Source organism: Akebia trifoliata, chromosome 9, assembly GCF_017979445.1.
Source record: "Akebia trifoliata isolate Shusen 1 chromosome 9, ASM1797944v1, whole genome shotgun sequence".
In the NCBI taxonomy this organism is placed as follows: domain Eukaryota; kingdom Viridiplantae; phylum Streptophyta; class Magnoliopsida; order Ranunculales; family Lardizabalaceae; genus Akebia; species Akebia trifoliata.
Window position 1 is genome coordinate 9,268,248 of NC_141383.1, and position 130,208 is coordinate 9,398,455.

The 130,208-nt window shown below is 35.1% G+C and overlaps 1 protein-coding gene across 1 annotated transcript; it reads right to left on the reverse strand.

Annotated features, from left to right (window-relative positions):
* Positions 1–19,155: 19,155 nt before the first annotated feature.
* LOC147394255 (alpha-dioxygenase 2-like) lies at positions 19,156–86,749 on the reverse strand. The gene is made up of 10 exons (XM_086454350.1): positions 86,592–86,749; positions 86,196–86,456; positions 27,681–27,830; positions 27,472–27,605; positions 25,418–25,631; positions 24,521–24,666; positions 23,664–23,894; positions 21,573–21,775; positions 20,149–20,392; positions 19,156–19,560 (listed from the first exon to the last, which is right to left on the reverse strand). The coding sequence occupies exons 1-10, from the start codon at positions 86,670–86,672 to the stop codon at positions 19,335–19,337; spliced, it is 1,890 nt and encodes a 629-aa protein (XP_086310476.1). The 5' UTR covers positions 86,673–86,749; the 3' UTR covers positions 19,156–19,334.
* Positions 86,750–130,208: the final 43,459 nt, after the last annotated feature.

Here is a 130,208-nt window from a genome sequence, read left to right on the forward strand (position 1 = left end):
CCCGCTAGTTTCAGTTGAAGAATATTCTGGGGAAACTCGTCAGCTTCTTGTTGTTGGTCTACAAGGTTTCATTTGCCTTGGTGAACTGGGCCAAAGTTACCTCTATCTCCTTCTTGGCCTCTTGAGTGGAGTGACTAGAGGAAGCAAGCTCGCCTTAGAGCAAAACTAGCTTTTCCTCATACTCCCTGATTAGGACAGTTACCTAGTTCTTAGTTTCACGCCACTTCAGGAAGGCCAAGGTTCCATAAGTGTTGGCATGCAAGAAAGTAAAATAGTTAAAAAGATGAATGAGATACAGTGTATAAAGTGTAGTAAGGGAAGATAAAAAAATTACCTAGTAAGGACATAAACAAACTTACCAAAATCCAGATCAGCATTAGCTTAGTTTGCAACATCCCAGTCCTTGGGGGAGAAAGAGTGGGAGAGCAAAGAGGTGACGATGACAGGGTCCCTCACCTCACTACTCCTATTGAAAACATGACCAAGGCTAGTGGAAAAGTGGGGTCAAAAATTGTTGTTCTCGTTCCCATCTTGGAAGTATGCCCCATGACTCTTCCAAGAGAATATTGCATCCTCTAAGGGAGTCTTGAGGTCACTAAGGCCCTCCTGTTCGGACTCCCCTAGGGGTGAAGGGCTTATTAGGTTCTTTCTCATAAGCCTGTGTTTTTTGTGTTGTTAGAGCTCAGGGACAGGGCTGAGTTCCCTGATGGTATCGGAGCTTTGCAAATCCTGAGTAGGAACCTCTTTAAGAAGCTCAACAGAAGTATAAACAAGAGTAGGAGCAGCCTAGTCAACACATACTAGCAATAACTATTTAGCTTCTTCAGATTGAGTAGAGTCACGTGGGGTTAAATTCTTTTTTTTCCTCTTTTTGCCTTGTTTAAAGGGAGGAGTAGTCCTGATAGCATGGGAGAGGTAGAGGGGATACTTCGAGAGGTCAATATTCATGACGTCAGAGGATCCGAAGAAAAATAGAGGAGAGGAATAGGCAAGTAGTGAGATAGAAGGAGAGGATAGGTACTCTGAGATCGGTTAGGACTGATCAACAAGAGCCCATCGTGCAAGTGACTGAGGAAGAGAAGAAGGGGAAGGGCAGGTCTGTTATCTTTCGATCACCTTAGTTTGGATACCCACTGCCACCACCCTTCTATCTTTGGTTGTTCTGCGCTGCTCTTTCCTAATCTTAATAGTAGAAATGGCAGAAGAATTTGCAAAACGAAAAAAGTCAAGATCAAATTAGACTGACTTGCATAAAGTCGAAAAATAAGATGTTGCTAGAGGCCTAAAAACATGACTTACTTTGGAAGGTCTAAAGAACCCTGAATCTGTTACGAGAGATACTGGGGCCTTACTCTCAGTTCTTGCAGATGATTAAGGGGTCCTTATACCACCCTTTGTCAGCACTAAGAAGAGACGGAACTAGTGCAACAACTACATTCTAGGAAAACAACGAGTAGTACCCAGGGCACTGGGGGATGGCCTTCAAGTTATATTTGGAGAGTAAGTCATTGGGGTATTGAAATCGCCTCGACCCTTCTTCACTAAATAGTGGATAGGGGCCCGATTTATAAATGGGGGACTTTTGAGAAATGGGAGTTGCCACCTAGTTTAGGTCTAGGAACCTTAAATAACTCCAAATGGATATGGATCGGTCCACGGATCAAAGATATGGGTAAAGGGTCAGATTACAGGTTTCGAAAGGTGTTAGGCACCGAACCCGCCCGATCAAGATGATCGGTCTCTACTACAATCCAAGATCATCCTATGGTCAACGTACAAAGACTACGGTCAAGGTCATAGTCCAATCATTATCATCAATTTATTTTGGGTTTGCCAAGCGAGTCCTATGGCTAAAATTGTCTCAATTATTACATGATCATTCTTTGAATTCCATAAAATATGGAAGGGTTTGAAAAAACCCTGATTAGCTCCATGATCTAAAAATCAATTAAGAAATTTCACCTGCAAGTATTTCCCAAACTGTCCAAAATAGAAACTGTCATATTAGAACTTAGGATCTCCAAATTTGAATCTGAAGTTTCCCAAATTAGAAATTTGTAAATTGAATCCTCCAAAAGGGGAAGCTTCCAAAAGAAATCAAATTTTCAAACTAGGAAATCCCAAATTGATAGACAGGAAATTTCCAAATATAGAAAAGGCAAAACCTTCTAAACTGGGAAGGGGTTAAAACATGAAATTTCTAAAATAGAAATTTATAAATGTATGTCTTCCCAAAAATATAAAATTATGCCGTTTCCATATTAGAAAGTTTCAAACACGAATTTCCCATAATAGAAGACATGAATCCGAAATTTGCGAAATAGAAAATAGAAAATATGACCATAGTGAATCTCAAAATTGGCAAAGATGAAAATCATACAAAATCATCAAATCATGAACACTTTAGACATATTAACAAATTCTTGAATTGGAGATTCACATATTTATCAAATTTCTAAGTCGGAACATCGTGAATATAAAGCAAATCAATGAATAAAAATCCACACATGTAAAATTTTAAAATAAAAAAAAAAAGAAATACGCAACGAATCGGTGAATCACCAATTCATACGCATATGCAAAATTTTTGTATCCAAAAATACTAACATGTGGCAAATCAATAAATCATCCATTCATGTATATATACGAAATTCCCGAATAATAGAAAAAAATCAAGAACATGTGATGATCATCATGAACACATTAAAGAAAATTGGTCAATCATTTACACAAAATAAACAAACGCGAAAAGAGGAGAAAGAAGAAAGAGAAAAAATGATAAAATAAAATATAAAAAAAGAAAAAAAAATGAACTAAACTCACCTCCACCACCAAATACTGGTTGATGTAGGTCCCTTCAGGCGTAACACAAGAAACTCATGAGTAATTGCTGCACTGGCTGTCGGTTATACGAGAAGAGAAAGGAAAAAAAATGGCTACTGTTACCATTGCTTGTCTGAGACTGAACGTGAGGGAGACGTGTCGTAACGGCTGCAATGAAGTGAGGACCGTGAGGGAGATGGATGAGAGGAGTTGCAATGATAGCTGTCGGGACATTACTGATGGGAGATGAAGGCAACGTTGATGCCACAATGGAGAGAGGGAGTTGGTGCAGCCAAAGAAGAAAACATGAAGAACAACCTTGCTGTTGTAAAGATTTGGAGAGGACGATATCCAGCCCATAGAGATGTTGTAGGGAGTCAGACGGCTATGTAGTGGATGTGAAACGTGGGAAAGAAGAAGGCAGAGAGAGTGTAGAGAAGAATAAGATAGAGGTTGCAGCAGCTATGGGGTTGCGTTATTGATTTTAATGGAGAAGAAGAAAGGGGGCAGCAATGTAAGTCTCTCTTCTCTCTTATTCTCTCTTTCTCTTTGTTTGCTTGGAAAATAGATATTGAAATAAAAACTGTAGATGAATAAGAGGAGAAGAAGAAGATAGAGAGGAGTAGAAAATGTCCAAGAGGAGAAGAGAGTTGGGCTGCTGGGGTGTGAAGAGGATGAATGCAATAAAGGCGTTGGAGATGGGGCTGAGGGCAGGGATAAGAATCCAAGTCCTTTGAAGCAGACCTTGTAGAAGAAGACGTGGAGGGCTGCTGCAGAATTTTCCTCTTCGTTTTTTCTTTTTGAAAGAGAGAAGACGTTCTCTTTTTATCAAAATCAGTTTCTATTTTTATTTTTCTCCTTTTAATTCTTTTATTTTTCTTTCTTTTTTTTGAATCAACACGTCCTTACTTTCTCCTTTTTTTTTATTATTCCCCTTTGGAGAATGATGGGCAATGTTCCCACCCTACTCGTACCACTATAGTCTCGAGTTGTCGAGTTACGGTTGGTCGGTTTAATTTTTATTTTATCGATTTGATTAATTTTTGTTTTGATGTTTTGTTTGTTAATTAATTTTTTAATTTTAAGTTTTATTAATTGATTAGTTTTTATTTTGAGTTTGGCTAAAAATTTAATTTGATTTTAATTTTTAATTTGAGTTTTAATTGTTAATTGGTCATTTGATTTTTGATTTCATTTCGTCGCTCGATTGAGTTGGATTTGAAATTTGTTAATTTAGTTGGGTTTCGATTTATTAGTTGGTTGGTTTTCAATTTTTAATTTGATTTTGATCAGTTAATTTTGACTTTGATTTTTAATTTAATTTCGATGAAATTGTAATTGGTTGAGTCATTTTTAATTTTTAATTTTCATTGAATTTTGATTTTTAACTTGAGTTTAATTTTTTAATCTTGGATTTACTTTTTATCAAATTTTCAGTTTGATTCCCATTTGATTTTAATTTGAATTGTTTAATTTTTAATTTGAGTTTTTTATTTTTTAATAGATTGGATTTTTAACTAGATTTTGATTTTTATTACATTTTCCTAGGGATCAAGATTTCTAAGTTGAATTTGGAAGTTGAGGGGCATTTCGATCATTTTTATGATTTTTTCTAAATTTCTCTGTTTTCGTCGGTTTGGGTCCCGTTAGACTCGAAATCATGTTCTGAGTGCAATGGAGGTACTTTCGAGGTCTTTTGAAGGTCCAAAATTTATGAGGGGTATTTTCATCATTTTGTCGATTTTTGCAAATTTTTACGAATTTTAGTGTGAAGTTTTTTTCAATTCCAACGTGATTATTTCTATGTTTCAAAGTCGTATTTTCCTAGCGTAGCGAGGTCTCTAGGTTATCGAACTATGTAGAGAACCTAAGCGTACGTGCTTGCTAAATTGGGTGTAACGTGTAGCGATCCTAAGCATGCGTAAATTTCTATGTCAAGTCGTAACGGGTAGGGGAGATGAAAAGAGTGGAAACGAAGGGAATCAGGGACAGTACTCACAAGCCTTCGAGTTTTTGCGCTCATCATTAGGAATTCACGGTAATCAGGTGATGATTGTCGAATTAGGCAGAAGCAAAAATGGGGTGTCTACGAATGCCCCTCTTTAGTAGAGGGTGGTAGCAAACTAGATGGCCAATCTATTATAATAGATAGTGCGACATCCGAATGTCAAAGCTAGTGACGGATCATTTTGCAGCCTAATTCGGCAATTTGTCGAAGCGTCCAGATCCTTGAGGGTAAGCTCTCTTCGGACTAAAAATGTCAGATCCTTGAATTTTGGAAAATTCTCCTTGACTGATGCAAGTGTGTGTGTGCGCAATTATATAATGATGATTTTGAAAAGGCGCATTTCCATTGAACGCATTCATGATGAGAGGATAACAAACTTATTTATTGATGGAAAACTGCGTAATAAAATCTGAGCAAAACCTGAGGAAATTATGAATTAAAAATTGACTAAAATATGAGCATACACTGAGCATAACTAAACATAAGGTCTGAGCGAAAGTTGAATGTCCTACTCTACCTACTCGGGGTGAAAGAGTAATTAACTATTTTTTTGGGGGGTCCAACTCTACCTACTCGAGGTGAAAGAGTAATGAACCATTTTTCTGGGAGTTCTACTCTACCTACTCGGGGTGAAAGAGTAATGAATCATTTTTCTGGGAGTTTTACTCTACCTACTCGGGGTGAAAGAGTAATGAACTGTTGTTTGGGAGTTCTACTCTACCTACTCAGGGTGAAAGAGTAATGAACTATTTTCTGGGAGTACTACTCTACCTACTCGGGGTGAAAGAGTAATGAACCTTTTTCTGGGAGTTCTACTCTACTTACTCGGGGTGGAAGAGTAATGAACATTTTTTTGGGAGTTCTACTCTACCTACTCGGGGTGGAAGAGTAATGAACGATTTTCTGAGAGTTCTACTCTACCTATTTAGGGTGAAAGAGTAATGAACTGTTGTCTGGGAGTTCTACTCTACCTACTCGGGGTGAAAGAGTAATAAACTGTTGTCTGGGAGTTCTACTCTACTTACTCGGGGTGAAAGAGTAATGAACTATTTTCTGGGAGTTCTACCCTACCTACTCAGAGTGAAAGAGTAATGAATTATTGTTTGGGAGTTCTACTCTACTTACTCGGGGTGGAAAAGTAATGAACGATTTTCTGAGAGTTCTACTCTACCTACTCTGGGTGAAAGAGTAATGAACTATTTTCTGAGAGTTCTACTCTACTTACTCAGGGTGAAAGAGTAATGAACTGTTGTCTGGGAGTTCTACTCTACCTACTCAGGGTGAAAAAGTAATGATCTATTTTATGGGAGTTATACTTTACCTACTCAGGGTGAAAGAGTAATGAACTGTTGTCTGGGAGTCCTACTCTACCTACTCAGAGTGGAAAAATAATGAACTGCTGTCTGAGAGTCTTACTCTACCTACTCGGGGTGGAAGAGTAATAAACTGCTTATCTGGGCAAAACAATTAGGAGATTAACAAGACTTTTTGAAAAAGTTGGATTTTATGAAGGTCCGGTCAACATTTTAATTTTCTTTTAATCTTGGGGGTTTTCAAAAATTGCTATCAAGAGGGTAATTTTCAATTCAAAGTCAACCTTATCCTTTGGAATCGAAATTGATCAGGCTTTAGAACAAAATGCCCCTAGTTTGATAAGGAATGTTGCATTGGGGATTATCGAACAGGTTTGAAAAAAATGCCCCTTGTGTAAAGGGGGGACTGTACTCTTTAGAAAAGGAAAGTGCCCCTGTTATTAAAGTTTGAAATCTTTGATTACCGCAAGCGCAATAAAGTTTTAACTTTTAATTTTGACTTTTTATTGAAGATTTTGAGTCAGGCTCGAAAAAATTGGAACAAAATATTTCTTTTTAAAATTCATCACAGAATCTGTTCTTTCTCCCCATCGGTTCACTTAGGGACGTGAAGCTCTTGAGATCAATCGTAGACAAGAAACTTGTATCCATTGAGTCTATATTTGGTTCAAACTGGATATTGATTGTACGATGATTAATTGTTCGCCCCAAAGTCGATGCAGTTGTCCCTTTGGACTTTTAAGATTTTATCTCGGACCGCTTTTTAGATTCTCAACTTAAGTGAGATTTTCACTTGATCGCTCTGATTTTTGCCTAGATCGCCCTTTCAAATTTTCAATCTAGCGAACGTGCTCTAGTTTTTGTCTAAATCGCCTTTCCAAGTTTTCGATCTCGCGAGCTTACCATTTTTCTTTTATTTTTTGTCTTTGCTCTAATCGTTGCCTAGACCGTCCTTTCAGATTTTCAACCTTGCGAGTTTGCCTTGATTTTTGCCTAAGTCGTCCTTTCGGATTTTCAACTTAGTAAGCTTTATTTTCCCTTTTCTTCCTCTTTGAACTTCTGGAGTTACTGTCTGATCACACTTTGTTTCCTTCCTTGACTTTTCGCACGGTACTTAGGAGGAATTTCATAGGTAAGCTTAGGACTGGGCATAAAAGAAAGGAATTTTCAGGCTCAAAACCTAAATGCCCCTTGTGTGGCATTTTTTTTCTTTGAATTTTCTTCCTCATTTTGACAATATCCTTTTTTGATTTTTTTTTCTTTTTTGAATTTTTTTCTTTGTGGGGGAATCTATTTTTTTATTTTGATGTGGTCGAGCCTGAAGTAACTTCTCGGGTTGCCTACGTACCCCAAAAATTTGGGATCAGACCAAAATATAATTCGAATGGTTCCCTCCCCTAAGTTAGGTAATTGGGCTGAGAAAGAAAAAGGTAATTTTTTTTTGAAAGGCTACGAGGGGCTAAGAAGGGATATATTTAACTAGGTAACAGGAAAATTGTTTCGGCCAATGATGGCCTCCTTAAATGCAGTACTGCTTGATCTGGTCAAGGTTGATTGATTCTAGCATTTTGGCATCGTGATGATCTTTGAAGTCTGACAGCTTTTCCAAATATCTTAGCTGGGTGACAGGATGACCTTCCTTGTTGAATTTGTAATTTTCTTTAAAGGCTCAATCTTCAACTTGCATGTCCCGCATTTTCACTTTCGTATCAAAATACAAGTGATTCATGGCGATAAATCAAATTCGCTTCTAACGATGGGTATTTTATTCACATTTTAAGAAACGAACTTTCCATTTCAAACTTCCTTTCATACCACATAACATAGAACCCTGAGTAGTCCGTATAGAAAATTGAGTCAAAGTTTGACATGTTGAAGGCGTGAACTATGATTTCTCTTATCAATCTCAATGTGTCTAACACATTTGTGATAGAAGTTTCAAGATTCTTATTAGCTGCCTCAACAATGCTCCACTTTGATTCCTTATTATTTTTGAGAAATTCCGCAATGATGTGACTCGTCCTCTGATTATGTGATTCCACTCTAGTTCATAGGACGGGTACCCATTTCTTGTTGATCAATACCCAAGCTTACCCAACATATCCTCATAGGCCCACATGAACAAGTCTTTTGAGTTTTCTGAATAAATTCATCATCTCCTCGTATTCCTCTGAGGATAAGTCAGTTTCGATCTGAATTTTTTGAGAATTATTTTTTTCGAGATCAATGACCTTTGCTTCCTCAATTAGAGGTTGAACCTGACATTTGTCTTCTTATTCAAATAATTTAATTGATTCGAGAAGGGATTCCTTATTACAGGATCCTCTCCTAAAGCAAGATTATTAGTTAAGTCATTAATGCGCTCGAGGTATTCAGAAATTTCTTTTATTCAATTAAAATCAGATGGGGCGATAGATACCATTGCAGACTCGATAAACTGTTGAGTCAATAGAAATAAAAGGCTAGACTCGATCTAACAAGAATAAGACATTGCGAAATAAATAACAAAAAGGACAAGACCCAAACTAAATCACATGACTCATAAAAAATTAAAGATAAGTACCCACAATGGGTTTGATTACAGACTAAGGACTCAGGACATCACTTTCAACTGGTGGGACTGAAACATGGTAATCTTCAATGAACAACTGGGCAATGTTGAGAGATTCTATGGTAATTTGCCAGTCTTGAACTTCTTCTTCAGATTCTTTGCCTTTTGTAACATTTTCTTATTCAGACTTGATTCTTCTCCCTTGGCCAAGGTCGTATCGAGTTTAGATATTTTGAAATTTCGTTCATTGCAATAGAAGGAAAAACATTCGTATTCTTGATCCAATAAGTAAGGATTAGATTCTTCCAAGTCCATTTGAGTGGTGAGCATAGAGCTATCATAATGAGGTGGAGACAAGCAATGTATTCCATCTGAAGTTAAGTTGGATGATTCATAGCCAGTGGTGAGAACTTCCTTGGGGACTATCATTCCCATAAGTAGAGGGCTGGGTGATTTAGGATTGACTGGGTGGATGAGGATGACTGGGTCAAATGGGAGATAGATATTGGACACCATGTTCAAGGTCTGGGGAGGTTAGTACGTGGGTAAAGAATTGGTGGTAACATTTGGCTGTGCAGGAGTAGGGACGATAACTTTTTTGGCATCGATGAGGTCTTGAACGGTATGACGAAGGGCAACACAATGATCAGTAAGGTGACTAGGATTTTGGTGAAACTCACAAAATGAGTTGGGATTGTGAGAAGCGGGGAGTGGACTTGGTAGAGGCCGAAGTTGAAGAGGTGTGATGAGCCCTTTGCTTAATAGTTTCTGAAAGAACACACTTAAAGACATCCTAAGATTAGTGAACTTCCTATGCAGTCGAGGTTGACTGGGATTAGCCTGGTTAATACGTGAGGTAGTGGAATGGATGGGTGTAACAGATGTATTGGCTACATAGGCATGATTAGTACCAGGCTTGAAATTGGGGAAGGGCTTTTTGAGCTTATTGTCTGAAGGGTTGGAAAGGACCTCAGAAGCGAAGGCATCCTCGATTTGGCTACTGGCTTGTAACAGGGACTCGAATGTGGGGAGGTATTGGGCGACTAAATGCTGAGCATACCCTTGTGAAAGATTTTTCAATATGATCGCCACTTATTCTTTTTCTGATGGTCTATCCCACATTTATGCAGCTTTGGCCCTCCAACGACTAATGAAGTCAGTAAATGTTTCCCCGTTTATTTACTTAGTTGACTCTAAATCCCTTTGAAAGGTTTCAATCTCAGTACTATACTTGTATTGGTGCCAAAACAACTTTGACATATTCTCCCATGTCCCGATTGTAGACGGATCTTGAGACATCAACCATCGTAGTGCTGATCCCGATAGAGTACGTTGTAATAATGATGCCATGTGTTCATCACTTAAGCCTAGAGTGCACATGTTAGTGATATATACTTTGAGGTGTGTTTTTGCACAACCTACCCCATTGAATTTTTTCATTTCTGGCATTACAAACTTTTCAGGCAAACGGATTCTTGGGATTTGATTTAGGGCCTCGATGCCTACTGTGATTTCATCAGTCCCTTTTATACTTTTTAAAGCTGGTTCCAACTGAGTCATTCTATTAGCCAGCACCGGATTTTCATTGAAGTGTTCTTCATTTCCATCAAGTTCTTAGACATCTTCCAGATTTCTAGCAGTGCTTCCTTCTGGTCCTTTGCCCCTTTGATCATCAGGAAGATTTCTTGTCAATTCAGAGATCTGTTCTAGCACTTCTACTTGTTTTTTATGTTGTTTATATCCATGGCAAAGACGGTCAAGATCTTACGAATTTCTGCAAGTTCATATTCAGAAGTCATTTCTGATGGTTCACTTGGTGCTGATGGTTCACTTGGTGCTGATGTTTGCTCTAACCGACCCGACTCTCGACTCTAACTAAGTGGTAGACGCTTAAGCTTAGGAGCAATGATATCCTGAAACCCCATCAATAGTAGATTATTCGATGAAGACCTGAGGGTAGGTTTTAACAATTAGAACTAAAGGTCCCTCTTGATAGCATTTATTAGATTAACCCCTTAGATTCAAAGTCTTTAACTGATGAAACATTCCGAGCAAGGGATTACATGAAGATAATTTGTTGATTGATTAAGAATCTTAGAAATTTTTTGAATCATAATTAAGGATTGCACGACCTTTAAAAAGTAAGATCCAGATTATACCAATCGATACATCCCTTAAATGACTTTACTAATCTCGATCTTATTGATTATAAAATATTCAGTCCATTGAATTAAATTGGCCAATAAAAATGATTGGGACTATGTACCCATTTGAGTTTGGGCTGATTCGACCCAATGGATCTGAATGTTCTATTCGAATTGTTTCATATACTATTTTTAAGCCAATTAGTCCAACCGGTCCACGTCTTGATCCATAAGATTCGTTTACCAATTGGGCTAACTGGTTTAATTTGACATTGATCGGTATGTCTCATCAATTACATTTATTGGGTTGGACCAGTATTGCGGGTTCAATTTGAGCGGTGTGGACCGGTCCACCCTCTTACCTTTTGGTTAAATTAAGTAAAGCAACCCGAGAGCACTATTGATCGATTCGAGTCGTGGCCTAGTGGGACCGTACTTAGGTTCAAGGTCCTAAGCTCACTATATGATTGAGGCTAGGTTAGGACAAAGCTTAGGTCACTTCAGCCCGAAACATCGATATACTATCCCAGTTTTACTTGGTCAAGCAGTACGTGGTGCTCTAGTTTGATATACCCGAAGGTACTGTACTGAAGTTGTAGCGTTCACGATCATCCCCTGTGTCCCAAAGGACCAGGTTAGCTTAGATCCGGCTATGGAGGTTTATAAGGACATGTCATGATGCAAACATATATATGCATGCTTGTAAGTGTGTGTAAAGGGACAAAGTGCGCCCGTGACGTTTTTGCGAATATCCAATCATGCAAGCCACATACATCCCATCATCAAACCAATCACAATGAATACAATAATTGATTACATCTAATCACAACCCAATGAAAAAAAAAGATAAAATCTAACCTAATTTGAAAATCTCATTAAGTCAACTGGGTTGACTCGAGCAAAAGGTCAACCTAAGGATAGTCTTGGATCGGGTCAAGTTTGACCATAAAATCCCTAGTGGAGTCGCCACTGAAATCACCTCGACCCTTCTTCACTAAATAGTGGATAGGAGCCCGATTTATAAATGGGGGACTTTTGATAAATGGGAGTCGCCACCTAGTTTAGGTCTAGGAACCATAAATAACTCCAAATGGATATGGATCGATCCATGAATCAAAGATATGGGTAAAGGGTCAGATTACAGGTTTCAGAAAGTGTTAGGCACCGAACCCGCCTGATCAAGATGATCGGTCTCTACTACAATCCAAGATCATCCTATTGTCAACGTACAAAGACTACGGTCAAGGTCATAGTCCAATCATCATCATCAATTTATTTTGGGTTTGCCAAGCGAGTCCTATGGCTAAAATTGTCCCAATTATTACATGATCATTCTTTGAATTCCATAAAATATGGAAGGATTTGAAAAAGCCCTGATTCGCTTCATGATCTAAAAATCAATTAAGAAATTCCACCTGCAAGTATTTCTCAAACTGTCCAAAATAGAAACTGTCAAATTAGAACTTAGAATCTCCAAATTGGAATCTGAAGTTTCCCAAATTAGAAATTTGTAAATTGAATCCTCCAAAAGGGGAAGCTTCCAAAAGAAATCAAATTTTCGAACTAGGAAATCCCAAATTAATAGACAGGAAATTTCCAAATATAGAAAAGGCAAAACCTTCTAAACTGGGAAGGGGTTAAAACATGAAATTTCTTAAATAGAAATTTATAAATGTATGTCTTCCCAAAAATGGAAAATTGTGCCGTTTCCATATTAGAAAGTTTCAAACACGAATTTCCCACAATAGAAAACATGAATCCGAAATTTGTGAAATAGAAAATAGAAAATATGACCATAGTGAATCTCAAAATTGGCAAAGATGAAAATCATACAAAATCATCAAATCATGAACACTTTAGACATATTAACAAATCCTTGAATTGGAGATTCACATATATATCAAATTTATAAGTCGGAACATCGTGAATATAAAGCAAATCGATGAATAAAATCCACACATGTAAAATTTAAAAAAAAAAAAAAAAAAGAAATACGCAACGAATCGGTGAATCACCAATTCATACTCATATGCAAAATTTTTGTATCCAAAAATACTAACACGTGGCAAATCAATAAATCATTAATTCATGTATATATACGAAATTCTCGAATAATAGAAAAAAATCAAGAACATGTGATGATAATCATGAACACATTAACGAAAGTCGGTCAATCATTTACACAAAATAAACAAACGCGAAAAGAGGAGAAAGAAGAAAGAGAAAAAAAATGATAAAATAAAATATAAAAAAGAAAAAAAATGAACTAAACTCACCTCCACCACAAAATTGTGGCTGCTGTAGGTCCCTTCAGGCGTAACTCAAGAAACTCGTGAGTAGTTGCCGCGCTGGCTGCCGGTTATACGAGAAGAGAAAGGAAAAAAATGGCTACTGTTACCATTGCTTGTCTGAGACTGAACGTGAGGGAGACGTGTCGCAACAGCTGAAATGAAGTGAGGACCGTGAGGAGATGGAGGAGAGGAGTTGCAATGATAGCTGTCGGGACATTACTGATGGGAGATGAGGGCAACGTTGCTGCCACAATGGAGAGAGGGAGTTGGTGCAGCCAAAAAAGATAACATGAAGAACAGCCTTGCTGTTGTAAAGATTTGGAGAGGACGATGTCCAGCCCGTAGAGACGTTGTAGGGAGTCAGACGGCTGTGTAGTGGATGTGAAACGTTGGAGAGAAGAAGGCAGAGAGAGTGCAGAGAAGAATAAGAGAGAGGTTGCAGCAGCTATGGGGTTGCGTTACTGATTTTAATGGAGAAAAAGAAATGGGCAGCAATGTAAGTCTCTCTTCTTTCTTTTTCTCTCTTCCTTTTTGTTTGCTTGGAAAATAGAGATTGAAATAAAAACTGTAGATGAATAAGAGGAGAAGAAGAAGATAAAAAGGGGTAGAAATCGTCCAAGAGGAGAAGAGAGTTGGGCTGCTGGGGCGTGAAGATGATGAAGGCAGTAAAGGCGTTGGAGATGGGCTGAGGGTAGGGATCAGAGTCCAAGTCCTTTGAAGCAGACCTTGTAGAAGAAAACGTGGAGGGCTGCTGCAGAATTTTCATCTTCGTTTTTTCTTTTTGAAAGAAACAAGACGTTCTCTCTTTATCAAAATCAGTTTCTATTTTTGTTTTTCTCTTTTTAATTCTTTTATTTTTCTTTCTTTTTTTTTTGAATTAACACGTCCTTACTTTCTCTCTTTTTTATTATTTTCCTTTGGAGAATGATGAGCAATGTTCCTACGCTACTCGTACCACTATAGTCTCGAGTTGTCGAGTTACGATTGGTGGGTTTAATTTTTATTTTATCGATTTGATTAATTTTTGTTTTGATTTTTTGTTTGTTGATTAATTTTTTAATTTAAGTTTTATTAATTGATTAGTTTTTATTTTGAGTTTGGCTAAAAATTTAATTTGATTTTAATTTTTAATTTGAGTTTTAATTGTTAATTGGTCATTTGATTTTTTATTTCATTTTGTCACTCGATTGAGTTGGATTTGGAATTTGTTAATTTAGTTGGGTTTCGATTTATTAGTTGGTTGGTTTTTAATTTTTAATTTGATTTTGATCAGTTAATTTTGACTTTGAATTTTAATTTAATTTCGATGATATTTTAATCGGTTGAGTCATTTTTAATTTTTAATTTTCATTGAATTTTGATTTTTAACTTGAGTTTAATTTTTTAATCTTGGATTTACTTTTTATTAAATTTTCAATTTGATTCCCATTTGATTTTAATTTGAATTGTTTAATTTTTAATTTGAGTTTTTTATTTTTTAATAGATTGGATTTTTAACTAGATTTTGAATTTTATTACATTTTCCTAGGGATCAGGATTTCTAAATTGAATTTGGAGGTTGAGGGGCATTTCGGTCATTTTTATGATTTTTTTTAGATTTCTCTGTTTTCGTCGGTTTGGGTCCCGTTAGACTTGAAATCATGTTATGAGTGCAATGGAGGTACTTTCGAGGTCTTTTGGAGATCCAAAATTTATGAGGGGTATTTTCGTCATTTTGTCGATTTTTGCAAATTTTTACGAATTTTAGTGTGAGGTTTCTTTCAATTCCAACGTGATTATTTCTATGTTTCAAAGTCGTATTTTCCTAGCGTAGCAAGGTCTCTAGGTTATCGAACTGTGTAGCGAACCTAAGCGTACGTGCTTGTTAAATTGGGTGTAACGTGTAGCGATCCTAAGCGTGCATAAATTTCTATGTCGAGTCGTAACGTGTAGGGGAGATGAAAAGAGTGGAAACGGAGGGAATCAGGGACATACTCACAAGCCTTCGAGTTTTTGCACTCCTCATTAGGAATTCACGGTAATCGGATGACGAATTGTCGAATTAGGCAGATGCAAAAATGGGGTGTCTACAGGTATATCCTCATTTTTTTTACCATCTCCACCAAGTGATAAAAATTGCCTGACATTTGGCCTAGGGCTCGGTTTATTTTACTCAACATATCTTTGAGGGAGAAGGAGAAGGAAACTTAGATCAGCATTGATTTTGCCGGAATTTCCCTTGACGATGCTTATCAGGATTGTTAGGGTTTTTGCAAACCTTGACAGGCACAGAGGAAGGGATATAGAGTTCCATGCAAAGTTGTACAATATTGATAGCCATTAAGAAATAAAATGCAGAGAAGTAAAAGTGAAGACATGATTCAGATTTACCCTAATTTGAGAGGCAAAAATGACGGAAAGACTTAAGAAACACGTTTAAGGTATAGAGAAACGAAGTTGCAAAGGCAATAACACAGTAGGATTAAAAAATGATGCAAGCCCCTTATTTATAGGAAAACATTAAGGAGTACGTACACTTGGGAGAATATCCCTATCCAATTTAACTGTCGTAACCTTGGGCATACTGAAGACATTAGTGGGGCACGTGGACGATTATAGATAAAAGATGATTCATCTCAGCCGTTAGAGATGATTTGAAATGATATTGTATTGAATACGTCAATTCATTAAGAGCAGATATAATGATAAAAGATCATGACAGTTAATTAGAAAATTGATACGTGTCTCAAGAAGACGTCGACACTTCGCGTCTCCTCAAGAAGGGGTAATTTTATAAGGTAATAATTGTATGATTATCAAGATCGTGTATGTGTCAAAGCTATTTAAGTGGTACTATGTGTAAGTTAGTATTTCCAGCATTGCCCAATAGTAAGACAAACCAAGATAGAAAACGTCAAATCTAGCTGGAAGGGCAAAGTAGCATTAGTTAAGACTTGGCCTACCAAGCAAGGTAGGCCTGGTCTGAGTATATTTGTAATCTTGATTTACGCATGTCAAGTCTGGAACTCTCCATAGAATTGTGGATCCAATCCTAAAGATCCCATTTTCGTTTAAGATCTTACTAATCAAGGAATTTTCTAGGACCACATCCTATTAGAGGGGGAAACCTCGATTTGGATAAAGGACTTATAAATAGAAGAATTGACAGAGGCTGAAGGGATAATTTTTTGAGGAGAAGGGGGCCGATTGAGGAAGAATTGATCTATCGGTTAGTATCATTATTCTTTTGCAAATCTAACTTGAACGTCGAAGAATTCTTGGTAAGTACCACACCGATACTTACAAGCAGGTGGAAGGAGCAATTTTGGATCAATAAGGCAGAGTCCATCAATGCCATCACCGAAATCCACCTCTACAATGATAAAAATAGTTCAATTCACAAACAAGGAAATATTTCAAATGCTTTGTGTGTGCTTCTGCTCAATTATGTACTTCTCTTTATGGAAAGAGAAACAAGAGAGTATTTAAAGGCACTAAATTGCAAAAAGAAAATATTTTTAAGCAAGTGGAGGAAGTGAGTTAAGGTCTTGTTGATGGTTCTGAGATTCAAGAAGCTAATTGGGTGTCTTCTAAAGCATTCTTTTCTAATTGGAGCTGTTTAGTTTCAAGAAAAGAGACTTTGAGAAAATCAATCTTTTGGAACTGTTTTGTATCGTGTATATATTATATGTTCACATGTTAGAAGTATTTCTTCTCAATTAATCCTAATTTCATGATGGGTTCACCGTAGATTTTGGTTCTTTAAACTTAGAAAGTAAAAATTTTAGAAGGACTTAAAATAACCCTTGGCACTACTCTGAAGATAAAGTGGGTAGGAAATCATAATAATGCTTTTCCTCGGAATACGATTGTTATATACTCGAGGAAATGATGATTATCCACAGTTCTTCTGACCTGTTATTACGAATTACTGTAGCAAGGTTCTCAAATTTATTGTATATATTTTTAATTATGCTAAATTCAAGGCGACACATATCCCATTAATATATAAATTATTGTTAAGATTGAACAGGTTGGGAGGACTTTAAGTCAGTATCTTAAAAAGGCCGAGAGCACTTAAGTTAGAATCAGCTTTAAAAATATTCAAAGAGAGTCATGCGGTGTGCACTGACTCTACCACGAATCCCATGACCAACTTTTTGGCAGTTTATTTTTTTATTTAATAATTTAATCTGAACCATGTCAAATCAATAATGTAACTTTGCTCAACTTTAAAGTTTAAACATTAAATAAAACTTACTTTAAGAATAAAGAAAATAATTATATCTGAAGATGGAGACAACAATGCAAGCATCTTTCTTTCTTTCTTTCGTCTTTATATCTGCTTTTATTTGTGTCACTATATTTAGAATCTCGATCGACAACGTTGTTCGTTCCAATAGCAACAAACGGTGTCTGACACATTTTATTTGAAATTAAAACACGTAGGACTGAGTGTACTGTTGATTTATGAGTTCGATATATTTTAAACACTAATCAAATCTTGCAACGAAGATCACTTACTTTTATCTAACACGAAAAACACCATGAACGTACGTGGCATCTGTATCTTAAAAAGCTTTTTTAGAATAACAACCAAGAACATAGCAGCTTGAATATAAATAAAGACGGCCTTTCCATTGAAACTTGAAATAATAATGAAGGTAGCACTCTCAGCACGGCATAGAACCATCGATTATCCTCGAGTATGAGAAAAAGCATTTATAATTTTCTATACTTAAACTGTTACATTGTGTTATTTCAAGTCACTTTAGCATTTTTTTAAGAATCATATTAGAGTGACCTCAAGATTGACATGGATTATGACTTTGCTGATGTGAAGATGCACATAGAACCATAGATATTTTCCACTCATATTTTGATGAAAAACATCTATGGTCTCACGCACACAGAGAATTAATGACAATCTTGAGGTCACATCAATATTACTCGTTTTTTTTTTTTAAAACGATAATACAAAAGTAGATTATTCCAAACCATAATCAATGTAGTAACATATATTTTAAGATTTTGAGATCAAAAGAAAGTGTAACTTGAGCCATTGATATATGATTTCCGATTGTATAACTTATATAAAATAATGAGTCGTGCCACACTGACTTCGTTAGACATTACGTTCAACACTGCACTGTGTGACAAGGAATAGATTGATTAGTGCCTAAATGTTTGATTTATTTCATGTATTTAGAAGTACTTATCTTTTTTTTATTGGTAATATATAATTATTTTTTTCTTCAAAAATGTGTGTAAAATCGACTCATTATTTCATGGATCTCACGGATAGTTTTCATGCATAAGATTTAAATTGGATTGACCCGTGATCTTGTGCAATGTGGCACATTTTGAATTTGAATTTGATTTCATCAAATTGTGAATCCACTCATTGAATTGTGCTACGCCATACTCATGTGATTGGAAATTTATTTTTGTGTTTCCATTATGTTAATGAGAAATTAATGACGAACATTGCCCTTCGAATAGCATCCTTGACCATAGTCCTTCTAATTGATCTTAGGATAATTTTTGGTTGTAGTATAGATCGATTTTCTAGCTAAGCAAGTTTGGTGCCTTAAATCTTCCGCAACTTGTAACTTGATCCCTTACCCATTTTGTCTTATTCGTAGACCGTCTCAAATCCAATTTAGAGTTATTTTATGGTTCTCAGACCTAAATTAGGTGACGAATCCCCAAATCCCTAAAATTTCCAACCATCCAGTTACTTGAAAAAGTGTCCAGGCGCTTTTACTCACTCTTAATGCCTGCTAGCATTTGTTGACTACCTTATCTCTATTGGGTAACTCTCCAATTACTTACCCTTTCACCACACTAGTTGCAGGAACCGAGGAAACAATAGGATGTCGTCAAGGATGGAGTCTATGGAGACCAACCTCAGGAGCAGTTAATGGTTTGAGAGCCACATGTTTTGGTAGGGTGTTGTGGAAAGGGCAATGCATGTGCCCCATCTCAAACAAATCATCATCACTATGTCATATAACACGATGAAAAGGCTAATGAGAAATAGTAAGACTTCAATGGCCACAAATTTCAACAAAGCTCCCACAAAATGGGTCGTAGTTAACATCGACAGTGCTATGACGACTACTGATGCTAGGTTCTTTTAGTGCATTGGTTCAGTTCTTGTTTTTCTAATAAGATAATAATAGTTTGAAAGACAGGAGAATTATTAACAAAATGAAACACACATCAAGGGGCAAGGCGTAAGTAAAGGGGAATATAATTTTGGGGTGCTGGAATTGAATCCCACACAGAAAATGCACTTGAACTCCTCATCCATTTCTTCGTCATTTCTGGGTAATGTCGTTCTATCACATCTCTTAGGCTCTCCGTTTTGTTAACCCATTCTAAACCTTTCTCAGTGTAGGCTTGGGAGTTGAAGTTGCTTGTGAGAAAACGATCCGCTTCCAGCCTCCTAATTAAACATCAATCATGTTTTTAGAAAATGATGATAATAAGTAGATTTCAATCAAAAAATAAAATTTGAAGTCTCCCCAATTGAATCAGGGGTTATTGGCAAAGGTTTTCTATATTTCAACAAAATATCCAAGGTACCTTAAAATTACTCATTATTTATTTATGTTTTCCACCATCAAATCAACGGTTGGTTCAAATTATTTCACGGGCCAACACAATGTGAAAAAAGCCTAAATTTGACAGCCCAACGCCGTCGAAATTTATAAAATTTGACAGAACAAAGTGTAAAATTGTTTATTGGTAAAAAAATAATATTTCAATGGATCGAAACCATCAAATTAATGACAGATGAGAGAAATTTGATGGCTCTAAGCCATCAAATCTAAGGAACATAAAATATTCAACGGCCCTGGACAATCGAAATTTGGTTTCTAAAATTCATGGGCCTTGGCCCATCAAATTTTATTGTCAAAATTTTCAGTTTTCATGTAATGCGAGTCAACACAAAATTTGATGGAGTGGAATCAAATAGATTGAGTTTCAAGTCAACTCAATGAGATTTAAAATTATGATATAAGATACATACCTTGTGGCCATAAGTAGAAAGATGAAGAAAGCAGTCTCACTGATGGCAAAGCCCTTGATCTTCTTCTCTGCATGAAGGCCAACAAGCAAATCAAGCTTCTCAACATCTTCTCCATACACCTCATGAAGAACTTCAACAACTTCTTTGTCATCAGTCAAATCTTCCCATTTGCTAATGGGAATCATCAATATATTTCTTCGAAACTCGTTATATCGAGCTACTCCTCTTTCTCTATCTCTGTAAACTGGGCATCATCAACATTTTGGGAAATTATTTCAAAGAGCGACTTGTAATACAAGTAAAGAGCATAAAATTGATGTAGTGGACAGTAATGAAAAGAAAAAAAATAGTAGAGAAAATATCAAAATCTTGCATAAAAATTGAAAATAACCAAAATAGTGCACCATTCATCTTAATTCTGGAAAGTGTAATTTACCATTTTTAAAAATAAGTTATTTTATCAAAACAGTAACATTTGAAATGAACAATGTTTTGATATCGAAAATGCCCTTTTAGTATCTTTTTTTAAAGCATTATACATATCTCATGTTTAAGTAAGCAGATAGAAATATTACTGTTTTAATACAGTGATGGTTCCTTTAACAATTTGGTTTATTTCTATACTTGATGGCCTTGAAAACAATTTCAACGTCGATAGATTTGAAAATTCGGAAATCATCATATCCATTAGAGTTAACAGTTATATTTCTAACCTGTGTTACTTAAATAGGGGGTGTATATGTTGTTCTATTAAAAAGATATTAAAAGGGCATTTTTGATGTCAATACACTATTCATTTCAAATTTTACCGTTTTGGTAAACTAACGTATTTTCAAAAACAGTAAAGTATCATTTTTGAAATCAAGAATAATAGTGCACCGTTTTGATAATTTTTAAATTTTTAGTGCATGTTTTGGTAAAAATAATACTATTCACAAATGAGGTTTCAGATTCTCCATCAAGCAAATGGCCGGCTAAGATGGGAGAATATTCCCCAGACTTAAATTTGACACATTCCAATGGATCTAGGCCTTTTGGCATATTGATTTGCCTACTTAAAATTTAGTATCGGAGCCGATCCCACATCTCGTCCAAAAAAAAGGTGTCCATGGCAAATCCACTGCAAACAATAACTGGAGAGTGTGACGGTATATTGCGTGTCTAAGTGGTTAAGGTGTTCGTTGGGGGAACCTATCAAAATTCATTGGAATTTGCTTGCAAAATGTGAGGGTGGTATTTTGTTCATTTTATATTTAGTCTGTCATTGAAGACCACTGTCAAGGGGGTGAATATCATTAATTAAAAATGCAGGGATACGTCAAATTAAATTCACTAAAATCTAGAGGGATATATATCTAAAATTATCCTAATAATAATTGTATATAAAAAAAAAATATTGTGAATGAAAGGGAGATTATAATTACTTTCCAAGGCAGCCATATCAACATGATCGGGTCTATCAACTCCATTAATATCATGAGCCACGAGGTTTCTCATCCATGAGGGATAATTCCAAAGGGTGAGGGCTCCACTTGATTGATGACCCATCGATACCATCATTTGCTCCATTCCTATTTTTGAAAGTCTTTTCTCACCTTCTAACCCCACCATTTCCTTCATGCTGATCCTGCATTACCAACACCACACACCTTCCAATTAAATCCAATATGTAAATAATTGTGCAAGAGATGAAGTAATATATACATTGATGGGCTGTTTTACCAAAAACATATGTTGCTGGAATTTGAAAAATTCCCAAAATAGTAGGAAAACAGTAAATTACCATTCTCAGAATTAAAACATTTTAGTTAAAGTGGGGTGAAAAAATTTATTTTGGTTTACTGAAATTAAGCCAGGAAAAATACTAATTATTTTATAAAATACAAAAAGAAAAAAATTCCACTTCAACCAAAATGTTTTAATTCTGAAAATGTTGATTTACCATTTTCAAAATTAAAATGATAGTCTATCGTCTTGGAAAATTTTCAATTTTTCTCTACCTTTAGGGGGGATTTCTCCTCTATGGATGGGCATGTACTAGCGTAATATATGTGATGCAATTATGAATCATCAACAATATACCTAATCATCGTAAATGACTGTTGTGCATTAGAGATCAAGAAAAAATATTTAGAATTGGTAACATTAATAAGTACTAATTATGGTTAGACCGAATCGAGTGAATATTATCTAGATAATAAAAAATAAAATAAAAAAATCTAGGTTTAGTGGGAAATAGACATCCTCGATCTTACACTCTTGAAGTCAAGAGCTCAAGGACAGATAATTAAAAGAAGAATTGAGATCGAGTAAGGTGTCCCATTCCTACACTGTAGGAATAGTGTCTACATGGCCTGTTTTGTAGGAGTTTAAAACATATTGGACTCCTAGCCAAACTGTTTTCTACCTGACATGTAATCCGATGTGTTTAATTTTCAACCAAAATACACCAAGTAAGAACTATGTTATTATAGGAATGGGACATCTCTATGGATCGCGACTCTTTAAAGAATGCTTGCTCGTAAACTGCCAATGGACATCACAATACCTCCATGTTATTCATTCCTATCATTCTTGCCAACTGCCTTTGCGTATTCATTGCTAGTGTAACAGGATGTCTTAGGTGGATTCCTATTTAACCAAGATTTTCCAATACTGGAAATGATAATTTGCTTCTAACAATGGTTACAAAATACCAATTGATACTATGAATCGTAAATATATTATTCTAATAACTATCACAACCAATCATTTATGATGAGCTACGCTGAATATGATTTGATATATCTTATAATATTATTGAAAAATATTAAAGTGACTTAAAATAATACTGGAAATAACATTGAGAGTGCACTTGAGTATGTAGAAAATCATTGATGATTTTTAACAAAATACGAGTGTTATATATATAGCGAAATGCTAACGTCCAAGATCTCATGGGAATATTAGTATTGTCCACCAAATCCAATTATCTTAATATCTCTTTTTATTTTATCTTTTAGTGAAAATACAAGAATATGTTGATCTTTTATATAATAAATGTTTGTTTATGTAATAAATGTTAAGTACATTTTACTCTTTTGATTTAAATACATTTTTTTGTTCTAAATTCTTAGGCAATCAATACCATTATAATAAATGTATTTATTAAAGATATAATAAATGTATTTATTATGTAAAAAATTAGCATACCTTGATGTTTTTCACTAAAAATAAAATGTTGAAGATACTACTAGAAAAAAAAAAAAAAAAAGTGTTGGTCAATACTAACGTCCCCATAAAATTTTAGATATTAGCATTTCCCATAATATATATCTATATATATATATAGATATTATGAAAGAGAGAAGTATCAATTACATAAATAAATATTTATTATGAAAAAAATTTAATATACCATTATGTTTTTCACTAAATGACAAAATGAATAAGAGTAATATTGAAAAAATAAAAGCCTTGAAAGTTAGCATTGCTGTATATGTATGTGTGTGTGTAAGAGAGTGGGAGAGATATACTCTTCTAATAAAGGTGGGCAATAATCTTCTAAACTTGTAGTAGACTTAATATCCCTAAGAAAGAGTTCATCAGGTAGAAGTGAATGCATTCTGTAGACGCTTACAAACTCCTCAGTAAGAGAGTAGGGAACACCATGATCTGTTGGCCTATCTTGACCGACTAAGCCACTCAGTTTTGGTCCAAAAATGTGTCCGAACGTATCCTTGAATCTCTTTCCCAGAATTCCGTACCTACTCCAATAATAACTTCTTTAGTAGCTGAAAAAAAAACTAAGGAACAAATATAAATAAATAAATAAACTTAAGAAACTATAAAATTTGATTATTATACTATCCTAATTAATTTTGTTTTATCACATAGGTAGTTATTCCATATATATCACATGCACCTTTATGTAATGTGTCTCTATGAAAAAAAATTGCTCGCAAACGGCATCCCTAATTTATTAAACTATCCTTGATATAGTCGACGTGGCATTCATTGAAGAGTCTATGAGCACAATGACCAAAAAATACTCTATCTCTATATTCTAACAACGGTGAGAAAAAAGATTGTACCCTCAAATCATAACCCACCTACACACTTAAATATATAAAAAAAAAATAATAATAATAGTAATAAATAAGAAACAGTATAGAAAAATTGTAATAAATAGTATATTGACTATTTTTTTAATTTAATAAATCAGTAACTCATTGCTTGCGGGATTCGAACCCATGTCTCTAATATATCATCACCCAAAGACTTTACCAATTAAACTATTTATATATAGTGACATTAATTCCTTCCAGTAAGAAATAAATCAATTATCTTTTCTGGTTAACAAGTAAAAGATTAATTATCTTATATGTCTTACCAGTTGATCCTCATCCCTGCTAGAAGAGCATCAGTCTTGAGGAGTTCCACAGTCCAATCGATTGTGTGAATTTTAGCAATGACAGCTGAAGTTACCAGTCTTGCATGTTCATAAAGTTTGTCGTCGTCATAATAAGGGTAGTGTACCTAAAAGATTATAATCACTCAATCAATCTTCACAAATTGGAAGCAAAGCATAAATTAGAAAATTGTTTCATCAGTTACTCTTGATAATGTAAGCATTATTTTGATTATTCACTCTTTACTCACATGTCTAGATAATAATTTATACAACTATCCACATAATTAAAATCGTCTAACTATTCAAGATGAACTCAGGATTATCAATTTCAAGATGTATAACCATTAACAAACTTATGTCTATAAAGTATTAGGGTGTATCGTTACATACCTTGAATTGAAGCCATCGGCATTAATCCAAAAAAGTGAAATTAACGATTCTCCTTTTCGTGAAATAGATCTAATCTCTAGACTCGCCTTCTCCTCCTTGATCTATCTTTTATGGATCGATCACTTTCCTGATGGAATTTGGATCCTAAAAGACCTCTCCAATGTTGCCAATTTTTTTTATTTCAAAATCATCTAATGCCACCACTTTTATATTTAAATTTAATATAATGATTCATTTTAATAATAATTTTCAAAAATCCCTTTATCAATATTTTAAAATACAAATAAACCCTTTTGATACCACCTCCTAGTATATATATATATAATCAATTTATTTTTGTGATCAATTAACCAAAATGTATGACACCTCTAGCTATGGGTCACTAAATAAATTAAAGAAATTTATCACATTGGACTCTCTAATCCAATCTTAAATAATAAACATTTGAAATGAGAAAAAGAAAACAAATTGTGAACATGAACTCACTTTGAGCATGTCGCAAACAGCATTGTGTTCCTTGACAAATAACGCTTGCAATACGGAGAGGCCAGCCCAAAAATTCCGAACATCACCTGATATAGGGATCCCCATCTCATTATGTTTAAGTAGTCCGTCTTCTGCAATCTTCAATTTCCCATCGTTGAATGTCCTTACTCTTCCTAGATTTTCTTTGTTGTTCCCATAAATTACGCTCCCATCCCTAGTCAAACATTAGCTAATTAAATGTGTCTTTCTTGAATATTTGTCTCTGTTAATTTGAAGCTAAAAGGATGGATATATGGTAAAATTACTAATGCATATGAAATGTTGGTAGTGGAATCCATGAATGAAGCCTCATGAGTTGAACTAAAATAAAATAAACCAAGGTTCATGAAGCCTAAGAGATCAGTTTCCATGGAGATTTTATTATTGGCCAAGGAATTAATGTTTGTGATAAACAAGATGGTTGATTCAATGAGAAGTTGTGCATATCTTTTGATATATCGCAATTGTCCCAAAGAAAATCAAATGAGTTTGCCTTGATGTAAATTTTGAAATCTGAATATTAGGGGGAGGGGGAATGCCTCTAAATCTCTGTAAATCATGAGTTACATACATTTCAGTGCCTATGCCTTGAAATTTGACATTTAAATATGCTAGGTATATCAACAGAGCATATGTCCAAGTATGAGATGAGAAGAAATCACTGTTTTAGTAAAATATTACATCTAGTTATCTCAGAATGCAGACCTCTCATACTTTGAAATCCTAGTTTCTCTTACTTAAAAACAATGTATAAGTATATAATACTGGGGGAATTACCAAATCGGAAGAAATAAAAGGTTGGAAATTCTAAACTATCAATTTTAGAAATAACAGTACATTAATTACCATTTTTGGAATTAAAATGTTTTAATTTCAAAACTGGTTATGCACATTTTGCCTTTATGGATTATTTTATTAAGTGGGATTTAAATGGTCAGTATTATTCACTGAAGGACTATTTGGTACATAATGTCAGTAAAGACTCTTTTATAATCATTGTCCTTTCTTTTCCCCAGTTAAGTAAAAAAAATTAAATTACCTTTTTTGAAATTAAAGTGAACAGTCTACTGTTTTAGGAGTTTTTAATTTGATAAATAAGCCATGATACTTACCTAGTGTACAATGCATGCCTGGTGATTGATTACCGACTACATTCAAGGCCCTATATCAACAATATTTTATCTAAACGTAAGCCAATTGAATCAACTGGCCCATTAGATCGGCCCACACCAAAAAATATATATCTATATATATATATATATATATATATATATATATATATATATATATATATATATATATATTATATATATATATATTTATAGTTAAGTCTTGATATTGAGCTTGCAAAGGTTTGGCTGGGTTCTAAAATTTTCAACCCATCAAATTCAGGTTGGGGAGGGCTTAATAGTGCCTGGCCTATCCTGGCCCACTACTATATCTTAAATATAATTTGATGCATGCTTTTGTATCAGAACCCTAGTGAGCCTTAATAAGCTTCTCAAAGTGTTCGAAACCCCACGAAGCAATGAATTCCTTAGGGTCACCCTCCACGGTCCGATAGACCCTCAACTCAACCAGTTACACATAGGACTTTCTAAGGGGGCGATGCATGTGATCGTAGGATTAGTCTCACTCAAAGGGTGGGAGGAATAACCATGATAAGAATATATATATATATATATATATATAACTTAATTAAAAGTAAAATAAATTGAAATTACAATTTATCCATCAATTCAATATTTTAAATCATTTTTATTGGTCCAAGGCTAATAAATCATTTGTATATTACCTTTACCTGTTAGAGTTGGGCTGGGGTAGGGATTGATCAACTTAGGTCCGATATGGGTATAGGGCTGTTCTAAGATATAGCCCACCTACTTAGGGCCGGGTTAAAGCTCAACTAAGCCCTACTTATGTGTGATATCTAGTGATTTTTTTTATTATATAAGGATTGAACATTGGAATGAAAAACCTTAGAAGAGAGTAAAAATACTCCCCCAAGTCCTTACCACCAAGAAGTCCTCGTGTTGAAGAATCCTGTCTTTACATCAGATGAACCTGTAGGAACTTTTTTGCTTTCAAGAAACTTGAATGATTTCAATGGGCATCCATCTGCAATATCATGAGGAGCTCTAATCTCCACCTACATATTATAATATATGAGACATCAAAATCTTTTTACTTCAGAATCTACATCTAATTAAGAACTGAAATTTACTTGTTTAGTGTCCTCCATATGATCTACCCAATCATGAACCATGAATTGTATCCATGAACAAGCCATCAAGTTGAATTGTTTTCCATTGTCTATCAATTTCTTCCTCATTAAAAGCTTTGAGGCTACAATTGTAGGGTGAGGCTCCAACAACTGTAAAATGAAATTACATTCTATCAAGTTTTGAACAACAAAATAAAATGTGAATATTATCAACAAATTCCAAGCATTTATTATGAGTTAAATTATACATTCAAAATTGTTACCCCATACATTATTAATTTCTATATATTATATTATAGATGAATTGTTAAATTGCATTAGAGTGTGGAAGGATTTACAAGAAAGGGAAATTCCCAAAACATTAAGAATATTTGTTTTAATTTTGAAAACCATAAATTATCATTCTCAAAATTAAAACATATTGGTTAAAGTACGGAAAATTTTCTATGTAAAATAATAAATATTTTTTTAGCTTTAATTTTAATAAGGTTTGGGATCCATTGACTTCTAAGAATGACTTATGAAAAAAACACATGATCCCGACCCGTTAAACACAAAATCTAATGGTTGAGATTTATGAGTATCTTGATAACACAAATCTTGGTGATACTTATCCCAAGGATAAATGTCAACCATTGGATTTTACATTTAAAGGGTTAGGATCATCTATTTTTTTCATGAGTTATTCTTAGGAGTCAAGGGATCCTGACCCTTCTAATAAACGGTTAAAAAAATTTTACTTTACAAAACAATAATATTTTTCCCTACTTTGACTCAAATGTTTTAATTTCAAAAACAATAATATATCATTTTCATAACTAAAATGAGAAGACAGACTACTGTTTTGGGAATTTTCCAAATTTTAGAGCATGTTTTGGTAAAACAAGCAAGAGAGAAAAAAGAGAGACGGATTTAACATTGGATGGCACTATTTGCAAACACCAAAAATACTCTACTTACCCACTTGCTTAGCATACACACATAATGTGAAAAAATTGAAACAGCAAAGACAATACAATCGCAGAAAACACAAGGATTTATGTGGTTCGGCAATGTGCTTACGTGCATGGAACATAATAAAAACAATCACTATTTTCTCATTAGTTTTATAGTCTTAGACATCTCTATTTATATAACCGAGAGTTACTAAAGCATGTAAAACTCCTCAAAATATAAACCCCCAAAAATAGTAAACCCCTTAAGAAAATATTACGTGATTACCCTTTTCATACCTTTAAAAAAAAATTGGGTCGGGCCCACATACCTGGGAAGAGGTGTTGCCCCCCCCCCCCCCTTTCAGGCCTGATTGAGAGAATACAAGACATTAACACAACACCTAAAAAGTAAAAAATTTCAACTTACACACTAAATTAAACTTGATTCTCTATGCACCCACCCCCATGAATACAGAATGAAAGAAATGTTTATTCTCTATGCACCAACTCAGCAAACCAATCTTTTCTTCTTCTTCTTCTTATTATTATTATTATTCTCTCTCGCTCTCTCTCTCTCTCTCTCTCTCTATTTCTTCTTCTTCTTCTTCTTTATGAAATCGGTTTTTTGTTTTGCATGTTAGGATATGTGCATTAAGAATTTGTAAAAAGTGTGAAAGCGTAAATTTCTTTGTTTATATATATTTTAAGGTCAGATGGGTGCGTAGAGTATTTTTGGTGTGTGCAAATAGTCTCTCACTTTAACTTTTACTTATCTTATATTTTTTTAATATGGTAGGGTGCATCGTAATACTCCTTATTATTGTGCATCGTAACACAATACTATTACGTTGCATGAAATGTATGGTAATTGATGATCATTGTGAGTTTACTAAAATCAATTTTTACAAAAACTTATTATTGTTGATGAATATTATACTAACATTACGTGAAAAGGGGGTAAATACGACGCCAAGGTGTCATGCCTAAAATCCTAACATGCATCCCAAGATTTTGTTAGAATCTCGAGGTGTGAGATATTCTCCTACAATGATAAACATATAAAATATCAATATTTCTAACAATGATATCATATATTGTAGGGGAAGAATAATTAAATATGATACATAAACAAAAGTAACAAGTATATCTAATTACTTCTTTTATTTATATATAACAGAAAGAAATATGGGCATGTACTGCCAAGAATATATTAACATGCCCTTACAACATGAACCAACTACTTTATCTATACGTATGTTTCTAAATCATAGTCATAATATACAGATTAATCACACAAATTCATTTGTAAACAATGCAAGTTTGTTAAAGTATAAATTTGTTTAAAAGATCTCTACAACCGTGAAATAAAGTGGAATAAAATATTATCATAAACTTGAAATACCAAATATACAACATCAACCTATAATATAACATACAATGACAGAGTACTATAATAGAGAGTTGAGGATCACAATTGATATGTATATCTCAATCAAGATACGATTGATCCAATACTTCACTAGTGTAGAGTCGCACCGTTAGTTCCTAATTATATGGTCTGTCTCTGTCATACTTGGGTGACTGATTTTTTGGTTCAGGTTAGCCGTTGACTAAAACCTTAATAAATGGGCCAGTAAAGTAGATCAATATTTTCTAACTACTATAGACTATTAATGATCATTGACTAGTCATCTTCGTTTATACCAATCTAACATGCATCTAATACTTAGTAAAACTCTATCATTTATATAACAACTTTTACCTTTTATTCTCTACTAAAGATAGATGTGAATTTTTTGTGTAGATACTCCAATTTGCATCAACCCATTAGAAAAATCCAAATTTTCTCAAGTTGTCTCCAATTTAGAACTCAAGCCTCTCAACGAGCCCATATTGTTACTTAGCATCATCTTCATGCATAAATCCATCATGTCATGCTCCACTTTATCCCTAATCTACTGTAATTTCCTACCTTTCATTCTCCATTAACCGATCCATCACTCATACCATAACCAAAGTCCATTTCCTAACCCAACCTAAGCCCAAGATAAAATCCACCTTCTAATCCAAAATCAAGTTCATTGTCTAAATCCAAAACCACGTCCACTCTCAAATCCCAAAATCCATAATCCAAGTCTATTATAAGCCCAACACTGATGCATCATCTAATTGGAGAGTCAACTCCCTCATGTGAAAATCTAAAAACACCCTTCACAAATAGGGTGGTCAAACCAAAAAGGGTCTTTGGTCTTTGGTTATTCCATAAAGTTGAGAAAACTTCCAATCATACCTTCAAAAGGGGGAAATCTTCAATTACATACATGGAGTTCTCTCATTAGATCATTTAAAAAAAACATCCACCCTTGTTTTATAAGTTATTTATAAATGAACTAAGGTTTACTTTTCACCTACCACTTTACCTTTACGCATGTCACTCCTCTACTTACCATCTCAAAAGTGTTTTTTATTTTCTCACCTCTATTTACCAAAAAACCAAAGATCAAAGAATATTTTTTGGGTTTCTTCATAAATATCATCTTTACCCTCACACAAATGAAAATTTCAAAAGAAATAACCTAAATCTCAAGTCCATTATCTTTATTTTTAGGGTTGGACCATTTTACCCCCAAGAGTTCTCTAAGAACTCTATAAATAACCTCAATTTCTATGAATAATTCATGCTCTCAAGCCCCTATTTCTCTATTCCAAACTCTACCCGAATTTCTACTCACTTTAGCCTTCTCTCAACCTAAGCTTCTATTTAAGAACCTTCACCCACCTCGCAACTTTCAATCAACAAAATCTCTACTCATTCTATCATCTTCTAACCTTCAACTCACTCAAACCTCAACCATATTATTCAACTTTCAAGTTCACTTCTCAAAGATCAAGTTCATTCAAGACTCTCAAGGGACAAGGTGGGTTAAGATGTAGTTTACTTTTAAAGTTTGCATTTTCTTCTTCTATCCATTTACTTTATTTTCTTTTTAGAAATCTTAATATGTAATGCATATCCTCTCCCATCTCCAGTAGGTTGGACTAAGGTTCGATTGAAAGGGTAGGGGCTGAAGCCATTTTTTCCTTAATTTCATGCATCATATTGTACACAAATGCACCCACTCACATGTACATAGTTATGATGAAGAAATGTGTTACCCTCTTGTTGGGGTGAAACATTAAGGCCCCGTTTGATTCAGCTGCCTGAATCTGCTGTCAGCTTCTGCTGTCAGAATCTGCTGTCAGAAGCTGAAACACTAAAAAGTTTGTTTGTTACATCTTTGTAAAAGTGCTGTGCTGTTGACCAGAATCTGGTAATTATTGTTTGATACAGTTTCTAGAATCTGTTGTTTAGGGTAAAATGACCAGAATACCCTTAAAGTTGATAGAACACTCAAAATGCATACAAAATTACCAGAATACCCTTATAAATATATAATTACACTAAATATATATATATATATAATAAAATTATATAAATTTTTTTAAAAATAATTGTATTAATTTTAAAATATTTATAATTCAAAAAAAAAAAATTATAGAAAAATTTATAATTCTATAGAAATTTCGACAGCATCTCCTCTTAAAAATGGACATATGAAATTTTTCTGATAAACAAAATACCTGCATAATTCGCAATTCAACATTCACATTACATCATATATACATAACATATCCACATCACATCATATATACATAACACATCCACATAACTTCTAATTTGCATTCTGACATCATTTAAACATAATAATCATAGTTAATATAATAACTAAAATTGAAATAAATAAAAACATGAAAAATATACATCCAACAAATGTATACAAAATATATTTTTCATTCTTCTTATTTGATTCCGTTACTTTATTTTGAGGAACATTATCATTGATAATGTCAACTTCATCTGCCTACACAAAAGACCCTTCATGTCTCTATAAAGTAAAATAACACATGAATTAATATCAGTCTCACCAAATATAAATATGCACCCAACATTAATATCAATATTATATTACCTGCCAAGATGGACACCTATAAAACATCCTCCCATAATTTTTTTTTGTTTTAGCTATGATTAATGTCATCACTCGACCACATGAACAACATGGTGGATACGTATAATTTGCCATTAATGCTATTCATCATATACAAAGAACATAAATAAATTAGCATAGAATCTTCGAAATATAATTAAAAATAGTATAATTTTTATTCCAACATCGAATAACAGTATTTATAATTACAATACAAAGTAAAAAAAATTAATATGAAAATGCATCAATGATTGCCAGTAAAAATGGCATCAACTATTGAATCCCTGTGCATTTTCATTGTTTGTTAACTCTGACGACCTACTGATGGGGAAACTGGATACTCTTGATCAATGATCCCATCTTCTTCCTCTTCCATTGCCCCTTCTTTCTCGAATCAAATAAATTCTTCATCGGCAATCGCATATTTTCTAATAAAATTGTGCAATGCCATGCAGGCCACAATAATGTTTCGTTGTTTATCTAAATTATAGGAATGCATCATCTTCAAGATAGACCATTTTACTTTCAAAATTCCAAAGGTTCATTCAATCACATTTCGAAGTGAAGAATGTAAATGATTGAACATTTCTTGTTGACCATTTGTCCGTGACCTCCGATAGTCTTGTAGATGGTATCGAACACCTCGGTAAGGTGCGAGATAACCTTTCATGAGCGGGATCCCAGCATCTACCAAATAGTATTTACCTATTATCCAAAAAAAATTTATATTGCCTAATCTTGAATATAAATATATATAATTGACAAAGAACCTAAATACAGACCTGGTGGAGGATATAAAAATTTTAAATTGGGAGTATTCAATGTTTCAAGGAAGACCCGTGAATCATTGGCCGATCATTCCCAACCAACCACCATATGAGTGAACAACATGTCAAACGAACATGTTGTCATTATATTTTGTGTGAATCCCTTATGTCCTCCATATTGCATTTGGTCTGTTATTGGTACAAATGCACTAACATGTGTTCCGTTTATCGCTTCAATACAACCCTACATATTTTTTAATTATATTAATATAAACATTAATAAAACAAATATATTTAAAGTGTATGTATATGAGAAATTACCTTAAAATATGGCCAAAAATGAGGATTGTTACGGATGTGTGGAGAGACTTCATTGAGGTCGGGAGGTACAATCAAGGATATTGACAAGTTCACAATCGCCAAAAGAACTATGTTGAAGTACTTGCTAACCGTTTCAAGTAAATGAACAAAACGATCTGCAATTACTCTTTATCATTGATTATGTCCTATTATCAATAGGAACATCGCTACTTGTTCCTGAATAGTAATATATCGTTGCATCTTTAGCAGACCCCGTTCGTCCAAAATGGAATATAGATTCACAAATACATGGCTTTCTATTCTAAACAATGAGTGACACGTCGTATTATTATTCAGTGTTTTCCGCACAAAATCAATCCCCTTGAACGGACAATTACTATGATCCTCCCTATCTAAGACATTCTACAATAAAATAAAGAACCTAGGATGGCTCCTCTCGTGCCTATATTTAAAACACTTGACCCAACAATATTATTGGTATCATCATTTGAATCCATGGTATCAGTCGTATCAACAGTATTTGTGCTATCAATATCTGAATCCATTTGACCTGTTTATGGATCCATATTAGTTGTATATACACCCAACTTACAATACACAATAAAATGATATCCATCACATACAACAAAACTCATTATCCATAATATTAATCACAATAAACATCCAATAATGCAAATAATATCCATCTAACAGAAAATATAATATATGTCTAACAAAAATTAACATATCCATTTAACAGCGTATATTACATCATATTAGTGCAAAAAGTAATTAATGTATATTGCACCCTATAGGTGCATCATCAAACCAACATAAATATAAAAGTAACCAAGTATATTGCACCCTATAGGTACATCTCAAGGCCAACATAATATAAAAATAACATGAAAAAATGTCTAACAATTTCTCCCAGCCAGATAATTAGTCATCTCGCTCTCCAACCACCTAAGACGAATATATGTTGATCGTAACCCACAAAAAATCTCTCTGAATTGCTTGTTCTTCATAAACATCTTCAACGCAAAATGATAGAGATCACTGTTGGGGATTATATCTGTTAGTTGGTCTAAGAGGTTGATTGACTCTTGAATAGTACCTTTCTTAACAGAAGTAAGATTGATAGAAGTAGATGTCTGATTGTTAACTGCATCTACGAGCTTCTCCAATGACTGGCCAATTCGCATAACAGTAGTAATTTTCTGCCTACGACCCTAAAGTTGTAGAGTATCGCGATTTCTGCGTCGAACAGGGTCTGTGGGTTGGGGTACAGTAGCGGTAGCATCATCCCCTAACTCATCAGCATCATCAAGAGTAATGTCTAGAGGTGTCTGAGACTCCGGGGGCAAGGTCTCCATGACATCTTCTAGATCATCCCCAAGATTATCTGGTTGGTTTACTGATATAGATAGCATTGTACCAGATGCAGGCGACCACATCCGGCTACCAGTAGCATATGTGCCTCCAAAGATTACATCTAATTGCTTCGCAAACATCAAAGGCTTTGATCGAAATATTACATCTTTTGGATGATGCTTTAAAAAATAAAAATTTTAAATATATATAAAAGAAATAATTTTTTTTTAAATAAATAAAAGAAAGAAGTAACAAAAAAATATACCTCTAACCACCCATCCCATCACTCCTCACTTGCATCTAATATACCAGTCTCAACATCATAAGAGACGCCAGTATTTGTGCAAATCTTATTCCAACGTCCCCAAATTCCTTTTTGTCTATCCCACTTATTTTTCATTTGCCCTCTATCATAGTAAATGCCAGTTATCCTTTTAAACTCCTTCACCAATGTTTCATATCTGATCTTATCAAGTATTTTATGTGGTCTCATCCCCTTTTTAATTAATTCATAGCATATCTCGACCCAAACTTCATGTTGTTTGGGTGTCCAATCTGCTTTCACACTTTTTGAATTGTTATCTTCCATCTGTCAATGGTAATAACAACAATAGTGCATGAAACAAAACATGTCATATTCTACTTCAACTTCATCACCAATTTTTTGTAAAATCTTTAGTTCACTAACAAAAAAATCAGAAGAAAAACCAAATAAAAGCAATGTATAATGAAAGAAAAGCACAATGTATAAGTGAAAGGAAATCACATATATATATTTTGACTTTTAAACAATGTATAATCAAAGAGAAAAACCAGAAGGCAATGTCAGGTTATCTTATAGATAGCTGGAAGAACGCACAGTTCTCAGTCCCACGGTGAGGGATCCCTATGTTCTCAATCTTTGACTGTACAGAATACAGTAATTGATGTGTGTGTGTGCGTGTGTAAATTACTCAAAGCTCAAATGACTCTTTTGCTCAAAACTGAAATCCAGTCCTTACTCGACCAAACCTTACATTATGAATCATGCTACCATGACTAACTTAGTAAGGTTTTAAATCTTACTAAGGAAAATGATGAATTGAAGAGAAACTTGAGTAGATTATAAAAAATAAAAATATCTTCGACATTTAATAATTCTTAGCTAGAAGATGACTTGTTTTAGGAAGTCATGCTACCATGACTAAGAAAATATTTTAGAGCCATGGACAAAAATTTCTAGGGGATAATGATGGAGAGATGACCATGGTAAACAAATAAGATTGGGGGTTATATTGCCTAATCTTTCTAACTCCTCAACCCTTCCTAATCCATACACCTTGCTATTGTGAAAATTTATTGCCAACCCAAAGACCGCCTGAAAACAACATAGAGTGACGCTTAAGAATCTAATTTGGTCCATCAAGGCATCCATCATTGTGAAAGTGCTTTGTTGATGGTATAATAACTCAATGTATTCTTTTTTATTAACATTGTGAAAGTACTCCACCCAATTATTGGACAGAATTGGCCCCTTTGGTCTGTTTGGTTTGCAAGATGGAGCTGCATTACTTGGCAATACGAGTTTTGGGGAAAATAAATAATTTGCTAAACTATCAGTCACTGCCATGTTCGAAAGACAACAAAACTATCAGTCACTGGCAATATAACCCCCAATCTTATAGATTGCTTCATCCATTTTATCCATTTCAGTAAACATATTAAAGATTTAAGTGTCCTGCCTAATCCATTTTATTTAAATCATGTTTCTCTATATAAATAGAAGAAGAACTTCAAGAGTGGTCTCAACAATCCAAAAGAACAGAAACAAAATAAAAAATAATATATAAGACAAAATTCATGAATTCATTCTTCAAAATAATAGAGCAAAACCTAGCAAAAGAAATGGGTTTCCCAAAATTGGAAAAAAATTGGAAAAAATATAAATCTGAAATTTGCATCAAGTAGACATTAAAATTGAAAAAAAATTCTGAAATTTGCATGTTTATAGGGTTAGAAAATTCAAACCAAAAATCCAAATGTTTGTCGAGAAAGAAGAGGCGAAGTTGAACTCCTCACACAGATCTGTGCGAGGTTGATGTGCGAGAGAGAGAGAGTGAGAGCTTCGCGTGAGAAGGGTGCGAGAGAGAGAGTGAGTGAGAGCTTCGCGTGAGAGGGATCTGTAAATACAGATCTGTGCGCAGCCGTGTGTAATGTTTGTCGACCGAGAAGAGAAGAAGAGAAGCAGCCAAAGGTGTGGGACAGAGAGAAGTGTGCGAGAGAGGTCTGTGACAGAGAGAGGTGTAAGAGAGAGCTTCTGAGATGAGGTGTGAAAGATTTGGTCGAACGAGTGGGAGAGGATGCACTCTCATACATTTTCATTTATTTTCTTAAGTTTTACAAAAAAAAAATGACCAAGCAAGGTAACCACCTTTGGTGGAGAGGATGGGGGGGGCCTAACAACTTCTCCATCCTCTGATCAGACTTCCTTACTTAGATCTTAGGTAGACCTTGTCCTTCCCAACAAATAAGAGTCAGTACAATGACAAAATTAATTTCAAAAAATCATTTCGGGTGCCCATTCATACCCATTTTCAAAAAAGAATGGTGGCGACTCCAAACAATATAGCATTGAGGTATAAAGATGAACTTCTCATGTCTACAACTTAACGACTCCATTGGAGACACTAATGGGTCCAAATAGATTTTACTTGGCCATTTTCTTCTCTTTCCAAAATATTCAAATTTCTTTCTTATTCATGTTTTAGTTTCTAACATGTTTGTTTGTTGATTGACTCTATGATCTTATTTGTTTTCCTTTATTTGTGGGAGTGCATGTAATATTTATTTTTTTATCTTGTCTTCATTAAGAGTTGTAAGGGTTGATACAAATTTGTAAATGCACTTGTGCACGTTCGCTTTTTAGCTCATTGCACAAACCACTTTCTCCTATTTTAAAAATCTAACCCCGGATGCTAGTACTTTCAAGCCCCTTAGATCGTTTATTTGGGAAGGCGGGGAGGAGAACATCCACCTCAACCACCAACCTAAGAAGTGTACATTTCAATGTGCATGGAGGTTTGAAAATTGAGTAACCTAAAACTACTTATAGCAGCATGCATCAAATATGATAAGAGGCATAGGGCACAAATATTTCAAAATGTATCAAGCCTTAGTAATTTTGTAATTTCTTTCTTGTAGCCCTTGAAGACAAAGTTGTAATGCCCAAGGAGATAAAATTATATAGATCATAGGATTTTTTTATTCTTCCTCTTAGGTAAAAAAGGGAAAAATTTTCTTTAAAATTCATTTGCTTTTGTGATTCAATTGCATGTCAAAAAAAAAAAAAAAAAAAACAGTGAGCAATGCATTAAATAGGTGGCAACAAAATAGTTCGGACTAGAAAATATAGCTACTGGTCCATGCATACAACGCGAACTAAAGAAACCAGTTAAAGTATGTGCTCATAACACGGACTCAAACATATTATTTCAATCCATGTTGTATACACGGACACAAACGTGTTATTTCAGTCCGTTCTGTAAACATAGACCAGAAGTTGTACTAATTTGCCTGTGGTAGAAACATTACTTATTGGGTTTAAAGGCCTCCATTGACCAAATTTTAAACCCTAAGGCCTATTACCCATACCCCATTGTCTAAGCCATCCAATTTACCCATCCGAATTCAATTTTTCAAAAAGAATTTAAGTCTTCTTTAACGCTCACTTCTTGCCTAGCCACCCATGGGCTCCAATTGGGTCCACATCCACCAAGTTGACCATAATCGAGTATCCATATTTAATCCAAACCAAGTCCACGACCCGTATCCATTTTGAATTGGGTCTACGACTCATATCGAATCCAAATTGGGTCTGCAACCCATATCCATTTCGAATCAAGGTCCATAACTCATACCAAATCCAAGCGAGGTCCACGACCCATGTCCAATCCAAATCGAGTTCACGACACGTATCCAATCCAAAGTGGGCCCATGACCCAAATCCAACTCAAAATGGGTCCACGACCCATATCTAATCCAAACTAGGTCCACGACCCGTATCCATTTCGAGTTGGGTTTATGACCCATGGTCAGTCCGAATTGAGTCTACGACTCATATCCATTTCAAACCGGGCCATCACCCATACTCAATTTAAATCGGGTCCACAATCTGAATCAAACCCAAATGGGATCCATAAATCCCTATGTAACCCAAATCGGGCTCACGATCCACATTTCATCCAAATCGGACCCATCCTCCAATTTCAACCCAAACTATGATCCATATGTGATCCATTAAGATCAACAATCGTCCAATCAATCCAAATAAATCCAATCATTTTCCAACAAATTAGATTTGAAAAAAAAATAATCTTCAAAGCACCAATTGCAATTCTTGATCAAAGTAAATGCTTAAGAACGATCTTGCCTTGTTGATACGAGGGGAATAGACCACGTCTATTCAAAGAAATAAAGTAATTTAAGAATGCCATTGCTAAAATATTGTACGCTACCTCTTCCTTAGGGATCTAACTGGCCGATCTTGATTTTAGAGAACTAAATTGGGGTTAACAAAAGATTTTTCTAACTCAATTGTTTGTAGTAATCTATCTTTACAAAATATTTTTCAAATTCTATGTTGATAAACCCCCAACTCCGTGCTGACAAACCTTCAGCTCCGTACTGACAAATATGCAGCTCCGTATTGACCAAGCCTACAATTTTGTACAGATAAACATCCAGCTCCGTGTTGACAAATCCTAAAGATGACTTTCTGTTACCACACATCGACACCTTGGTTTATGATATAGCTGGGCACGGTATGTTCTTATTCATGGATGGCTTCTCAGATTACAATCAGATAAAAATGGCGAAAGAAAACAAAGAGAAGACTGCGTTCATCACACCTTGGGGCACCTTTCACTATAAGGTGATGCCATTTAGTCTTAAGAACGTTGGGACAACTTATCAGCGAGCCATGACTGCTTTATTCCACAACATGATTCACAAGAAGATAGAAGTTTACGTGGACGATATGATAGCTAAATCGAATATCAACAAGGACCATCTGGTGAACTTGAAGAAACTGTTTGATTGATTAAGAAAGTACAGTTTAAGACTTAATCCATTCAAAGTGTGTGTTTGGGGCAATGTTAAGAAAGCTGTTAGTGTTCATTGTCAGTAGAAGAGGCATTAAAATCAATCCAATTAAGACGAAGTACATTACAAGTATGTGTAGACACCCCATTTTTGCACTCGCCTGATTAATCAACTCGTCAATCTGATTGTGACGATTCCCAATGATGGATGAATATTCTAATGTTTTTTATTTGTTACTAGATATGTTTCAAAAATTCGGATGAGGTATGTCAAGCAAAAAAAACTTTATAAACCACACTACGCAGGAAAATATGATCCAAAACCTAGAAATCATCATTCTTACGACAAAAATAAGTTTTACGAGAAAAATCATTGAAAAATGATCAAATTACCAAAATACCCTGGACATCAAAACATCCTTAAAGCCTTCACTACACTTAAGAAAACCCTTTCGAACACATAAAACAGTAAATTAAAATTAAATAAACTAGTTCACCAATTTTCAACAAATTTGACAAATTACAAAAATACCCGTCATATGGTCCAAGACCATTTCACGTCAAAAACCCATAAATGACACAAGCTGATACTTCAATTAAATTCCTTACAAAAAATTGATTTAAAAAACATCCCAAAATATCGAAAAACGACCTCGAAACATAAAAGTCCTTTTGAATGCAAAACGATAATTTTCTAATCCTAAAAATTCAAAATTTTAAAATTAATAATTAAAATATTAATTAACATAAAGTGAAATCTTAATACATTTAATTAAAATTTTTAAAAAATTAAAACAAATTAATTAAGTCCACGGGCCAAATTTTAAGTGGTGGCCCACTTATTCAAATGAAGCCCATTTGATATTTATTAGAAAGCCCCTCTATTTGGGGTCCCAAAGAATTAAAAATATAATCAAGGGGTTCTTCCAAAAAATTAAAAAATATTCTTTCATTGCATGTAAGAATGAAATCCTAATTCAAAATGCTAATTAAATCCTAATTCATCTTATCTGAGAGAAACCTAGTCAAACTAAAAAGCTTCCAAAAAATTTTATAAATAGGAACCTCCACAACCTAATCCCACAGGTCAAGAGAAACCTTAAGAAAGAGAGGTCAAAAACACCCCCCAGCTTCCCAAAATCCTAAATCCGAAGTTTCAACACCCTACCTAACATCCAAACTCTAGTTTTTGCTCAAAAAAACCCAAAAATCCTCCAAAAAATACAGAAAATACTCAGATTTAAGAAGAAGATACTTCATCTTGGAGATCAGAAGTAGATTTAGTGACAAATAGAAAACAGGAAAACTCACACGAGGATGCTCTCTGCCAGCTCTGAGGGAACAAGTTGTCGTAATCAATTATGTAATTTTCTTTATTTATTTAGTTTTAAGTCTATTTAGCAATGTAATTTTTTTGAAAAAAAGTAGAGACCGGCGTTTGCTGGGTGGGGTTGATGCCTTAACACTTTCCAATCCCGTAACGTGATCCCTGGACCCGTTCATTTTGTAGATCAATGTTTTTATCTATTTAGAGTCAATATTCGATTCCTAAATCATAATAATTAGGTGGTGACGCATAAACCCGAAAAAGTAGATCCGCAACCCGTGGATCGATGATGCTTTCAATGGCAACTCCATTAGGGATATTTTGAGGATCAAGCTTTAAAAAAAATCTCAAAATTTAGTGCATTGCCAAATCGACCTATTCTTTTATTTTATTTTATTTTGATTTGTTTATTTGTTTTGATTTGATTGTAGATCATTTGTTTAATTTTTAAGTATTTTAGTTTCTTTATTTCTTTTTCTATGATCCAATCAAGAGTCACTTTTGATGACCCTAAATAATTCAAGATTTCGAAGATCAATGAAATAAGGATGGAATGATGGTGGTTGGAATGAGGAGTCATAAATATTTTTTTATATATAATAATTTTTTTTAATTGGTGTTGCTGCTCATAGTGCATAGTTAGTTTTTTTCTTTCCCTTTCTCAATCTGGGTATGATGAATGGTATTAAAGAAAAGGAGAAAGAAGGAATTTTTTTTATGCTACTGTCAATAATAATAAAATTTTTTGTGTGTGCATGATGAGAAGGGATTTAAAAAAAAATCACAAAAAAAAAAAAAATTCATAAAAGAAACAACACCTGTACGCGTGGTATGTCAATAGTGAAATTTTTTTTTGCTATTTCTTTTTCTTCTCAAATAAGAAAGAAGCGGTAGCAAGAAGGGGTAGTAAGAAGAGAGAGATGTCTCTCTCTCTCTCTCTCGCTCTGTGATAGGTCCTTTCGGCACACCCAGATTCTTTTCTCAGTCTCACCTCTCTTTCAAGGCTCAACATCATCCACATTTAAACAAATTCTACAACTATAGAAATCCCCATTCATGGAATCTTAAAAATCCCAATCTCGATTCTCGTTCAAACCAGCTATGGTCCGAGAACAAGAACTTGAGATTTCGAATGGCAAAGGTTTTGTAATCGGGAGTTACTACCACGATGTTCTAATTTGAGACGATCAAATCATTTGCAAGAGCCTTAGAGACACGACCTCCTTCGTACCCAATGATTTTGTTTGTTTAATGACTTTGAAAAATTCAATCTAACTCAATCACCAATATTTCCTTGTTTGGCCCCATCAGGACCCATGAATTTGTTGGTTTTACCTTTAAAAAAAAACCCCTTCAAAAAAAAAATTTGATGGCTTTCGTAATGTGTAGACTGTAAAGTTTGAGATGAATACCAGGGCAACCATCGTTGAAGAAAAAAACAACTCTCTATGTTGCGAGTGTTGTGTATGTTGTGTTGGCAAAAACACATATTGAAAAAAAAAATCAATTTGTTTAATTTGTTTAGTAATAGTTAAAAATAGCTTTCTTTAGTTTATTTTCTTTTATAATTTTTTTTCTTTTCTAAAAAAAAAAAAAAGGTCATGACTCCTTATTTCAACAACTATCATTCTATCATTAGTTCGATATTTGTTAAAATCTCGATGTGTTTTGGATCGCCCAAAGTGATTTTTGATTGGACCATAATTTTTTTTTTATTCATTTTAAGAAAAAACATTTCTTATGCCGATCTCAATGATTGCTTATTTGTGTGTTATCTTGATTGATCACTTTTGTTCTATTTTGCATTACCCTGATTGATTGTCTATCTAATACGCCATGATCTTGATAGATATATTTTCAATGTGCTTGCCTTGATCTTAATGTTGATTCTATAAATTTTGTATTCTCTGATTGATATTTATTTGGCATCCATATGTTGATGGTTTGATGGTTTGATCTGGCCTACATACACATTTATCTAAAAAATGCCCCGGGCACACCCCCACCATATTTTGCACACACCACTAGCACTTTTATTTTGTTGTATTGCACGCTTGCATGTCCCTTTAGCCAACGTGGTACTAGTGTATCGTCCGGTCTCCTCGTGAGATGCAACATCATGCATAAAAACCACAACTCCAATCATGTACCTTTATGGTATATAAAACTGGGGCATCAGTACTGTTCGATCAGGTGACACTAAAAGGTATATCGATGCACCCAGGCTGGAACAACCTAAGCCTTTGTCCTATTGTAAACTGTAAAGTCACATGTCCCGATTGCCAACATAGTACTAGTACGTGATCAATCCTCTCGTGGGATGCTGAACCATTTATGAAAACTACAACCCTAAACTCATATATATACAGTATATCAAAGTTAATCTAATTTCACCAACTGCACTTCTTGGTCAAAATTAGTGCCTAAACGAGATTCTACCCCGCTGTACTTTGTGTACTAAGGGGATAGACTACATCTATTCTAGATGAGAGGTGATTTAGGAGTGTCCTTGCTCAGCATTGTGCGCCACCTCTCAATTGGGGATTAAACTGGCTGCTTTTGACTTCAGAGATTTGGTTGGAGTCTTAGATTATCACCTATACTATATATCAAACCAAGTCACCAAATACCATTTGATTGAGTAAGCTCGATAGGTATCTAGGTACACTTAAGCAAGGGTGGCCAGATAAATTGCATTGCACGTAGTAAACCTAGAGTCTAGGAACCTTCCTATAGGTCACGACTCGAACCAACTATGGGTGTTCCCGGGTTACTCTATTCAATCCAATCAACAGGTAAGTGGGCGAATTGGTCCAGACCATTCAAACTAAACCCGCAATATCGATCCGACCAAATGTGTGAAATGTAAATCCATGGGCCCAATCATCAAATGGATCAAACTAATCAACACCAAACCGATTGGACTAATTGGTTTTACTTTCAAAGATTCAGACTATTTTATACCAAAAAGATTCAATCTTAAGGTAAAATTAATTTGTCTAATCGAAGATTCTATCCCAATCAGGGGTAGACGTGTGACTAACATTTCTTACCTACTTAGTCACTATAGACTTATAGTACATTTGGATTCGATATCTTCCACTGGACTTGGACTAATCTATATCAAAATTTTAATCATGTAGTTAAAAGTCAAACATTTAGAGTCAATGGTTAATCTTGATTTACTTCCAAGTAGGTAACAATTGCTCCTAAACATTCTAAACCACCATCTGTACTACTTTGGATCTGTGAAAAAAGTCTTCTTTCTAGAGTACCATTGTCAAGTCTAAGTAGATAGCCTTTACCACAAGAAAAAACAAGTATCATGAATGAAACAGTGCTTCGTCGGATTTTAAAATCCTTTTAAGAACAAATTCTCACTTCTGTCCAAACACAAATTGAAACCTTGAAAACTGAAAAGAAGAAAGATAAAATAATAGAACCTCATGTTGTATTTGACCTCGTCGAAGATCAGGAAGATAATCAATTACCTGTCGATCCTGTCTTAGCTCATCAAATAACTCAAGTTAAAATTACCTTGAAAAATATCAAAGACCCCAATGATCTTGCTTTTGGATTAGGGGTAATGACGTTATTTCCCACGATCCATCTACTAGAGAAGTTTACAATATCAGACATGGAGAAGTTCAATGGGATTGGATGCCGTAGAACTCACTTAAAAGTATACGTCGGCATTATGTAATCTCAGGATTTGAGTGAATAACAGATGACCTAACTTTTTCAAAGCCCCCTTACAGGTCCTGCCCTACGTTAGCTAATGTCATTGAACTCATCTTGGGTAAGAACATGACATAAATGGATGAAGAAATTTATTAGTCGGTATTCATTCAACAGGGATATTGAACTCACAAGAAAAGATTTAGAAACTACCAAATAGATGTCTGGGAAAACTTTCACTGAGTTCATTGCTTGAGGAAGAGTTAAAGTCGCTCAATTATGGGATCAACCTCAAGAGAAGGAATAATTCAAGATTATCCTTAAGAATCTTACTCCAAATTATGCCAAGTACTTGAGGCCTCAGTTCCTTCCTACTTTTTAATCCCTCTTTGAGGTTCGAAATCAAGTTGAGGATACCTATTCTTCAGGATTTTTTGGTAACTCGTCTGAGTCAAAATCCAAACATTTCATACCCAGTGCCAATTCCTTACAAGTGGCCAACACCTTTTTGACATTAGCCCCTCAAGCCACTCAGTCCTTATAAGCTATGCCTAAAAGATAATTTACCAATCTTAGAATGTCCCTTAGTGTTGCCTATCAAAAGTTGATAAAAAGGGGATTGTTGACACTATTACAACCTAAGCATTTGCCCAATCGTCTTCTTCTAAACTTGGACAATGGGCAATTTTATGAATTCCATCAAATGCCCACCCATGTTCTTAATAGGTGCATTACTCTCCATCATGTTATTCAAGATCTTATTGAGCAAGGAAAGGTCACTATACCCGTTTTTATCGCACCCCATGTCAAAATCAACCCCCTCCTACTTGGAACTTGATATCCATATCCAAACCCGAATTTTTTGATCCAATTTCTTTTATTCACTCAATTGGTCTTAACAGTGTATCCTCTCTATGCCAGAATGAGCCCACTTACCCTAAGGTAGTGCCAGAACTAAAGAACAGAGAGATTATTGAAGCAACGGGTTGTTCAGCATATGACAAGTTCGAATCAGAATATGAAGAGATAGTAAAAGTAGATAAGTTCAAGTCATCCATTGAAGATATTCAAAGTGGCATAGACCTAGAATCGTGTCCTTCTATTTAGAATGATGTCCTCACTTTAAGTCTTCTTTTTAGCTTTAGTTGCGTCAGTCTTTGAATTCAGTTAGTCATTTCGACTATGTTAAGTTTTTTTTATATATTATTTTGGGCTTCAATCAAGTTAGAGTCTATATTTTTTTTCTTCCAATAAATAAAGAAGTTTTTGATTATTATGCATGCAATAATGATGTGAAGATAAAATTTGACATGAGGAATGCCTCAAAGCTCACTAACCAAATTTGATAAATATTGGAATTAAATAATACACTCAAAAAGGGTAAATTGGTACTACAGTATCCTTAGGGAAACATGAGATAATAATAAACTTACTTGAGAAATTTAACAATGTTCTTGCATGGTCACATGAGAATATATTGATAGATTACACCAAAATAGATCAAAGCATAAAGTAGGTGGTCAACTTCAAAATCAAAGATTATCGGTCAAGAATGATATAGTTGAAATCATTAACAAAGGTACTAAGATCCGCAAGAAGGGATTCATCATGTTTTTCACTCAAGAAAGAAGAGTTTTTATTCGCAAAAGAATACGAGATTTTTTTTCGAAGTTTAGACAGGGTTGAACAAGTCAATGTCAAATACAAAGAACTCAAGCACACTCAACTTCATAAAAGAAGACTAAAGATTACTCTTTCTCAAAAGAAGACTGAAGATTACTCCTTATTAGAAAAAGACTGAAGATTACTCCTTCTCAGAAGAAGACCGAAAATTACTCATTCTCAAAAGAAGACCTTACTCAACAGAGTAATCAAGACATCGAGTTCCTAAAATCTTGACCAAATCAAGTAGTATTTCACTAAATGTAGCCCTTTTTAGTCGAACCATTTTTCTATCTTGCCAAGAAAAGATAACCTTCTTTAGCTTCTCACAGCCTCTAAAAAAATCAATAACTTTTTTTTTTAAACCACACCAACCAATCTTGGGAGGGAAGTCTTGTATGAACTACATTTTGACTTGATCCCAAAAGAGAAAAAAATTATTTGGGGTATGTAGGCAATCTGAGAAGTTACTTCAGGCCCGGTCACAAAAAAAATAATATATTCTCTTAAAGAAGGAAAATCTTTTACTAAAAGGTTCAAAAGAAAAATGCCAAACTAGGAAATTAGAAAAAATTGATAAAAAAAGGAATGTCAAACTATGGGTATAAGAAAAAAAAAATTCTCGACCAAAAAAAGAGAATATCAGATTAGGGGCATTTTGGGAAGTCGAGCCTTATACATTTTTCTTTCTAAACTATATCCTAAGCCCACCTATTAAGTCCTCTTGAATGCTAATTGACTTGGTTAAGGTACAAGGAACCAAGAAGTTGTTGAATTGAAAAAAAAAAGCCTGCTAAGTTGAAAACCTGAAAGGGTGACTTAGGCAAAAGTTAGGGCATAACCATAAAAGAAATAAAGCTTGCTAGGTTAAAAACCTTAAAAGGTAAACTAGACAAAAATCAAGGCATCTTCAAAACAAAACAAAAAGCAAAACCCGCTAGGTTGCAAACCTAAAAAGGTGACTTAGGCAAAAATTAGGGCACCAAAAAAAGGAAAGGAAAAATCCTATTGAGAAGAAAAAATTCAAAAGGAAAATGCAAAAAATTATTCAAGTCACAACATTCGAAAGCTCACATCCGGCGAATACAGTGCTGAATTCGACAAAACTCGGAAGTTATCTTGAGCATATTAAATCTTTAAGAGTGTTTACTTGTCCAAGTGTTCGCTAAAGGAAAATGTAGAACCTTTGACTACTTTGTAGAGAAATATCTTCTATTCCAATAATTATAGAGATTTTAAGTCTAACTCAAACATTTTTCAAAGGAAATTCAAAAGAAAGTGATCAATTCTTTATTACACATATAAAAATCTTAAGAGTCTTGAAAATTTAAAGGAATATCGTTTCTGCTATCTGTTATATGTCAAAGTCCATAGTTGCTCATTCATATTTTTCAAGTGCAATCCATTCCATCAATTTCATAGTCAAGCTCTAGTTAGAAGCCAACCTTCAAACTAGGGGCATTTTTGTGATTCCAAAGTTTTCATTCTTAATCACATGATTAAAAAGGAAAATCTTATTTAAAAGTCTAAAAGTCTAGCAAAGTCCAATAATAATTATGAATCTAGATGCATAATAAGCCAACAACGACCCAATCTCTTAATCTTTGAGCTCGATAATACTAAGTCTTTAATTAATCTTAGCTTGAGAAGCGTGACTCCAGTAAGTTCGAATCCAAGAAATGAGACTCCAACTTTGGTAAAACCTTAGCCCAAAAAGTATGGCTCCAGTAAGTTCAAGTCTGAGAAATGAGACTCTAACTTTGGTAGGATTGTTTAAATTCCTGTAAGCCTTAGCCCAAGAAGTATGGCTCTAGTAAGTTCAAGTCTGAGAAACGAGACTCCAACTTTGGTAGGATTTTTTAAGCTCTTGCAAAACTTAACCCGAGGATTTTTTAAGTTCTTACAAACCTTAGCCCGAGAAACGTGACTTCAGTAAGTTCGAGTCTGAAAAACGAGACTCCAACTTTGGTAGGATTTTTTAATCTTTTACAAACCTTAACCCGAGGATTTTTTAAGTTCCTACAAACCATGGCTCGAGAAATGTGACTTCAGTAAGTTCGAGTCTGAGAAACGAGACTCCAACTTTGATAGGATTTTTTAAGCTCCTGCAATCCTTAACTTAAGGATTTTTTAAGTTCCTGCAAACTTAAGCCCAAGAAGCGTGGCTCCAATAAGTTCGAGTCTGAGAAACAAAACTCCAACTTTGGTTGGATTGTTTAAGTTTCTACAAACCTTAGCCCGAGAAAAACGTAGCTCTAGTAAGTTCGAGTCCGAGAAACAAGACTCCAACTTTGATAGGATTTTTTAAGTTCCTACGAACCTTAGCCTGAGAAGTATGACTCTAATAAGCTCGAGTCGGATAAAAAATTTTGAACTCTAAAAAAGAATTTTGATAGGATTTAATGAAGTTCCTGCATCATTTGATTCTAATAATGTTATGACTCCAATTACCTTGTTGTTCAACCTTGTCATAATCTCATAATTACTTTCACTGCATAGGTACATTTCATTTTGAATCATTATTGTCAATGTGAGAAGATCTCTAGGACTTGACATTCTTTTTAATCGAGGAGAGTTTAGTCTCAATGATCCGATAGAATACTCAGTAAGCATCACAACATTACTTACATGTGCACTTTTGCATTAGTCAGGAGTAATTTTTCAAAATTCAAGGATCTAACGTCGTCAGTGAGAGTTCAGGCTCGAGGACATGACAGCTTTTAGTTCGGGGAGAGTTTTACCCTCAAAGATCCAAAATCTTTGACGAATTACTAAATCAAGTTGCAAAATGGACTGTCACTAGCTTTGGCATTCGGATATCGTACTATCTACCAAAGTAGATATGCTATCTAGTTTGTTTCAACCCTCTACCAAAGTGGGGCATCTCAAATAAGTAAAACTTTAAAAATCACGCTACACTAAGTAAATATGACCCAAAACCTAGAAATTATCATTATTGAGACAAAAAGAAGTTTTACGAGAAAAATCATTAAAAAATGATCAAATTACCAAAATACCCCTAACATCAAAACATCCCTAAAGCCTACACTATGCTTAGGAAAATTCTTTCAAACACATAAAGTAGTAAATTAAAACTAAATAAATTGTTTCACCAATTTTCATCAAATTTGACAAAATTATGAAAATACCCCTCATAGGGTCCACGACCATTTCATGCCAAAAACCTATAAATGACACAAATCAATACTTCTATTGAATTCCTTACGAAAAATTTATTTTAAAACATCACAAAACATCGAAAAACGACCTCAAAAGAACAAAAGCCCTCTTGAGGGTAAAACAATAATTTTTTAACCCTAAAAATTTAAAATTTTAGAATTAATAATTAAAACATTAACTAACGTAAAGTGAAATCTTAATAAATTGAATTAAAAGTTTTAAATAATTAAAACCAATTAATTAAGCCCACAGGCCAAATTTTAAGTGATGGCCCACTTGATATAATTAGGGGGGTTCTCCCAAAAAATTAAAAAAATATTCGTTCATTGTACATAAGAATGAAAACCCTAATTCACCTTATTTGAGAGAAACCTAGTCAAACTAAACAGCTCTCAAAAAACTCTATAAATAGGAGCCTCCACAACCTAATCTCGCAGGTCAAGATAAAACCTAAGAAACAGAGGTCATAAACACCTCCCAACTTTCCCAAAACCCTAAATTTGAAGTCCCAACTCCTTACCTAACATCTAAATCCTAGTTTTTACTCAAAAAATACCCAAAAACCTATTAGTACCATGTTTTGTTAATTTCAAAATTAGTCGTATGTTGTCATGTTGTAACCACTGGAAGATATTGTAATCAATATGCATTACATCAACAACAAATCCATAGTATATCAAAACCAATTAAGGACAAGGGACATCGTCACTCGTGGAACATCAGAACAAGTTATTATCAAAGCATCTTGTGAGTGTTCTAAAGTCATTCCAAAACCAGTTCTATCTCAAGGAAAATAGAAGTTGTCGGTAGGAGTGAAGGATCCACCGTCAACCACCAACATAACAAAATTAGAAAACATCTATCGGTGGCAGAAGCTTAAACTTTTCAATTCCACCCACTAAATAGTCATTAGTTCCACTGATGAACAACTTATTGGTTCCACCGACATCCACCGCCAGAATAAAATGAGGAAACATCTATCGGTGGCAGAAGCATGGTTCTGCCTGTTCCACCGTTATAATGCTCATCGATCCCACCGATGACTCTTGGAGGTTCCACCGAGAGTACTACTGATTGTGTTCAACAGTTAGATTTTCGACCGTTAAGTTTGGTCGGTGCCACAGACCGGATTCAGGTACCATCGACGGGAAGTTGTTGAGAGTAGTTTCTATAAAATAGAAGCTTTAGGCTTCATTATTTTCTTGATCAACAACTTCGGAGTCAAGCCCAAGCAAATAAGCACATTTCAAAAGGCTTAACAAAGTAAGAAGAATCGTTAGGTGAAGTTGAAACCATACACATCAAGCTACTTCATCTGAGTTGATCAAGCTTCACTTATTTCATTCTTCAAGCATTTACATTCTAATATTGAGCTAGGCGAGGAGCCAAAGATGAAGGAAGTAGTGAAGAATCAAAGAATAACAAACTCACCTCATTCATCATAATTGTGAGTTTGATTGTTTTGTTTTAATTTCAAAATACTCTTGTAATAGTTTACTTGATTTCCTCTTTAAAATCAAGCACTTGATTGAGTTGCGGACTCAAGTTAAGTGATAAAGGTTGCTGAGTTCTCGAAGTATAAAACTCAGACATTTTGAATGGATGTGGTTCACTCAATCTTAGGGTTGCAGAATTAACTCGTGAAAAATTCTATGTACGGTTTAAGGTGAACCAAAAACCTCAGTTTTAGTAAACACCAAAGAACCATCGATTGGGGTTCTCTTGGGAGTGGACGTAGGCACAGTTGCTGAATTACTATAAATTGCATGTCTTGTGTTTCTCTCTAATTTTCTCATCTTCATGAAAATCTGAATGTATATCATGATTGATCATTGCTTGCATAAATCTTTTGTTCCATGGATGATTTGGTGAAAGCTTCAATAGAACGAATTCATTAAAAATTCAGTCACACTTAAGTGTTCACATTTAGAAGAATTTTTAATTAGTCCTATTCACCCTCCTCTCTAGGTCTATACATTGTCAAAGCCTATAATTTCAATTGGTATCAGAGCCGGTTACTTTTGAAAGGTCTAACAACCGTGAGTGATCCATGGTTTTGCATAATGTCTAGATACGATAAATGGTCCTCGTCTCGTCCACCTATGTTCGAAGGTATCAAGTATGCCTTCTGAAAAAATAAAATGATGATATACATCAACTCCCTAAGTGGGGATGTGTGGGACATGATTGAGGAAGGTTGGAAACCTCCCGTTGGCATCGTCGAGGTAGATGGTGTCACTACCTCTGTTCCGAGACCATCAAGAAAATGAACAAAACAGGATAAAATAGACAGCAGCAATAATTACAAGGCTCTTAATGCCATTACTAGTGCCATTTTCGATGATGAGTATCAACGGATATGCACGTGTCAGTCGGTCAAGCAAGGATGGAAAATTCTAGAGGCCGCTCACGAAGGCACGAGTATAGTGAAAAAATCTAAACTTCAACTCCTCCACACTCAATTTGAAAATATTAAAATGGAGGAAAACGAAACTGTCTAAGAGTTCTACGCACGTCTGAGTGACATTTGCAACTCTATGTTTTACGTAGGGGAGACTATCCCTCAAGGTAGGATTTGTGCAAAAATCCTAAGATCCCTGCCTATGAGATTTGCCTCTAAGATCACCTCAATTGAGGAATACCGAGATGTGGAAATAATGACTGTTGAGGAACTTATGCGGTCTCTCACTACCTTTGAACTCCATCTCGAAGGTCCTTCCTCAAAAGGAAGACTGAGGTCCTAAAAATATCTTCTTCCAAGTCCACGTCAAAGTGAACATCTCGTATTGGGTCTCAATCTTCTTCTCATGACCATAAGAAGATATTGATTGAAGAAGATAAGGAGACTGAATCAGATGAGGAAGACTTAGCCTTATTAGCTTCAAGGTTTCAAAAGTTCTTCAAAAGAAGAAGACCTGGTAACACTAGTAAACGTAATCATTCGGTAGATAGACATGCGCCTATAGGTAGAACCTTGTCTAAACCAAGGGAAGATACTGACTGTTACACATGTGGTGGTCGTGGTCACTACTCGAATGTGTGCCCCACTAAACCCAAGTCCAAAGGTCCCTCTAGACCTAATACTAAGGCCACAATAATGGCTGCTAAGGCCACATGGGATGACTCAGATGAGTCAGAGGGTGAAGAAGAGCTAGGTTCTCCTTCAGATACTGAAGACCAAGACACTCTTTAGATCCTCATGGCAATCACCATGGTTTGTATCCCGGATGGGGATGAAATTGAAGGGGAACTGGATTTTGAAAGTCAGAATCACTCCTTAGTCACTTCTTCTTCTGATGAAGAAGGAGAAGATGAGGATAACGATGAACTTGAACTTTAATTTGCATTTGACCAACTGTTCGTTAGTCATGTAAAACTGACCAAGAAACATAGTCATGAAAAGCTCCAAAAGAAACAGTGGCATGCCCAATATAAGCAAGTCTGTGAGGAAAAACTTTCCATAGGCATTGATAAGAATACATTAAGATCCAACTCTCAACAGCTTTAGAAAGACAGTCTAGTATGTTTTCTGCATCTGAGAAGTCTTGATTGAGAAAGATGAGATGATAAAAAATCTTCAACAACTCAAGAATCTCCTTTCGATGGCTAATTCCACAATAGCTCGTCAAAACTTAGAATAAGTAAATATTCGTGATGAAAACAAAGCTCTTAAGTTTGACATTAATGAACTGCAAAAACAAAAGACTAGACTTGAGCGTAACTACACTCAAGGAAGCTTGGAGTTACAAAAACTTCTAGGAGTTCAAAAAACCTATGGAGATAAAGGAGGGATAGGCTATGATAGGTATACTTCTACATCACCTTCATATCCTATTATGTTTGTGCATGGAGAGTCATCAAACACCAAAAAAAACTCCAAGAAAGTTATCACATGCAACTTCTGTGGTGGAACAGGTCATATGAAATTTGAATGCATCGAGTACAAAACCATCTACCACACAACCTCACAGATCCCTATTGGTAAATCTTTATCGGTTGAAAAGAAAAAGCATGATGAAGGAAAGTATCCACTAAAAAATAAAGTGGAAAAAGCAAAGAAAGAAAAGTCTCCAAAATGGAAGGGAGTAAAGTATCCATCTCCTCCCAAACAAAACAACAATATTGGGGAACTCTTCAAATAGATTACCTACTTGAACCTAAAAGCTAAAGCACTTGCTGAATCAAGTAGAGAAAATCAAGGTGGAAGAAGGTATCCGAAGAAGAAATCACCTTCAAGATCACCCAAGAAGAGTAGGTCTCCTAAGAAGAGCTCATCTATTAAGGAGAAGTCTCCTCCTAAATGTAATCCTCAGCCCCTTAAAACGACTTTACAATGGAAAGTCAAAAATAGGGATAACAAGTGCCTTGTAATTCACACAGCCCTCAAGGCTGGAAATTTTTTGCGATGGTACCTTGATAGCAGTTGTTCCCGACACATGACGAGTGATCGAGGTCAATTTAGCCACTTGGTTGATTTTGACAGAGGGTCAGTCACTTTTGGTGATGGCAGCACCGCTAGGATTATTGGACGAGGAACTGTTAGTGCTTTTGGATTGCCTACAGTAGAAAATGTATTGTGCGTAGATGGTTTGAAACATAACCTTCTTAGCATATCCCAAATCTGTGACAAGGATCACCAAGTGAGTTTCAATCATGAAGTTTGCGAAATCTCCACCTCGACTGGAAAAATTATCATGAGAGGTCTTCGAACTTCTGATAACTGTTATATTATCGAAAACACAGGAGAGACCACTGTCCCTTGTGTAAGCAGCATGGCTCAAATTGATGAAGTCCAGTTATGGCATCAAAGTCTAGGTCATGTTCACTACAAGAACATGTTTCGACTTGCCTCAAAAGGCTTAGTTAGAGGATTACCCAAGTTGGGAAAACAAGCAAGAGATGTTTGTGGGGAGTGTCAAATTGGTGAACAAATTTGAAGTACCCACAAAAAGACAACCATTCTGACAACCTCGAAATCCCTAGCACTTTTACACATGGTCCTTATAGGTCCCACTAAAGTACAAAGTCTAGGTGGAAAGAGACATTTCTTGGTAATCGTTGATGATTACTCTAGATTCACCTAGGTTGCATTTCTAAGAGAAAAATCTGATACTTTTGATGAATTTAAAAAGATTATGAAGCGTATCCAAACAGAAAAGGAATCTATCGTTGGTAGAATAAGAAGCGATCACGGTGGAGAATTTGAAGATAGTCGATTCACACAATTCTGCGATGAAAATGGAATTCGACATGAATTCTCAACTCTGAAGGCCCCTCAGCAGAATGGAGTTGCTAAGAGAAAGAAACGCGTTCTTCAGGAAATGGCCACAATCATGCTACAAAGTAAGAATCTTCCCAAAAGTCTGTGGGCCGAAGATGTAAAAACTGCCTGTCACATCATCAATCGAGTATATCTTCGAGTAGGCCTAAACAAAATAGCGTATGAATTATGGAACAACAAAACTCCAAGTATCAAGCACTTCAAGGTCTTCGGTAGTAAGTGTTATATCCTAAGAGATTGGGAATATTTGGGGAGGTTTGATTCGAAAAGCGACCAAGCAATCTTTCTGGGATACTCTTCGAACAGTCAAACTTTTCGAGTTTTTAATCAGAGGACCTCCTCCATTCAAGAATCCATAAATGTGGTGATCGATGATCAACCCATTAAGAAGAATGGTCATTCTGAAGCCGAGGTTGAGGATGAGGAAGTGTTCCCTCTTACATCCTTACCATCCCCAACGTCTCAGATTCTAGAAACACTACCTGTTGTCAAGGACCATCCCGTCAGTCAAATCCGTGGAGATCTTCATACCAGAGTGAATACCCGACGACAACTTGAGACGTTGAATAGTCATCTCTGCTTCACATCCAAGTTGGAGCCCAAAAATATTAATGAAACCCTCCATGATGAGTACTGGGTCCAAACCATGCAAGATGAACTTCTTCAATTTACTTCAAATCAGGTGTGGCATCTTATACCAAGGCCATCTGATAAAAATGTCATTAGGACAAAATGGATTTACAAGAACAAATCTGATGAATTAGGCAAAGTTGTCCGAAATAAAGCTCGTCTAGTTGCCCAAGGATATTCTCAAATTGAGGGGATTGACTTTGATGAAACTTTCGTCCCGGTAGCAAGACTTGAGTCAATTTGTGTGGCGTCTCGCCGAACGCTAACACAAATCCCCATGTCAGATTTCAAGGTACGAGGTAGCACCTCGAAATTTCGGCATGGTCTCCTCTGTTTATGTTAGCATTCCAAGGCGATTCAACATGTACCTGATAAACGACATACAATCCTGTATATAACAAACAAAATATAATACTAGCGGAAGCCTATATACGTCTAATAATGTCTGATAGATAAGAGTGCAGAAAAACAAAAATTATATACAGGATTATACAAAATTCCTCACTCTAACAGAATTCCTAACACTCAAGACAGAATCCATAAGACTACCTGGAGAAACTAACACCACTATGGGGTATAGCCCTAGTACTTACCAGGTGATGGACTCTGGTTGTCTATCTGACCAACCAAATGATCTTCATACGTGCTCTATACCTGCCTCGCCAAGCTCTAAATTTGAAACTAAAAAATGAAGAAGGAAAGGGTGAGTAACAATGGTTACCCAGTAGGGAAACAAACAATTTCTGCCAATAACCCCTCTTAACGTGAACGAATAAGCATACTGAATCATTTTAAAATAATCAAAATTTTACTAAAGAAATTACGATTAACTGGTACATATAGCCAGGGATGAGCAACTAAACGTTTTTAAACTCACATTACATGAATCAATATTACTCACTATAACATTCTCTTTTTATACAAATCTAATTGATCAAATGGAAACATTAAACGTGCATTTCATTTTATATATCAAAATAAGCAACATATACATAATACACAATGGTGAAGTATTGGAATTAGAGAGTTTGGATTCACGACTGGATCGCTCCCAATCGGGACATGATGTTACAATTCTTCTCTGGACGAGGGACATCATCACCCGTGGAGCATCAAAACAAGTTATTATCGAAGCATCTTGTGAGTGTTCTAAGGTCATCCCAAAACTAGCTCTATCTCAAGGAAAACAGAAGCTGTTGCCGGGAGTGAAGTATCCACCGTCAGCCACCGACAGAACAAAATGAGAAAACATCTATAGGTGGCAGAAGCTTAAACTTGTCAGTTCCACCGATGAACAACTTATCGGTCCCACCAACATCCGCTGATAGAATAAAATGGGAAAACATCTATCGGTGGCAGAAGCTTAAACTTGTCGGTTCTACCAATAGAATAATCATCGGTTCCACCAATGAACAACTTGTCGGTCCCACCGATATCCACCGCCAGAACAAAATGAAAAAACATCTATCGGTGGTAGAAGCATGGTTCTGCCGGTTCTACCGTTATAATGCTCATCGATCCCATCGATGACTCTTGGAGGTTCCACTGACAGTGCTATCGATAGTGTTCAACGGTAAGATTTTTGACCGTTAAGTTTGGTCGGTGCCACCGACGGGATTCAGGTACCACCAACAGGAAGCCGTTGAGAATAGTTTCTATAAAATAAAAGTTCTAGGCTTCATTGTTTTCTTGATCAACAACTTCGGAGTCAAACCCAAGCAAATAAGCACATTTCAAAAGGTTTAACAAAGTAAGAAGAATCGTTAGGTAAAGTCGAAACCATGCACATCAAGCTACTTCATCTGAGTTGATCAAGCTTCACTTACTTCATCTTTCAAGCATTTACATTCTAACATTGAGCTAGGTAAGGAGCCATAGATGAAGGAAGTAGTAAAGAACCAAAGAATAACAAACTCACCTCATTAATCATAATTGTGAGTTTGATTATTTTGTTTTAATTTCAAAATACTCTTGTAATAGTTTACTTGATTTCCTCTTCAAAATCAAGCACTTGATTGAGTTGCGGGGTCATGTTAAGTGATAAAGATTGCTGAGTTCCCGAAGTATAAAACTCAGACATTTTGAGTGGATGTGGTTCACTCAATCTTAGGGTTGTAGAATTAACCCGTGAAAAATTCTATGTGCGGTTTAAGGTGAACCAAAAATCTCAGTTTTAGTAAACACCAAAGAACCATCGATTGGGATTCTCTTGGGAGTGGACGTAGGCACAGTTGCTGAACCACTATAAATTGCGTGTCTTGTACTTCTCTATAATTTTCTCATCTTCATGCAAATCTGAATGTATATCATGATTGATCATTGCTTGCATAAATCTTTTGTTCCATGGATAATTTGGTAAAAGCTTCAATAGAACGAATTCATTAAAAATTCAGTCACACTTAAGTGTTCACATTTAGAAGAATTTTTAATTAGTCCTATTCACCCCCCTCTAGGTCTATACATTGTCAAAGCCTGTAATTTCAAAACCCTCCAAAAGCACCTAGAAACCCTCCAAAAAATATAGAAAATACTGAGATCTAAGAGGAGGATACTTCATCTTGGAGATCAGAAGCGGATCTAGTGAAGAATAAAAAGTTGGAAAACTCACACGAGGACGCTCTCCACCAGTTCTGAGGGAACCAGTTGTCGTAATCAACCAGGTAATTTTCTTTATTTATTTAGTTTTAGGTCTGTTTAGTAATGTTATTTTTTTTTTTTGAGAAAAAGTAGAGACTGACGTTTGTCGGGCAAGGTTGGTGCCTAAAACCTTCCAACCCTGTATCGTGATCCTCGAATCCGTTCTTTTTGTAGATCAATATTTTTATCTATTTAGAGTCAATATTTAGTTCCTAGACCATAATAGCTAGGTGGCGACTCCCAAACTAGAAAAAACGGATCCGCAACCTGTAAATCGAGGGTATTTTCAATATGGAGCCTCCCAAATCAAATAAAGAGATCAGGGGATTCCTAGGGAGAATTTAATACATTAACTAGTTCATCTCACAACTTACGCCAACATGTGAGCCAGTATTCAAACTACTAAAGAAGAATGACTCGAGAAAATGGAGTGAAAATTGTCAAGAAATTTTTGACAAGATCAAGAAATACTTGCTTAATCTATCAGTCTTGGTTCCTCCTACGTCGAGTTGGTCTCTATTGATGTACCTTTCCATGCAAGAAAACTTCATGGGCTGTGTACCAGGACAACATGATGAAACTAGTAAAAAAGAACGAGCAATCTACTACCTTAGCAAGAAGTTCACAAGTAATGAAGTAAACTATTCAACTTTCGAAAAGATATTTTGTGCCCTCGTCCAGGCATCCCAATGACTATGCCATTACTAACTCAGTTACTTGACTATGCTTATTTCTTGGATGGACCCCTTGAAGTAGCTTTTCGAAAAGTTGACGTTAACATGACGCACTACAAAATAACATTTATTGTTATTTGAGTTCGACATCACTTGTGTCACTCAAAAAGTCATGAAAGGACATGCCATTTCTGACTACTTAGTAGAGCACCCTCTACCCGACTTAAGCCACTAAAGACAATTTTCCTGATGAAACCATTTTGTTTTTCAAAGTTGAAGACGACGGCAAAGACAAAAATTAGAAAATGTACTTTGATGGAGTAGTAAATCAAAAGGAAAACAAAATTGGGGCAGTACTGATCAAACTAGATGGAACTTATATTTCCATTGCAGTCAGACTAAGATTTCAGTGTTCCAACAACGAAGCCGAATATGAAGATGTATCGTGGGGTTGAAAGCAGCAATCGACCTTGAAAAAGATGAAATAGATGTATTTAGAGACTCAAGTCTAGTAGTTTATTAGACAACGAGAGAATGGAAGACCCGAGAATAAAAGTTGGTTCCTTATTATGAGTATCTTGAGGATTTAAGCTCAAATTTCATCTGAATCTCATTCACTTATATGCCAAGGGCTAAGAACCAATTCGCAGATGCACTAGCCACTTTTGCTTCAATAGTCAGCATCTCCGATAACACCATTGTCAATCCTCTTGAGATGGTATTCAAGATGAGCCAACATACTATTTGCCTATAGAAATTGAAGAGCTTGAGAAAAAATCATGGTATGCTGACATCAAGTCATTCTTGGAGGATCGAACTTTCCTACCCGATGCCACAGCAAATGACCGAAAAACTATTCAGAGATTGGCAGGATAATTTTTCTTGAATAGTAGAGTAACAAGAAATCACACCATGAGGTCATCCTTAGGTGTGTAATAGAAGCAAAAGCTCAACGTTTGATCGAGACCATACATAATGGAGTTTGTGAACCTCACATGAATGAACATATGCTCGTAAAGAAGATAATGCGAATAGGTTACTACTAGATGACCATGGAGAGTGATGGGTATCAACATGTTCGGAAGTGTCATTTGTGTTAAATCTATGCCAACAAGATCAATGTGCTACCCTCAGAATTGCACAACATGACTTTTCCTTAACCTTTCTCACTATGGGGCATGGACGTTATCGGGCATATCAATCCTCAAACTTCTAATGGGTATCGTTTCAATGTGGTCATCGTCGACTACTTTAAGAAATGGGTAGAAGCCGTATCTTGTTCCACTGTCACAAGGGGTAACGTCTTGACGTTTGTGAAGAACAACATCATATATCGGTACGGCCTTCCAAGCGGGATAGTAACCGATTATGCCAAGAATCTCAAAAACAAAGGCATGTCCAAAATGTGCAAAGATTTTTAGATCACCTATCACAACTCAATTATTTACAGACCAAAGATAAATGGGACAGTTGAAGCTACAAAAAAATATCAAGAAGATCATTGAGAAAATGGTGGTCACTTACAAGGATTGGCACGAGATGCTACCCTTTGCTCTACACACATATAGAATGTTAATCCGAACTTTAACTGGGGCAACACCTTATTAGTTGGTCTATGGAATGGAAGCAGTCTTGTTTGTTGAGGTTGAGGTTCTTTCCTTTCGGATCTTGAAAAAAATTGAATTAGATGAAGTAAAATGAGTCCAAGTCCGGTTCGATTAGTTGAACTTAATAGAGGAAAAATGCCTTTCAGCAATCTACTATGGTCAAACTTATCAAATGGAGAATAACACAAGCTTATAACAAGAAGGTTCGACCTCAAGAATTTATACCAAGAGACCTAGTCTTGTAAAAAATTCTACTGATACAAAAAATGCAATAGAAAAGTTTTATCCAAATTATGAGGGGCCATTCATCGTCCAAAAGGTACTGATTGGAGGATCGATAATCCTTACAGAGATGGATGGGAAAGTCTTTCCACAACCGATCAATGCTGACACTGTTAAGAAATATTACACCTAAAATCATACCTTGAAATGAAGAGAGGCCATCTTTCTACTACCTGAACAATTATTCACCCTAGTTAACCCTTTTTGAGCCATCATATTCATTTTTTAACCTAAGACCGGGCCAAATCTCCATTATCAAGAAAAAAAATCTAAAATCAAAAGAAAATACCAAAGTATACTCCTGGCCCACATGGTATAAATTGTGAATGACTAAAGATATAAAAAAAATATAAAAAGTTAAAAAATCTCGAATGTTTGATCCTAAGCTCGACCTAAATCTCCAACCTAAAAAAATTCATGAGACGTTGAGAGGAGACATAAATCATATTTTAAGAATAAAAATAAATAAATTTCGTTTTCATTCCACCTCTCAATAAATCTAGATTTAGATTTCTTGTCATTTCGCAATCATAGCCTAAGCTTACGTTTTGTCCTACTTAAAGTTCTCTCAGATCAGGGAATGGTTCAAGGCAACTTAATTATTGTGGAAGCATGTCATGAGCAATATCGTTAAGGTGTATTTGATTTTGTTACTTAATTTTGGATTTCAAGTAGCCAAAGTCATTGAAAAACTCGAGAGGGGAGGTCAAGTTGAATATTTGAAAAAAAGAGTGGCTTGAAATGTAGAGTCATTGATTTCGAAGCTCAACTTGAGTCGTCGCACTATGAGAAATCATTTTGAGAACTAAAGAGGGGAGTCCAGATCTGTTACTCAAGAAAGAACGCCACTAGAAAAGTAGAGTATTTGATCTTGCAGCTCAACTTGAGTCACCAAACCGCAAGGGGTATAAAGAAATCGAGAAGGAGTTCAAAGTGAAAATTTACAAAGTAAACATAAACTGAAGGGGCACGGTGAAAACCTATAAAGGCGCTATGAGTAAAAGAATCAGTTTATAGCAAGATCAAAACTATTGGCACGATGAAAATTTGAAAAGGGTGTCGATGTGCAAAAATGTTGAAACTGGGTATGGTGAAAATCGTAATTGACGATAGGGGCCAAACTAAAATAAAAAACTCTTGGCCCGCAAAAGTGTAAACTGTAAATGGCAAAAAATTTGGAAGTTTTTAATTGCCCAATAAGTACGACGAAGATAACTCAGTCAAAATTCTCAATCTTGGGGATGACTCTAAAGAGGCTAAGGATTAGTTAACACTTGTATCCTCGACATTTGGTAAAGGCGCCGTGATCGTTAACATTCTGTAGACACCCCATTTTTGCACTCGTCTGATTAATCAACTCGTCAACCCGATTGCAATGATTCCCAATGAAGGATGTGTATTCCATTGCTTTATTTCGTTACTAGAAATATTTCAGAAATCTAGATGAGGTATCTCAAATTGACAAAACCTTAGAAATCACGCTACGTTAAGAAAATACAATCCCAGAAACATAGAAATCATCATCTTGCAGATCAAAAAGAAATTTCACGATAAAAATCACTAAAAATTGATCAAATTATCAAAACACCCCTAACATCAAAACAACCCTAGAACCTACATTACGATTAGGAAAACTCATTAAAACACATAAAATAATAAATCGAAACCAAATAAATTATTTCGCCAATTTTTACAAAATTTAATAAAATTACGAAAATGCCCCTCATAAAGTTCATGACCATTTCACACACAAAATATCATAAATGATACAAACTAATATTTTCATTAAATTCCTTATGAAAAATCGATTCTAAAACATCCTAGAACATTAAAAACCGACTTGAAACGTGAAAAGTCCTTTCCGGGGGTAAAACGGTAATTTCACAATTTTCATAATTAAAAAATTCGAAATTAATAAATAAAATATTAAATAATTAAAGTGAAACATTAATGAAATTAATTTAAAAATTGGAACTAAAAAAATCGATCAATCGGACTTTCAGGTAAAATTGTTGAGGGTTCGTGGGATATTTCCTTAAGGACCCTTCCATTTGGGGGTCCAAAGAATTAAAGAAATAATGGAGGAGGGGTCTCCAAAATTAAAAGTAAATCAAGCAAGACTGAAGTCAAGGTATTAAAGTCAATCTAGTGAGACTAAAGTCAAAATTAAAGTCAATTAAGCAAGACTGAAATAAAGATATTAAAAGTCAATCAATTAAGACTAAAGTCAAACATTAAAAGTCAAAAAAATAAGACCAAAATTCATAATAGAATTCTAATTAAATAATAACTCTATCTAATAGAGTTTTAACCTAAAAACAATTCTACCTAAAACAATTCTAATTAAAACACAATTCTACCTAAAACAAGTCTAACTAAAACACAACTCTAATTAAACACTAACTCTATCCAAATCAACCCCTAAAAACATCTATAAATAGAGGTGCTCACACCCTATTTTCGTATCAAATCATAAACCCTAAGAGAAGTAGGTCTAGAAGCTCCCCTAGCCCCCCATAAACCCTAGTTTTGGAGTCCCAACTCCTTACCTAACATCCCTCATTCAATTTTAGCCTAGAAAAAATCTAAAAGCCCTCCAAAAACACTCCCAAATCCGCAACAAACTTGAAGAATTTAGATCCAAAAGCAAGGAGATACCTTGATCTCGGAGATCCGAAATCAAATTCGGAGACAGAACGAAGCAAGGGAGTACGGAACAAGGAGATTTTTTGTCAAATCTGAGGGAGCAAAATCCTTGCTATCGAGAAGGTATAAATTTTTTGTTTTTTATTTTTATCTAGGTTTTAGCAATGTAATTTACTTGGGAAGTTAGTAGAGACCGGCTTTGGCCGGGCGGGGTTGGTGCCTAACACCTTCCAACCCCGTAACGTGATCCCCGGACTTGTTACTTTTTCGTAGATTAGTTTGCCTTTTTTAGAGTCAGTTTGGTTCCTAGACCTTAACAACTAAGTGGCGACTCCCAAACCTCAAAAGTCAAAAGCGGATCCATGCACCCCGCGGATCGAGGGCATTTTTAGTGGCGACTCTGCTAGGGACGTTGAGGATCAAACTTGAAAAACCCCAAGTATGGGAGCATTGCCAATGACCTAGTTTTGTTCTAGTTTATTTTATTTAATTCTTAGTTAGTTTTTATTATTATTTGTTTATTGTTGTTGGTACATCATTAATTATCTGATTCTACAAGGAGCATTTTGATTTAACACGTTAATCTTCATGATCCGATCAAGGATCATTCGGGGTGACCCTAAAATAATATAAGGTTTCGAAAGGTTTTTTTTTTGGGGATGGTTTTAATGATTATTGAGCATGAGAAGTTTTTTATTTTAGTTTTTATTATTTTTTATTTTTTTCTGTTTTTGGGGCAGCATGTGTGATTTGTTCTTTAAACCTTTCTTTTTAAAAAAAATAAATAAAAATAAATAAAAAATAACAAAGTTTTTTTTTGGGGTATACTGTTGGAGACAGCAACAATAAAGTTCCCATTCGTTTTTTTGGGGTGTTTGAGTAAAATCGGATTCTAATTGTTAAACCATTAATTTCGCAATAAATGGGGTGCCGATAGTGAAAATCTCTTTGATTTTTTTTTTCACTTATTCTTTAATCATTTTTTTAAGAGAACAAAATGTATCTCTTCGTCCCCATCAGTTCTGTCAGTCTCAACAGACCCAAGAACTCTGCTCTTTGAGGGTTCTAAAACCATGCATCGATTCTATGAATCTCGAATGATCTAGAGGTTGGACGATGGGAGTTTGCTGTCATCCTTTATCCCTTGATCGAACGAGAACGATGGATTAAGGATCGGGTAGGGAGTACGATCTGCTACGTGAGATGAACGGTTCGAGTAATCACTTGCCTAAACTCAGTTTTAAGCCTCATCTCTACGTTTCTATTCAGTTTAATGGCTATTTTTTCCAGTCAGCCGTTCTTGTAAGATTGGTGCGTCTGATCTCGAGTTCGAACATGAAGATCTCTGTGGAGATAGGTTGAAGCTCAGTTTCTCACCCTCTTTCTTTTAATAGATTCGAACCATCAGAAGGTTGTTCCATGGTTTTTTTTTTTCCTAGCTAGAAAAATAATGTCTCTTCGGTTTCAAGCTCTAACAGAGCGTTAATGGTGGCTGATCAAGATGTTGGCTCTTTATTCTTCTCTTTTTCTTTTAAAATTCGATTTTATTTTAGTTTGTGAGAAAGGGTGATTGCTGTAATCGAGCGCTCTCATCGGTTGAAGTATCAATCTGCAAAAAATGGGGCAGAAACAGTTTTCGTTTTTAATTCCTTCGTCACCAAAACTGACTAATTGGATTATTTCGGTGGAAAATTTTTAATCAGGTCGTTAAGATTGGATTTTAAGGATGAGAATCGAAGAATATCTACGTTCCGATCCGCCCATTCGAAGCCCCTAATCAACGCGATAAAAAATCTGGTTTGAGTTGGGTGAGATCGAAAAAGGAAAATTCTTTTATCTTGAATCAGAAAGTTGTTTTGAAAAAAAAATTTTCTGATTTGGACCAACGTTTCCAAACCCCCTGTTTCAGATTTTTATCTCGACGATGACCTCGACAAATCTACGGTGTTTGGTTTCCACTCTTGATCTCATTTGTTTTTCTTTTAAAAAAAAAAGAGGGAAAAAAAATAAGAGATTAAAAGGTTTTTAAAAAAAATAATAATAATAAAGCAAATCAATTTTTAAATGTTGCCAACAGCAACATATGTTTGTCTTTTGGTTGTGCTTTCTAAACTTCTTTTGATAGGGCTTGACTTTTTTTTTTTTTTTTTTAAATTAAAAATCAAAATAAAAACATCTTCTTATCTCATCAATCATATTTATACCCTCAATTCGATATCCTTTAAAATTTTGAATTATTGTGGGTCACCCCAAAACAATCTTGATTGGACTATATAAATTTTTTTTGCAAGATTTGGAACCGTGGGCTTATTTCAATGATTCGGACCATATTGTTAGGTTATGTTGATTGCCTATCGAACATACCATAATCTTGCTTGAGATACATGATTGATGTTGATCATAATGTTTTGTGCTTATGTGATTGGAATAATGTGATCTTGATTGAATATTCATATGATTTGAATAATTTTGGTGTTGATTAAATGTATGATAGTATGATCAGGACCCATGGGCCCATTTGTTTGAAAAAAGGCCCCGGGCACACCCCACCCTGTTTTGCACACACCACATGCACGTTTACTGTTTTGAGCACTTACACGTCCCATTTAGCCAACGTGGCACTAGTGCGTGGCCCGGTCTCTTCGGAGATGCGACGTCATTCATGAAACCCACAACTCCAGTCACGTACCTTAAGGTATATCAAATTGGGGGCATCAATACCATCTGATCAGGTGATTCTGAGAAGTATGTTGATGCACCCAGGCTGGAGCGACCTGAGCCTTTGACCTATTGTAAGCCACACAGTCACATGTCCCGATTGCCAACGTAGTACTAGTACGTGGTCGGTCCCCTCTTGGGATGCCAAACCATTTATGAAAGCTACAACTCTTGACTCATACCCGTAGGTATAAAAGGTAATCTAAGTATATCAATTGCACTTCTTGGTCAAAACCGGTGCCTAAGAAAGATCTTGCCCAGCTGTACCCTACTGTACGAGGGGGATAGACTACGTCTATTCTAGACGAGAGGTATTTAAGTGGGCCCTTGCTCAGCATTGTGCGCCACCTCTCAACTGCAGATAAAACTGGCTATTTTTGGTTGCAGAGAAGTGAATTGAGGTTTTAGATTATCACCTATACGGTATATTGAACCAAGTCACCACGTATCGAAAGGTATATAGGTGTGCTTGGGCAAGGGTGGCCAGATAAAAATGCATTGCACGTTGTAAGCTTAGAGTCTAGAAACCTTCCCAGTAGGTCACAACTCGAACTTATCGTGGGTGTTCCCGGGTTATTTATTGAATGAATGCATGTGATTGATGAATGTATGTGAGTGATGTGAATGATGAGATCAAAGTGTATGACTGTCCTCAAGGATCAAAGAAATTTTATTTTTAAAAATTAAAATGGGTACACCAACCCAATAATAAACCCATTCTTTTACAATAATGACCCAGTCCACCTCGATCCAACAATCAGGATGGACTGGGCCAGTTAAATCAAAATGGAAATCGAATTTTCAAAGAAGAAAAAGAAAATATTTTTCAGAAAAGATTATTTTCCAAAAGAAGTGTTCTTTAGAAGAAACATTTTCCAGAAAATATTTTCCATAAGAATAAAATTTTCCAAAAGAAAATAAATTGATCTTTTACATGGACCATTGGAAGAGTACTAAAATCCCCTGTTGTGTCAACCAGGATGTTAGCCGCCGGCGACAACCCAATCGATCAGTTAGTCAAAACAACCGTCATAGGAATGCACCCTGTAGAGAAGATCAATTTTGGGAGATTCATGTTGAGGAGTGCTCTTTACTTCCATGAGTTTGAGATAGACTGGAACCTCTTACATGCTATGGCTAAGCGATGGAACCCCTATCTTCACATATTCCATATGGGGTACATGCATTTATGCCCTACTCACGAGGATTATTGCGGTATCATGAGGATATCCACTTCAGGTCCCCTAGTCAAGCCCTCATTGAAGATCGGATATTCTGGTGAACTCGCCACAGGGCTAAACATTTCCAAGGAAGAAGCCAAAGTCTTAGTCAATGACGGGAGATTGAACTTAGTACCGTTACTGGGCCCGTATCGCTCCCGTAATCACCCTATCAATGTAAAACCCGAACCCTGACGAGCCACTAGAGACTATCGATTGTGCCTAGGAATTCTAGCCCAATACATACTAACCTCCAATAGTGATGGCCAAACTATCCCTGAATCCTTCATAGATATAGCCTCTCAGCTCTCAAGAAAGCCAACCCAGTACCTCTAATCTTAGCTGAAACCTTCTCAGGGTTAGATGCCATAAAAAATGGTGAGCGGAAAAGCTTCAAAGGAATCCCCTACTTACTCTATATGTGGCTTTGTGACCGTCTCAAAATCGTAGAGGTTCCTTCAAACCTCGAATATGGGCCAGAACATTTTTCCAAGAGAAACCTGTTAGTGCGTCACAACTCAGTCAAAGCTTGGAGCAAGTGGTTAGACTCTCGCCTCGCCTATCATATTGATTTTAGGTGCCCCTAATGGATGACTGATCCCCCTGTTCTAGGAACCAAAGGATCCTACTATGTCCGTCTAATTGGTTTAGAAGAAACATCTTTTTACCATCCTAATATGATCCCAGAACAATACGATGTACCTACAGAGTTATCCTTACCTCAGCACAAAGCTTTCTTTCCCCCCGAGCCTTTGACTGAAAAGTTAGTACACCTCATTGAGAAAGCTTGGAACAAGCACACCTTAGGGTATCCAGATGGACCAGCAGAATTCAGAGAGCCAGTTGTTAGAGCCAAGAGGGTCAAGCCTGACAGCAATCCTGATGACCATCAAGACAAAGCCAAGCGTCCATGTAAAAATAGTTCAAATCAAATTTGTTGAAAGATGTTTTTAATAAGAACATATTGTTTGTCAATCATTTTCAATAAAACTATCTTTCTTTTTGAATAAATATCTTCTTTTCAAATACTCATTGTGTGAATGGATTAATTAATGAATTGGTGCACAAACCTCAATAAAGTGATTCTTAAAAATGTTATGAAAGGGGTAATACTGAAATTGACTGAATCTACCTTTGATGGGGTCATATAGGATTATCATTGCGCCCAAAATCAAGCGTCCACTTCCTAGTTGGAGTCGTAAGTCCAGTCGGTTAGAAAGAACCACAGTACCCAGTCAACAAGCAGAGATGGCTTTAGAATCTGAGCTCACAGAGATCCGTAAGATCTTGGCAGCCTTTGCCAATGATATCAGTAATATAAAAGGTAAAGTGGAAATGTTGGAACAGACCTCGGAATCGACGAGAATTCCTTTAGATGACCCAAAAGGGAAAAAAGTTGAAGAGAAACGTCCATGGGAAGTCTTCGAGCTCAACGGAGATGAAGAGTATGTTGATGAGAATCCGGCATTATCTAACAGAATGTCTCAATTGGAGTCAGCGATGAAGAGTATAAAGGGTATTGATGAAATCGCAGCAGGCATTGAAGCTTTGAATCGCATCCCTAGATTCCATTTGCCAGAAAAGTTTGTGATGCCTGAAATGGACAAGTTCAGTGGGACAGGGTGTGCGAAAACACATCTTAAGGTGTATGTTACCAACATGCGCACTATGGGGCTCAACGACGAACAAATGACATTGTTGTTCCAAAGAACTCTATTGGGATCAGCACTACGGTGGCTAATGTCTCAAGATCCAGTTACTGTGGGTACATGAGAAAATATGTCAAAGGCCTTCTGGCATCAGTATAAGTATAGTACCGAAATTGAAACTTCAATAAGGGATTTGGAAGCAACTAAACAGAAAAATGGGGAGACATTCACTGATTTCATTGGTCACTGGAGGGCCAAGGCTTCTCAAATATGGGATAGACCTTCGGAGAAAGAACAAGTAGCAATTATCCTAAAGAACCTCTCTCAAGGATATGCTCAACACCTAGTGGCCCAATACCTTCCTACTTTTGAATCATTGTTGCAAGCAGGGAGCCAACTTGAGGATGCATTTACCTCTGGAATCTTTTTTAACCCCTCAGATAACAAGCCTAAGAAATCGTATGTTCCCAAACCCAACATCAACCATACTTACATCGCCAATACCTCAGTTACCCCAGCTCAACCCCCAGCCCGGAATAATAACCAGGTTCACCCGAGTCAACCTCGAACTCTGCGACAATTTACCAATCTAGGGATGACCCTTATCGTAGCTTTGCACAAACTGTTGAAGAAAAGGTTGCTTACCCCAATTCAACCCCGACTTTTACCAAATCCCTTGCCAGCCGGACACAACCCCAACTTATTCTGTGAATTTCATCAAAATCCTGGCCATCACACGGATCGATGTATCACCCTGCGCCATGCCATTCAAAACCTTATTGATAACAAAAAGATCACGATCCCTAGCCCACCAAATGTCACCACTAATCCACTACCTACCTATCAACCTCCACCGACCCTGAACATGGTTTTTCACACCCCATTACCATTCGACCCTGTTTCTCTCATCCATCCAACCCAAGTTAAACAGCCTAGTTACCCCATTGCCGGGATAGCCTTCACTGATGAGGTTTTCACCACAAACTATGAACCATTTGATTTAACCTCGAATGATACCTATTGTTTGTCTCTGTCTCGTTACGATAGTCCCGCGTTCACTAGTTACTTGTTGGCCCAAATGAATCTGAAAAACCCTGTACCTTTAACAGACGAAGATCCATACGTGTTGACTGAAGAAGATGAGCCCTTCTCCCTTTTCTGTGATGAAGTTAGACATATGACTCGAGGTGGAAGAGTTTTTAAGCCACAAGAACTCTGTGTTGGTAATCCTGCAGCCCTAACAAGAAAAGAGGGAGAAGATCCCACTAAGGAAAGCATCGAAGAAGATAACTCTGTGATCAAACAGTTGAAAAAATCAGGGGCCAATATCTCAGTATGGGGTTTACTCATGGCTTCCACTGCTCATAGGGAGGCTGTTCTCAAAGCACTAAACACAGCCCAAGTCTCCCTTGATACTTCTCCAGATCAGCTGGCCAGTATAGTGGGGGCAACTTACGTGGAGAATATCCTATCCTTTTCGGACTCAGATCTCCCAAAAGAAGGGGCAAGCCATACTAAGCCGCTGCACATTACAGTTGACTGTAACGGAATGAGGGTACCTTTAGTTTTGATTGATAACGGGAGTGCACTAAACGTTTGCTCGTTGAAAATGGCTACTTGTCTCAGATTTAAGGCTGAAGATCTCAAACCTACTAATCAAGGTGTTAGAGCCTATGATAACACCAAGAGGGATGTACTGGGAATTTTGCACCTTCGACTGTCCACTGGCATAGCCGAATTCCCTGTGGAATTTCAAGTTATTGACATCCAGTCTTCTTTCAATGTACTGCTAGGGAGACCATGGTTACACCAGATCAAAGCCATCCCTTCTACGTTACACCAGAAGGTCAAATTTATCAAGGATGGACTGGTGATTACTCTTCATGGAGATGGTGAAATTGTAGGGATCATAAATAATACTGAGGCTAAGGATGAGCCGTTGCTTGAGATTCAACCAGAACGACAGGGGATAGAGCTCAGTGGGTTCGAATTTGAAAAGATATGCTCAGTCCAATGGGATCAAGCCATGAAAGAGTATTTTCCAATGGAAAATACCTATAATTGTTGCATGGCCAATATATTCAATAAAATGAGATTCTTCCCTGGTATGGGCTTAGGTCGCAACCAGCAAGGTGTATTAAAGAGGCACCAGTGATTAAAGGGGCCATCGGCACATTCGACTAGGATATAAGCCTACTAAGGAAGATTGGGCCCAATACTGAAAGACAAAACGGGATAAGGCCATCGCTAAAAGGCAAAGGCGTACCACAGATCTCATCAAAATGAAGCCCTATCGAAAGACTCTCAATGGTTATTTTGTGAAAGAAGGAGAAGACTTCCGCTACTGTGGTTCCCAGAGCCGTTCATTGATCACATCACAGGTACTCGTCTGCCGGGGTTTGAAATCTTCTTTGGCATGGAATGGCCGAAAAGGAAGCAAGCATAGAAGTTAAGGAGAAGAAAGTTGAAGACTGGCAGCTCGATCTGGACTCCCTCAACATCGATCAGCTATTCATTGAAGACCATAGTATTTTAGTGTTGTCAGTTGAGAAAGGAATCCCAAATCCTCAGTCTGTAATCAAACCCGCTGTTGGGTCTCTATCAAACTATCATGTAATCAGTCATGTGTTGCATGTCAAGCTGGGTCTGTCGGTCCCATTAGTCCTGTTCAGTCTGACATGCCAGTGAGTCATTTATTTCTGTTGAGTCGAGTAAGTTAGTTGTTTCTGCTGAGTCTGTTATTTCTAGTGAGTCTGTTTTTCCTACTGAGTCGAGTGAGTCTGTCAAGTTGCAATGAGTCCTGTTACCCCATCTCTTTTCAATGAAATGAAAGAAATTTTTGATTACCCCGAGCGCAATAATAATTCAACTAATAATCTGGCTTCGGAGGGAGAGTCTTCTGACGAAGAACCTCCCCCTGAAATAATCAAATTACTTAAACAAGAAGAGGAACGTCAAGCTCAACCTCTAATAGAGGAAGTAGAGGTTATCAACCTCGAACAAAAGAAAGTCCTCAAGAAATTCGTATAGGGGTCACTTTATCTCCCGATGAACGCAAAGGGATAGTAGACTTGCTCAGAAAGTTCAAAGTTGTTCGCGTGGTCTTACGAGGATATGCCGGGGGTAAGCACAGATATTGTCCAACATCGGATTCCGTTATATCCTGATGCTCGACCAATCAAACAGAAACTTTGACGTATGAAGCTGGAATGGACTTTGAAAATCAAAGAAGAAGTTACGAAGCAGATTAACGCTGGATTTTTGGAAGTAGTAGAATACCCTGAGTGGATTGCTAATGTCGTCCCGGTGCCGAAAAAGGATGGAAAAGTTAGAATGTGTGTGGATTTTAGAGACTTAAACAAAGCAAGCCCAAAGGATAGTTTCCCTTTACCACACATAGATGTTCTAGTAGACAGTACAGCAGGACACGCGTTGTTGTCTTTCATGGATGGATTTTCAGGGTACAATCAGATAAAGATGGATCCTCGAGATATGAAAAAGACGTTGTTCATCACACAGTAGGGGACCTTCTGCTACAAGGTCATGCCTTTTGGTTTGAAGAACACTGGAGCTACCTATCAAAGAGCAGCCACGACTTTACTACATGACATGATACACAAAGAGGTCGAAGTCTATGTAGATGATATGATAGTCAAATCCAAAGAACGACTAGGGCATGTTACAGCGTTAGAAAAATTTCTCACAAGGATTCAAAAGTACCAACTCCACCTTAACCCACAGAAATGTGTATTCGGAGTAACTTTTGGAAAGTTATTGGGGTTTGTAGTCAGTCAGAGAGGGATCGAAGTAGACCCTGTAAAAATTAAAGCTATTCAAGAGATGCCACCGCCCGAGACTGAAAAGCAGATTCGAGGTTTTCTGGGCAAAATCCAGTATGTTAGTAGGTTCATTGCTCAACTTACCAATGTCTGCGAACCTATTTTCAAGCTTCTCAAGAAGAATGAGCCAAGAGTTTGGAATGAGCAATGTCAAAAGGCTTTCGACCAAGTCAAGGAGTATCTTTCAAACCCACCTATTTTGGTCCCACCTACACCGGGTGAGCCACTTCTTCTTTATCTGTCAGTCACAGAAGAAGCTATGGGATGCATGCTTGCACAGTATGACAAAGATACTCGCAAAGAAAGGGCCATCTACTACATCAGTAAGAAGATGTTAGAGTATGAACGAAAATATTCATCATTGGAGAAATCCTGCTTAGCATTGGTATGGGCTACTCAAAGACTCCGGCATTATATGCTGTCTCATTCAATTATCTTATGGATCCTCTCAAGTATCTTTTTGAGAAACCGGCATTGAAAGGGAGAACCGCACGATGGTTATTGTTGCTATCAGAGTTTGACATCACGCATGTTACGCAGAAATCCATCAAGGGGAGAGCTGTAGCAGAATACTTGACAGATCACCTTGTAGTAGAAGGAATAAGGCCTGACGATCAATTCCCAGATGAGAACATCTTGCACGTTAAAGAAGAACCGCAGAACCAAACATGGCAGTTATACTTTGATGGAGCAGCCAATCAAAATGGGTATGGAATAGGAGCAGTCTTGTTATCTCCAGAAGGGTGTCATATTCCTATCGCTATTAAGTTAGCTTTTTCGAACACTAATAACACGGCTGAATATGAGGCGTGCATCGCAGGGCTCGAACCTGCTTTGAACCTGGGCATTACAGAAATGGAGGTTTTCGGGGATTCAACCTTGGTCATACATCAGTCATTGGAAGAATGGAAGACTAGGGATGAAAAGTTGAAACCCTATCATGAGTATTTGCTAAACTTAGTCAGTAAGTTTAAAGCTATCCTGTTTTAGCACTTGTCAAGGGAGGATAACAGATTTGCTGACTCCTTAGCAACTTTATCTTCAATGATCCATTTGCCCCCTGGCATGGAATTAAGGCCGATCACGGTTGAAGTCAAAGACAAACCCGCATACTGTCATCAGATCAATATTGCTACTCGATTACCCGATGGAAAGCCATGGTATACAGACATAAGGAAAGTGTTGGAAAAACAAGAATTCCCGGAAGAAGCATCGAGGAAAGAACGACAGACCCTACTAAGATTAGCATCTCAATTTATCCTGTGCGCAGGAAGCTTATACAAAAGGTCTTATGATGGGATTCACTTGTCGTGTGTTGATGAAGATCAAGCTGAACAGATAATGATTGAACTACATTCAGGAGAATGTGGCCCTCACATGAGTGGGAAAATGTTAGCTAAGAAGATTATGAGACAAGGATACTATTGGCCCACGATGGAAACAGATTGTCATCACATGGTCAAAACCTGTCATAAGTGCCAAATACATGCGAACCTGATACATGTGCCGCCATCCCAATTAGTGGGTCTGACTTCACCATGGCCGTTCTCAGTCTGGGGAATTGACATTATTGGTAAAATATCACCTAAGGCATCAAACAGGCATGAATACATTCTAGTTTCCATCGATTATTTTACCAAATGGGTCGAAGCTACCTCTTATGCTGTCCTCACTGCGTCTCGAGTTGCAAAGTTTATTCAAACAAACATCATCAATCGATATGGGGTACCTTCAAAGTTGATATCCGATAATGGGTCACACTTTAAAGCTTAGGTTATCAAATTGTGTTCAAAGTTCAAGATCTCACACCATAAATCATCTCCTTACCGACCTCAGACTAATGGAGCAGTCGAAGCAGCTAATAAGAATATTAAAACTATCCTCAGAAAAATGTGTCAATCATATCAAGATTGGTCAGAAAAACTACCATTTGCCTTATGGGCATATCCAACTTCAGTTCGATCCTCTACCGGAACTACTCCCTACTCCTTAATGTATGGCATGGAAACAGTCTTGCCAGTTGAAATGGAGATTCCGTCTCTCAGGGTTCTGTTAGAAAGTCAATTGTCAGAAGCAGATTGGGTTCGCCAACGGTATGAAGAGTTGAATTTGATCGAGGAAAAACGACTAAAAGCTTTGTATCACGTGCAAGCTTATCAAAGATGAGTCGCCCGTGCGTTTGACAAGAAAATCAAGGCCCGTCACTTACAAGTCAGGGATTTAGTACTCAAAGAGAACAGGGCACCTATTTTTGATCCTAGAGGGAAGTTATAACCAAATTGGGGAGGTCCGTTCATCGTCAAAGAAATATTACCAGGAAAAGCTATCAGACTTCAGGATCATGATGGAATCGAATTACCAGAACCAACCAACCTTGACCAAATCAAACGGTACTACATTTAAGGAGGCCATCTTTGGCCGAATCAATCCTCACATTACCCAGTTACCCAGTTCAACATATCCTTTCTCAACCCTTTTGCAACCTTTTCAAAAAAATAAAATTATGCCTTTTTCTTTCTGAGCCCGTTCACTTAACCTAGGGGAGGGAAAAATTCTAACTACATTTTGGTCTGATCTCAAAATTCTGGGGTACGTAGGCAACCTGAGAAGTTACTTCAGGCCCAACTACATCAAAATAAAAAAAATCTATTTCCCCACACAATAAAAAATCAAGAAAAAATTTCAAAAGAAAAAGAAATCCAAAATGGGGAAGAAAATTTAAGGAAAAAGAAAACAGTTTAAAAGGAAATGCCACACAAGGGGCATTTGGATTTTTGAGCCTCAAAATTCCTTTCTTTTTATACCCAGTCCTAAGCCTACCCATAAAAGTCCTCCTAAGTACCGTGCGAAAAGTCAAGGAAGATAGCAAAGCATGATCAGACAGCAACTCCAAAAGTTCAGATAGGAAGAAAAAGAAGATAAAAAAATGATGAAGCCTGCTAAGTTGAAAACCCGAAAAGGACGACTTAGGCAAAAATTAAGGCAAGCTCGCAAGGTTGAAAATCTGAAAGGACAACTTTGGCAACAATCAGAGCTGAGAAAAAAGAAGAAAAAAAACTAGCTAGATCGAAAACCTGAAAAAGCGATCTAGGCAAAAGTTAGAGCAAGCTCGATAGATTGAAAACCTGAAAAGGCGATCTAGGCAAAAGTTAGAGCAATAAAGACAAAATAGAAGAAAATCCCAAGCTGAGAGCGGTCCGAGCTGAAACATCAGAAGTCCGAATAACCAAGTTCAATACTTAGCTTAAACCAGGCATAGACTCAAAAGCCACAAGTATCTTGTCTACGATCTATCTGAAAATTTTTACTTCCCCAAGTTAACCAAGGGAGCTAAGGGTGAATTCTATGATGAGACTCGAAAGGAAATAATTTTATACTCTTGAGCCTGACTCAAAACCTTCAATAAAATTAATCAAAATTAAAAGTTGAGTCTTTATTGCGCTTGTGGTAATCAATTATTTCAAACCTTCATATAAGGGGCATTTTCTTTCTTTTTTAATGTAACTTTTCCCCCTTATACTAGGGGCATTTTTTTGCACGATGTGTTCAATTATTTTCAAGGCCATGTTCATTGTCAAACTAGGGGCATTTGTTTTTGAGCAATGTTAATCCTAAAAGATAATGAGAACCCCAAACTTAAGGTTACCCTCTTGATAACAGTTTTTCGAAAAACTCTTGAGGTTCAAGAGAAATAAAAACTCAGGTTTTAAATTCATAAAACTTTTTAATATATCCTTGAGGTTCAAATAAAAGCATTTTGGATCTCACATAGGAGATATGGCATTCTTTCGTTCTCCAGATTCTTTTTCAGATCCATCATTCTTGGAATCAATCATTTCTCTTCCAGATTCATTATCTTCCAGATTTATTCGTTCTCCGGTTCGTTCTAATCAGTTTTCTTCAAAATTCATTCATTCATCTACCAGTTTTGCTCAGTTTCCGCCAAGGGTTAACTTGGATTTTGCTCAGTTTCTACCAAGGGTTAACTTGGATTTTGCTCAGTTGCCGCTAAGGGTTATCTTGGATTTTGCTCAGATGCCGCCAAGGGTTAACTTGGATTTTGCTCAGTTTTCGCCAAGGGTTAACTTGGATTTTGCTCAGTTTCTGCTAAGGGTTATCTTGGATTTTGCTCAGATGCCGCCAAGGATTATCTTGGATTTTGCTCAGATGCCGCCAAGGGTTATCTTGGATTTTGCTCAGTTTCCACCAAGGGATATCTTGGATTTTGCTCAGATGCCGCCAAGGGTTATCTTGGATTTTGCTCAGTTTTCGCCAAGGGTTAACTTGGATTTTGCTCAGTTTCCGCCAAGGGTTATCTTGGATTTTGCTCAGATGCCGCCAAGGGTTATCTTGGATTTTGCTCAGTTATCGCCAAGGGTTATCTTGGATTTTGCTCAGTTGTCGCCAAGGGTTATCTTGGATTTTGCTCAGATGCCGCCAAGGGTTATCTTGGATTTTGCTCAGTTTCTGCCAATGGTTATCTTTGATTTTGCTCAGATAACGCCAAGGGTTATCTTGGATTTTGCTCAGTTACCGTCGAGGGTTTTCTCAGAGCTATGCTCAGTTTATACTCAAATTTTACTCAGTTTCACACAGTGCACACACTTGCACATTTGTTCTTTTAGTCAGGGAGAATTCTAAAATTCAAGGATCTGACACCGTCAGTGAGAGTTTGCGCTCAAGGACCTGACAATCTTTTAATTCGGGGAGAGTTTACCCTTAAGGATCCGAACACCTTGAGGAATTGCTAAATCAAGCTGCAAAATGAACTGTCACTAGCTTTGGCATTCAGATATCGCACTATCTACCAAAATAGATTTGCTATGTAGTTTGCTTTAACCCTCTGCCAAAGAGGGGCATCTGTAGACACCCCATTTTTGCACTCGCCTGATTAATCAACTCATCAACCCGATTGCAATGATTCCCAATGATCGATGTGTATTCCATTGCTTTATTTCGTTACCAGAAATGTTTCAAAAATCCGGATGAGGTGTCTCAAATTGACAAAACCTTAAAAACCACGCTACGTTAGGAAAATACAACCCCAGAAACATAGAAATCATCATCTTGTAGACCAAAAAGAAGTTTCACGATAAAAATCACTAAAAATTGACCAAATTACCAAAACACCCCTAACATCAAAACAACCCTAGAACCTACGTTACGATTAGGAAAACTCATTAAAACACATAAAATAACAAATCGAAACCAAATAAATCATTTCGCCAATTTTCACAAAATTTAACAAAATTACGAAAATGCCCCTCATAAAGTTCGTGACCATTTCACACACAAAATATCATAAATGACACAAACTAATATTTTCATTGAATTCCTTACGAAAAATCAATTCTAAAACATCCTAGAACATTAAAAACCGACTTGAAACGTGAAAAGTCCTCTCCGGGGGTTAAAATAGTAATTTCCACAATTTTCATAATTAAAAAATTCGAAATTAATAAATAAAACATTAAAATAATAAAGTGAACATTAATGAAATTAATTTAAAAATTGGAACTAAAAAAAATCGATCAATCGGACTTTCAGGTAAAATTGTTGAGGGTTCGTGGGATATTTCCTTAAGGACCCCTCCATTTGGGAGTCCAAAGAATTAAAGAAATATGGAGGAGGGGTCTCCAAAATTAAAAGTAAATCAAGCAAGACTGAAGTCAAGGTATTAAAGTCAATCTAGTGAGACTAAAGTCAAAATTAAAGTCAATTAAGCAAGACTGAAGTCAAGATATTAAAAGTCAATAATTAAGACTAAAGTCAAAACATTAAAAGTCAAAAAAATAAGATCAAAAGTCATAATAGAATTCTAATTAAATAATAACTCTATCTAATAGAGTTCTAACCTAAAAACAATTCTACCTAAAACAATTCTAATTAAAACACAATTCTACCTAAAACAAGTCTAACTAAAACACAACTCTAATTAAAAGAGCTCTAATTAAACATTAACTCTATCCAAATCAACCCCTAAAAACATCTATAAATAGAGGTGCTCACACCCTATTTTCGTATCAAATCATAAACCCTAAGAGAAGTAGGTCTAGAAGCTCCCCTAGCCCCCCCATAAACCCTAGTTTTGGAGTCCCAACTCTTTACATAACATCCCTTATTCAATTTTAGCCTAGAAAAGATTTAAAAGCCCTCCAAAAACACCCCCAAATCCGTAACAAACTTGAAAAGTTTAGATCCAAAAGCAAGGAGATACCTTGATCTCGGAGATCCGAAATCAAATCCAGAGACAGAACGAAGCAAGGGAATACGGAACAAGGAGATTTTTTGTCAGATCTGAGGGAGCAAAATCCTTGCTATCGAGAAGGTATAAATTTTTTGTTTTTTTATTTTTATCTAGGTTTTAGCAATGTAATTTACTTGGGAAGTTAGTAGAGACCGGCTTTGGCCGGGCGGGGTTGGTGCTTAACACCTTCCAACCCCGTAACGTGATCCCCGGACTTGTTTCTCTTTCGTAGATTAGTTTGCCTTTTTTAGAGTCAGTTTGGTTCCTAGACCTTAACAACTTGGTGGCGACTCCCAAACCTCAAGAGTCAAAAGCGGATCCGCGCACCCCGCGGATCGAGGGCGCTTTCACATTCGGAGTCGTCAAATACTACTTTGTCATGAATTATTCGACAAAGACAACCTTTTAAAACCTAAAAAAAAAACATATCATCAAAATTACTATTTTTGGCCTATGAAGAAAGAATCTATGACTTTTCTTAAAACCAAGAATTTTCAAAAGCACTAGATATATCTGAGGCCGCTACGTAAAAAACCTATTTCATTTATTTTAAATAGTGTTACATCGTTCTTCTTAAAAGCAAAGTATAAAAAGGAACAACGGGTATAGAACCACTCAAACACTTCCTTGGGAAGCATAGTAGGCATCAAGTCTATCCTCTAGGACTTTTATCTGAGCAGCTTGATCAATGATGATTCTTTTTGCATCCGAGGCATGGAGACTTACCAAGTACTCAACATATCATGTCGTCAGGTAAGCCTCTCTCAATAATGGCCACGCTACGCCAAGTCCTTCCTAGATGATCCCATAACTACCATGAAAGGGAAGAACGAAGTTTGAAATTCAAAATCAACAAGGGAGAAAGAAAAATATTTCAAAATTGCCTTACATGATTTGAAGCGTTAATCATTTTCAAAAATCATCAAGTTTTTATCCAAGACTTCAAATAAGCTATGTGCCATGAAGTCAATGATTTGAACCAAAGGCCAACCCTGTCAGACCCCGTGCTTGGGTGGCCATACTTCACAAAAAATCATGAACCTATTCGATGTTTTCAACCATTCTGCGATGAATCATTTCAAGTTCCTACAAATAAGGGTCCAATATATTTTTGTAGTTCTTTGCAAGCAACTCCTACAAAGAGGGGAAGTTGCAGACACCCCAATTTGCATAATCCATTAGAAATTTTTGAAAATTTCAAGTTGATTTTGATAGAAAATCCAAAACCTTTCAATGGATCCATGTCGTATAAAAATTGCACTTGACATATTTTCCTCATACATACATGCATATATGCACCCATGTATTATCTCATATTGTTTTGCATGCCTATACCTTGTCCCTAATTTCGTACTACTTCCATGATCCAATCTGAATCTATATCCATTCTCCATTTACTGATCCATCACTTATATACTAACTCAAGTTCAAAATAAAGTCCATATCTTAATCCAAAATCAAGTCCATTCTAAATCCAAAACCAAGTCCATATCCTAAGTCTATAACCTACGTCCATTATAAGCCCAACACCAAGCCCATTCTCTCACCTCCCCTCAAAAAGTGACATATGTTGATCTTCCATAAGTCTTCAATACCCAATGTTTTATCTAATCGAAGAGTCAAGTCCCTTGTGAAAACCCAATAGTACGCTTATTAAAAAGTGTAGTCTTACTAAAAAGGCTACTTGATTTTGGTAAAAATCCATTAAGTTAAGAGAACTTCCCATCATACCCTTAAAAGGTGAGAATCTTCAAGTACATATATGGAACTCTCTCATTAGCCTATTTCAAAAATATACATCCACCCCTTGCTTTATTAGTTATTTACAAATGAACCAAGGTCTACTTTTTACCTACAACTTCACCTTTATACATATCACTCCCCTATTTACCCTTCCAAAAGTACTTTTGTTCTCCCATTAGTCCATTTCAAAAATATACATCCACCCCTTACTTTATAAGTTATTTACAAATGAATTAAGGTCTACTTTTCACCTATCGCTTCACATTTACACATGTCACACCCTTATTCACCCTCCCAAAAGTATTTTTTTTTTTCTCATCTCTATTTATCAAAAAAACAAATAATGTTTTTTAGGTTTCTTCACGAATGTCACCTTTACCCTCATACAAATAAAAAATAAAAATAAAAATAACTTAAACCTCATGTCCATTCTATTTATTTTTAGGGTTGGACCACTTTATTCTCAAAAATTCTCCAAAAACTCTATAAATACCTTTACTTTCTATGAACAATACATACTCTCAAGCCCCCATTTCTCTACTTCAAACTCTACCCAAATTTCTACTCACTTTAGCCTTTTCTCAACCCAAGCTTCTATTCAAGAACTTTTACCCACCTTTCAACTTTCAATCAACAAGATCTCTACTCATTCTCTCATCTTCTAACCTTCAACTCACTCAACCCCTAACCATATTATTCAACTCTCAAGTTCACTTATCAAAGATCAAGTTCATTTAAGACTAAAGAGGGATAAGGTGGGTTAAGATGTAGTTTACTTTTAAAGTTTGAATTTTCTTCTTCTATCCCTCTACTTTATTTTCTTTCTAGAAACTTTAGGATATAGTGCATATCCTCTCCCATTTCTAGTAGATTAGACCAAGGTTCGATCGAAAAGGTGGGGGGTTGAAGTTTTTTTTTCCTTAGTTCCATGCATCATGTTGTACACAAATGCACCTACTCACATGTACAAGACCATGATAAAGAAATGTGTCACCCTCTTGTTGGGGTGAAACACTAAGTTTCTAGCCATGCACACATGCATCAAGGTTGTGGCCTTAAGGGAACTCCATCATTGAGTCTCTCTAAAAGCTCAAACCAACATCCATATCCATAAAAAATAAAGTGGCAACATGGGTCGTCATTTTCCATAGGATGCCCTTAATGTCACATTAAAATCAAAATCCTTTTCAAAGGGAACATTTCACTCAATACATACACCACCTCTAGCATGCACTCATATATTTTCAGTTATTTTCTTAAGTTTTACAAAAAGAATGGCCAGGCAAGGTAACCACCTTTGGTGGAGAAGATAGGTTGCCTAATACCTTCCCCGTCCTCTAATCGGATTTCCTTACCTAGATCGTAGGTAGACCTTATCCTTTCCAACAAATGAGAGTCACTAAATGACAAAATTAATTTCAAAAAATCATTTCGGGCGTCTATTCACATTCATTTCCAAAAAAAAATGGTGGCGACTCCAAATAATGTAGCATTGTGGTTTAAAGATAAATTTCTCATGTCTACATTCTGGATTTCTATTGGTAATGTAAAGTTTTTATGCATCCATTACATAAGAAATCAAACATCATAACTATTGTCCTAGGATGGCGCGTCGCTCAAGAACTAACACATCACATTTTTCGTTATAGACTTTCACAATTTCTTTTATAAATTACTAAAATTATATAAAATATGGGTTAGGAGTTTGGATTGAGCTGATTTTTTGTGAGGATGATCTCTATAATGAGAAGATCATCATCCCAAAAAATTAGCCTAATCTGAAACGTCTAAATCCATCAAAAGTGGTTTGCAAATTATTGTTAAAAAATTGACGATCCACATTCTAAATCACTTTTGATGGTATTAGAAGGTTCAAATTGGGCTGATTTTTTTTGTGAGGATGATCTTCTCATCATAGATGTCATCCTCACAAAAAATCAGCTTAATCCGAAACTTCTAACCCATATTTTGAGAACTGATTGTTTTTACATATATTTTTACTCTTGACCTTGGAACTCTCCCACACGTATGTATATATAAAAGTAAGACTTTTATCGTTTTCAAAACCTGAAATTGGATACCTACGATAAGCAAAGAAAAAAAGGGGGAGGGTTCATCGTATGCTTTATTGTTGGCTCAATGGTTGACCATTGCTTGGGTCTTACATAATCTCTATATGTCCCACGGAATGGCTTTATTCATATTGGCCCCAAGTTGGGCTTCTAATAGCCCATAATATTTTTTTGTTTGGACTTGAATCAAAACAAATTCGTTGGACTCGTTTTGGATAATGGCCATTGGTAAAAGGTCTTGAATTTTGTTACATTTAAGTGGTCCCAAATTTGGACTTGGACTACTAAGTTGTTTTTGGTATTTCATAGGTGGTGGTTTGGATCTGAAAAAACCAACTATTGATGGATGATAATTGCATTTCTAGAAAAGAGTTTTTATTTATTTTTTGAGATTGGTGCGGTGCTTTGATAGTTTAACAAGTTGATCAGGTGAACTGTGCATATCACCTGTTTGATGAAATGCCTAATGGCCATACTAAATGAGTGGTTTATGCTTTAATGGTCAATTTACTTGAAAAAATCTGAGGGGTTGGTTCAATGGCAATTTCAAATCCAATAAAAGGTGAGAGTCCAAAAGTTGTGTGTTCGATACCCAGTACGAGCAACGACTCCAAGAGATCACCCACAAGGGCAGGCCCTCACTTACTTGGTCCATGTGATGTGTGGACGTTGCACGTGCCCTGGGAAGGGACCCATACGTCTTGGGACATAAGTTCAGATACCCCCACTAACGAAAGTAGTAATTAGGAAGAAAGTAGCTATGGGAAAAAGTAATTTTCTAGAAAATAGAAAGTAGCTTTCTTTTGATTTAAAAGATTAAAATTTTTACTTTTAAAAGTATTTCTAAAATAATCCAAACAAACTTTTTAACCTATTTTTTCTTTTGTAAGGAAAAAAGTTACATTTTCTATGTTTATCCAAACCGGTTCTAGATCATACTTTGATTTAATGTTAAGACTTCAAATATTATATTATAATTGTGATTCAAGTGATAAGAGTGGTTAAAATTGTCACAATTTATACAAGAATAGGGTGAACCTTTAATCAAATCAAAACCTTAGATCAAACTGTCAAAGTACAATGAGATATCGTTATAAAGATAGATAAGATTTTTTTATTAAATATGAACAATATTTTTGGTGTGGATTCAAGCATATGGAACAAATTAAAATTCTGATAATCATCTTCTTTAGAAAGTAAATTGATCTCAATGTCTCAATGAAATTAAATATCAAACGTAAGTTTTTAAACAAAAAAGCCCAAAAGGAAGCACCTTGATAAGAGGATCACATCAATATAATCGTGTTATTGTGGATCCCAGTCCGTGTGCAATTAGACTTATAAAGTAGTATTAATGCAATGTTTTTAGAGGAGTACGAGGCTTACGCCTTGAGGCACGCCTCGTAATGAAGGTTCATTAAAAATGCCCTGAGGTGTTAGGTCCAAACAATAAAACAACCAAAATTTACGCATCAAATCAAAAGACAAACAGTGTGACATATAAACCTTTTGGCCAAGGCTTATGCTTGACATTTATTTTTTCTTTTTTAAATAATATATTTTTCATCTCGTTTTGTTAATAAGATCTTCATTAAGCAAAGAGAAATAAACATCATCTTTGCTACCATTTCTTTGTTGCTTGCACAAAATTTTTTTTGAGTTGATTTGATTTTTAAATAAGTTCTGGCAGTATTTAATGTTATATAGATCATTTATTAAAATTAAGAATGATCACTTAGCTAATTGATTTTGAACCCCTTCTTATACTAATGCTAACGGTTAACCACTAACCTCACCAAGAAAAATAAATAAATCATTTAACTATATTTTTATAAAAAAATATAAAATAATTATTTATTTTAGAAACTTTCAACTATTAATTATAAAATAATAATGTTTATATTATCATTTATTGTAACGGATTAATACTTAGAATTAGTTCTTGGATTTGAAAAATTAGGAATATGTAGTTGCTATCCTAATTTTCTATTTTATATCTTTTATTATTTATTTAAGAATATCATGCGTCTGAAGCTTAAGCTTGCCCCAACGTCTGAAAACATTGGTATAATGACTAGAAAAATCAACAATGAACCGAGAATGAATTTGACCCATATGGGTTGAACCAAAACTCAATCAAATAGTTGTTGGGCCGAATCCAACCTTTGTAATGGTGGGTTGAGTCCCTTAGAGCTGTTAATAGATCGTGTCCGGACTGGATCGAGGTCAATTTAGTACCAGTCCAATAAGGAGTCCGAACTGATCCAACTAGTATCTGATTGGACTCTTGTCAGATTGGGCATTAATTTGACCTAAATATTAAGAGAAACCTGATATGATAATAAAGTGATTTGATCATATTCATGGGTAAGTGTAATTTGAAAATAAGTTATGATTAAGTCCAAATCTAAAAATGAAATGGAAAGATGTAAAGAAAGAAAGGACAATCTTAAGGAATAAATAAATTGTGGTAAACTTGTTTATTTAAAAATTTATCGATTCCAGTAGAGAAGGTTTTTGCAAATTTGAGTTAGTCGCACTTTGAATCTTAAGGTGGAGGTACCAAATAATTTTTCCACCACAAACACTATTAACAGTAAGGGAGTGGATCCTCTTTAGTCCATCTTTCCTGTACCACTCTCTCTCCACATCTCCACATGAGAGAGTGGCTCATCTTTAGAAGAAAAAAAAAATTAGTGTACATGGCCTAGATTTTAATTTTAAAAATTAAATAAAAAAATTATAATAATTTTTTTTCCTGATCCATGACTTTTGAAATGAAGATTTCAAACGGTAGAATTTTATCATCTTATTGTTGTGGCTGTTTTCGAATCGTTGGCTCAATCATAATCATGCCAAAGAGGGCTAAAGAGAAAAAGCACAAGAGAGGATCGATTCCCTAACAATAAACAATCAGCTTTAATATTTTATAATTAATTACCTCGTACTGTAGAGTTGTAGGGGGCATGTTTCGACCAAAAAAAGGCCCTTGGCTGCCGACCTTATGATCAAAGGGATCATTGAATTCCCCACTTGGCGTTCGATAAGAATACTCATAGGTGCCATATTTATAGCCGTTGGTTTTTCCAACATTCAAAAGATTGTAACGCTGGTGCAAGTGCCTTCTGATTCCAAGGTATGTTACTGCCACAAAAACTGGTGTTCTGTGCCATACTCCCAACTTGTCAACCAAATGTATGATCTAAACATAAACAAAAACAACAATAACATAATCATTCAATCTAATCCAATCCAATCAAATCAAATCCCCAAGATAATAATAATAATAATAATAGGCTTTATGAAGGGCTGTGATTGTGCTTGGCGTGATACTAACATAGAACAAGATAGAATCCAAGAGAGACATCTTTGCTACGATGGGCCGGAGGTGAGGATGAGTCAAGATTGAGGAAGCCATAGTATAGTAGCCCTTCTTTTTAAGCAAGTGAACATGAGAGTTTGCTATTTATAAATATGAGCTTTGCTTTTTTTGATAGTCCAATTAGTAAACTTTTTTCTTTTTTAACACTCCCCTCGTCATCACCCACCTATCAATAGTTGAGATTGATGATTCAAATTATTGAGATTCACAATTCAAATCATTGAGATCAAACTTTCTTTCAACCGTTGAGATCAATGATTATAAATTATCAATCTTTATGTTTGAATTGAAATCATTGATATCAATAATGATTAAAATGGTCGAGATTAACAAGGTAACAAGGTGAGGGGACATTAACAGTGAAACATTTTCATTAAGAGTTGTGCTGGGGTGACACAAACAAAGACACAAAGATGACAAAATGATGTGGTATTGCACACATTACCATAAATACTTTTTCATGGGATACGAGTAAAAAGCATCTACGGTTATGGGTGTGCCACTTCATCATTTTATTTGTCACCTTTGTGTGTCCATTTGTGTCATCTCAGCATTTCCCTTTTATTAATTGGGTTGTTAAGATAGATAGATAAAAAAAAAACTGTGGTGTATTTAAAAACACGTCTATACCCCTGCAGGAACCATAAATTAGATTTCCCTATTTTGCAAGTTGGTTGGAAATCTATATGGTACCACAGCATTTAGTGCGGAGAAAAACAGTTATAAAATCAATTGGTCAGTGATTTTTGCACATTTAAATAATGTTTTAATTTTAAAACACCTTAACCCAGTTCGTCTCACCCGCCAGTACACCGTTGACATTTCCAACTCATTTTTAAATCAGTTTTAAAATTATTTATTAGTCCTACTAGGTGGCATTTGCAAACACACATGAATAAGGAGTGCGATTTTGTTGACGTATAGTTTGTTGGTGGACTATGACCGCACAATCCTATGAGGATTTTGTGAAATTCTTTAATGAGCACATCCTCTTTTTTACTCTTTCTTAAAGTACTCCAATTATTAATTTATTACTAAGAACTCCAAAATTGAATTGAAATTGTAAGGGCCTGTGTGGATACATGAACTAGAAGTACTTAGAACATAAGTACTCCTAAAAATACTATCTAAGTAGTTGGATACATGTTATACGTTTGGATGCAGGATTTGAGAAGTGCTGTCAGAAGTACTTCTCACAGAATTTTGTGTTTGGAAACTATTTAAAATCGTCTCAACCCTTTCTTCATTAAATAGTGAATAAGAGTGACAAATTGGTAAATTGAAGATTTTCTAAAAATTGGGAGTCGTCACCTAATTTAGGTCTAGGAACTATATATAAATCCAAAACTGATCGGGTTGGTCCACGAGTAAGAGAAATGGGTAAGGAGTCATATTATGGATTTCAGAAGGTGTTAGCACTGAACCCGTTCGATCGAGATGGTCGGTCTCTACTACAATTCAAAACTATCCTATGATCAACAATAGAAGACTATGATCAAGTTAATTGGCTAAATCATCTTAGGGTTAAAGATCTAATCATCATCAATTTATTCTAAATTGACAAAAAATCATCATCATCAATTTATATCGAGTTGGCCAACCAACCTTATGTCTTAGATAAAAACTATCTTAAATCACATTAGAATTTAAAAAAATTATAATTTTTTATGAGCTTAATTAAGTCCATATGGCAGACCTCAACAAATCGATTTGTGAGTTAATTCGAAATCCAATGCAGAACAATCAACAAGTTGATTTATTGTCCAAGTTTTATGAGTAGAAAAATCCTTTTAACTCTCTCATGCGTACAAAAAATTAGTGAGTCAACTTACGTGTGTTTTTATTAAAAGGAAATTGCTTTTAACACATCCATAAATACAAAAATCAAGGAACGACGTAGACATATTTTACCAAAAGAAAATCAATTTAAGGACTATGTGCATAAAAATCAGTGAGTCAATTAGGGTTTATTTTAATAAAAAATAAAATTAATTTTAATCCCTCCATGTGCACAAAAATAAATGAGTAAACTCACATGCAAATTTTATAAAGAAAAAATCGATTTTAACCTTCCCATGTATACAAAAATTAGTGAGTTGACTCACGTGCCAATTATATAAGGAAACAATCTGGTTTTAAACTTCCTATGTACACAAAAATCAGTGAGTTGACTCGCGTGCCAATTTTATAAAGAAAAAAAAATTCGATTTTAATCTTTGGTTGGTTGATTTAATTTTTGCTTGATTAGTTGATTGAATTTTTTTTTTTTTTTTATTGGTTGATAAATTTTGATTTGAAATTTTAATTTGATTTTGAATTTTAATTTGATTTTAATTAGAAAATTAATTTTTAATTTTATTTTGATGAAATTCTTCCTTAAATTTTAATCGGTCGATTCATTTTTAATTTGAATTTGAATTGGGTTTTTATTTTTAATTTGAGTTTGATTTTTAACTTAAATTTGATTTTCATTAGATTAGAATTTTAATTTGATTTTAATTTTTCATCTTGTTTTCTAAGGATCAGGGTCTCTATGTTAGAATCGGACATTGAGGGACATTTTGATCATTTTTGTGATTTCTCATAAATTTTTATATTTTTGTCGATTTGGGTCTCATTAGACTTGAAATCATATTTTAAGTGCAATGGAGGCACTTTTTGAGATTTTTCGAAGATCCAAAATTTATGAGGGGTATTTTCATCATTTTGATGATTTTTGTAGATTTTTACAAGTTTTGGTGTGAAGTTTCTTTTCGTCCTAACGTGATTATTTCTAAGTCTTGAAGTCATATTTTCCTAGCGTAGCAAAGTCTCTAAGTTATCAAAATGTCTATCGAACCTAAACTTATGTGCTTGCCAAATCAAGTGTATTGTATAGTGGTCCTAAGCGTGCGTAATTTTATATTGCGTGGCAAGAAGAAATAAGAAAGTGGATTTAGAAGACAGAGGGAATTAGAAGAAAACCTCTCACAAATTTTCGAGTTCTTTGTGCTTATCATTAAAAATCCACAACAACTGGGTGACGGATCGTTAAGTCAAGCGGATATAAAAATGAGATATATACAGATACCCTTGTTTAGCAGAGGATGGAAGCAAACTAGATGACAAATATATATTAATACATAGTGTGACATGTAAATGCCAAAGTCAATGACATTTCATTTTTGTAGCCTGATTTGGTGGTTTATCGAGGCGTCAAGATCCTTGAGGGTAAAACTTTCCTCGGAATAAAAAGTGTTAAATCCTCAAATTTTGAGAATTCTCCTTGACTTATGCAAAAGTGCATGTGTGTGCAATGGTGTGATGCTTACAGAGTAATCCATCGGATCATTGATAATAAACTCTCATCAATAACAACAAATGTCAGGTCTTAAAGATCTTCTCTCATTGACGATGATTATTTAAATTGAAATGCACATACGTAATGAAAACAATCATACAATATTGAATTATGACAAGTTTGAACAACGAGATAATTAATGTCATAATATTATCAGAAACAAGTGATGTAGGAACTTCATTAAATCCTATTTGAAATTCTTTTTTAAAGTTCGAAAAAGTTTGAGTCTCATTTATTATACTTGAGCTTATTAGAGTTACGCTTATCGGGTTGAGGTTTGTAAGAACTTAAAAAATCTTATTAAAGTTGGAGTCTCATTTCTTAGACTCGGGTTAAGATTTACAGGAACTTCAAAAATCCTATTAAAGTTGGAGTTTTGTTTATTAGACTCGAACTTATTGGAGCCATGATTTTTGGGCTTGGATTTGCAGGAACTTATTAAAATCCAATTAAAGTTGGAGTCTTGTTTCTCAAACTCGAACTTATCAGAGCTATACTTCTCAGGCTAAGGTTTACAAGAACTTAAAAAATCCTATTAAAGTCGGGCTAAGGTTTATTGAAAAAAGTTGGAGTCTCGTTTCTCGGACTCGAACTTACTGGAACCATGCTTTTCGGACTGGGATTTTGTAAGAACTTATTAAAATTCTTATTCAAAAAGTTGGAGTTTCGTTTCTCGAATTCGAACTTACTGGAGCCACACTTCTCAGGCTTGGATTTGCAGGAACTTATTAGAATCTTACTTTAACTTCTTTTATGATTCAAAAAAGTTGGAGTCTCATTTCTCGCACTCAAACTTATTGGAACCACGTTTCTCAGGCTAAGGTTTGCAAGAATTTATTAAAAATTTTATTAAAAAATTTTGAGTCTCATTTCTCATACTCGAACTTACTGGAACCATGCTTCTCAGACGGGGGGTTTTGTAGGAACTTATTAAAATCCTTATTCAAAAAGTTGGAGTCAATTTTATCGGACTTGAACTTACTAGAACCACGCTTCTCGGGTAGGGATTTTGTGGGAACTTATTAAAATCTTTATTCAAAAAGTTGGAGTCTCGTATCTCAGACTTGAACTTACTAGAGTCATGTTTCTTAGGTTTAGATTAATTAAGGACTCGATATTATTGAGTTCAAAGATTGGGAGATTGGGATGTTATTGGCTTAATATGCATCTGGATTTATAATTATCATTTGGCTTTACCGAACTTTTAAGCTTTTGAATAAGATTTTTCTTTTTGATCATATTATCAAGAATGAAAATTTTGGAATTACTGTTATTCTAAAAAATGCCCATAATTTTCAAGTTGGCTTCTTGAAACTTAACCATGAAATTGATGGACTGGATTACACTTGGAAAATACGGACAAGAAACTATGGACTCTAATAATGACAAACAGAAGAACTAATATATTCCCTTAAATTTTCAAGACTTTTCAGATTATCATATGTGTAATAAGAAATTGATCATTTTCTTTCGAATCTCTTTTAAGAAATTATTTGAGCTACACTTAAAATTTTAATAAATATTGGATTAAAAGATCTTTCTCTTCAAAGTGGTCGATGATTCTACATTTTCCTTTAGTGAACACTTAGACAAGTAAACATATTCTTAAAGATCTTATAATGTTCAAGATGTGGACTCTCAATTGAAGAACGAATGTGGTGACTTGAATAATTTTTCATTTATTAGTTTTTGCATAACCTTCCTTCTGGATTTTTCTTCTTGATGATATCCTTCATCTTTTTCTTTGGTGTCCTAATTTTTATCTAGATCGTTTTTTCGAGTTTTCAATTTAGCGGACTTTTTTTTTTTTTTAAATGCCTTAATTTTTGCCTAGGTCGTCTTTTCAGATTTTCAACCTAGCGGGCTTATTTTTTGTTTTATTTATGGTTATACCTTAATTTTTATCTAAGTCGCTCTTTTTGAATTTTCAACTTAGCGGGTTTCTCTCTTCTTGATGATCTATGATATTTAACTCGACAACCTTTTGGCTCTTTACACCATTACCAAATCAACTAGCATTCAGGAGGACTTAATATGTGGGTTTAAGATAGGATTTAAAAAGAAAAAGTATAAGGCTCAACTTTCAAAAATGCCCTTAATCTGATATTCTCTTTTTTCTGCCAATTCTTTTGAATATTTTTATCTTCTAATGCCCCTAATTAGGCATTCCTTTATTTTTGGATATAATTTTTTTGGATTTTCCTTTTTTCTAATGCCCCTAGTTTGTCATTATCCTTTTTCTTAACCTTTAAATAAGAGATTTTCTTTTCGATGACACTTTGCTTAAGATAATATTTTTATTTTTTTGTGTGACCAGGGTTAAAGTAACTTCTCAAGTTGCCTATTACCCCAAATTTTTCTTTTCTCATTTGGGATCAGGTCAAAATGTAGTTCATAAAAAGACTTTCCTCCCAAGGTTGGTTGGTGTGGTTAAAAAGAATAGGCTATTGATTTTTCAAAGACTGCGAAGGGTTAACAAAAGTTATCTTTTTTCTTGGTAGAATGTGAAAATTGCTCGATCAAAGAAGGCTTCATTCGGTGAAATGCTACTTGATTTGGTCAACGTTTTGGAAACTCAAAATCTTGGTTGCTTTATCAAGTAAGTTTTTTTTTAGCATGAATATTTTTCAGTATTTTTCTACAAAATTGATTACGATTGAGTTTTTTGTATTTAACTATTCAACTCTTCTAGAATTTCAAGAAAATCTTTTATTCTTTTATGAATGAGAACTTTCCTCTCTTAAATAAAAAACATGGTGGATCCTTCTTGTGGGTCTTAACACCTTTGTCAATGGTTTCAACTGCATTATTCTTGACCAATAATCTTTGATTTTGAAGTTCACCCTCAACTTTATGTCCTTATCTATTTTGGTACAATTTGTTCAGATGAAAGGTAATGAGGTGCTTATACTCACATATCCTCATAAGACCATGCGAGAACTCAATTAAATTTCTTAAGTTTATTGTTCTCTCATGTTTTCTTGAGGATAACATAGTACTAATTTGCACTTTTTGAGTGAACTTTTTAATTTCAATATTTATCAAGTTCGATTAGAGAGCTTTGAGTCATTCCTCATGTTAGATTTTATACTCACATCATTATTGCACGCATGATAATCAAAAATTTCTTTATTATTGAAATTAGAAAAACATAGACTAACAAACTCAACTAGAGCTCGAAATTTAATAAAAAAATTAACATAACCAACTGAAATGAAAGACTAGCACGACTGAAACTAAAAAGAAAACTCAAAGCGGGGATATCATTTTGAATGCAGGGACACATATTAAGGTCTATGCCACTTTGAATATCTTCACAAGGGATGATTTGGGCTCATCCGTTTTTGTCACCTCTTCATATTTTGATTTGAGCTTACTTGATACTAAATAACTCATTGCTTTAATACTTTCTTTGTTTTTCAATTATGTCACTACCTTAGGGTAGATGCGCCTATTCTAGCATGGTGAGGATGCACTATTAAGACCAATTGGTTGAATGAGTAAACTAGGTCAACTGATTCGGGTTTGGATATAGATGTTAAGTTCAGAGCGAGAGGAAGTTGATTTTGAAAGTAGGCAAAGGGTTAGTTTTAACATTGAGAATGGTAGGAACGGGTATAGTGACATTTCCTTGCTTAATAAGGTCTTGAAAAATATGGCGGAGAGTAATGTACCTTTCAAGAACATGGCCAGGTATCTAATGGAATTCACAAAATTACTTATTGTCCAAGTTTGGAAGGAGAGAGTTTGGTAGATGCTTAGGTTTCAATGGTGACAATGATCTCATTTTCATCAATTTTTTATATGCAATACTAAGGGGCATTCCAAGATTGGAGAATTGTCTCCTAGGCTTGGCCTGTGAGGATTGAGCGACTTGAGGAGCTAGTGTGAAAGAGGTATTTTCCACTTGTAAGAAATTGACACTAGGTTTGAAATTTTTGAGTTTTAACTCAGATGAGTTACCAAAAAGTCCTGAAGAGTAAGCATCCTCAACTTGGTTTCCAACCTCAATGAGAGATTCAAAAGTGGGAAGGTATTGAGGCATAAAGTATTTGGCATAATTTGGAGTAAGATTCCTAAGGATGATTTTGACTTGTTCCTTTTTTTGAGGTCAGTCTCATAATACAGTGACTTTAGCTCTCCATCGAACAACGAACTCAGTGAAGATTTTCCCAGACTTTTACTTAGTCATTTCTAAATCTCTTTTTGTGAGTTCAATGTCTATGTTGAATGAATAACGACCAATAAAATCCTTCATCAATTCATGTCATCTTCTTACCCGAGATAAGTCTAGTGACATTAGCCAGCGTAAGGCAGGTCCTGTAAGGATTTTCTAAAAACATTGGGCCATTTATTCTTCACTCAGACATTGAGATTACATGATGCCGACATATACTTTCAAATAAGTCTTAGGGCATCCAATTCCATCAAACTTCTTCATGTCTGGCATTGTGAACTTCTCTGGTAGACGGACTGTAGGAATTAACGTCATTGCTCATAATCCTAGGGTAAGATTGACGGGATCCTTGATATTCTTCAATGTAGTTTCTACCTAAGTTATTCGATGAGGTAAGATAGGGTCGATGGGTAATTGATCATCTTTTAGGTTTTCAATGAGGTCAAATAAAACTTGAGGTTTTATAACTTTATCATTTTTTTCACTCTTCAAGGCCTTAATTTGTGTTTGAACAGAAGTAATAATCTGTGTTTAAAAGAATTTCAAAATCTGTCAGAGTGTTGTTTCATCCATGAAACTTTTTTCTTCTTGTGGTAAGGGTTGACTACTTGGACTTGATAGTGGTACCCTGGTAAGACGACTCCTTTCACAAATCCAAAGTGGCACAGATGGTGGTTTAGAACGTCTAGGAGTAATTATTACCTGATTGAAGTAAACCAAAATTAACCATTGAACCTAAAGGTTTGACTCTTAACCACATAATTAAAATTTTGATATAAATTAGCCCAAGTCCAGTGGCAAACATTGAATCCAAATGCACTATAAGTTTATCATGGCTAAAAGGGTGAGAGATATTATTTATGGGTTTACCCCTAGTTGAAGTTGAACCTTGGGGTCAGACTAGTTAATTTGACTACTTGATTGAATTTTCTTAGTGCGTATTAGGTCAAATCTTTAAACCTAAAATCAATTGGTCCAATGGATTTAGTATTGAACAGTTAGATCCATTTCTCAATTGAGCCAACTAGTATGATTGGTTCACAATAATCAACATTTTTTTCTTACCAATTGAGTTTATCGGGTCGGATTAATATTGTGGGTTTAATTTGAAAGGTTTTGATCGGTCTGCTCACTTATCTTTTAGTTAGATTAAATAAAGCAACTCAGAAGTACTCATGGTCGATTTGAATCGTGGCCTAGTAGGACCGCGCTTAAGTTCAAGTTTCTAATCTCACTATATGATTGAGCTATGTTAGGATAATCATATGTTATCCTAGTTTCACCTGGTCAACAGTACATGGTGCTTCAGTTTGATATACCTGAAGGTACTGTACTGAAGTTGTAACGTTCATTGTCATCCCCATGTTCTGAAAGACTAGGTTAGCTTGGATCCGGCTATGGGATTTATAGTAACATGTCATGATGCAAACATGAATATGCATACTCGTGAGTGTGTGCGAAGGGACAAAGTGCCCTTGGGGTGTTTTCGAGAATAGTCAACTATACAAGTCACATACATTTATTAAATCCAATCACAAGAAGTAGTTAATTACAAGAAATAACCAATCACAAAAATAATCAATCAATCACATCCGATCATGTACCTATGAAAGAAAGGATAAAATCTAGCCTAATCTAAAAATCTCTTTGAGTCAACAGAGTTAACTTGATGAAAAGTCAACTTAGGGATAGTCTTGAATGAGGTCAAGTTTGACCTTAAAATTTTCAGTGCGGTCGTCACTGAAATCACCTCGACATTTTCTTTACTAAATAGTTGTAAACACGGGATTTCGTCATTACGACGGTCACATCTACTAAGGTTAGGAGTCGCCACCATTCATTTTTGTAAGTGGGTGTGAATGGTCACCCGATGTGCATTTTTTAGAAAATGTGACATTTTGGCGTTTAGTGACTCTCGATGGATAGGAACTAATTGAACCTTGAGATTCGGGGTAAGCGACTCGGTTGGAGAAAAGGGAAGGTGTTAGGCACCCTTTTCTCCCATCTAAATAGTGGTAACCTCAACTCAACTCGGTCATTTTAATAAAAAATACAATAAATAAAATGATGTGCCACGTGTTGATAATGTGTACCCTGAGTAGGGATTTATTTTTGGCTTGATTATAAAATCATTCCATTGAAGGGGATGATCATTATAAACCTTTGCCTTGAGAAGAGGGGAGGGGATAATAGAAGAGGGAGGAGGAGAGGGTAGAGAGAGAGAGAGAAGGGGGGTTGCCTTGAACCCACCTTGTATCTTCTTTCTTCTTTGCTTCTTTTTCTTTGAGTCTTCTTGAGTCCTTAGTATAATATGAGAGTATGAGAATGGGAAGAGGTGATTAGAGAGAGTAGGGATTTCTTTTGTTTTTTTTTTTTATAGTGAGACTTGTGGAGGATTTGTGAGAGAGAGTTGGTAAACTTGGTGAGAATTGGTGATGGTTGTTAGTAGAGAGAGTGTTGGGGAGAAATTTTGTAATGAGAAGTTGGGGGCCATTTTTGGGAAGAGGAGGAGGGTATTTATAGATGTTGAGGAGTTATTTTAGGGATAAAATGGGGTGAAATGAAGAAAAATGATAGAATGATTATGAGTTTGAGAAAGAAGTGGGTGTAATTTAGAGGAGATTGGAGGGTATTTAGGGAAGGGGGGTTAAATGGGTGAGTTTTGACCCAAATGGTTTGGATCCTACCCAACCCATTTGGGTGGAGTGTTTGGTGAGGTGAGTTTAAAATGGTGGTTGTGATTAAATGGTATTTGATTTAAGAGAATGGAGGATTTAAAGAGGTGGTTGATGATATTTTCGGAGGGTGAGGGAGATGATGCCATGTGTTAAAGTGGGTGGAAATGAAGGGTTGGGATAGGTTGATGGGAGAGGTTGAGTGTTTGACTTGAGAGGATGGTGTAGGTTTAGGTTGTAGATGTGGATTTTGTAAGGAATGATGAGGGTAGATTAGGGGAGGTATAGGTTAGGGGTGTGGGTAGATGTGTTTGATTTGAGAGAAAAGGTAATGGGTTGATGTGTGGGTAGATGGGATTTAAAGTAAATTAATGGGGTAGATAGTTGGGTGAGGGAGGTGAGATGGGGTGATGACATGTGTCATCTTTGATTATCAAGATGGTGATTGGTTGATGTGGGTAGTGGTTTATGGGTTAGGGTTGTGGGTTGGATAATGAATTGGATATGGTTAATAATTTGTGGGCTTTGTAGTGTTGGGCTTGGGTTTTAGAAATGGTGTTGGGTTTTAGGGATTGGTTGAGGCGGAGCGGTGAATGGATTTTGATGGTATAGGTTGGTTTTAGATTTTAGGTGATGTGGGATTGATTTTAGGCTAAGGGTAAGATGAGAAATCGATTTTGGAAAGTGTTGAGGGCTCATGGGCCTTAGGTGGGCCTATGGTTTTTTGCGGATTCGGAGGCGGAGCGGTGGTAGTAGAGGAGGGGTAGGCATCCCAAGTCTCACATTTTTAATTTTTTAATTTTTTTTAGATTTTTGCAATCATTAGTTTGATCAAAAATGCCACGTGTTGGCGAATCGGGGTTTTTAGGCCCGTTGGTGAAATTTATCGAAAATTTAGCATTTTTAAATTTTGGAAGCGGAGCGGTGAATATTGGGAAAGCGTAAGGTTGGCTGAGTCCTTTTGGTGGGCCTCCTAAACCATTGAGAAGTCTTAGGAGCCTCGGTTTGGTCAAAATGTCACTTTTCAATGACTTGGGCCCTTAAGGCCCGTTGGCCCATTTATTTAGAAAATCTGTATTTTTGGGCCTTTTCGAGTAGTGGTCCGTTCAAATTGGGGTGTCTACAATAGTGATGGGGGTCAGATTGACAAGTTGGGAATTTCTAAAAACTAGGAGTCGCCACCTAGTTTAGGTCTAGGAACCATAGATAACTCTAAAATGGATCGGGTTGGTCTATGAGTAAGAGAAATGGGTAAAGGGTCAAATTACAGGTTTCGAAAAGTGTTAGGCACTGAACCTGTCCGATTGAGATAATCAGTCTTTACTACAATTTAAAACTATGTTATGGTTAACGAGAGAAGACTAAGGCCGAGTTAATTGGCTAAATCATCCTAGGGTCAAAGATCCAATCATCATCAATTTATTCCATGTTTACAAAAGATCGGCATCATCAATTTATATCGAATCGGCCAACCAATCTTATGTCTTAGATGAAAAATATCTTAAATCACATTAGGAATTTATAAAAATTATGATTTTTGATGAACTTAATTAAGTTTACATAACACACCTCAACAAATCGATTTGTGAGTTAATTCGAAATCCAATATGCAACAATCGACAAGTTGATTAACTATCCAAGTTTATGAGTAGAAAAATCCTTTTAACTCTCCCATGTATACAAAAATTATTGAGTCAACTTACATGTGTTTTTATAAGAAGAAAATTTCTTTTCATACATCCATAAATACAAAAATCAAGGAAAGACTCGGACATACTTTACCAAAAAAAAAAATCAATTTAAGAACTATGTGCGTACAAATTAGTGAGTCGATTAGGATTTATTTTAATAAGAAATAAAATTAATTTTAATCCCTCTATGTGCACAAAAATAAATGAGTTAACCCACGTGCAGATTTTATAAAGAAAAAATCGATTTTAAACTTCCTACGTACACAAAAATCAATGAGTTGACTCACGTGTCAATTTTATAAAGAAAAAATTGATTTCAAACTTCTTATGTGAACAAAATCAGTGAGTTGACTCACGTGCCAATTTTATAAAGAAAAAAATCGATTTTAAACTTCCTACCTATACAAAAATCAGTGAGTTGACTCACGTGCCAATTTTATAAAGAAAAAATTGATTTCAAACTTCCTATGTGAACAAAATCAGTGAGTTGACTCACGTGCCAATTTTATAAGGAAAAAAATTGATTTTAAACTTCCTATGTGCATAAAAATCAGTGAGTTGGCTCACGTGCCTATTTTATAAAGAAAAAATTGATTTTAAACTTTCTATGTAACAAAAATCAGTGAGTTGACTCACGTGCCAATTTTACAAAGAAAAAATCGATTTAAACTTTCTATGTATACAAAAATCAGTGAGTTGACTCACGAGCCAAGTTTAATGAAAGATATTAACTCAAAACCTACAAAATCAGTGATGATCTAAAAAAAGATTTTGTACATCGCTAGTGTACGCATAAAAACTATAAGATGACATGTTATTAAAAGTCAAATCAACCCCTTACCTACCAATGAATTAATAACTTCAGTGAAGAAGACTCTAGTAATAATATACTAAGAGATGAAATTAGTTATGTGAGTCATAAGATAGTGTATTCAATTTGACTCACGTAATACTAAAAAATATACGTCCATCGAGCATTGAGTCCCATATTTCAAATAAAAAATCATGAAAATAAGGGTTCAAGCAACCTACACATAAAACAAACCCATTAGAAACAATGATAAAAAAAAACTCACCTCATGACAAGTGTGGCTATTGTGGGTATTCCTTCAAGTCTAGTTCGACGAGAACTTGTGAGAGTGAATGAGATACTAGTCTTGTGAATATAAAAGGGTGAGAGAGAGGGTTGCCACTGGATGTTAAGAAATAGAGAAAAAATGGATAGGAAGGGTTGCTATTTTGAAATGTTGAGAATAAATGATAATGCTAGTTTTGGGGAAGATAAAGAAGAGAAAGAAGAGGTGGAGGGTGTTGCTGGTTTGTGGGGCATTGAAAAAGAGAAGAATGTGAGTTTCTACTATATGGGACAAACCAAAAGAGAAGAGTTGAGAGAGAGATGATAGTGCTAGTTTTGGGGATGATAAAGAAAAGAGATGAGAGGTGGAGAGCATTACGGGTTTGTGAGACGTTGAGAAGGGGGGAAAAGAAGTAGATAGTGCTAGTAGTGGTTATTTTTGTGAAGAAAAAGAGTGTTGCGAAGAGGGAGAACATGAAGGAGAGCTGCAATGGAGAAGAAGTATCTGGTAAGTCTTTTCTTCCCCCCTTTTCTTCTTTGATTGATTTCTTGATCTGCTAGGTCGTTAGAAAGAGTAGGAGAGAACATACATAGAGAAGAGCCAACAGAGGGACGTGAAGAAGAGACCCCTCTAAGAGAGAGATTGACCTATCTTTATAGAGGCTTGTTTCTATTTTTCTTCTCTTTTCAATTTTTATTTATTAATTATTTTTTTACGTTTCTTTTTAGGAGAATGGGAGTGGGCAGCCCACATTACTCACATCTTAACATTCCATCAATTAAGTCATGATTGGTCAATTTTTATTTTTAAATTTTAAATGATCACTTCGATTTTAATTTCTAATTTTGTGAGTTAGTTGATTTTTAATTTAAAATTTAATTGGTCAACTAAATTTTATTTTCAATTTTGATTGTTCATATTTTACTTCAAATTTGATTAGATTGGTCGATTGAAATTTTAATTTTTGTTTTATTGGTTGATAGATTTTAATTTGATTTTAATTGGTTAATTAATTTTAATTTAGATTTCTTATTTTATTTTAATAAAATTCTTCCTAAAATTTTAAACAGTTGATTGATTTTTAAATTGAGTTTGATTTTTAAGTTAAATTTGATTTTCATTAGATTAGAATTTTAATTTGATTTCGATTTGACTTTGATTTGATTTTGATTTTTTATCATGTTTTCCTAAGGATCAGGATCTCTAGGTTAGAATTGGACATTAAGGGGTATTTCGATCATTTTTGTGATTTCTCACAAATTTCTCTATTTTTGTCGATTTGGATCTCATTATATTCAAAATCATATTCTGAGTGCAATGGAGATACTTTCAAGATTTTTCAGAGGTTCAAAATTTATAAAGGATATTTTATCATTTTGGTGATTTTTGTAAATTTTTATGAATTTTGGCGTGAAGTTTCTTTCTGTCTCAACGTGATTATTTTTATGTCTCGAAGTCATATTTTTCTAGCTTAGCGAGGTTTCTAAGTTATCGAAATGTGTAGTAAACCTAAGTATATGTGCTTGTTAAATCGAGTGTATGGTGTAGGATCCTAAGAGTATGTAATTTCATGTCATGTGGCAATGAGAAAGAAGAAAGTGGAATTAGAAGACAGATAAAATTGGAAGAAGGCCACTGACACGCTTTTGAGTTCTTTACACTCATTATTAAGAATTTACAACAATCGGATGATGGATCGCCAAGTCTGGCGGATGCAAAAATGGGTGTTTATACTATTTTGGATTTTGTTAAAATGACTAGAATGACCTTATATGTAATAATTATTATTTTTAACATTATATCTCAAAAACTTATGCTAAAAAATAGTAACAGTTACTATTTTTTATTCAATAAAAATTATAATATCATTTTTAACTCAAAATATACATATTAAAATTCAACATAACCTTCCCTAAATATTGGACATATGAAAAATAAAATATGTATAAAAACATGACAACTATCACATAATAAAACATGTATCATCAAATATAAAATCAAATGTAATAATCACACTAACATATGTAAAATGAAAAGAAAATATTCATCAACAAAATATACATGTGATCGTCATACCAATAAACAAAGATGTTCATATAGCAGAAACAAACTGAATTTACTCAAAAATATAAATTATTCAATTAATGTAACTTTTAAGTCATAAAATTATATAATTATATCACGTCGATCATAAGCTTTTTTTATAGCTTCAGCTATAATTTCTCTCATACGTTTTATTTTTCTATGTCCTTCTTATTGTGAACGTCTTGAGGATTTAAGCTCATCTACACTCCAAGGGATGGCTTCGTCTATGTAAATTAATTCTTCATATATGACAAACTCAACATCTGCTAAAGTTTCATTTCGAATGAAATTGTGTTGTCTCATGCAAACAATGATGATGTCCTTTTATGTATTAATAGAGTATGTATGCATGTCCCTAAGAATTGTCCATTTTGCCTTTAATACCACAAAACATCTCTTTATAACATTGCACAATAAGGAATGAATATGGTTAAATAACTCTTTCTTTTCTTTCTGTCATACACCTCGTCGAAAGTCTTGTAAATGGTAATAGACATCCCTATATGGTGTCATATACCCATTCATCAATGGATAGCCAGAGTCAACTATATATATATATATAATTGAATATATTTATAAGTAAAATTTTGAATACCAACTTAGCAGAGGGTGATGAAATTCCAAATTGGGATTATTTATGATTTTTGAAAACATAGTCGCGTCATTTGCTTATCCCTCCAATTACTAACTACATATGTGAAGAACATATCGAAATAACATACAACCATTATATTTTGCATTATAGTCTTTTGACCTAAATATCAAAGTTGATCCTCTATTGGAACTCGTGCCCCAATGTAAGTACTGTCAATCGCTCCCACACAATCCTTCATATAGAATGAATTTTATATTAAAGATTAAACATTATAAATTTTTTTAAATTTAACTTTAAAATTACCTTAAAGAAAGTTCAAAATCTTCGATTTGTGCAAATTTGATAAGGAATTTCATCCAAAAACGAGACACAATGAGAGTTTTATATAATTCAATGACAACTTTCAAGATTTTATGAAAGTGTTTACTCACGATTTCTTCAAAATGTTAAAATCGATCGCCAAAATTTTACATGCCCTCGTTTTATCCTAATATCTTTAGGAACATTCTTAAAGATATTTCCAAAGACATGTTCAATATTCTTTCGAGACCCACCTCTTTCTATAGAATTTTTCACAATTTCTTGAATATATGTTTCTCCATCCAAAATTGTTCATGATATATTACATTATTCCTAGATAAAACATAGTTCATATAATTTTGTCTAGTAAAATTACAATTAGTTTTGGGTTGTCAAACTAATTTATTTTTACAAATCGTACGATAATGATTTGCTGCAATAAGTGCAGTTATAAATATAATCTCATCATTTGAATCTGAATAATTCATCTTGTTTCTATTTATATTATTAATAAAAAAAATATCATTCAATATTCCATATTAACAATCACATAAAATATTAAAAAAAATATTTTTAACAACCAAACCATAATTCATAATTCATAATTCATAATCCATAAGACATAATCAACAATCAACAAATTAGAAACAAATAGAAACAAAATCCATACAAAATAAATCCAAACCATAATCCATGAAACAAACATTTTTTTTGCTAATCACATGGTAAAAAGGAAAGTTTCATCAAAGATCGATCCATGAAAAAAAAAACTACACTAACCTCTAGTGATTACCACGATAACGATGGTATTCAAAATCAAGGTACGATAAAAGTGCATCATTTGTCGACATGTTATAAAAGGAATTCCTAAAATTTACACTCTCCACAAACTTGGATACTGCATGACAATATTGATCGTTACCTAGAAGAAGCTCATCCACTAATTCATTAAGAAGTATCATGCATTCACCAGGAGTAAGTTTTTTTTGCTTGTTTGAAATTTAATTCTTATGAATCTTTAATTGGAAAAGATACACTAAACGACTGAATTCAACCTTGAAGAAATCAGATTTTCCTTTTTTTTTCATTTTGATCTAGAGTCCCCACTTATTGATAATATTTTCTATGGTAGTATTGAACTTGGTAACTCATTAATAACATTATCGAAGTGAGTTGGGAGTATATTTTTTTGTGTTGTTGGAATGTATTCAGGGATATCGTCATCATCATCATCATTATCAATTGAATCATTCGTCATGTCTGTCATTGTAGAAGATCGAACATGAGATCTAACAGTTGTGATACCACCAAATAACTTATCCAACTCATCTTTGTGTTCCAAAGCCTTATAACGAAACTTATTATTTCCAGGATGTTGCTATGAAAAAATGATGAATACTATTAATAGATTTTTATTGATATCTTTATAAATAAGTGAAATTAAATATATTAAAAAATATTTATTATCATTTCTCAGTCAATCCACTATTCATCGCTTATAATGATGGAATAGTCATTCCAACCGATTCTAGTTACACTTATCAGATTAGACCAAGCCTTCCAATCTAATTTTATTTGTTCCAATGATTTTTGAATTATTTTTATTTAAATTTAAATCCCATTTTCTTAAAAAATTCATTTCGAACAAACTTCCATCCTAACTTGTAGAAAGTTGGCCCGTTCTTACGACCTTGCACGACTGCTTCAACACATAGTTCAACAAAGGTCTTGTGTAAATATGGGCTCCAATTTGATTTACCCTTGTCTTTTTTGTGTTGTAACTTGTTTGTCCTTGTTCATATTTGTGGTTTTAGAAGACATCTTGAAATGAAAACAAAAAAATATGTGAAAAAACTAAATAAATATTTAAAAGAAAAAATTAATCATGTGTTAGAGAAAAACATAAATAAATCAATAAGAAATATTCTCTTATAGTAGTAGTCTCAAATAAAAATATTTCACAACAAATTAATTCTGATAGGAATTAAAATCGATAACAGAGACAAGGCAATGTTTGTCCCATGTAGGACTGAACTCAACAACTTGTGTTACGTATTCTTGAGATTGTTTAACTCTATGGATTTGGGTGCTCCATAGTGAAATATAAATTATAATTGCAAGAAACAAAAAAGCCTTCAAGATTTTATAAATCACCTATAGATTTTTAGTAGAAAAAAAGAGCTAATAATCTACATCACCTAAACATGCTAACAACCAAAGTAGATCTAAAACACTAGATAATTTCTCACTTCATGTTGTTAGAGCAAAGTTGACACTCATACCCCGAATTGTGAATATGTTGACACTCAACAACAGATGTATTTTAGGTCACAATTATGTCATATTTTAAAAAGAGAGCTACTATTGCCACACCAACTTTTACTAATGCCTCACCAATTCATATATAACACCAAAAAAACTGCAAACAGTTGGTGTGGCATTAGTAAAAATTGGTGTTGCAATAGTAACTCAAAATAAATTCAACAATTTAAGGCACCAACTTGATCAAGAATATGTTTAGGCACTTAGACTTCCAATCAAATATGTGGACCATTTAATGTTCTCTTTCTAATCTTATCACCTTGAGAAAGCTATGATACATTTTAAGAAACATCTTTATGACCTCGCTATCACTTGCTACTTTGCTTTGCAAACCTTTGGTAATGCATCTAATTTTTCATAAGAGGCACCAAAAATTTTAAAAAATTTCTAAACCTTGCACTATTCAATTTAATTCTGAAAATAATAATTTACCATTTTTGAAAATAAGTTTTTATTATTATTTATTTATCAAGTTTGACTCCACCAATCCCCGCATTATTCACCTAAAACAAAGTTTCAATTTTCTCATGATACCCATTTTAGAACTAGCAAAGAGATCTACAAAGAAGTTATTAGTTTCTCGATTTCGTTTTTGTAGAATATTCATCTAAAATTCCACAACCTACTTGTAATAAATTCAAATGAGGCGTGAAGAGAAACAATATATATCAAAAAATCGAATTTCTTTTTTTATGATTTAGAAACACAATTAACTCAATCATTGGAAAAATTCCTAATCTATATGATAAAATATTACAGAGTATTAAATTTTCACGAATAAACAGATAAAAAATATATGAATTCTAGGACAGTAATTGCAAACTTCTCTAGCAAACTCAACCTTCCTTTACTGCAACAAAAACCCCAAACAAACAAAGAAAAACTCGAACAAAATTCATAATTTCGATCAGAAAAATAACATTTCTTTTTTGGTTTGATAAATTTGAAACAACAGCACCCAAAATCTAATCTATTATAAATCAAAGATGATTAGAACCAAAAACAATGATCAGAACATAATCAAAGACAAAACGAAGAAGGAAAAAAAAAGTACCAAATACACCTTGAGGGTTCTGTTGATAGTTTCAAGGATCAAAGAGATCTCACTACCGTTGAGGGTTCTGTCGAGGGAAAACAAGCCACCGTAGTTGTCTGAGGGGAAAGATACTGTCAGAGAGAGAGAGAGAAATCAATCTTGAAGGTTCTATCGAGGGTTTCGTTGAGGGTTTCAAAGATCAGAGAGATCTCACAACTATTGAGGGTTCTATTGACGTTCTGTTGAGGGATAACTAGTCAACATAGTCGTCGAAGGGAGAAGACAATGTCGGAGGGAGAGAGATCATATCGAGGGTTCTGTCGATGTTCCAAACGAAAAACTCCTCTCAATATGTTTTTGTATTGTGCGGTTAGGAAAAAAAAACGATAAAAACTATTTACTCTTGAGGGTAAAATTGGAATTACACCAAAATATTTTACAGAAAAATTGCTCTCCACATAAATGAAATTGAGAAGTACCAATTTCAGTACTTCTCATAAAAGCACTGTTTTTACTCTTTTAAAAAGTTGTTTTTTCAAAGCATTGGATGTCCAAACTATAAAGTAAGTATTTTTGACTCCCTGCCAGAGTTAGAAGCACTTAGAGAAGTCGATCCAAATAGGTCCCAAGATTTCAATAGGAACTCTAAATGGCTCATTTTCTAATACAAGAAGAAGAAAGGTTTTTCTATATTTACTAAGGGTCATTTGGCTAAAATGGATTACCACATTAGTAGTCCAACACCACAACCCTCTAAGCTTCGCCCAAAAAATCATAATAATAAAATAAATAAATAAATAAATTGTTTTGAGCTTGATCTAAGGTTTTGAAAATGGGTGGGTATCAAAATTCCTCATAACTCCCAAACTTAAAAATGAAATTCAAAGGTGAAAAATGATTTTTTTTTTATTTTAGAATTTCTCTTTTTTCAAAGTTCATAGAATTTTTTCCTCTACAACAATAAAGAATCAGATCATGATTTTGGAAGCCACAAGGTGAGTCCAAGGACCCTTGGTTTCTCCCATTAAATGAACATTATTAGTACTTGAGCATTACCTGACATTTCCTTAGTATACATTTCTTTTGAGGTGCTATCACTTCCATTTGAATTTCAATCATGGTATAAAAACACTTGGGACTGGAACCTAATATAAACACATTCGTATGATCCCCTGTGGTTAAAGATATCATTCTTAAAACACCATGAGAATTGGGTAATGGTTAAGGATATCATTCCAATATGTTAGTTACCCTTCACATAAAGGCTAAATCATGAATCAATTGACCAAATATGGCATGAATTAATAATATTTATTTCCAATGTATATGATGTAACTTTATAACATTTTTGTCCTCTTACTGATATTATAAACTAAAATAACGTTTGACGAAATAATGTCATTCACAAAAAGAAAAGAAAAAAAAAAGAAAAAATACCCAAAATATCTTCTAAGATATAATAAACTAAGCAATCTTTATGGCTTTGACTCCTTGCAAAAATACTTTTATGCCTTGGTAGAAGTCTTCCACAGGTTAGTTTTTCATTTTCTTTCAACTGTAAATACAGATTCATGTTAAAGCCAATGAAGAAAAGACATCAATTTTACAAGTCTAATAATACAATCAATGATCTTGTATCAAACATTATTTAATTGGTAAAAATCATACCCACTATGATTATGAATATGAAAAATCTAATCTTCGAACTAGTCCTTGGGATTCATGAGTTTGTGTCGAAGGTACCTATAAAATGTTTGATGCATACAAGTAAATGATGGTTTTCATTAAGTCCAAAAAATAGTGTCAAGACATGTAAATTACATATCTGTTGAGACATGTAAGTACCATTTAGAAAAAATTGATTATTTATTTATTTTGTATATCCTATGTAATTATATTGTGGGTATATTCCTGACCATGGAGGTAATTGACTTGGGTACTGATTATACAATGATTGTTATGCCAATCCAAATGACTCTTGTATAAGAATGAATAGACCTATATATTATATTTTACTCAATTGTTAAAAGTATTTTATAACATTCATCAAAGTAAATTATAACCTAGGTAGCTTGATGCATGTTTAATGATCCATTCATGTTTTGTGTTTTGGTAACATTTTCATTATTTTTACCTACATAAAATTATTATGTTATTAGTAAAAGTATATAAGTAAAAAAATATTGAAATGAATTATATTTTAATACATATAACAACTAACCTGTTTGTTTAGATGGGGCCCTCTTTTTTGGTGCTTTAGTCTCCAAAGAACTTTTAATTTTCATTTTAAGATGGCCTTGACCTTGTTTGATTTTTGGATATCACAATTGAACATCCTCATTAAAGTTTGATATTGAATTAACATGAGCATCATAAATGAATTTCTCATATGTTTTCACCAATTCTTCTTCAGAAATTGAAAATGTCTCTACTTTTGCCTCTACTTCTAACAACAATGATTTAGCAAAAGTAGTTGTTGCATTTGACTTTGTATTTTTTTCCACGGTTCTCTGTGAAATATGTGATAATTTATTATAATGAGTTGTCGAGGTAGGATCAATGTTACTTAAAATTACAATCCCATATGAGTCAAAAATGACTTCATCTGTAACAGCAATGGTCCATCTCTTTAAATAGTATTGGGAGGGTAGATTTTTAAAATTTAAGTCATGAAATAATTTTATCTCATGAGAGCATAGGATTTCATGGAATTTAAATTTTCTATAAGTGTATAATACAGATTGCTCTGATTGGTTATATCTAAGTGTACGCATCCTTTTCCAACCATCCATCTCTATAACACTATATATTTGGATTGTCCTATCATTTTCTTTTCATTTCAAAAGATAATAAAAATCAAAATAACCGAGTTCTTTGAGGTTACCACCACTTGGTGGGGAGAAAATGGTACCTAACACCTTCCCTTTTCTCCTATCGAGCCGCTTATCCGAATCTCAAGGTTTGATTATCCCTTATCCATCATGAGTCACTAAAGTGTTAAAATGTCATTTTTAGAAAAATGTACCTCGGGTGACCATTCACACCCACTTACAACATGAATGGTAGCGACTCCTAACATTAGTAGATGTGGTCATCATAATGACAAAATCACGTATCTACACAGTCAAAATGTGTTATTCTGATATTGGAAAATATGTTGAGGGCTTGTGTACTAGATTTTAGAGGTAACTGGAAGAATCACTTGGCAATAACTAAATTTGCCTATAACAATAGTTACCAATCTAGTATAAGCATGGCACCATTTGAAGCGTTATATGGCAGACCGTGTAGATCATCGAATTATTAGGCAAAAGTCATGGATAGTATTCTATTGGGATCCGACATTGTCTCAGAGACTATTGAGAAGATTAAGATAGTTCAAAAAAGGTTGTAGGTAGCATAGAGCAAGCAAAAAAGTTATGCAAATCATCGTCGATAACTGTTAGAGTTCGTGGTCGGTGATTTTATATTTTTGAAGGCTTCTCCTATAAGAGGAATCGGTTGGTTTGGGATTAAAAGTAAACTAAAGTCGAGGTATGTAGGACCGTTTAAGATCATAGATAAAGTTGGCATAGTTGCATACAAGTTGGCTTTACTCGCTCAATTATAAGGGATTCATAATGTTTTCATATATCGATGTTGAGAAAGTATGAGCTGGTCCCATCACACGTTATTGATTGGCAGTCTTTGAATCTAGAGGAAGACATATTGTATGAGGAAGGACGAGTACAGATTCTTACCGTAAGGAGAAAATATGGAGGTCATGAACTATTCTGTTGGTCAAGGTACTTTAGAGATATCATAATGTCGAGGAAGCGATTTGGGAGAAAAAATGAAGATACGTACTCAATTTTTTGGAATTCTTCTTCGATTGAGGTATGTTTAATTTCGAGGACGAAATTTTTATTAAGGGGGGAGGATGCAATGACTTGAACATCTTAATATGTATATCTAAAAGTGCCCTCGATCCGCGGATCCACTTTTGACCTTTGAGGTTTGGGAGTCGCCACCTAGTTATTATAGTTTAGGAACCAAACATTGACTCAAAATGGATAAACAAGCAACTAATCTACTAAAAAAATACTGAGTTCGGAGATCACATTATAGGGTTGGAAGGTGTTAGGCACCAACCCCGTCCGACAAATGCCGGTCTCTACTAATTTCGAAATAGAACTACATTGCTAAAAATACCTAATCAATAAAAAAAATTTAAATCTTTACCTTTACGAAGACAACGGTCTTGTTCCCTCAGATCTGATAGAATAGTTCTTCGTACAGCATTCCTCGCTTTATTCTGTCACCGGATTCGTTTCAGATCTCCAAAACAAAGTATCTCCTTCTGAATTTTTCTAATTTTTTAATGGATTTCTGGGGTGTTTTGGAAGGGTTTCTAGGTGTTTTTTGAGCTAAAGTTGGGGTATGGATGTTAGGTAAGGAGTTGGGACTTCAAAATTAGGGTTTATAAGAGGTTAGGAAAGTTTTTTGACCTACTTTTATTAGGATTTATTTTTTCATACGAAAATAGGTTGTAGGGACCCCTATTTATAGATTTTTTTTTAAGTGCTTGTTTTGATAGAGTTAGTGTTTAATTAGAATTGTTTTTAATAGAGTTATAAGTTAATTAGAATTGTTTTAGGTAGAGTTATAATTTAATTAGAATTGTTTTAAGTAGAGTTATTATTTAGTTAGAATTCTATTAAATAGAGTTATTATTTAATTAGAATTGTTTTAAATAGAGTTATTATTTAATTAGAATTCTATTAGAGTTTTGACTTTTAGTATCACTTGATTGACTTTAAGATTTTGACTTTAGTTTTACTTGATTGACTTTAATTTTTTTGACTTGAGTCTTACTTGATTGACTTTAATTTCTTAACTTTAGTCTTACTGGATTGACTTTAAGATTTTGGAAAGACCCCTTTTATAATATCTTTAATAAATATCTGGACAACCATCAACAATTTTGCCTGAGAGTCTGATTGATCGATTTTTTGGTTCAAAATTTTAAATTAATCTTATTAATGTTTCACTTTACATTATTTAATATTTTATTAAATTTTTTTAATTAGAAAATTATCGTTTTGTCCCTATAGAGAATTTTTGCGTTTCAAGTCGATTTTTGATGTTCCGGGATGTTTTAGAATCGATTTTTCATGAGAAATTCAATAGGAATATTGGTTTGTGTTATTTATAAAAAAATTTTTGCGAAATGATCGTGAACTTTATGAGGGGTATTTTCGTAATTTTATAGGAAAATTGACGAAATGGTTTATTTGATTTCGATTTGTTATTTTATGTATTTGAAAGGATTTTTCTAAGCATAATGTAAGCTCTAGGGTTATTTTGAGGTTAGGGGTATTTTGATAATTTGGTCATTTTTTAGTGATTTTTATCTTGAAACTTCTTTTTGTTTGAAAAATGATGATTTCAAGGCTTTTGGAGTTATATTTTCCTAACGTAACGTGATTTCTATAATTTTATTAGTTCGAGATACCTCATCCGGATTTCTGAAATATATCTGATAATAAAATAAAGCATTGGAATAAACACCCATCATTGGGAACCGTTGCAATCAGGTTAACGAGTTGATTAATCAGGCAAGTGCAACTCGATGAAAGAATTTTAAGTTTTTACGTTGATTCAAAAGTATGGATCCTAAATTTCCAATATTTGAGAAAAATTAACTTCACCAATAGATTCAAAAAGGTCGAAAAATATACTTTAGCTTGTAAGCATGACTTAATGAGAAGTCGATCAAAAAATATTATTAAATCCTCGAGTTTCACATCAAGTAATTACCAAATTGGTAAACAACACTTTAGCGATATATTTTGAGGAATCCAGTTATACCATTAGATTCGTGTCGAAAAATCACCCAAAATATAGTATAAGAATGTCTAGATCGACATTCGAAAAAAATAATCCCCAGAATAACGCGTACATCCCAACTTAAGTTATAAATATCAATCCCTAATTAAAAAAACCTGATTTTTTTTCTCCTCCCAAAAAAAAAATTAAATCATTTTTTCTCGTGATTTGCAACTCAAATCTACGCTAAACGAAAATGATCCGAGCTTTGCCACAAGAAGGAAAGTTGTTCATCTCATCAAGGTTACGTATAGACGCTAGAAACGTCAATTTTCGTCGAAAGAAAATCTTTAAGATCAATCGAAGGTGATCTTTAGACTCTGTTGAATCGTAGAGAATAGCCCGAGGTAGGTTGCCTCCCCTTCTACCTTCTATTTATGTGATAATTTCATAGAAAATCCATGCGATCTTTGATAGATCAATTGTTTCATTATATTTATACATATTTGAATGTATTGGATCATGTTTGTATGGTTATTTTATTTATTTATTTTGGTTCATTTGATGTATTGTATGCATTTTATGAGTAGTATAAAGTTTGGATCAATTTTGATCAAGTTTCGACGAAAAATCAGCAATTCGGAAAAAATTTAAATGTTGAATTTGATTCCAAATTTTTTTTTCCATATAGTATGTATACCCATTTCCTACCTTTATTTCATTAAAACATTCAAGTATTACTTTAAGTTCTTTAATAAAATTAAGATTTTATCCCCCATTTCGAAACGTTGGGAATAGTTGTACAAATACCAGTTTTCAATTTCGACAACTTTGAAAATTTATTTTTTCAACATTTAGCCAAATTTTCACAGATTTCCAACTTTTACGTCTTATGGTTTTATCTTGATTTCGAGTCTTTCGACTCAATCAAATCCATCAATAGAATTGGTTGATGCCTTATGAGTTTTGAATAACTTTAAAGGTAAAATTACTTTGATAAATATATAGGAAATTAGATAATAGATTGATTGATTTGATTGATGGAAAAATAGAGAGAACGTATGTTCTCAACTGATTGATAGGATAGTGCCTCCAATTCTATGTAGTAGTCATGTCACATAAAACGTGATAGATAGATAGATAGATAGATGGGATGGTTGATGGATGGAAATGACAGATGATTGTCACTGGATGGCACTACTAGACCTTGTATGCATTTTCGATTAAAAGAAATGATATACTATATACAAAATAAACTATTTTGTTTACCAGAAAATATGCATAGATAACCCCTAAAGAATGATGCGTTGCTGTGTATCTGGTAGTAGCGAGTCAATCTAAGATAACGCTAGATGTTATATGTTCTTCGGTAGTATGTGATACCTTAAACTATATTACATCTTATGAGATCCAGAATTTCTCCTACTTATTTCCTGGGGTACGTTGTATGTAAAGGCAATCTTTGTATAGTATAGAGGTAGGCAGGGTTCACATGCATTGTCTCTTGATAGGCTTCGATGCAAAGGTGTAGACACCCCATTTTTGCACTTGCTTGATTAATCAACTTATCAACCTGATTGCAATGGTTCCCAATGATGGATGTTTATTCCAATGCTCTATTTAACTGTCAGATTTGTTTCAGAAATTAGGATGAGGTATCTCAAACTAACAAAATTATAGAAACCATGCTACGCTAGAAAAATATAACCCCAAAGTCTAGAAATCATCATTTTTCAGATAAAATGAAGTTTCACGATAAAAATTACTAAAAAATGACCAAATTACCAAAATACTCCTAACCTCAAAACATCCTTAGAGCCTATATTACGTTTAAGAAAATCCTTTCAAACACATAAAACAACAAATCGAAACCAAATAAATCATTTTGCCAATTTTCACAAAATTCAACAAAATTAGGAAAATGTCCCTCATAAAGTTCACTACCATTTCGCACAAAAATTTTCAAAAATGACATAAACTAATATTCTCATTGAATCCCTTACGAAAAATCGATTCCAAAATATTCTGAAACATTGAAAAATGACTTAAAAGGCAAAAAGTCCTCTCTGAGGGCAAAACGATGATTTTATAATTTTAATAATTAAAAATTTTAAATTTAATAATTAAAATATTAATTAATGTAAAGTGAAATCCTAATTAAAATTAATTTTTTTTAAGTCAAGTAAATCAAGTAAGACTTAAGTCAAAATCCTAAAATCTAGTCAATTAAGTGAGACGTAAGTCAAAACCCTAAAATCAAGTCAATCAAGTAAAACTTAAGTCAAAACCCTAAATTCTAGTCAATCAAGTGAGACTTAAGTCAAAACCCTAATCAATCTAATAAGACCAAAGTCAAACCTTAACCCTAATAAAATTCTAATTAAACTCTAAAATTATCTAAAAGAAACATAATCTAACATAATTCTATCTAAAAAGCTCTTAAAAAAATCTATAAATAGGGGTTTCCACATCCTTATCTCGTATGAAAAAATAACCCTAGAAAAAGTAAGTCAAAAAGTCTCCCTAGCCTTTCCGAAACCCTAATTTTGAAACCTTAACTCCTTACCTAACACCAAACCCCAACTTTTGCTCAAAAAAATCCAGAAATCCTTCAAAAACACCAAGAAATCCATCAAAAATTAGGAAGTACTTACATCTAAGGAGAAGGTACTTCATCTGGGAGATCCAAACCAAATCCAGCAACGGAAACGAAGCAAGGAATCTCTCCGCCAGATCTGAAGGAACTATCGTTGTGATTATCTTGGTATTTTTCATTCCCATTTTTTAATTTTTTATTTAAGTCTTTTAGCAATGTAGTTTGATTTGAGAAAAGTAGAGATCAGCGTTTGTCGGGCGGGGTTGGTGCCTAACACCTTCCAACCCCGTAACGTGATCTCCGGACCATGATTTTAAAACTCATCCGAGACCGAGACGTATCGCCCGAGTTAACTCGGTATCAGCGGTGAACGAGACCAACTCACAATGAGTTATGAGACGACCGCGTCTCGTGAGTTATGCGAGTCGTCTCGGACGATATTTTCGCAAAACTCGTCCGAGACGAACGAGATAACCGAGAAAATGCAGTTTTTTCATTAACTCGAGAGACAAACGAGTTGACTCGGACGAGATTTTCAAAATCTCGTCCGAGTTAACCGAGTTTTACCTTTCTCTTCAATTATTTCACTCCCAAATCAATGTTCTCCATTATTTCTTCATCTTCTCCACCAAACTTCATCTTCTCCATCAAGTGAAGAACAAAAATCAAGGTTTTGAAAAAAAAATTATCCGATTCAAGAAGAAATCGAAGTAAAAGGTAGATTTACTTCAAATCAAGTAAGATTTAGCTTCTTTTTTGATAGAGCATGAGATTTGTTTTTCTCTATTTTTTTTTTCTTTTCAATATTTTGTATAATATGTATTAACTTCTAATGTGTATAATTTGTAATGGTTAAGAAGTGGAAATTGTTTTATATTTTGATAGATTTTAACATTGAAAATGATGGGTGAAGTATATGGAAATTATTTTATATTTTGATAGATTTTAACAATGTAAATATTTAATTATTTATTTTGATATATATATTATTTTGATATGTAAATATCAAAATTTCGTCCGCGTTAACCGAGTTTTACCGAATATTTTTGAAATTAGTGATGGAACAATGATGCACATTGAATCAACACCGTTAAATTGTGGGCCATTTTCCTAAATCGCAAATATAGGATGCTTCACAACTACTAATTACTGATGTAATTGGATACTTAGGATCATAAATTACTATGATCCCCTCAATAGTTAGGCAATCAATGGGTCCAAAATCCGATCCATTCAAATTCGATAATTTCATATCTCGATTGAAGATTTGGATTTTGAAAATAGTTTGACTGTCAATGGATCCAAATTCCAATTTGTGCCTATTAGATAACTTCATACATGGATTAAAGATTTGGGTTCCAATAAATATTAGATCCGATAGAAATTTGATGCAGTAACCTATCGGATGGCATATGGATCAATCGTGTCCCTATCCGATAAAATGTGAGAAAGTAGGTCAATTGTGTTACATAATTGTGAAGTTTCTTTGTATTTTATTTTTTTGAATGTTGCTTCTTTGAATTTTATATGTCAAATTATACTTATAATATGATGAAAATCAATTGAAACATATTTGAATCATATTGAGATCGAATAAAAACCAATTTCAATAAGGGTCGATCCAATTTTTATAATACCGATTTTTATCGAATTGAAATTAATGTTTTAATTGATATTTTTGATGGTAAGTTTGGTGCTTTTTAAATATTGTATTTGAAAAAAAAGTTTAGTGCACTTGTGCAATGAAAATGAAACAACGTATCAATGTAAATATTTAATTTATTTATTTTGATATGTGTATTATGATTTTTTTTTTAATTTTATATATATTTTTTAGGTTCATTTTTTAATAGGAATCAATTCTGATTTTTTTCTGAATTTTTCAGATTTTTTTAGATTTTTTAAACGGTTAAAAACCATTGTTTCAAGGTTGAACGAGACGACTCGACGAGACGAGACGTATCGTCCGAGTCAACTCGGTATCAGCGGTGAACGAGACGATACGTAATACCGAGTTTTAAAACCATGCTCCGGACCCGTATTTTCTTTCGTAATTAGTGTTATATGTCTTTTAGAGTCAATGTTCGATTCCTAGATGTAATAACTAGGTGGCGACTCCCAAACCTCAAAAATCAAAGTGGATTCGCACACCCTGCGGATCGAGGGCACTTTCAGTAGTGACTCCGTTGGGGATTATTGAGGATCAAACTTAAAAAGCCCCAAGTATGGGAACATTGCCAAATCAACCTAGTTTTATTTATTTAGTTTGATTTATTTTATTTATTTATTTTTATCTTTTATTTTTATTTTTTTAGCTTGATTGTGGATTGTTTATTTGGATTTGGGTATTGTATTTTTGTTTTTGATCTAATTAAGGGTCACTTTTTGATGATCCTAAACAATGAAATATTCAAATTGACATATGAATTGAGGATGGAATCATGGTGATTGGGATGAGAATAATGGATTTTACCTTTTTTTCTTTTAGATTTTGGATGAAAATTTTTTAACACGTTATTGTGCATGGGTGGCAAGTTGTGAAAATAAATTATTTGTAAGTAATGCACTTAAAAAAAACAAATTGTCTTTTTTTAATGTTGTTCATGATGAGGAGAGAATTCCAAGAAAAAAATATATAAAAAAAATCACAAAAAAAAAAAAATATTTCTATGCGCGGTGTGCCATGAGTAGAAAATGATTTTTTTTTCATCTTCTTCTCATATAATTATTTGTAAGTGATGTCTTAAGAAAAAAAGTGCTTTTTTTAATGTTTTTCGTGATGAGGAGAGAATCCCAAGAAAAAAAATCACAAAAAAAATATATATGTTTATGCGTGGTGTGCCATTAGCAAAAAATGATTTTTTTTTTATTTTCATGTTCTTCTCATATAATTATTTGTGAGTAATGCATTAAGAAACAAAAAAAAGTACTTTTTTTAATATTGTTTGTGATGAGGAGAGGATTCTAAGAAAAAAATATATATATATATATATATATAACATATAATTTTTTTTAGTGAGGTGCCATTAGCAAAACGCTATTTTCTCTTTTCCTATCTTCTTCTTCAATTAGAAAAAAAGAAAAACTAGCAAGAGGGCGTCTTTCTCCTTCCTCCTTCATCTCTCTCCTTCCTTTCTCTCTCTCTCTCTCTCTCTCTCTCTCTCTCAAGATTTGTGCTTCAACAGCATTCCTTAATTCCATGGCAATGTAAGAATTTTTTTTTTGGTTTCTCATTTATTTGTTCACTTAAACCTTGATGTAAATTCAAGTTTCAACCACAAAAACTCTTGAATAAGTGAACGATATTTCAATCTACGATTTGAATCCGATAAACAACTTGTTTATTCTTGAAAATTTTATGTTAAAAGAACCATATTGGATCCAACGCTATTTTCTCAATCTTGATTATTCTTGTTCTGGTTCTGTAAACTTTGGTTTTTGATGGACGATATTGAGATAGCCAATTAGTTAAATGGATTGCCCTTAGTGCCCAAATATCACTTACCGATTGAATTTCACATATTTTGTTAAAAAACAAAAGAATATTTCAATTGTTGTCGATCTTAAATTTAGATTCGAAAAACTTAGATCAAAGATCTCAGATGCGCGCTTAAGAAATTCGAGGTTAATGGATTTGGATTCATCGATTTGGATGAAATCAGATCTATCTTGGAGAATAGGGTATAGATGTGTAGAAGCTCATTGATTCTTCGATTTCGATTGCATCCTGAGATTACAGAAACGAATTGAAGGACCGAAGATATGGAATTATCAACTCTATGAGTTGATCTCTTCTTGTTGCAGAAAATGTGATCATAAATCTAATTAAGGAGAAGACATAACAGGGAAGCTACGTTAAAAATTAAAAGAAAAAGAGAGAGGCAACTCTCTGTGTTGTTTGAGAGTAGTTATGGCCACACCAAATTTTGCTAGCGCTGTTTGGGTGTATTTTTTTTAACGTAGATTGAAATCTGATTGCTAGGACTAATTGTGTGTATTTAAAAAAAAATAGAAAAAGAAAATTGAGTTGTGTGATTGTGTGGTGTGGCAGCAACACATTTTTTTTTTAAATTTTCTTTTTGGAAATTTACTTAGCAGATTTATTATTGTTTGGATTTAAAAGAAGAAAGAAAAAGTAATGCTTTCCTCACTATAAATCCCAGTAGCTTGCCCGATGTTGCCCCGAATACACACTTTGCTAGATTTAGCCTTAAACTATACTTCCTCAGTCTGTCGAACAACTTCTTTAGATTTACCAGATGGTTTTCTTTAATATCAGATTTAGCGATTATGTCATCTACGTAGACCTCCATTTCCTTGTGGATCATATCGTGGAATAATAAGGTCATTGCCCGCTGGTAAGTCGCCCCTGCGTTTTTCAGCCCGAATGGCATGACTTTGTAATGGAAAGTACCCCATGGTGTGATGAATGTTGTCTTTTCTTGGTCTTCTTTTGCCATTTTTATCTGATTATAGCCTGAGAAGCCATCCATGAACGAGAACATGTCGTGCCCTATTGTACTATCGACTAGAGTGTCAATGTGTGGAAGTGGAAAATCATCCTTAGGACTAGTCTTGTTCAGATCTCGGTAGTCAACACACATGCGTACATTTCCATCTTTTTTGGGTACTGGGACGACATTAGCTAACCACTCAGGGTATGTAGAGATTGCAAGAAATCTGGCTTTGAACTATTTCATAACCTCATATTTGACCTTGAGGGTTAATTTTGGCTTCAGTTTTCTTAGTTTTTTGCTTGATTGGCTTACTTCCGGAAGCAATGGGTAGTTTGTGTACAACAAAATCTGTATCTAACCCCAACATATCTCTGTATGACCATGCAAACATGTCCTGATACTTTCATAAGAATTCGACCATTTCTTCATTTTGCTGCAACGTTAATAAGGTTCCGATCTTGACAATTCGTGGGTCCTCTTCGATACCAAGATTGATTGAATCTATATCATCGATGTTTGGCTGAACACCTTTCTCGTGACGTTTTATCAAGTCTTTGATTTTCTTGGGTGGGTACTTCATTTCGTCCTCAGACTCTTTTTCGATCCCTGTGATGTCGAAGTCGAGTTCAAGATCGAAATCATATGCGTCCCTTTCAAATTCTATCTTATCTGGGTACTCATTTGATCTAGACAAATCCCTTGAAAACTCTTTTTTTATTTTTTGAAGAATATCTATTTTTTTACAATTTTGAAAGGTTTTTTATTTTTTTGTCTTTCGAGAAATTTTGATTTTTTGATTTTTGAAGAATATTTATTTTTTTGTGATTTTTTGGATACCTGAAATAAGAAAAACAATCATGCAAATTCGTTAATAAAGATAGGGAGCCCTCAAAATAATATTTTTCCAAGGATGAGAGCTTGTCATGATCCTTATACAAACTAGATTCGACTAATGACATTTTTTTTAGGCCTCAACATCCTTAAGGGTCATTGGGAATTCTCCCCAATTGTTCAGGACTTCCCCTTCTCTGAGGGGACGGATGAGATGGGAAAGTGATTTGTTGGGTGATTTGGTCGGTGGTTTGGAGATGACCATGATCTCTGCTTGATTATTGTTGGATTGGGACATGGTCCTCCCAAGCTTGGTGGGATGACGACTGATGCCTAGTCAATGCCAGTGGGAAAAGGTGATTCTCTCTCTTGACTGGTAGTGGATTCTGGAGCAGTCTCTTATAAACTTTCGTTGGAATCCCCATTGAATAAAACATCAATGCCTTCTATGAAGGATGGTTGGGACTCAACAACTGAGTCTTCATGAATGTGCACAGGTTTGAAATTTACCACTTTTGGATTTTTTACTGGTTTTGTTGGTAGTGATTCCGATAAGCTATCGGGTCTAGGATGTGATTTTGGAAAGCTGATGTTGATATGCGGAACTCTGCTTAGATTCCAGACATTTGGTTCATGATTTTGCCTTCTCGCTAGTCGAAGCTCTTTTTTCTTGTCATTCATTTCCACAATATCCTTTTTTGTGGGCCTAAACCCCAGACCAAAATAAGGAATGTGTTTTTTTACTTCAACCGGCATAGCGTTGCCCTTTTCTCCTGGTCTCAACCTTTGTCTAGGTCGATAACCTACTTTCTTCAAAATCCAATCAATTATCAGATTTGTTCTTGATATTTCTATCTTTACCTTATCTTTTCCCTTCTCAATATGATTAACAACAGCGAATTGATAAGAGTGATAGAGTGTTTTGTCCTTCGTCATCTCAATATCGATGAATAGCATATCCGGAGCTCTCCCAGCCGGGATAAGATTTTATGCCAACACCGATATCATTCTCTGCCCTATAATGAATTTGACTCTCTAGTGTAGAGAAGAAGGTACAGTCCCTGCTACATGGATCCACGACCTGCCCAGGAGTAAATTAATGGTTGTTGGTATTTCCATGACTTCAAATGTTACATCGAAGGTACAAGGACCTATCGTGATTGGCAAATCCACCTCTCCTAGAGAATCCCTTTTCGAACTGTCGAAGCCTCGGACAACTTTGTTGTTGCGCTTGATATGTGACCAATCAGCATTGAGTTTTCGAAAAGTCTCAAACGGACAAACATTAAGCGCTGAACTATTATCAATCAGCACCCTCGCAACCATCATGCCCTAGCATATGACCATGATGTTTAACGGCTCGACGTGCCCCCCCTTCTGGCACGAATTTATTTTTCGTGAAAATAATAGGATTGGAGGTCATTATCTGGCCAATAGTTTGCTCCAACTGTGCTGGTGAGGTAGTTGCAGGTACATGCGAGTTTCCCATAACTCTCAGTAATACCTCTTGGTGTTCCTCTGACTTTTGCATTAGGCCTAGAATACTGATTTGAGCTGGCTATTTGTTCAATTGGTCCATTATATTATGCTCACTCTTGCGAACGAGCTTAATGAAGTCTGTAGCTTCCTTGTCCGTCACTTTCACCTTCTCTTCCATCTTGTCATCTTTATACAGTTTACCCTTTCCCTTTGCTTTCATTTTTTGTTCGTCGATCACCTCATTTATAGTCTCTTTTGTTTCTTCCCTAATGTTTGCCCCATTTTCTGACAATTTCTAGCATTTCTCCGCCCTTGTTATACGGCCAATATCAGCCACCATTGCTTCCTTCATGATTTCAACCTCTGTGGTTGTGATGATGGTGGTCTTGTAACTCCAGGGAACTGCCTGGTCGGAGCTATAGGGGAATGGTTTAGGTAAACAAATGGTTATGGGAGGTGGTTCGGGTTTTACATTGAGAGGTGGTGGTGATGATTTGGACGTAGTAGTGGTAGGAAGAGTTATGTGAGGAGTTGAGGGAGTATATGGAATGACAAGTGGTGGACGTGAAGATGAAGTGAATGGTATATGAAGGGGGGTTGAGTTGATCCTTGAGAATACAATGATGTGTAAGGTATAACAAGAGGAGGTCGAGTCAGATTTTACTGGTTTGGTTATCCATCAGGTATAACTAAAGGCGATTGGGTAATAATATTTTGATGAGTGGGATGGATGGTGAGGTCGACCATTCTGAGAGGTAGATGTGAATTCTGCGATAGATTTATTGCATACTGGTTGACTGTGTTAACCGTTGACGTCCTTGATTCCTAGGTTAAGTGAACCCTGATTTTTGTCCAGATAGGCCCTATCAAATCCGAAGGATTGAAATCGAGTTCTCCATAGATGACATTTACCCTGTGCCCATTCCCCTCTCCATTATGAGTTGGTAGGGGGTTTTGATTGATATTCTGTTGTTGGGACTGGTTAGCATGCCCATCTAGGATGAGAGCCTTTTTATCGATCAAGTTATGTACTTGATGTTTGAGTTGTCAGCATTAGTTTGTAGAGTGCCTTGGTGCCCCCATGTGAAATTCACAGAATAGGTTAGGGTTATACCCTGGCCCTTTGGCAGCCTTGGGTTTGGTGGACGTTTTACCAGATATTCACCCCTGAATAAGATTGACAGTAATTCTGATAGTGTCATGGGCAATCTGGTAAATACTCTATTTACTCTGTTAGGCCGTGCCTGCTGGTTTTGCCCATATAGTGATGCCTATTGTGCAATTGGTGAAGGATTTGCTCGAAATGGATTCTGAGGTAGAAGGTTCCATATCGGCAGTGCTGGTGCCCATGAAGTTGATGGTGCTTGTGGTCTTGGTGTTGGTGAAGGGATGAAGAGGGATCGGTTTGGCTGTACGTTGTTAACCTGTGTTTTTTCCTTCTTCTTTCTTGTGGGTACGGGCTTTCTCTGAGAAGGGATTCCCGTTGTTGTCCCAAAACTTCTTCTTTCCCGTCCTCGACCCGATCTGCCACTTGTACCAGGTTCGAGAATGTGCCTGTGGTGTGTCCTACCAGATGAGTATAGAAGGCATGCCCTAGTGTCAAGATAAACGTGGTGTTCATCACTTGTTCGGTCATTGCGGGCCTTACTTGTGATGCAGACTCTCGTCACCTCTGTGCATACTCTTTCACCGTTTCCCATTATTTTCTTGTCATTTTGGCTATGTCGTTTCGATCTAGACCCATATCAGTATTGAACCAGTAATTTTGCCAGAACATCTCGGCTAGGTCTTGCTAGTTCTTGATGAGTGAGTGATCCAATCCAGAAAACCATTTGAGTGTCAGCCTCGTCAAACTCCTCTAAAACAACTGCACTAACAACCTGTCATCCTTGCCATACTAGCACATGGATCCACAATACAACTTTAGATGTGACAGTAGATACCCTACTCCATTATACTTTTCGAATTTCAGGCACTTGAACTTGGCCGGTAATTGAGCGTTGGGGTAGAAAAAAGGTCCTTGAACCGAGTTTCATTCATCGTGTTGAGGCCCTTCATTCTTCTCATCTCCCCTAGCAGATACTCGATTTGTTAAGCCAATTTTTCGTCTGTTGCGCTCTTGGCTTCTGTAACCCTATACTCATATTCATCATCAGGAATGACCACAAGGGGTGGTCGATTCTGTGGAATATAGAGCGGGGGGCCCTGGTATTCAGGCACTACAGGCGGCATGGTGGTCTGTGGTCCTTGAGGAGGTTGCTCGGATAAATCCTGATTTGATCCAAACGCATTTTGCTGTATTGTTTGAGCTTATATGACATTGGCATTGGTTAGCATAACACTTACTATCTTTTCTTATCTCTCGATTATTTTTAATAGTACTGCGATTTATGGATCGATGCTTGACGTTTCAGTCACCGTGGGTTGTGCCGGTTCGGAGGAACTTATGGTGACTGTAGATGATCTAAGGAAATATAGAGGTACTTCTGACTGCTTGTATTTCTTTCGCTTGGCCACCTGTGGGTACAGAAAACCAAGTGTTACTATTTTGTTTACAAAAGGTGAAGATGCATGATGTTTTATTAGGTTGGGTAAAGTTGTTTATTATGAGTTTTAACGAAAAGTAATTTCTCGGCGCGAAGCCGATATCAACATGAAGTTGGTAAAATGTTTTACAAAAGAATTACATCAGTACGGAGCTGGCATTGACACGGAGTTGGCATCAACACGAAGTTGGTATCAGCATGGAGCTGGCATCAACACTAAGTCGGTAAAATATTTTAAGGAAGGTAATTTCATCAGCACGGAGCTGACATCGACACGGAATCGGAAAAATATTTTGAAAGTAAAATTATCTCAGCATGGAGCTGGCATCAACAAGGAGTCGGCATCAACACGGAGTTGGCATCAGCACGGAGCTGGCATTGACACGGAGTTAGAAAAGTATTTTGAAAAAGTAATTTCATCAGCACGGAGCTGGCATCGACATGGAGTCGAAAAAATATTTTGAAAGTGAAATTATCTCAGCACGGAGCTGGTATCGACACGGAGTCGGCATCAACACGGAGTTGGCATCAGTACAGAGCTGGCATCGACATGGAGTCGGAAAAGTATTTTGAAAAAGTAATTTCATCAGCACGGAGCTGGCATCGACACGGAGTCGAAAAAATATTTTAAAAAGGTAATTTCATCAACACGGAGTTAGCATCGACACGAAGTCGGCATCGACACAGAATCGGGAAAGTATTTTGAAAAAGTAATTTCATTAGCATGGAGCTGACATCGACACGGAGTCGGGAAAATATTTTGAAAAAGTAATTTTTGAGATCGAGTTGGAATAACCCATGTTTGTGTAGACACCTCATTTTTACATTCGCCTGATTAATCAACACGTCAACCCGATCACAACGATTCCCAATGATGGATGTTTATTCCATTGCTTTATTTTGTTACTAGATATGTTTCAGAAATCCAGATGAGGTATCTCGAACTGACAAAATATTAGAAACCACGCTACGCTAGAAAATAAGATCCCAGAAACATAGAAATCATCATCTTGCAAACAAAAAGAAGCTTCACGATAAAAATCACTAAAAATTGATCAAATTACCAAAATACCCCTAACATCAAAACAATCCTAGAGCCTACATTACGCTTAGAAAACCTCATTCAAACATATAAAATAACAAATTGAAATCAAATAAATCATTTCGCCAATCTTTATAGAATTCGACAAAATTATGAAAATGCCCCTCATCAAGTTCACGACCATTTCATATAAAAAACTTCATAAATGAAAAAAACCAACACTTCCATTGAATTTCTTATGAAAAACTGATTTCAAAACATCCTGGAACATTGAAAAACGACTTAAAACGTAAAAAATCCTTTCCGAGGGCAAAATGGTAATTTCACAATTTTAATAATTAAAAATTTTGAAATTAATAAATAAATCATTAAATAATGTAAAATGAAACATTAATAAAATTAATTTTAAAATTTGAACAAAAAAATCGATAAATCAGGCTTTCAGGTAAAATTATTGATGGTTCGCAAGATATTTCTTTAAGGACTCCTCCATTTGGGGGTCCAAAGAATTACAAATATAATAGAGGGGGGTTCTCCAAAAATTTAAAGTCAATTAAGAAAGACTAAAGTCAAGTTATTAAAGTCAATCAAATAAGACTAAGGTCAAGATATTAAAAACCAACAAAGAAATACTAAAGTCAAAGTATTAAAGTCAATCTCATAAGACTAAAGTCAAAATCCTAATCTAAACTAATCAAGTCAATCTCATTAGACTAAAGTGAAAACCCTAAATCAAAATCCTAATCTAAACTAATCAAGTCAATCTCATAAGACTAAAGTCAAAATCCTAAATTAAAATCCTAAAAGCTAAGTCAATCTCATAAGACCAAAGTCAAAATCCTAATTAAAATCCTAAAAGAAACCCTAATCAAACCCTAATACTTCTAAAAAACTTTATAAAAAGGAGCCTCCATACCTTATTTTCGTATCAAAGAAAAAGCCCTAGAAAAAGTAGGTGAAGAAGCCTCCACAACCTCCCCAAAATCCTAATTTTGGAGTCCCAACTCCTTACCTAACACCCCTATTTTGATTTTAGCCTAAAAAACACCTAGAAACCTTTCAAAAACACCCTAAAAATCCATAACAAATTTGAAGCATCCAGATCCAAGAATGAGATACATTGCCTCGGAGATCAGAAATCAGATCCAGAGACAGAACGAAGCAAGGAGTACGATACAAGGAGAAGTTTCACCAGATCTGAGGGAATAGAACCTTTGCGTATTGAAGGTAACATTTCTGTTATTTTTTATCTAGATTTTGTCATTAGCAATGTAGTCTTATTTGGAATAAGTACAGACCAGCATTGGCCGGGCAGGGTTGGTGTCTAACACCTTCCAACTCCGTAATGTGATCCCCAGATTCAGTTTTTTTCTGTAGTAGATTAGTTTTTTTATCCGTTTTAGAGTCAGTTTGGTTCCTAGACCATAATAACTAGGTGGCAACTCCCAAATTTCAAGGGTCAAAAGCGGATCTGCACACCCCGCAGATTGAGGGCGCTTTCAGTTTGGTAGCCTCTAATTCAGTTATCTGAAATCACCGCTAGCCAGGTAGATCTCCAAGGAAGAGGCAGCGCACAATGACACTCTTAAATCACCTTATTCCCTGAATAGACGTAGTTTATCCCCCTCGCATCAACAGGGTAAGATCTTTCTAGGCATCGACTTTGATCAAGGACTACAATTGATATTTTTTTTTTTTGAGAAAGTTAAGTGCATTTGAGTCGATTGATCGGTTGTTATCTTTGTTAGGTTATGAGCTTGGTTCAAAGTTGGATATGCATCCGGTTCGTAGTGGATCTGGGTCTTAGACCTAGTCGAAACCGATCTGGATTGTCGTTCTGGTTGAAATGGATCTGGGTCTTGGACCCTGTTGCAAATGGATCTAGGTCGTAACCCAGTTGCAAATGGATCTGGGTTGTAACCTAGTTGGATTGGATCTGGGTCATGGACCTAATTGAAAATGGATCTAGGTCGTGGACCCAGTTGGATTGGATCTGGGTCGTGGACCCAATTGAAAATGGATATGGGTCATGGACCTAATTGGATTGGATATGGGTCTTGGACCCAGTTGAAAATGAATCTGGGTTGTGGACCCAATTGAAAATGGATCTGGGTAGTGGACCCAGTTGAAATTGGATCTGGGTCGTGGACCCAATTGAAAACGGATCTAGGTCGTGGACCCAGTTGGATTGGTATGGGTCGTAGGCCCAATTTGGATGGGTACAGGTCGTGGACTCGGTTTAAATGGATACGAGTGGGAACTGGGTTCACAAAATTGTTTTGAGTCGGAAAACCCGCAAATTCTTCCCTTCCTTTTTTCTTTTTTTTTTTAATTTATTTTTGTTTTGTTTTATTTTATTTATTTATTTTTTTTTTGAAAACATTGATTAATAAAAATCCATTTTACTTAATTTGTCCAAAACTTGGGATTTTTCTAAGGGTGTCATCGATGTTTGCTCAATGGTAAGTGGGCCTTTTCAAAGATGGACTATCGAGTTCATTCTGTGGTCGAGTTCACTCTGGTCCATGTTAATGGCACGGATGTAATCCTCATTCTGTTATCCGTGTTTTCAGCACAGATGAGACATTCATCGTTTCAACCATGATCAAAACACAGGTAAAGTAGTCACTGTTTCAACCATGCTCCCAACACGGATGAGGCACGCTTTGACTCAACCGTGTTCCGAACACGGATGAGGCACATCCACGTCCATCCGTGTCATAGACACAGACCAGAAAGAAATCCAATTCATGTATTTCACAGAAATTATTTTTTTATTCCCTATTTTTGATGTGTTTCACCTTGTTGCGATTTTGGTCTCTTACTCACTGTTTTTTTGTTTTTGAACATGATGCAATGTGCATTCCTCCCCCTTTACCTAAGGGGAGATAAAAAGAGAACAAAATAAATCTTACAATCTAATTGCCTCCTTTGGGGCTTACAACTTGGGCTTCCAGGCTCGACTACAATAATCACATACAACATTGCTTCGAGGGTCGATATAAAGTTGGAAACTCGTGTCCTAGCATTGTCTAATCGGGCACATGCATGCGGCTAGTGGTTGGCTTTACGGTTACCCGATCTTCAAATCTCGATGCATACCTAAGTACGCATGTCGTTGGTTGGTGATCAGGTTAGATGTGTTCATTCCCGACACTTGAAATAACGATCTCAAGTCGTAGAACTACTAAGCATCGGGACTAAGTATATTGAGGGTGGGGTGGCTTGTGAAGTGGGCGATGCTCGCAAGTGCACGTGCAATAAAATTTTTCATTTTTTTTTCTCATCGACCCCCTTACAAATATGTAATACAAATAGCGAAAGTAAACAAATATTACAATGTGGACATGTGAAGTAAGATAAAAAGGAACATAGGAAACAACAAACGAACAATGTTAGTAAATAAAAATCTATTTTTTTTTCAAAATGATCGAGTAGTCACGAGGGATGAACCATCTCCCCAGTGGAGTCGTCAGCTGTAGATACGTGATTTTTTTCGTTACGATGGTCACATCTACTATTGTTTGGAGTCGTCACCATTCATGTTTTAAGTGAGTGTGCATGGTCACCTGATGTACATTTTCCAAAAAATGACATTTTTGGCATTTTAGTGACTCACAATAGATAAGGGGTAATCAAACCTTGAGATTCGGGTAAGCGGCTATTTGGAGAAAATGGAAGGTGTTAGGCACCATTTTCTCCCCGTCAAGTGGGGGTAACCTCAAAGAACTCGATCATTTTGATTTTAAAAGAAAATGAAAATTAAAGTGCCACGTGTCGTGTAATTGTACCCTAAGTAAGGATTTGCTTTCGGCTTGATCATAGGGTCATCCCATTGATAGAGATGCTCCTTATAGACCCTTAGTCTTGAGATCCACTCATCTTAAATCCATTTAAAACAAAGTGAGGATGAGAGGGGATAATAAAAGAGGGAAGAGGAGAGGGTAGAGAAGAAGAAAAATGGGGGTACTTCGAACCCACATTGATGCTTCAATGTTTTCTTTTATTTTATTTCCTTCCTTCTTCTTCTATATCTTCTTGAATCCTTAGTAGAATGTGAGAGAGTGTGTATATATTTTTTTAGAAGATTATTGTGAGAATAGGGGGGTAGAGGAGAGATGAGTAGAGATTAGAATTTTTTTTTTGTAAGACTTGGTAAAGAGAATTGGTAATCATTTTTGGAAGGAGGGGAGGGGTATTTATAAGTGTTTGGAGGATGTTTAGGGGTATAATGGGGTGAAGAGTTGGAAAAATAAAGAATGGCATGGATTTTAGAAATGAAGGGTATGAAATTTGGACTGTAAGTGAGGGTAGTTATGTAATGAGAGAAATGGATTGTATTTTAACCCAAATGGTTTGGATCTTACCCAAATTCATTTGAGTAGAGTGTTTGATAGGGTGAGATGAGTGCTGGTTGATGGGAAGAGTGGGGGTGTAAGAGGGTTGTTTGGAGAAGGAGTGTTAGGTTGGTTGAAGGGGTGAGGTATTTAGATTTAGGAGAATGGGTTGTGTAAGAGGTTGGTAGATTGATTTTTGGGAGGAGGAAGGGGATGATGCCATGTAGCATATGTGATGAGAGAGTGAGATGATAATATTGGTTGATTGGTTGATAGTGGTTGTTTGATTAGAGAAAAGAGTATGGGTTGATTAGTTGATGATGAGGGGGGTATGGGTTGAGGTGATTTCATTGGAGTGTATAAGGAAAATGATGGGTGTATATGTGGGTTGTGATGTGGTTAGTTAGAGAATGGGGATAGGTTAGGTTAGGGTAGGGTATGGGTTGAGGTGATTTTGGAGGGAAATGATGTGGGTTAGATAGTTTGTTTAGAGAATGGTGATGAGGGTAGGTGATTAGATGAGGGAGGTGAAAGGGGATGATGACATGTTTCATCTTTTAATGTTGAGAGGGTGATTGATTGATGTGGGTAGTGGTTAATGGGTTAGGGTTGTGGGTTGGATAATGAATTGGATAATATCTTTTGGGTTTTTAGTGTATTGAGCTTGGGTTTTAGGAAGGTTGTGAGTTCCTTTGGTTTGAATAAGGTTTGTTTGTGGGTTGGATTTTTTAAGGTGGTTTCACTTTAGGGTTTAAGTGATATGAGATCAATTCTAGGTTAGGGATAAGGTGGGAAATTTGGTTTTTGTAGATTTGAGGGTTCATGGGCCTTGAATGGGCTCAGGGTGTTTGCAAATTCAGAGGTGGGGCGGTGGAAGGTAAATGAAGGGTAAGCATCCCAAATCTCACATTTTTCCATTTTTTTTTTATCTTTTTAGGATTTTTAGAATTTATTAGATTGACTAAAATGCCACATGTTGGCTAATCGGGCTTTTTAGGTCTGTTGGATAATTTCATCGATCATTCGATTTTTTCTTAGATCTAAAAGAGGTGTGGTGAGGTTGAACACGTGTAGAATGGGTCACAACCCTTTTTGTAAGTCCCTTAGACCATTGGGTGGTCTTAGGGGCCTCAGTTCAATCAATAGGTCGTTTTTCAGTGATTTAGGACTCTAAAGCCC

What these genes read in the sequence shown, in the direction of transcription:
- LOC147394255 (XM_086454350.1), bottom strand. Translation starts at nt 86,672, where the DNA reads ATGGCTTCCTCAATCTTGACTCATCCTCACCTCCGGCCCATCGTAGCA. An exon ending in GCAGGGATGAGGATCAACTG is followed by an intron (nt 23,895 to 24,520) that starts GTAAGACATATA and finishes TTATTGGAGTAG; the next exon opens with GTACGGAATTCTGGGAAAGA. An exon ending in TGCCCACCTTTATTAGAAGA is followed by an intron (nt 21,776 to 23,663) that starts GTATATCTCTCC and finishes TTGGTAATGCAG; the next exon opens with GATCAGCATGAAGGAAATGG.